The following is a 143,856-nucleotide window of genomic DNA, read 5'->3' on the forward strand; positions in this document are numbered from 1 at the left end:
CCAGCCTGGGTGACAGACAGCGAGACTCTGTCACAAAAAAAAAAAAAAAAAAAAAAAAAAAAAAAAAAGAGGAACACATATTTCTCAAAGTAGACCATGAGCAGTGAGGCAGAAACCTTCATACACTGCCAGTGGGATTGTAAATTGATGCTTCCTAGAAAGCAAATAGAATCACGAGTCTTAAAAAATTTCATAGCATTTGCCCCAGAAATTCTCCCTCTAGGAATCTGTTCTACGAAAATAGAGATATGGGCCAGGTGCAGTGGCTCACGCCTGTAATCCTAACACTTTGGGAGGCTGAGGCGGGCAGATCACTCAAGGTCAGTAGTTCCACACCAGGTTGGCCAACATGGCGAAATCTCTTCTCTACTAAAAATTTTTTAAAAAATTAGCCGGGGGTGACGGCACACACCTGTAATCCCAGCTACTCGGGAGACTGAGGTGGGAGAATTGCTTGAACTCCGGAAGTGGAGGTTGCAATGATCTGAGATCACACCACTGCACTCCAGCCTGGGTGACAGAGTGACTCCATCTGAATAAAAAAAAAAATAATAAAAGGCCCAGGCACAGTGGCTCACGCCTATAATCCCAGCACTTTGGGAGGCCAAGGCAGGTGGATCACCTGAGGCTGGGAGTTCAAGACCAGCCTGACCAACATGGTGAAACCCTGTCTCTACCAAAAATACGGTTAGCCGGGCTTGGTGGCACATGCCTGTAATCCCAGCTACTCAAGAGGCTGAGACAGGAGAATCAGTTGAACCCAGGAGGCAGAGGTTGAGGTGAGCCGAGATAGCGCCATTGCACTCCAGCCTGGGCAACAAGAGTGAAACTCTGTCTCAAAAAATAATGATGATAATAATAATAATGATTATAATAAAAATAAGATATTGGCTTACAAGTCAAATAAATGCCAGTGACAAATATAGTTTCCAGTGACAGGAATTGTCTTATCTATTATTTAGGGTCATACCTACCAGATATTAATATACCTGAGAAACCAAACTAGTAATCAGGTGGTCACTTGTAACTTGAACAAATGGAGCTGAAGGGTTTTTTTTTTCTTTTTTTTGGTTTCACTCTTGTTGCCTAGGCTATAGTGCAATGGTGCAATCTAGTCTCACTGCAACCTCCACCTCCTGGGTTCAAGGGAGTCTCCTGCCTCAGCCTCCCAAGTAGCTGGGATTACAGGCATGTGCCACCATGCCTGGCTAATTTTTGTATTTTTAGTAGAGATGGGGTTTTGCCATGTTGGCCAAGCTGGCCTCTAACTCCTGACCTCATGTAATCCACCCATCTCCGCCTCCCAAAGTGCTGGGATTATAGGCATGAGCCACGGTGCCTGGCCGGCCGAATGGTTTTAAGGGAGGTCTTTGACTAGGTTATTTATAACATGTGTACCAGACCAGTGTTCCTGTCACTTGAATAGTAGTGCATAAACACTTACTCTCCAATGCTCTTTATTTCACCATCTGTAATTAGTTATCCGAATCTTCTGTCATTACAATATTACCTGCCTCCTGTTCTCATTACATGTCACAGTTTCCAAGGTAACAGCTGTCTTACATGAATTACATTCTAGGTTGGTAGCTCCCAGGTGAGATATTGGGAAGCATCTTAATCTTATTTGCATATATCTACAAATTGTATTTACCAGAAGTCGCTTCTGGGAAGAGTCACAACTGGCTGGTTTCATCCACTATGAGCCTTTTTTTTCTTTTTTAATTTTTTCAGTTGAAGAGTTTATCATTTCCCAAATTATGTGTCTGATTTTTCTCTAAACTGTGTCTCTTAAGTTTGGAGATACACATTACTTTGGGGTCCCTTCAGTTCACTGATAAACATCTAGGGTTTCTGACAACAGTATTTAGGAGAATGGCACTGCCACTAACAAAAACAGGGAAATCAGAGAGGGAGTCTTTTGGGAGAGGGAGGAAATAGTGGAATTGAGTGAAGGTCCAATGGGCATGCAGAGAAAAAATTAATATAACAGGAAAGCTCTTATGTTGTATGTGGCAGGAATTACCCTGGAAACTGTCACCAAACTACCTAGCTACCTTTATACTTCTGGTTTCTAGGGTAACACAGATATTTACTACCTTACATTTAAATGGCTGGTGCTGATGTTCATTTTCTCACTTTTTACAGTCCCAACCCTTTGATTTTTATAGTGTTGAAATTTGCAATTCAATGTTAATAACATTCCAGTACTGGTGGCTTATTCCTCAAAGCTAGATGTAGGGAAATAGCATAGGAACTTCTATCCTGGGTCCTGCTCCACGCTGGAATGTCATCAGTACATGAACCTGGGCTTCATGCCTGGGACTCAACACCAAGGGCACAAATTCTACAACTATCCAGAGGCTATAATTTCCATCCTCTCCAAATCATCATCAGTAAACTCTTAATAAAGACACTACTTTCTACTTTTCTTCCTTGTTTTCACCCTCCTTAGACAAGTCAAGCGAAGCAGTGGGAGTGGAGAAGTATACTTACTTTCTTTTTTTTGAAACAGGATCTCCTTCTGTCACCCAGGCTGGAGTGCAGTGGTGTGATCACAGTTCATTGTAGCCTCGACCTCATGAACTCAAGTGGTCCTCTCACCTCAGCCTCCCAAGTAGCTGGGACCACAGGCACACACCACCACACCCAGCTAATTTTTTTTTTTTTTTTTTTTTTTTTTTTTTTTTTTTTGAGACGGAATCTCTCTCTGTCACCTAGGCTGGAGTACAGTGGCATGATCTCGGCTCACTGCAACCTCCACCTCCAAGGATCAAGCAATTCTCCCTGGCTCAGCCTCCCGAGTAGCTGGGTGTATAGGCATGCGCCACCATGCCTGGCTAATTTTTGTATTTTTAGTAGAGACGGGGTTTCACCATGTTGGCCAGGCTGGTCTTGAACTCCTGATCTCAGGTGATCCACCCATCTCGGCCCCACAAAGTGCTGGGATTACAGGTGTGAGCCACTGCACCCGGCCCCAGCTAATTTTTAAAAAATTTTTGGTAGAGACACCAAATTTGCCATGTTGCCCAGACTGGTCTCAAACTCCAGGGCTTGAGCAGTTCTCCCTGCTCGGCCTCCCAAAGTACTGGGATTATAGGCATGAACCACTTCACCCGGCCTTTTTACATTTTTTTTAACATTTATTTTAGGTTCAGGGGTACATGTGCAGGTTTGTTATATAGATAAATTGCATGTCTTAGGGGTTTGGCATACAGATTATTTCATCACCCAGGTAGTAAGCATAGTATCTGATAGGTAGTTTTCCTTTTTTCTTTTCTTTTCTTTCTTTCTTTCTTTTTTTTTTTTTTTTTTTTTGAGATGGAGTCTCGCTCTGTTGCCCAGGCTGGAGTACAGTGGCCGGATCTCAGCTCACTGCAACCTCCCGGGTTTACGCCATTCTCCTGCCTCAGCCTCCTGAGTAGCTGGGACTACAGACGCTTGCCACCTTGCCTAGCTAGTTTTTCGTATTTTTTAGTAGAGACAGGGTTTCACCGTGTTAGCCAGGATGGTCTCGATCTCCTGACCTCGTGATCCGCCTGTCTCAGCCCTCCAAAGTACTGGGATTACAGGCTTGAGCCACCGCACCCGGCCCTCTTTTTACTTTTTGTAAATAGGATCTCCCTCTGTCGCCCAAACTGGAGTACAATCGCACAATCTCGGCTCACTACAGCCTCTGCCTCCCAAGTTCAAGAGATTCTCCTGCCTCAGCCTCCTGAGTAGCTGGGACTACAGGCACATGCTACCACGCCCAGATAATTTTTCTATTTTTGGTGGAGATGGGGTTTTACTATGTTGGCCAGGCTGGTCTCGAACTCCTGACCTCAAGTGATCTGCCTGCCTCAGCCTCCCAGAGTGCTGGGATTACAGGCATGAGCCATCGCGCCCAGCCCCAACAGGTAGTTTTTCAATCCTCCTCCCACCCTCCACCACCAGACCCTGGTGTTTATTGTTCCCCTCTTTGTGTCCATGTGTACTCAATGTTTAGCTCCCACTTGTAAGTAAGAACACGTGGTATTTGGTTTCCTGCATTAATTCGCTTAGGACATGATCTTGTTCTTTTTTATGGCTGCATAGAATATCATGGTGTATAGGTACCACATTTTCTTGATCAGTCTATCATTGATGGGTATTTAGGTTTACTCTATATCTTTGCTATTATCCTCACTTTTATGTTCCATAATTCTGTAAAGAAACTGGTAGATGAGGCCGAGCTCAATGGCTCACGCTTGTAATCCCAACACTTTGGGAGGCCAAGGTGGACGGATCACCTGAGGTCGGGAGTTCTAGATCAGCCTGACCAACATGGAGAAATCCCATCTCTACTAAAAATATAAAATTACCTGGGCATGGTGGCGCATGCCTGTAATCCCAGCTATTCAGGAGGCTGAGGCAGGAGAATTGCTTGAACCCGGGAGGTGGCAGTTGCGGTGAGCCAAGACTGTGCCATTGCATTCCAGCCTGGGCAACAAGAGCGAAACTCCATCTGGAAAAAAAAAAAAAGAGGAAAGAAAGAAAGAAGGAAACTGGTAGATGAAATACTTTCTGCCCCATCCCCATTGCATTATTAAGATGTGTTATTTGGTTTCTGAACTTTTTTTTTCTTTGATACAGAGTCTCATTGTGTTGCCAGGCTGGAGTGCAGTGGTGTGATCTCAGCTCACTGCAACCTCCAACTCCTGAGTTCAAGCGATTCTCCTGCCTCAGCCTCCCGAGTAGCTGAGATTACAGGCATATGCTAGCATGCCCAGCTAATTTTTCTGTTTTTAGAAGAGCCAGGGTTTTGCCATGTTGGCCCGGCTGGTCTTGAACCCCTGACCTCAAGTGACCCACCCCTCTCGACCTCCTAAAGTGCTAGATTACAGGCGTGAGCCACCGCATCTGGCTGGTTTCTGAACTTATAGTTAGGACTTTTGCCAAAGAAAAACAATTATGTTGGAAATGAAAATGATTATTCAGAACTACACTTGTAATAATAACGAATATTCAATATGTATTGAATCCTTACTCTGTGCCTCACACCGTGCTAAGTGCAAAACGTGCATTATCTCATGTGGGTCCTTATTTTACACGTGAGAAAAGTTTTACCTGTATTTTACAGAGGAGGTAGCTGAGACTTAGAGAGGGATAACTAACTTGTTCAAGGCCACACAGTAAGTGGTGGAACCAAAACTTGAATTCAGCTATCTGATGCCCATATCTCCACTTCTTTTTTTTTTTTTTTTCTTCAAGACAGAGTATTGCTCTGTCGCCCAGGCTGGAGTGCAGTGGTACAATCTCAGCTCACTGCAACCTCCGCCTCCCAGGTTCAAGTGATTCTCCTGCCTCAGCCTCCCGAGTAGCTGGGATTACAGGCACACACCACCACGCCTGGCTAATTTTTGTATTCTTGGTAGAGATGGGGTTTCATCATGTTAGCCAAGCTGGTCTCGAACACTTGACCTTGTGATCCGCCCACCTCGGCCTCCCAAAGTGCTGGGATTACAGGTGTGAGCCACCATGCCCAGCACCGTATCTCCACTTTTTATCTTTCAACTTTTAACCAGTGATTCTCAAGCATTAGTGTGCATCAGAATTCTCTGGAGGGCTTGTTAAAACACAGAATGCTGGGTCCCATCTCCAGAGTTTCCTGATTCAGTAGACCTGAGAATATGCATTTCTAAAAAATTCCCAAGTGATGCTGATATTGCTGGACTGGAGAGTACACTCAGAGGACCTCTGCTTTGTACTCCAGTGCCTCCCATCACGGACAGAAGAGCCTACCACTGTAATGAAGCTAAGAAGGAACTTGTGCACAATAGGGAGCTTGCGCTTTTCTTAGGGCTCCATGTTCAGGGATCCTGGGGGATGTTCAGGTCTGTCTCTATCTCTCCAGGAAGACCAGACAATAGGCAAGAGATTCCACTCTGGAGGAGAACACAGTACAAAGGCTGTGCTCACAGAACACAGTATTTCTGCAAAAAGCTGGGCATATCCTGGGTTCAGCTCAGTTTCTTAGTCTTGACTGCTACCAAAAGCTGATGCATGTACAATGTGATCTTAGTTCTCTTTTGGAAGAAACTCAAAGAGTTAAAATCGAAGAGCAGTATTTGCCAAGTATAGCTACCTGTCAGTTGAAGTTTTTGATATATCTGACACATTCAGCCTGATCCTGTGGAGGATCTCGATTAGCACTATCTTGTGAAGCTGAGGAAAGAGCCATTACCGTGCAAGCTCTCTTGAGAGCTGCTGTTCACACCTACCTTATAAAGAACATATATTGCCTACAGTAGACAGAGAGAGGCACATGTTGATGATAATACTCACACTACCATAACCTTGTTTCTCTTTTTATTTCAATTTTTCCACCTTATGCCTTGTATTTCCCTGAGGTACAGCTAAGGTCACTGACTTTTTAGGCAATGAAGCAAAGATCAGTGTTCATTAGGATGACTGCACATCAGGTCATTGGGAAGCTTTTTTTTTTTTTTTTTTTTTTTTTTTTTTTTTTTTTTTTTTTTTTGAGACGGAGTTTCATTCTTGTTGCCCAGTATAGAGTGCAGTGGCACAATCTCAGCTCACTGCAACCTCTGCCTTCCGGGTTCAAGTGATTCTCCTACCTCAGGCCTCCCATGTAGCTGGGATTATAGGAACCTGGACCACGCTGGGCTATTTTTTGTATTTTTAGAAGACATGGGGTTTCATCATGTTGGCCAGGTTGGTCTCAAACTCCTGACCTCAGGCGATCCACCCGCCTCAGCCTCCCAAAGTACAGGGATTACAGATGTGAGCCACCACGCCCGGCCGGGAAGCTTTTTCAAAATACCTGTACCAGGGACCCTACCTTAGACCAATTAAACACAAATCTTTGTGGGCAGGCCTCAGATATATGCATTAAAAACAAATTTCCAGGTGATGCTAATGCCAGTAAAGGTTAAGAACCTATAGTGGTCAAGAAAATAGGCTCTGCTCCATAAAAAAGGATGAGTTCATGTCCTTTGCAGGGACATGGATGCAGCTGGAAACCATCATTTTTAGCGAATTATCACAAGGACAGAAAACCAAACACCGCATGTTCTGACTCATAGGTGGAAATTGAACAATGAGATCACTTGGACAAAGGGCAGGGAACATCACACACCGGGGCCTGTTGTGGGTAGGGGGCAGGGGGAGGGATAGCATTAGGAGAAATACCTAATGTAAATGACGAGTTAATGGGTGCAGCAAACCAACATGGCACATGTATACCTATGCAACAAACCTCCACATTGTGCACACGTACCCTAGAATTTAAAGTGTAATTTTTAAAAAATAGGCTCTGCTGTTGTGCAGATTTCATTTCTAGCTCTGATACTTATGAGAAGATGACCTTGGGCAAATGGTCAAACCACCCTGAGCCCCAATTTTCCCATCTATACAAATTGGCATACTAATAGAACCCACTGGGCTTTGTTTCATGGGCTATCATGAAGGATTGAATGTACTGGTGTATGTAATGGACTGCAATTGTAAAATGCCTAGCACAGAGTGATTACTCCCTAGATGATAGCTAGTGATAAAATTAAAGCATCCCAGCCAGGCACGGTGGCTCACACCTGTAATCCCAACACTTTGGGAGGCCGAGGCAGGTGGATCACCTGAGATCAGGAGTTCAAAACTACCCTGGCCAACATGGTGAAACCCTGTCTCTACTAAAAATACAAAAACTAAACAGGCATGGTGGCGTGCACCTGTAAACCCAGCTACTTGGGAGGCTGAGGCAGGAGAATTGCTTGAACATGGGAGGCAGAGGTTGCAGTGAGCCAAGATGGCGCCACTGCACTCCAGCCTGGGCAACAGAGAGAGATTCCACCTCAAAAAGGAAAAAAATAACAAAAAAACAAAACAAACAAAAAAAAAACTTAAGGCATCCCCTTTCATCCTGCAAAGCAAGTCATGAAGTGACCCTATGGGAGATGTGGGTATGTTATTCTGCTATAGATCACATGGTCTTTCAATAGGGACCACCTGTGAGAAGGTAAAAGGCTATGCAGACCATCTACCTGGTACATGTCATAGGAAACCTATTTCATAACAAATGGGGAAGACTGGGCACGATGGCTCACGCCTGTAATTGCAGCACTTTGGGAGGCCAAGGCGGGCGGATCACCTGAGGTCGGGAGTTTGAGACCAGCCTGACAAACATGGAGAAACTCCATCTCTACTAAAAATACAAAATTAGCCGGGCATGGTGGTTAATCCCAGCCTGTAATCCCAGCTACTCAGGAAGGCTGAGGCAGGAGAATCGCTTGAACCTGGGAGGCAGAGGTTGCGGTGAGCTGAGATTGTGCCATTGCACTCCAGCCTGGGCAACAAGATCGAAACTCCATCTCAAAAAAAAAAAAGGTTGGGGGGAATGATGCTTCTTTGGATAAAACACCAAGTAAAAGCAAAACAGAAACAAAGTAACACTAATATTCTTAGAGACCAGCCCATTAATTACCTTGAGGAAATAATAGACCACTTGGGGTTCTCAGATCACATTCTGAGAACCACTGAAGAGTACAGGATGGTCTGCACTATAACCGGTGGCCTAATTAGTGGTCAACCCAGAATTTCCAGAGTATTCAGGAGTCACAATCCAAAAAACTTAATATCTATTGCCCAATGTCTCACCAGATTTATGCGTTTATTCCTCACCCCTTGTAGGCATGTGAATTGGTGACCCGTGGTGCACTCACCATCCAGAGACCTTTATAGTTCAAGCAAAAAACTACAAGAATCTACACATTAGGATGTAAGGAATGAGATAGAACACAGCAGAATTTCTTAGGCCTTAACAGACAACAAAGAAGGCTGCCCCTTTGTGGGAACCAAGTATTGGATCTCAGCTCAGTTCCAAGATAAAGTAAAAAATCCAGTTCCGGCGGGGCATGGTGGCTCATGCCTGCAATCTCAGCACTTTGGGAGGCCAAGGTGGGTGGATCACCTGAGGTCAGGAGTTCAAGACCAGCCTGGCCAACATGGTGAAACCCCATCTCTACTAAAAATACAAAAATTAGCCAGGCATGGTGGCAGGTGCCTGTAATCCCAGCTATTTGGGAGGCTGAGGCAGGAGAATTGGCTGAACCAGGGAGGTGGAGGTTGCAGTGGGCTGAAATTGTGCCACTGCATTCTAGCCTGGGCAACAGAGCAAGACTCCATCTCAAAAAAAAAAAAAAAATCCAGTATTCTACACTTGATCTTAACCAAAAGGCTGAGATGTGATAAAAAATATCTGGTATTCTATTTTGCCTCTAGAGCCAAGTAAAGATAAAGCATGTCCATCTCAAACCAATAACCAACATTACGATAAATGAGAAAAAGTAAGTTAGTAAAAATGTGGTAGTTAATAAAATGGGCTTTTGGTTTCAGACCAACCTGGGTTTAAAATCTCAGTTTATGTGTGTGTGAGGTGACTCACACCTGTAATCCCAGCACTTTGGGAGGCCCAGGTGGGAGGATCCTCTGAGCCCAGGAGTTCAAGACAAGCCTGGGCAACATGGTGAGACCCTGTCTCTATTTTTATTAAAAAATAAAAATAAAAATCCCAGCTCAGGAATACATAGGCATGTGACTTTGAGCAAGTTACATAATAAATCAAAACCTAATAATAATAGTTCCTACTTTTGGGGGTTGCTGTATTGAATGAATGAGATTATGTAAGCAAAACACTTAGCACTTGATACATGATAAACCCTCAATAATGCTTTTTATTTTTTTTTTGAGACAGAGCCTCACTCTGTTGCCTAGGCTGGAGTATGGTGGCGTGATCTCGGCTCACTGCAACCTCCACCTCCCAGGTTCGAGCGATTCTTCTGCCTCAGCCTCCCAAGTAGTTGGGATTACAGATGCCCACCACCATGCCCAGTTAATTTTTTTTTTTTTTTTTTTTTTGTAGTTTTAGTAGAGATGGAGTTTTACCGTGTTGGAAAGTGTAATCTCAGACTCCTGACCTCAGGTGATCCGCCTGCCTCGGCATCCCAAAGTGCTGGGATTAAAGGTGTGAGCCACCGCACCTGGCCAAACCCTCTGTAAATTATTGCTTCCTTCTAACTAAAAGCATTCTCACTGGAGTCAAGGACAAAGCTAGGCTGCTGCCATTTACAAGTGCTTAATAGTGTTTTGAATAACCAGTATCATCCTTAGACCTGGACAAACGGGCTTCTGCCCTGGGGCTCATGCTTTAAAGGATATCTCATATTGTAAATACTCAAATTTATTAAAAAAGACACAGGCACTTGTGTCACTTGGGATCTAGTACTTAGTGTTGGTACAGCTCGCATAATCCTAAACCTCCACTCTCATGATTAACATCATCCAAACTCAAGGGGAATACTTCCTATCTCTCAATCTATATACTTGAAACAAAAGACAAATCCATCCACAAGCCATGAAGTTTTGTGAGTTATGCTGCTGCTGATATCAGACACTGCTTAGAAGTACAAGGAAGATCTTTTTTCATTATTATTATACTTTAAGTTCTGGGGTACATGTGCACAACATGCAGGTTTGTTACATATGTACACATGTGCCATGTTGGTGTGCTGCACCCATTAACTCGTCATTTACATTAGGTATATCTCCTAATGCTATCCCTCCCCCTTCCCCCTACCCACAACAGGCCCCGGTGTGTGATGTTCTCCTTCCTGTGTCCAAGTGTTCTCATTGTTCAATTCCCACCTATGAGTGAGAACATGCGGTGTTTGGTTTTTTGTCCTTGCAATAGTTTGCTGAGAATGATGGTTTCCAGCTGCATCCATGTCCCTACAAAGGACACGAACTCATCCTTTTTTATGGCTGCATAGTATTCCATGGTGTTTATGTGCCACATTTTTTTATCCAGTCTATCATTGATGGACATTTGGGTTGGTTCCAAGTCTTTGCTGTTGTGAATAGTGCTGCAATAAACATACTTGTGCATGTGTCTTTATAGCAGCATGATTTATAATCCTTTGGGTATATACCCAGTAATGGAATGGCTGGGTCAAATGGTATTTCTAGTTCTAGATCCTTGAGGAATCACCACACTGTCTTCCACAATGGTTGAACTAGTTTACAGTCCCACCAACAGTGTAAAAGTGTTCCTATTTCTCCACATCCTCTCCAGAACCTGTTGTTTCCTGACTTTTTAATGATTGCCAATATAACTGGTGTGAGATGGTAGCTCATTGTGGTTTTGATTTGCATTTCTCTGATGGCCAGTGATGATGAGCATTTTTTCACGTGTCTATTGGCTGCATAAATGTCTTCTTTTGAGAAATGTCTGTTCATATCCTTTGCCCACTTTTTGATGGGGTTGTTTGATTTTTTCTTGTAAATTTGTTTAAGTTCTTTGTAGATTCTGGGTATTAGCCCTTTGTCAGATGAGTAGATTACAAAAATTTTCTCCCATTCTGTAGGCTGCCTGTTCACTCTGATGGTAGTTTCTTTTGCCGTGCAGAAGCTCTTTAGTTTAATTAGATTCCATTTGTCTATTTTGGCTTTTGTTGCCGTTGCTTTTAGTGTTTTAGACATGAAGTCCTTGCCCATGCCTATGTCCTGAATGGTATTGCCTAGGTTTTCTTCTAGGGTTTTTATGCTTTTAGGTCTAACATTTAAGTCTTTAATCCATCTTGAATTAATTTTTGTATAAGGTGTAAGGAAGGGATCCAGTTTCAACTTTCTACATATGGCTAGCCAGTTTTCCCAGCACCATTTATTAAATAGGGAATCCTTTCCCCGTTGCTTGTTTTTGTCAGGTTTGTCAAAGACCAGATGGTTGTAGATGTGTGGTATTATTTCTGAGGGCTCTGTTCTGTTCCATTGGTCTATATCTCTGTTTTGGTACGAGTACCATGCTGTTTTGGTTACTGTAGCCTTGTAGTAGAAGTACAAGGAAAATCTTAGTAGCAGATGTGCTTAGTTAGAGAAAAGACAAATTAACTTGTCAAATCCTTTCTGTCTCAATAGCAATAGATTCTTCCATAACAATGATTGTTTCCCAATAGTAACAAGCATAGGTTTTCTTGCTTCTCTTTGTGTTCCAATTCATGGTTCCTTGATGCGTGGTAAGTAGGCCACCAATCGTACTCTTGGCCCAAGCCAAGTAAATGTTAAAAGCTGGCTTGTAGTTAATACCGTAAGATTTGAAAAAGAAATTAGGAATAACTATTGCAAGGGATACAGAAATTACCATTATTTCCAGTTCACTTGTTTATCAAGAGAACACCCAAGGGAATCAATTGAAACACTCATAAATTTAAGAAGAGAGTTCAGAAAAGTGGCCAAATAACAATCAATAGTTTTCCTGTAAGCCAGCAAGAACCAGCTAGAAGATATAATGGAATAAAAATGCATTAATGATGACAAAAATAGCATAACACTCCTAAGAATAACTCGTTTGAACTCTTGGGCTCAAGAGATCCTCCCGCTTCCACCTCCCAAGTAGCTGGGACTATGAGCACATGCCCACACACCCAGCTAATGTTTTTAAATTACATTGTAGAGATGGGGTCTCACTATGTTGCCAGGCTGGTCTGGAACTCCTGGGCTCAAGTGGTCCTCCTGCCTTGGCCTCCTAAAGTGTTGGAATTACAGGCATGAGCCACCAGACCCAGCCAGGAATAACTCTTTAAAAAATGCATAGAGACTGGGTGCAGTGGCTCTTCACAAGTGCCGAATCTTCTGTCTGTATTTATATGCATTGTGTGTGTGTGTGTGTGTATGTGTGTGATGTTTACATATAAAAGAACTCTGATTGCCGGGTGTTGTGGCTCATGCCTGTAATCCCTGCACTTTGGGAGGCCGAGGTGGGGGGAATCACCTGAGGTCAGGAGTTTGAGACCAGCCTGGCCAACGTGGTAAAACCCATCTCTACTAAAAATGTAAAAATTAGCCAGGCATGGTGGCGCATGCTTGTAATCCCAGCTACTCAGGAGGCTGAGGCAAGAGAATCGCTTGAACCAGGGAGGTGGAGGTTGCAGTGAGCCAAGATTGTGCCACTGTACTCCAGCCTGGGTGATGAGTGAAACTTCGTCTCAAAAAAAAAAAAAAAAAAAAAAAAAAAGAACAACAACAAAACAAACAAAAAAAAAACCCCTCTGATTAATTGACTTAGAAAAATAAGCACTTAAATATTTTGTCAGAAAAATAGGAACTTTAATGCTTTTTTGTTCACATGACTTTAGTAATTTTTTGGAAATAAAAACAGTTTTAAAGATTATTGGTAAAATCAAATGTCTTGAAAATGTAGACATTTTTCCAAATTAAGGTCAGATGTCAGATGTGCTAAATGCCTTAAGGTCAAACTTTCTTTAACTTTTGAAAGTTGTTCGATGTACCTACTTTGGAGCATTGGATTATAGATAAGGCCTGGAGACATATGGAGAGCTATGCCAGCTAGCTGTGCTAAAAAGAGTCAGACCTTATCTTCATTTCCGTGTGTCCTGGGCTCCACCCCAGTACCTAATTAAAATTACTTACTTATCAGGTTTTTCACTAAAAATAAAAGTTGCTAAGAGTTAACATTGTAACATGTAATTGAAAACACTGGAGAAACAGTTTTACATTCATGTAAAGAAAGGCATTGGGAATATGGCTTTTGTTAAAGGGAATGTAATTTTGTCTAGTTCAGAGGGTTTTAAAGATTGTCTTTTTTTTTTTTTTTTTTTTTTTTTGAGACAGAGTCTCCCTCTGTCTCCAGGCTGGAGTGCAGTGACACGATCTCGGCTCACTGCAACCTTCCTCTCCCAGGTTCAAGCGATTCTTCTGCCTCTGCCTCTGCCTCAGCCTCCCGAGTAGCTGGGACTACAGGCATGTGCCGCCATGCCCAGCTAATGTTTTGTATTTTTAGTAGAGACGGGGTTTCACCATGTTGGCCAGGATGGTCTAGGTCTCTTGACCTCGTGATCCACCCACCTCAGCCTCTGAAAGTGCTGGGATTACAGGCGTGAGCCACCGCGCCCGGCCTTAAGGATTGTTTTAACCTAAAAGAGTAACAGAACACAACCGAAAGTTTAAGCAAAGTGAAAAGGGTCAGCCTTATAAAAAAATTCTGTGGATATAAACAAGATGGCTAAGATTTAAAAGAAATTATTTAGCTTTTTTCCATAGGTTAAAACATGGAAATGATACTGTTGTGGGGCCAGAATCCAGGCCCATCAATTTTCTAATTTTCTTAGAGCAGGATTTTCTTAGAAAGTGGATCTGTTTGATGGAAAATTGTAGAGTATTCTAAACAGTTTATGAAAACCTTACCTTATGGTCAAACTAATTAAAACTGGATAGAGATATAAAATGTTATTTAAAAAACTAGCCTTAACATTAGAGATGCACTAATGCAAACATTAAATTTGGTTTTCTCCTTTGAAGATGATTTTTATGTAATGTTAAAAGATGATGAAAGCGTTTTATTTCTTCCTTTGAGTAAATTGCAGGGAAAAAAGGGAGGAGAGAGAAGAGACTAATTTGGTTAGCCTCATGCTATCTTTATTGGGTCTTGTTTGGAAAGTTAAGTCTCCTCCATCAGAGCAAAGGTTTTTCTTTTCTTTTCTTTTCTTTTCTTTTCTTTTCTTTTCTTTTTTTTTTTTTGGGACGGAGTCTCCCTCTGTCGCCCAGGCTGGAGTGTGGTTGTGCGATCTCAGCTCACTGCAACCTCTACCTCCCTAGTTCAAGTGATTCTCCTGCCTCATCCTCCTGAGTAGCTGGGATTACAGGCGTGCACCACCATACCTGGCTAATTTTTTGTATTTTTAGTAGAGACAGGGTTTCGCCATGTTAGCCAGGCTGGTCTCAAACTCCTGACCTCAGGTAATCCACCTGCCTCGGCCACCCAAAGTACTGGGATTACAGGTGTGAGCCACCGTGCCTGGCCAATGTTTTCTTTTTTAAAAAATATTTTGGAGTTACCATTTTGGTCAAATGAATTACTTATAGTGACCTGGGATTCTAGTTTGTGATATCCAGTGCTTTAAATCTTTGATATTTGACAAACTTTCCAAAATCAAATTATAAATTATAAATTATATCTCTTTCTAACCTAATATTTTAGATATTAGGTCCTGTAAAGTCCAAAAATGACATTTGGCTTATTTGGTACAAAAACCATACAGGAAGCATTGTCAAATGTGAAATGGTGTTTGGCTTTCTTTGGTCTGTATTTGTGTAAATGTGTCATTGGTATATGCTCCAAAATTATGTAAAACTGCTATAATTCTCTTCCTTCCTTTCTTTTCTTTTCTCTCTCTCTCTCTCTTTCTTTCTTTCTTTCTTTCTTTCTTTCTTTCTTTCTTTCTTTCTTTCTTTCTTTCTTTCTTTCTTTCGAGACGGAGTCTAGCTCCATCACCAGGGTGGAGAGCAGTGGCGCGATCTAGGCCCACTGCAACCTCTGCCTCTCGGGTTCAAGCGATTCTCCTGCCTCAGCCTCCCAAGTAGCTGGGATTACAGGCACATGCCGTCATGCCCAGCTAATTTTTGTATTTTCAGTAGAGACAGGGTTTCACCATGTTGGCCAGGATGGTCTCAATCTCCTGACCTCGTGATCTGCCCACCTCGGCCTCCCAAAGTGTTGGAATTATAGGCATGAGCCACCATACCCGGCCAAAAACTGCTATAATTCTAATATGACTTAGTATATGTTATCAGTAATAATTATAATTATTATGTTAAATGACTGTGTGCCACAGAGGTAAATTTCTTTGTCAATTGTGCCTTTAACTGTGGCTGCCCTAAAATGTTTTGTCATCCACAGACAATTGTTGTCTCACTTTGGTCTTCTTTAAAAGATGATTTTATAATCAGCTATAAAATTTAAGAGGTGCTCCTAAATGTGAGTTTCTGATTAATTACTCTGGGAGATTGTAAAATTAGAATTGAAAAATACTTTCAAATAGAAGAGTGAATGTTGTTTGGTTTTCTCTGGACTGTATTTGTATAAATATGTTATTGGTATGTGTTTCAAAATAATGGGAAACTTCTATAATGTTGATATAACTTAGTGTACATTATCAATAATTATAATTGTTACATAAAATTGTTGTATGCCACAGAAGTAACCAAAATTCCTAGTCAATGGTAGCTTTAATAGTGGCTATAGAATTTTGTCATCCACAGACATTTTGTCTTCCTTTGTTCCTTTTCAAAAGGCAGTTTATAATCAGACATAGGACTCTGAGTGCAGGTCTCAGGTAACTTTAAAAATTGAGCTATTGCAATAGAGGAAAAACCAATCTTCTAGGACTCTCATGGAGAGCTAATGTATTAAACATTGCTAGACCCTTTGTTTTCAGAGTCAAGAGAACTTATTTCTTTAGAGCCATTTGCAACTGTTAACAAGTGAGTAAAATATAGTGCTGTGAACAAAATTTGGAGCATATTTATTCCTCTCTACCTGATTTCTCCAGAATTTGGAAACTATTTGTGAGTATTCTCAATTTCTGGCAGTATAGTTAATTGCATAAATTCAATAAGAATTTGTTTTCTTTTGTAACAGAACACAATTGGAGAAATTAGTTATTTTACCAAGGCTTTGACTGGAATGGCATGCTTCCTTTAAATAATCAAAGTTGACTTACAGAGCAAATTAAAGCCCATTGAGGCATCTGGCCTCATACCTTGTCCACACAGAGTCCCTGTGCAAGGTTCCTGTTCTGTGGTAAGTAAAGAATGTCACTTTCTAACAGGCCCAGGAACCCCAAGTTATCTTGGGACCTCAAAAGGAAAGGAATTTGCCCCACTCATAGGTACTTGAGGGTAAAAACCCATGGCTGGGCTCAGCTTTTAAAATGTCTTATCTGAGATTCTTCATGGAACAGAGTTCTAGCAAAGCCAATTTAAAAAGCCTAAGTGAAAAATACACGTGCTGCACTTTGTGCAAATAATCAGGCCACATACAGTAAGACTAAAGCTTATTTTGTAAACAAATCAGTTCTATCATGATTTATTTTTAATAAAAATGGGAACTGGAGAGAGAAAAATTATGCTTCAAAAGAAAAACTATAGTACACTGTTGTTAGCTGTTCTTGAGGTTTTTTCTGCAGTTTAGACTAAATTCTAAATTGTTTGTGGGTTAGAAGTCCCCAAACTAATGCTTTCAAATCTTTGCTTTTAAAATTGGGAATTGTACTCCTCATCCTAGGACTCATTATTTACCTTATAAGGTAAAATGAACTGTTCACTTAAACACTGTAGTAAAACTGTAGATGAGAGTACTAACGTTTTTGCCATACGAATCTTGGAAGCTCAACCAGGCCTGCATGAATATGCTCAGACAGTTAATTGCAAAGCAGTTCCACTCTTCGCAGCTTGGGGTTCACTCCCATTCCCACTACATCCCCTGTCAGCAGGAAGAAGCCAGAGCGATTGATGGACTTTTCCCATCTTTATAGCCTATACCTTAAGTTTAAGGTATTATAAAACCCAAAGGGAGGGATTGAAACTGCCTTTGTAAAATTATGACTGAGGCAGTGAAAGAGATCTAACTTAGCTGACTCTATCTTGCTTCTAACCTCCAAGCTGTTCTTGTTCATTCCTGGGCATAGGCTGAACTAACTTCGGGAGAAACCTTGTTTATAGTTTATAGTTTAAAAAAATATGGTAGCAGCCCTTTACCAAAGCAGACCTCCTTCCCGCCTGGGGACTAGATTGCCTTTGACAGACTAACATTAGCCACAAGATTAGAAATCATGGCTTAGGAGTCATGCAGCTGGAGGCTACAAGATTCTGAGCCTCCCTAAACTGCTCCAAAGATCAGTGTTTGAGATATTTTGCAGACCCTGCACTTGATAAATCAGCTGGGACCACCCAGATCAATAAACTGGCTCATATGACCTTGTGACCCCCACCCAGGAACTGACCCAGCACAAGAAAACAGCGTTGACTCTATGATTTCATCCTTGACCAATCAGCACTCCTGGCTCACTGGTTTTCCCTGACCTACCAAGTTATCCTTAAAAACTCTGCTCCCCAGCCAGGCATGGTGGCTCACACCTGTAATACCAGCACTTTGGGAGGCCGAGGCAGGCAAATCACCTGAGGTCAGGAGTTTGAGACCAGCCTGGCCAATATGGTGAAACCCTGTCTCTACTATAAATACAAAAATTAGCCAGGTGTGGTGGCACATGCCTGTAATCCCAGCTACTGGGGAGGCTGAGGCAGGAGAATCACTTGAACCCAGGAGGTGGAGGTTGCAGCGAGCCTAGATTGCACCACTGCACTCCAGCCTGGGTGACAGAACAAGACTTTGTCTCAAAGAAACACAAACAAAACAAGCAAAAATCTCTGCTCCCCGAATGCTCAGGGAGACTGATTTAAGTAATAAAACTCTGGTCTCCTGCATAGTGGGCTCTGCATGAATTACTCTTTCTCTGTTGCAATTCCCCTGTCTTGATGAATGGGATCTGTCTAGGCAGTGGGCAAGGTGAACCCCTTGGGAGGTTACAGTTTCACCATGTTGGTCAGGCTGGTCTTGAACTCCTGACTTCAGGTGATCTGCCTGCCTCAGCCTCCCAGAGTGCTGAGATTACAGGTGTGAGCCACCACACCAGGCCATGCATCACATTTTTATTTGTAAAAGTAAAAACCATGGAAACAACATCAATATCAAGCAATAGGATGCTAAATGAATGCGAACATTCAAGTGATGCTAAAGTTTTATACAATCATTAAAAATGATTCTGTAGGGCTGAGCATAGTGGCTCATGCCTATAATCCCAAAGCTTTGGCAGGCCAAGGCAGGAGGATCACTGGATCCCTGGAGTTCAAGACCAGCCTTGTCGACATAAGGTAACCCCATATCTACAGAAAACAAAAAATAAATTAGCTGGGCGTGGTGACACGTGACTATAGTCCCAGCTACTTGAGAGGTTGAGGTGTGAAGACCACTGGAAGCTGCAGAGGGAGACCCTCTGCATTTCAAAAAAAAAAAAAATGTGTAGGGCTGGGCTCCGTGGCTCATGCCTGTAATCTCAACACTTTGGGAGGCCGAGGCAGAAGGATCCCTTGAATCCAGGAGTTAGAGATCAGCCTGGACAGCATCACAAGGCTCCCACTCCACAAAAAATAAAAAAATTAGCTGGGCATGGCGGCATGTGCTTGTGATCCCAGCTACTCTGGAGGTTGAGATGGAGGATCACTTGAGTGAGACCTTGTCTCTAAACAAAACAAAACTCTGTGTGTGTGTGTGTGCACTTACAGTGCTAAACAACTTTAAGTGCCACACTAATAGTGAAAAATATTACAGGAGAGGCAGCAGAGCAATTGTTAAGAATCTGGGCTCTAGAAATGACTGCCTAGGTTTGAGGCCTGGCTCTCCACTTACTAGCTGTATACTCTTGGGCAAGTTACTTACCTTCCCAGCCCCTCAATGTGCCCATTAATAACATGGGGACTCATACTTAGTCCATAGTGTTGCTGTAAAGATTAAATTGGTTAAAACAAGTAGAGGGCAGCGTCTAGCATCTAGTAAACAGTTGACAATTATTGGATATTGTTATAGAAAATTGGAGGAGGGAGAAATCATATCTAACTGAGAATGAATCAGGAAAGGCTTTATGAAGGAGGTGACATTGAAGAAAAGGTTTAATGGTAATGGAAGAGTGATGGCGGGGGGCGGGGTCAAAAGATAGGGAGTTAAAGGTAGAGGAGGTGGGAAGGCTTAGGTTGTATGAGGCCATGAGTAGATAGGTGAGGGGTGGCATGTGGCAGTGGGAGCCATTGAAAACTAAATCTCCAAAGAGAGACAGCGGTTAAAATGTGGAGGGCCTTGAATTCCAAATTTAAAACTGGAGTTAACCACTGGCTATGAGAGTCATTAAAGGTTTCTGAGCAAGAGAAAGCCTTCTTTGGCAGCATTGAAGACTGACAACTTTGCAGTTTTAAGCTTGAGTGTTACCAACTTCAGAAACAACTCTCTGAGGACCAACATTTTGATTTAGGGAAAGGAAAGGGGGACAGAAAGGAAGAGATGGAAAAAGGGAGTGAATAACTGAAGGATGATAAGTGGGAGGGGGAGATGAAAAGTGAGCCCAGTGGGAAGGTGGCAGCAAAGCCTGTCTTCCCTAATTCCTCATTCCTGGGGTCCCTCGGTGACCGAACTCATACATAACCTCCCTTCTCCCCATTTAAGATTTGAAGTTTCCGTTTTTCGTTTAGGGCTTCATTTAACTTCGAGACTGTCCTTTTGGCCTGTGAGCACACGTAGGGCATTAGGACCCAGCGATTGTTGTAGTGAGAGTGGTTGAATCTCGATCTCTCAATTTTTCTCTCGAGCTCCCTCCTCTCCCTTTGTCATTCTAGCTGCCTGCTGCCTCCGCAGCGTCCCCCCAGCTCTCCCTGTGCTAACTGCCTGCGCCTTGGACAGTAGCGGTGCGCAAATCAGAAGGATTAGTTGGGACCTGCCTTGGCGACCCCATGGCATCCCCCAGAACCGTAACTATTGTGGCCCTCTCAGTGGCCCTGGGACTCTTCTTTGTTTTCATGGGGACTATCAAGTTGACCCCCAGGCTCAGCAAGGATGCCTACAGTGAGATGGTAAGTGAAGCATACGGGTGATGAGGAGCGCACTCCCATGGGATTGCGAGGACCTCTCCCCTTTTTTCCTTCTCAGTTTCTGGTACCACCCCTTAGCCCCTATCCCCACCTGGACTCTCCCTTCTCAACAACTTTGCAGCTCAGAAGGAAGGAGCAGCTGGGCAAGAACGATTTCTTTTGTGGGCTATGCTGTTCTGGAGCCACTGAATGCCAGTTGGGGGAGGGGTTGCCCAGCAAATACCCCCCATCCCAAGTAAACCAGAAGGCTGAGACCTGCGTAGCACCTGTCATTGGCAGCAGCCCTTCCCTCCTTCCAGCACACACCCAACGTCCGGGCAACCAGTCTACAAGTCTGATTCCCTCCCTGTGAGCTAAGAGTTTAGCAAGCAGAGAGTTTATTTATTTTAGAGCAGAACAAAGGGAAAAGAGGGAAAGTGCTGGGAAAAATGGGCTACTAAAACAAGCAATTTTTAGGGGCTGACTGGTATTCCTCATCCCAGGCAGACAGCTGATAGTATTCCTCCAGCCACCTGGATATGTATCTGGATCCTTGAGACAAAACATTCTTGGCCCAAATAAAGGTCACTAAGCTCTTGTTTCTTCCCATTCTCTCAAGGGAGAGCTAGATATTTTGTTTTATTTTGTTTTGTGTGTGAGGTAATCTACAAAATCTGCAAAATCTGCTTTTTCTCTCATGCAAAACAGTCCGTAATCCCTACCTTGCCTTCTGTGGATGACCAGAGCCTGGCCCTCTGCATGTTTTCCCCTCTGCAGAGTTGGAATCACGGAAGGTGACTGGCCAAAACATCTCCTCTGCAACCTGGGGGCTGGGCTGCTTTCCCCAGTTGGGCGTGATGAGGACTTGCTCTTATGCTGTGGAGTACTAGGAGATGGCAGGGAATGTTTCTAGCACTTTCGGATCTCTCCCCCTTCCCCTGTCACTTTGCCTCTTCTTTTCTCCACCCCAGCTAAAGGGACCCTGCTTCTCGTCGCCTTTGCCAGACTGCCAGTAATGGGAGGGAGCACATTACTGGGCTCTCAAGGTCAAGAGAGAAAGGAGCTTAGGGGAGGAACAGAAGGGGAAAGAGAAAAGAAGCAAGCCCTGTTAGGGCTGAGGCAGGGAGGAACAGTCTCACACATTGCGAGGAATTCATAGCTCTCCTGAACCCACTGCAGAGCTTTCCAGGGCCCCTTAACGTGAGCTGCAAATGGATGGAGACTGGCAAATTATATTAATAGATGCTCAGAAAATGTTTGCAGGCAGCTCTGGCTTCTGTCTCAGGGTTTAAGCTGGAGCTTTCCATTTCTTCCTCACCGCAGGATCACCCTAGGGTGGGGGAGGGTGGCTAGGACTCAAGGGTTTAGGTCTAGCCCCAGTGGCAAATCCTTACATGCTTCTCCTTCTCCCCTCCCCTCCTCCCAGCATGTTTGACCAGATGGAATTGAAATCAGGTCAAAATGAGTACCCGAGGCAGCCTGCACTGGGAGAAGAGGGATGGGGTGGGGTAGCAGAAGCCACCAAATGGCTTGAAGAGGTTGGGACAGAGGGACAGGGTGGAGGAGAAATGCCACTATATTTCTGTCTTGGTGGTAGTAGTTTGGTGTTAGATTATGAATAAATGAACATGCTCTTGCTTTACTTTTCATGTACATATATTTATATATTTGTGTGTATGCATCATAGATATTTGTAAGCTTTCCCTAGCCTTAGGGACACTACCTTTCTTCAGTATGCTCCCTGCCCTCCAGACCCTAGTCAGCTGCTTCAGAGGCCCCCCAAGCTGCACCCTAAGTACAGTGTTAGGCTCTGCAGGCAATCCAACTAAGATGGAGTCACCGGGAAGCTTCCTACCAGCTTGGCAGGAGCTCACAAGGAGGACCAGCCACAAATGGGTTTACAGTATGTTTCTTCCTAGAAATGGAGCTGTCTAGCGCAGCCTAATGAAAGGCAGAAGAAACAAATATGAAGATTTCATATAATACATAGGAACATATTTAAATAGATATAGCGTAACACAGCAATATAGAACCATTGTGTGTGGGTGTGTATGCACACTTCTGTGCTTCTGTGCTAGGGGCATCTAGAGGGAATGGAAAGATTGTATCTAACTGAGAAGTAGACGTCACAATAGTTTGAAGAGGATTTTCAGACTGCCCTTTGCCAGGGTCCTCTCCTGCATTGAGCATAGGGCCATAGACTAGAGATCGCTCTCTGGCATAAATCTTGCTGCATAGTGCCTGGGCTTGGCCCAGCTTTATTCTCGTTCCCATAGGAAAGGGAGGGAAATTCAGTTCTAGTACAGAGAAGGTGCTCAATATGTATTTGTGGAGTGGATGGGTGAATGAATGAGTCATTGTAGCATTGCCTTGGCTTGTTACCACCCTTCAGATTTCTCTGGTTGGCTCTTGATTATGCAGTTCAGGAGCCATTTCTTGCCTCTTAGAGGGACTCTCTAAGAAGCCCCTGTCTCTCGGAGGGAAAGTCTCTCAGAACCCCAACCCCAGATCAGTTGGGATGATTATCTGGGATTTTTTGTTTTCCATTAAGGAGTGATTCCTCTGCATCGAGGAGGTTAGTCATGTATTGACTGCAGTGGCATTTCTTATAAGATCTCAAAACGTTATTGCTGCTGTTGTTGTTTTAAGATTATTTGTTCTTTAGAACATCTCTGTGAGGCAGATTTAGTGTATTCGTTATTTTTATTTTACTGATGGATAAACTGAAGCAGAACAAGTTTAATGACATATCCAAGGCCAGGAAGGTAAGCTGTTGTTGGAGCAGAGATGAGAAACCAAGTCCATGACTCAATACTCCCAACAGAAGGATCATTAATGGTTAAAACTGTTGGGTTTTTATGGATGCCAGAACTGACAACCAATTCTTGAGAATACCCGGCATAGTCTTCCTCCTTTTATTGTACCAGTTTAACTGCCCAATCCATGTTTTCAATTTTGTTTTACTTCAAAATCAATTTTTAAAATTTAGATTTTTGATTTGATTTGATTTCTTTTTCTTTCTTTTTTTTCTTTTCTTTCTTTTTTTTTTTTTTTTTTTTTTTTTGCTTTTCTGCCAACTATTTTTTTATTTGTTTGTTTTGCTTTAAAATCATTTGTGTAATTGTTAGGTGTTATCTTCTCCAGGGAGAATCATTGCTAAAAAACAAACAAATAACTATGAAATTTTCTCCTGTTTGTACTGGAGAAGCCAGCAAGAGTTAGTGGAAAGAGTGCAGGCTTTATAGTCACACAGACTTGGGTTCAGGTCCTGCTACTCTTGGTGTCTCAGTTTCTTTGTTCATAAAATGGGGATAAGAATGCCTACCACTTAAGAAACAAACCATCCTAAGGAAAAAAAAAAAAAAAAAAAGGAATGCCTACCTCAGAAGGCTGTAAATATTAACTGAGATTATGTATAAAAGTGTTTGGTACAGTGTTTGCTATAGTATGTGTTCAAGAAATGCTTTGGGTGAGGTGATTATGATAAGTGATTCTATTTTATGCAGTGGTTTCCTAACTGATTTAAATAGCCAGTTTAAGGGACTGAAATCAAGCATGTATTTATTTATTTATTTATTTATGAGACGGCGTTTCGCTCTTGTTGCCCAGGCTGCAGTGCAATGGTGCGATCTTGGCTCACTGCAACCTCTGCCTCCCGGATTCAAGCGATTCTCCTGCCTCAGCCTCCGGAGTAGATAGGATTACAGGTGCATGCCACCACGCCTGACTAATTTTTGTATTTTTAGTAGAGATGGGGTTTCACTGTGTTGGCCAGTCTGGTTGTGAACTCCTGACCTCAGGTGATCCACCCATCTTGGCCTCCCAAAGTGCTGGGATTACAGGCATGAGCCACCACTCCCAGCTTGAAATCAAGCATTTAGAAGAACAAGATGCTATTTTCATGTGCCCTTGTGGACAGACCTTTATGCAATCAGTTAATATTGAAAAATCCACACTTGCCGCTGTGTAATGTACAGTGGATCTCATGCAGAACTTCCAGATGCATCTCTGAATAGCCCATTTGGCATGTGTTGTCCCATACCTCCTCCAGATTTAGCAAGTATCATTATAGAGTACTCTAAATCCCACGTGAATTCAACATGACTGGCCATTCCCTTGACTAAATGCCTTTATTAGTTCACTTGAAAATGGGAGACAGCCCTTAAAAGTGCTGGGATGCAGTTTCCTGTGCAGTGACTGGGAACATATAAATAGTTGGCTTGCTTTAAATCTGGTGTTCAGCTTTTTGTAGTAGTGGCTTCATCCTGTAAGCACAGGGGACCGCATATGAAAAGGTAAGAAAACACCAAAATCCTGGTGACAATAAAGCCAAGAGATTTTGGTCCTGAGGATGACTGGGCAAGTCCCTGGTTCTTTGATTCCCTCATAGTAAATGTTTGTTGATTTGATTTATTTGTTTATGTGTAGTTAAATGCCCTTCCGTATATGTAATCCTGAGGAAACACTCCTAATATGTTTGGGCAGTTTATTTAATGTCCATAGGTAATCTTTTAAGCTCCCAATCACTGCTATTGTTTTCCAACTAGGTAATAAGATAGTAATTTACTGATGCTTAGACCGCTCTCTGAGGTGGTACAGTACGTTTGTTTTCAGAGAGGAAACAGACCCTGAGATGTGAAGCAGCTTTGCTTAGTTCACACAGTCTGCCATCACAAGCTAAACTATGTGTTAGAGTTTATGTTGGGGAGCTTGTAGCCTCTCAGTGTGGACAAAAGCAGAGTTTGTTTCAGAGAGATCTTTGACTGACAGCAGGAGTCAGTCTTCTGCCCTAAGATGCAATCTGGGAAGCGTCCACTTTGACTGGTAGGATCAAGCTTGCTGGCTTCCTCTTTAGGTGGGCATTATATGACAATAGAAAGTAGAATAGGTTGGGAGTTCAAGATCAGCCTGACTAACATGGAGAAGCCCCTTCTCTACTAAAAACACAAAATTAGCTGGGCGTGGTGGTGCATGCCTGTAATCCCAGCTACTCTGGTGGCTGAGGCAAGAGAATCGCTTGAACCTGGGAGGCAGAGGGTGTGGTGAGCTGAGATCGCACCATTGCACTCCAGCCTGGGCAACAAGAGTGAAACTCCATCTAAAAAAAAAAAAAAGATGTTTATCATTCATGTGGCAATTTGGCAATTAAATATGCAATGGCTTTTTATTACATTTAAACAATGATCTGTGATTCACACGGGCTTTATTTCTTACAGAGATTCAGAAAAATCACACATGAGTCAGTACATTTTGCAGCACTTATGTAGGCTTTATGGTTTAAGATAGCAACCAGGCTGAGATTTTTTGCCAAAATATATTTTTATCAGTGCTTTCTTCTGCTTTCATACAGTTTTTTTTTCCTTGTAAATCTTACTGAAGTATAACATATATACTGAAACATGCACATAGCATAAGTATGCAGCTCAAGGAATTTTCAGAACATTCCCGTGTAACCAAGCATTCATTTTAAGAAAAAGCACATTGCCATGTGCTGTGGCTCATGTCTGTAATCTCAGCACTTTGGGAGGCCGAGGTGGGTGGATCACCTGAGGTCAGGAGTTCGAGACCAGCCTGGGCAACACGGCAAAACCCTGTCTCTACTAAAAATACAAAAATTAGCTGGGCTTAGTGGTGGGCACCTGTAATCCCAGCTACTTGGGAGGCTGAAGCAGGAGAATTGCTCAAACCCAGGAGGCAGAGGTTGCAGTGAGCCAAGATTGTGCTACTGCACTACAGCCTGGGTGACAGAGTAAGACTCCATCTCAAAAAAAAAAAAAAAAAGCCACAAAAACCACCACATGACCAGCACCCCAGAAACCTTCCTCATGGCCCCTTCCAGTTACTACCCCCTCAAGGGTAATTACTATCCTGACTTCTAACAACATAAGTCAATTGTACCTGATTTTGAACTTTATATAAATGGAATTCTACAGTATATTAGCCAATTTATCTTTTCCTTTCATCTAATTGGCATGAGTGAACTGAAGTGGACACTACTTGCTCAGTGTTCTCATTTTGTATTTTGTCCTGTTAGCTGGCTTGGGCTGGTTATTAATTGTAATCAAAGATTAATATTATTTGACAGTTTTGAGCTATTCAAATTTAATGTCATTAATATGAGATCATGGATCTTGCTGTGTGGTGAAGAATAAATTACAAAAAGGAAAAAAAAAAAAAAGATATGACTAAAGAAAGGCTCCGGCTGGGCACGGTTGCTCACGCCTGTAATCCCAGCACTTTGGGAAGCCGAGTTGGGTGGATCACCTGAGGCCAGGAGTTCTAGACCAGCCTGGCCAACATGGTGAAACCCCATCTCTACTGAAAATACAAAAATTCGCTGGGCACGTCAGCGGGCACCTGTAGTCCCAGCTGTTTGGGAGGCTGAGGCAGGAGAATTGCTTGAACCTGGGAGGTGGAGGCTGCAGTGAGCTGAGATCATGCAGCTGCACTCTAGCGTGGGTGACAGAATAAGAATTCATCTCAAAAAAAGAGAAAAAATAATAAATTTAAAAAATTAAAAGGCTCTACAGGCCAGGCACGTTGGCTCACGCCTGTAATCCCAGCACTTTGGGAGGCTGAGGCAGGTTGATCACGAGGTCAAGAGATCGAGACCATCCTGGCCAACATGGTGAAACCCTGTCTCTAGTAAAAATACAAAAAAAAAAAAAAATTAGCTGGGCATGGTGGCACACACCTGTAATCTCAGCTACTCAGGAGGCTGAGGCTGGAGAATCGCTTGAACCCGGGAGGCAGAGATTGCAGTGAGCCAAGATCGCACAACTGCACTCCAGCCTGGTGAGAGTGAGACTCTGTCTCAAAAATAAAAATAAATAAAATAACAAAATAACAAAAAATAAAAGGCTCCATATGCTTTTGACTCATGTCTGAATCATAATGTCCTCATACCACAAGAATGGACCTGCTTGATTCATCAATGATTTTGTTATTAAATTACTGTGGCTTGCAAACATATGGATTTCTAATTGTGTGTGGGATTTTTTGGTTTTGTTTTGTTTTGTTTTGTTTTGTTTTGTTTTTTGACAGCGTCTGGTTCTATCACCCAGGCTGGAGTAAAGTGGCACGGTCTCAGCTCACCGTAACCTCTGCCTCCCAGGTTCAAATGATTCTCCTGCCTTAACCTCCCAAGTAGTTGGGACTACAGACGTGTGACACCACGCTTGGCTAATTTTTGTATTTTTAGTAGAGATGGGGTTTTGCCATGTTGGCCAGGCTGGTCTCAAACTCCTGACCTCAGGTGATCCACCCGTTTTGGTCTCCCAAAGTACTGGGGTTATGGGTGTGAGACACTGCACCCGGCCTAATTGTGTGGTTCGTTAATGATCAAATGTGTGTGTGTTGTCCTCAGCTGATGCTATGACACTTTGATTATTTACCTAAATCTCCAAACTGCTCATTTGATTTACTGAATCTAAGGGGAAACTAAGGTAATAAAATACTTAGTAATTTTCTCCAAGCAATTTAGTGGCAAAACTAAAATTGGAATTCAGCTTAAGAATCCCAGTCCAAGGATATTGCTAGATGATTGCCTTTGATTGCAGGGGCTTGAAACATTTAACTAAACCTGTCTTTTTCCTGTTTTTCTTCCCCCTATATGGAAACTATGGTTTCAGAGCCTGGGTTATTGCAATGGAAAGAACACAGACCTAACAAAGTGAATTGCAAGAGCCTTTTAAGAAAGTGAATCTGTCAACTCTCTTTATTCTTACTATCCATACAATTAAAGTCTTTTTTTTTTTTTTGAGACGGAGTCTCGCTCTGTCGCCCAGGCTGGAGTGCAGTGGCCGGATCTCAGCTCACTGCAAGCTCCGCCTCCCGGGTTTACACCATTCTCCTGCCTCAGCCTCCCGAGTAGCTGGGACTACAAGCGCCCGCCACCTCGCCCGGCTAGTTTTTTATATTTTTTAGTAGAGACGGGGTTTCACCGGGTTAGCCAGGATGGTCTCGATCTCCTGACCTTGTGATCCGCCCGTCTCGGCCTCCCAAAGTGCTGGGATTACAGGCTTGAGCCACCGCGCCCGGCCACAATTAAAGTCTTTAGAGACCTAGTTACTATAGACTCAAGACATGTGACCCTTCTATTGTTTAACTTGAAGTGGCCTGGACCAAGCATAATGAGGGGGCTTGCAATAATAGGATTCTTTTTTTTTTTTTTTTTTTTTTTTTTTTTTGAGAAGGAGTTTTGCTCTTGTTGCACAGGCTAGAGTGCAATGCCATGGCCTCGGCTCACTGCAACCTCTGCCTCCCGGGTTCAAGCAATTCTCCTGCCTCAGCCTCCCAAGTAGCTGGGATTACAGGCATGTGCCACTACGCCCAGCTTATGTTGTACTTTTAGTAGAGATGGGGTTCCTCCATGTTTGTCAGGCTGGTTTTGAACTCCCAACCTCAGGTGATCTGCCCGCCTCAGCCTCCCAAAGTGCTGGGATTACAGGCGTGAACCACTGCGCCTGGCCAATAGGATTCTTTTGATGTCACTATCCTACTCCACAGGAGAAAGATTGATGGCTTCCTGTAATGTCAAGACCCATCCAAGCTTAGTCCCATCTCCAATAAATTAAACATTCCCTCTTTGGAGTCCTAGAAAATAAATCCTATCTGTACCTACTCAGCTTTCAGTGAAAGATTTGATAAAATGGCTTATCCACATGCAGTTTCCTCTTGAGAAATAGAAGAAAGAAAGAAGCAACAGCTGCATAAAAATATCCACAGCTGCAGTTTAAGAGGTTAGCTAAACTAAAAAAGTAATATGCAGTTCTACTAAATGGAGAGAAAAAAGATTACTGAAGTTATAGGAACTTGATTTAAAACATAGAGTATGGCCCCAAGCTACAGATTGCACTATAGTATAGATAAGAATTTATACCTGAATGATGGGTGGTTAAGCCCTAGTCAAAAAAGAAGTGTTTCCAGAAGCCACTCAGGCAGCATCTGGAAGTCTTGGCTCCTAACTGACTATAAGAAACTCATCCTGGGCTGGGCACATCATGAGGTCAGGAGTTCAAGACCAGCCTGGCCAACATAGTGAAACCCCATCTCTACTAAAAATACAAAAATTAGCCAGGCATGGTGGCAGGCACCTCTAATCCCAGCTACTCAGGAGGCTGAGGTAGGAGAATCGCTTGAACCTAGGAGGCAGAGGTTGTGGTGAGCCGAGATCATGTCACTGCACTCCAGCCTGGGCAACAGAGTGAGACTCCATCTCAAAATAAATAAATAAATAAATAATAAAAATACAAAAATTAGCCGGGCATGGTGGTGTGCGCCTGTAGTCCCAGCTACTTGGGAGGCTGAGGCAGAAGAATCGCTCGAACCCAGGAGGCAGAGGTTGCAGTGAGCTGAGATCATACCACTGCACTCCAGCCTGGGTGACAGAGCAAGACTCATCTCAAAAAACAAACAAAAAACTCATCCTGTCTTTTGTGTTTATCACATCAGAAGTGTACACTTAGGATTTAGGAATTGCCTCTTGAGAACCTTTGTGTTGCTAATTAGAAATGGCCCTTACTGGCCAAGCATGGTGGCTCACGCCTGTAATCTCAACACTTTGGGAGGCTGAGGCAGGAGGATCACTTGAGCCCTGGAGTTTGAGACAGGCCTAGACAACATAGTGAGACCCAGTCTCTACAAAAAAATTTAAAAGAGATTAGCCAGGCATGGTGGCACAAGCCTGTAGGCCCAGCTACTCAGGAGGCTGAGGCGGGAGGATCACTTGAGCCTGGGAGCTCGAGGCTGCAGTGAGCCCTGATGGTGCAACTGTACTCCCGCCTGGGTGACAGCGAGACCCTCAGAAGTGTTAAGAGGCCAGGCGTGGTGGCTGACGCCTGTAATCCTAACACCTGAAGTCAGGAGTTCAAGAAGAGCCTGGCCAACATGGTGAAAACCCGTCTCTACTAAAAATACAAAAATTAGCTGGACGTGGGGGTGCACGCCTGTAATCGCAGCTACTCAGGAGACTGAGACAGGAGAATCGCTTGAGCTTGGGAAGCAGAGTTTGCAGTGAGCTGAGCCACTGTACTCCAGTCTGGGTGACAGAGTGGGACTCTGCCTCAAAAAAAAAAAAAAAAAAAAAGTATTATGGAAGCCTCTGGGGTCTACATTTTTTCCCCGTAACGTCCCCCTGCTACCATCACCAGAGTGCAAAGGGCGAAGGATAAGGCAGGTGGCATGTATTTAGGTTAATGAGAGGAAAGGGGTGGGCTTCTCACCACCACCAGGTACCCTAAACCTCAGCTCAGCTCTGCCCCACATGAGTCTGGCTCCTTTCAGCCCAAGGTTTTATTCTGCCTACTGGTCAACCTCTCTCCTAATTTCTCTATGAAAAATCCTTGATTTAATCTAAGATGGGAAGAGAGAGGAAGAATGACTAACACTGTATTTCCATATAGGCTCAGGAACAGGGTAGGGACTAGTGTGAGGTGGAATTTTAAATGACAGTCTCTGACCAGGCAGGTTTAGGGAGAAGTGAGTGAAGCAGGGTCGTGCAAGTGTAGTGTCAGAGCCTATCTTTATTTAAAAGTTTCATATTGTGTTCATCATGGATGTTATTTACCTTGATTAGTGAGTGTTTTTGGTGCCCCCTTAAATTTTCCATCCAAAGTAAGTAGCCTTGCTGACTTTACCCTAGTCCAGGCTTGTTCAGGACCTTTCAAATAATTTGCTCAGAGACACCCAACTAGAAAGCGGCAGGAGCACTTTGGAAAGTTAAGGCAGGCCACATAGCCAGGCGCTGTCTCTAAAAACAGCAACAACAACAAACAAAACAAAGCAAAAGAATTAGCCGGGCATGATGGTGCATACCCTGTAGTCCCAGCAACTCAGGAGGCTGAGGCAAGGTGGGAGAATTGCTTTTGAGCCCCAGAGGTAGAGGCCGCAGTGAGCTCCGATCCCACCACTGCGCTCCAGCCTCAGTGACAGAGTGCCGTCCATATCAAAAAAAAAAAAAAAAAAAAAAAAAAAAAAAAAAGGCTAGAAAGTGGCAGAGCTGGGATTTGACGCCAAGTCTGCTTGCATCCAAACCATGCTTTTTTCTAAACCATTAGTCTTTTAAGAGTCCTCATAGGCGATTATCTGGGGCCACTCATAATTAATCCATTAAGTAAAGGTGCATTTGTTTGTCAATATTTGTTCTAAATCTAGAGTGCGTGAACACTAGTTTAAGTGCCAGATGCTTCTGAGAGGTCAAGTTGGCTTTCTGCCTCATTCTTACACTTGTCTAGCATTTGGCACTTTTGACTATTCTCTTCTTAAAACTTATCTTGGTGTCCATGACCTGATCTCTCCTGGTTTTCCTCCTGCTTTTCTGACCACACTTTCTTCTATCTGCTTTGTGGACTCTCTCTTTCCATTTCTTTTCTTTCTTTCTTTTTTTTTTTAGAGACAGAGTCTTGCTCTGTTGCCCAGGCCTGCGTCATTTTGACTCACTGAAACCTCTGCCTCCTGGGCTCAAGTGATTCTCGTGCCTCAGCCTCCCAGGTAGCTGGGATTACAGGTGCGTGCCACCACGCCCAGCTAATTTTTTTTTTTTTTATAGTAGAAACAGGGTTTCGCCATATTGGCCAGGCTGGTCTCGAACTCCTGGCCTCAGATGATCTGCCCGCCTCAGCCTCCCAAAGTGCTGAGATTACAGGCATGAGCCACCATGCCCAGCCTCACCTACTCTACTTTTAAGATTCCACTGTCTACTAAAAATACAAAAAACTAGCCGGGCGTGGTGGTGGGCGCCTGTAGTCCCAGCTACTCGGAGGCTGAGGCGGGAGAATGGGGTGAACCCGGGAGGCGGAGCTTGCAGTGAGCCGAGATCGCGCCACTGCACTCCAGCCTGGGCGACACAGCAAGACTCCGTCTCAAAAAAAAAAAAAAAAAAAAAAAAAAAAAAAAAAAAAAAAAAAAAAAAGATTCCACTCCAAATTTTCTGTCACTATGTAGGGAGATTTGACCACGCCCTCTGGTGTGCCTATACTGTTCCTGCTACATAATTGTATCCAGCACTTATAACACTTTATTGCACTTGTGTATTTACATATCTGCTCTTCCCCTTATAAACCTCAAACTTCAGGAAGAGAGGACCTTTGAATAATTGACACTTATATCCAGAGAACCCAGTACAGTGCTTAGCACAAGGAGGCACTTTATAAATATTGAACTCAGATGACAGCACCTCCTGGAAAGCAAAGAAAAAAAGAAAGAAAGAAAGGAAGGAAGGAAGGAAGGAAGGAAGGAAGGAAGGAAGGAAGGAAGGAAGGAAGGAAGGAAGGAAGGAAACATTGAATGGATGAATGGATACTAAATGCAAACAAAGCAGTGGACCAACCCAATAAGACACTTGATCAAATCTCATCAATTTACTCCAATATGAGGAACACGCTAAAATGGATAGTGAAAAATATGAATGATCTATAACTCGAAGGTCAATATAATTCTGTTACTTTGTGATCTTATATAGATCTCTATTTATGTACCACTAACTGTGCTGCTTTATGTTGTTTACATATCTGTTTCCACCTACTAGTCTGAAAGCTTTATTACCCTGTCTTATTTATCTCTGCATCATTGATGCAAAACCCATAACAGGTGTACAATAAATATTTCTTGAATCAAAATTAAGGAATGAGGCCAGGCGCAATGGCTCACACCTGTAATTCCAGCACTTTGGGAGGCCGAGGTGGGCGGATCACCTGAGGTCAGGAGTTCGAGACCAGCCTGGCCAACATGGCGAAACCCCATCTCTACTAAAAATACAAGAAAAAAAAATCAGCCAGGCGTGGTGGTGCACACCTGTAAACCCAGCTATGCAGGAGGCTGCGGCAGGAGAATCGCTTGAACCCGGGAGGCAGAGGTTGCAGTGAGCCAAGATTCCACCACTGCACTCCAGCCTGGGCGACAGAGTGAGACTCCGTCTCAAAAGAATGAAAAATAAAATAAAATAAAAATTAAGGAATGAAGCTAGCCAAAGTAGCTTCTTATAAAGGTTTGGGGATTTATCTCAATGAAATGAGACTGATTTTGTCTTACTATACTTTAAAGATATATAAAGGGCTGACATTTGCATACATGTTTATTTTTCTATTTTCTCAGCAAACACTTTCATTTTTATAGATTCTACAAATATAAACTCCAGATTCTCTCTTTTCTGAAATATCACAGATTCCAATTTAGGGAAGTTCAAATTAGTGAAGCTTTACCATACTGTGCCTTACCTTGTTTCATTTTGCTTAGTATTCATATGCACCTGGGTTTTGACAAAGCAGGCACTAGAAAATATGGATGTGGCTAACATGTACCAGTTTTTATGGGCCTAGTTAGTTCTTTAAAAATTCTTTTTATTTTATATTATATTATTCTTTTTTATTTTATTTATTTATTTATTTATTTATTTATTTAGAGATGGAGTCTTGCTCTGTCGCCCAGGCTGGAGCGCAGTGGCACGATCTTGGCTCATTGCGACCTCTGCCTCATGGGTTCAAGTGATTCTCCTGCCTCAGCCTCCCGAGTAGCTGGGATTACAGCCATGCCCCACCACACCCGGCTAATTTGTGTATTTTTAGTACAGATGAGGTTTCACCATGTTGGCCAGGCTGGTCTAGACCTCCTGACCTGAGGTGATCCGCCCGCCTTGGCCTCCCAAAATGTTGGGATTACAGGCGTGAGCCACTGTGCCTGGCTAAAAAAAATTCTTAATGCTATTTATGATTTATAATCATAAATGTTTTTAAACTATAAAATCAAATTATCTGCCTTATTACCTTTGGTGCTTGTCTTAGTCCATTCAGACTGGTATAATAAAATAGCATAAACTGGGTAGCTTATAAACAACAGAAATTTATTTCTCACAGTTCTGTAGGCTGAGAAGTCCAAGATCAAGACAGCAGCAGTTTGGTGTCTATTGAGGACCCACTTTCTCTTCATAGATGGTGCCTTCTAACTGTGTCCTCACATGGCAGAAGGGGCAAGTCAGCTCTCTGAGGCCTCTTTTATAAAGGAATTAATCTCATTTAGGAACACTCCACCCTCATGGACATAATCATTTCCCAAAGTCCCACCTACTAATACCATCATCTTGGGGGTTATGATTTCAACATATAATTTTTGTTGGGGACACAAACATTCAGACCATAGCAAAGATGCTACTAAGGTTTAAATCACAGGGATTCCAGCAGATTGCTTGGTGTTTCTTTTTCTTTCTTTCTTTCTTTTTTTTTTTTTTTTTTTTTAGATGGAGTCTTACTCCATCGCCCAGGCTGGAGTGCAGTGGTGCAATCTTGGCTCACTGCAATCTCCACCTCCTGAGTTCAAACCATTCTTGTGTCTCAGACTCCCAAGTAGCTGGGATTACAGGTGTCCACCACCACTCCTGGCTAATTTTTGTATTTTTAGTAGAGATGGGGTTTCACCATGTTGGCCAGGCTGTCTCCAATTCCCGGCCTCAGGTGATCTGCCCGCCTCGGCCTCCCAAAGTGCTGGGATTACAGGTGTGAGTCACTGTGCCTGGCCTCTAAGTTTAATTACATATAATTAAGATATGAAAAATTATATATAATGGGACACCAGTGGCTAGTGTGAAAAGGGGAATGGAGGTAGGGAAGGAGGACTCTGCTTGTGTTTTCTTCATTCTAATGTTAAAATCATGGTTAATGCAGTAATTTCCTTACAATATTTCCACTCTAGAAACGTGCTTACAAGAGCTATGTTCGAGCCCTCCCTCTGCTGAAGAAAATGGGGATCAATTCCATTCTCCTCCGAAAAAGCATTGGTGCCCTTGAGGTGGCCTGTGGCATCGTCATGACCCTTGTGCCCGGGCGTCCCAAAGATGTGGCCAACTTCTTCCTACTCTTGCTGGTGTTGGCTGTGCTCTTCTTCCACCAGCTGGTCGGTGATCCTCTCAAACGCTACGCCCATGCTCTGGTGTTTGGAATCCTGCTCACCTGCCGCCTGCTGATTGCCCGCAAGCCTGAAGACCGGTCTTCTGAGAAGAAGCCTTTGCCAGGGAATGCTGAGGAGCAACCCACCTTATATGAGAAGGCCCCTCAGGGCAAAGTGAAGGTGTCATAGGAAAGTGGCAGTGCAAAGAGTGGACCTTCCAGGCAGTTGCGTCCATGACACCAGGAAGACGTCAGTGTGTGTTTTTCATTTGATTTATTTATCTTGGGGAAAGGGAAAAATGTAATCTGCAAGTTAATGACCCTATTGGCTTGTGTACATCTATATGCTAAAATGACTTCCCCACATTGACATTTGTGCACCACCTTTAATCACTCTGGGGCAACTCTCACATCTTGCTGCATGTACATGTATATGGCTACTATTGAAGTGTAATTGTGAGATGGACTCCAACAAGCATTGTGTGTGGGAAAATGTATTTAACTACTGTGTGTGTGTGCGCGCGTGCCCATGCATACACACACGAGCAGAGAAATCTCTGATCTTGAACTAATCCTGCACAGGCATCCTTCCCTTTATAGATTGATTCCAGCAAAGGCAGAATAAAACAAATTTCCTATAAAGAGAATCCTGATATAAAACAAGTCATGTAGTCCCATGGCCGGGAATCTCTCCACAGATGCTGAAAACTTAAACTTACTACTTTAGGGAAAAAAAAAAATTCAATTTCGGATACTGAGTTATATATGAAATTAATTAGGCTCTATTCCAAAAGTTGTTTAAATTTTAAATAGTCCATATTGAGTTTAATTAAAACAAAGGATGCATGCAGTCAAATTGATAATTTAATTCTTCAAGTGATAATATAGGAAGTTTCACCTTGCCTTTGTCCGAGCCCCACCTATTAAACCCCTTTACTCAGTTTGAAACTGAAGCAGTAAACTTGTTTCCAGACATCTTTTTCAGATTGTCTTACGCCCAAAGTTGCCTCACTTCCACTATTCTCAGCAGCCAACCACGATTTGGCAGCTGCTCCACTGTTAGGGTTGAGGGAACAGGAATCAGTCCTATTAGAAGTCTGTGAGTCTCAAACTCTACCTGTTCTCTGCAATCATCCAAAATTTGAAAAGGAAGCTATATCCAGTGTTTCATTGCCAAACAGATTCACTACTCTTACTGATTCTTCACTGAGCTTTGCTAGTATAAGCAGAGTTCCAAGTCCCCCTTAGGGGTTGTCTCTACACTTCTTTTTCATTCCAGTGGGTGGAGTTTAGCTGAGGGAAGGACATTTCATAAGGGTTAGTTGGACTGAGCAGTATGGACATTTGCTTTTTTCATTACGTACTGTTGTTTTTCCTTGTTAGATGTGCTTTGGTGGTTTTAATATTATTGTGCCAGGGATGGGGAAATGGGTGGGGGGTGTGTGTGTGGGAAGAGTACTTATTATTGTGTTTTCTTCAGTGTAATTGTTCTTGGTAATTGATACCTCTCTGTTTTATTTCTCTCATTCTTTCAAAATAAAACTTTTTGAAATTTGGAGGAAACTGTCTGGACAAATACTGAAAATCTGGAAAGTAAGGATCATATCAAAGGATTTAGCCTCTCTTTTTCTGAGTCTGGATGAAGGAGGAGATAAAAGAAAAGAGGGAGTTTAATCACTTAATATGCTAATGAGGTTGCCAAGTTTCCAATTTCTTTTTTTTCTTTTTCTTATTTTTTTTGAGGCATGGTCTTGCTCTGTTGCCCAGGCTGTAGTGCAGTGGCGTGATCACAGCTCACTGCAGCCTCAATTTACCAGGTTCAAGTGACCCTCCCACCTCAGCTTCCTGAATAGCTGGGGCTACAGGCATATGCCACCATGCCTGGCTAATTTTTTTTTTGTAGAGACGGGATTTTGCCATGGTGCCCAGTCTGACCTCGAACCCCTGGGCTCAAGCAGTCTGCTTGGCCCGGTCTTCCAAAGTGCTGGGATGACAGGTGTGAGCCACCTTGCCTGGCCCAACTTTCCAATTTTATTTACGTTTCCCCACACTTTTGTGATGTTAGCACACAAGACAGAAAGCCACGTAATTAGGATCTCAATACAATTTCCAGGTTTGGGAGTTTTGCTTAATTAGGTGATGCCAAGAGAAGTTCGAAAAATGATTTTGGAGAAAATTGAAGGTGTATCAAAGGTGAATCACTATCTTTCACTATATACACACACACACACACACATATATACATATCTATATATACACATATATACATATCTATATATATATACACACACACATATACACATATATCTCCACAAAGTGGTACGAGTTGCACTGCCACGGACTTTTCACATTGGGCAAGATATTTCACCACTCAGGGCTCCAGTTTCACCATCTACAAAAAGAAGGATGTCGAAACCTTAAATTTCCTTCCAATTTACATTTCTTTGAGCCTATGAAACATGATTAAAAACATGAAAAATTATTCAAGAAATTTTCAATTTTATTAAAGAACAGCATCTATCAGAAAAAATTGAAGAGCCTCAGCTGTCATGCATGATTAAATAAGAGTTGGTGAAACTATTCTGAAAACCATATATGATGTGGTAAAGTTATTTTTGCTGTATCCTTTCCCAAATACATAAACTTTGATTATTCATCTCTAAGATTGCAGTCCCCCCACCGCCAAGTTTGCCTAAAGTTTACAGGTATGTTTTGGTCTCAACAACTCAGTGAGAGTCATTAAATTTGTCTTTTCTCTCTTATTCCTACTCTAATAAGAGATTAAATTAGGGACTAAGCTGAGAGCTTAGACTAAACCCTTGTTGCTGTTTTTAAAGCCAGTTTCTTTAAGGTCAATTAACTCCTCATTGTTAGTAATAGTTACATGTTGACAGCCGGTTTCTAGAAAACCTTGGAGGATATCCATACCCATTCTCGGTAAAAGGAGGGCAGATTCAGCCTTTCTTTCCTCCCACGCCCTAGGTTCACATGGGGAAAGCGACAGGCCCTTTAACTTAAGTCTCGGCCAGGGAGAAGCCACATTTATTGTGATATTTGCGGTTTCACATTTTCCTACAAAGTCCCGACATCTTGGGTCAGCCTAGGCAAAATAATCACTATAACTGATTATGTTAAATTCAAGAACCCAGACACGAATTGTCCCGCTATACGCAAAATGACGAACGTGAATATTCTTAGCTCAGTGGGAACGCCAGCCAATCAGCTGACACCAGCAGCAACGGCCCACTCGCTGCGCTCCCCACAGGCTCAGGTGGGTGGGGCAAGCCGCTCTCCGTAATTGGGTTACGTCAGCGTCGTCGCGCGCGCCACCTCCCGCCACCGAGCCACCCGCCACCTCTAGCCAATCAGGCTTCAGCTGAGTGCGTTGCTCGGCCCAGCCGCCGCCTGGGTCTGCGCGGAAGCGCATGCGTGGGGTGGAGTCAGCTTCTTTGAATTCCGGAGGCGGCATTGCATTCGGTCGTCAGAGGCCTGTGCGGGTACAAGTAGAGTGTCAGGTAAGGAGGTACTGTTAAGCACCGCGCGAAATGGGAGCGAAGAGAATTTTTTAACTTTTGAGGGTGGGACTGTCCTGCAAGGTGTGACTGCGGTCGGGTTTTCCGTAACCAGTTTCCCTCCAAGGATCCTTGGGAAGCGCTGGGATGGTTCAACTGGGTGGGGTCAGAAGCTGCTCCCTTGCCCTTCTTTCCTAGGAACCTAGGAAATAACTCGAAACCTGTAACGTCCCACTGGTTTGGACATATTCCTCTCCTGATCTGGCCTCATCTGTTCTAGGGAGGTGGGATTGAGTAAGTGTCATTCCGACCATTCCTTTCGTTTTTCCTATTTGCAGCCAGAAACTTAGAAGTCATTCTTGGTTCCTCTTCCCTTTTCCCTACATCCAATTATTTTATCACGGCCTGCTCTATCTAACTCCAAAACATTGCACGAATCCAATCATTTTCCACCTCTACACCCTAGGCCTAGTGCAGGCTACAGTCATCCTTCTTCTGGACTTCTGCAACAGCCTTTTATTTGGTTTCTTGCCTCTCCTTGAGCTCTAACGTTCTCGTCTCTGCACTGCAACTAACATGATCTTCAAACGCAAATCAGGTGGTATTGCTCCACTCTCTAACCTTTCCCCCTTCCCCAGTATTTTCCCATGACACTTAAAATCTAAACTCCTTACTCTGGCCTGCAAATCCCAATATGATCTTAGTCACTGGCTATGTTCTGATTTAATCGCTCATTACCTTTTACCTCTTTCATTCCACTCCCTCTAGACTAATGTTATTACTCTTTCTTTTCTTTCTTTCTTTTCTTCTTTCTTTCTGTCTGTCTGTCTCTGTCTCTCCCTCCCTTTCTTCCTTTCCATTCCATTCCTTTCCTTTTTTTCCTTTTTTTCTTCTTTCTTTTGACAGAGTTGGGCCAGGCGTGGTGGCTCACGCCTGTAATCCCAGCACTTTGGGAGGCGGAGGCGGGTGTGGATCACTTGAGGTCAAGAGTTTGAGGCCAGCCTGGCTAACATGGTGAAACCCAGTCTCTACTAAAATTCAACAATTAGTCGGGTGTGGTGGTGTGAGCCTGTAATTCCAGCTACTTGGGAGGCTGAGACAGGAGAATTGCTTGAACCTGGGAGGTGGAGGTTGTGGTGAGCCAAGATAGAGATCATTCCACTGCATTCCTGCCTGGGTGACAGAGTGAGACTGTCTCAAAAAAAAAAGAAACAATGTCTCACCATGTTGCCCTCAGCTTCCCAAAGTGCTGGGATTATAGGTGTGACCCACCTTGCCCTGCCAAGCTGCTGTTTCTTTGACACATAAAGCTCTTTTTGCTTTAAGGTCTTAAAGGTCTTAGCATGTCTTCCTCTTCTCCATGAAATACTGTTCCACCAGATCTTCTCATGGCTGGTTCCTTCTTGACATTCAAATCTCAGTTCAAAGGTCACCTCAGAGAGGTTTTCTCTGAACACTTATTACAAAGTTACAATGTAGCTTCCCATCCCCACTTCATTTCTATCACATCACTGTGTATTATATTCATTATTGCTTACTTTTCTTCCTTTTATTTTTTATTTTTTTCAGACAAAGTCTTGCTGTGTCACCCAGGCTGGAGTGCAGTGGCGCAATCACGGCTCTCTGCAGCCTCGACCTCCCGGGCTCAAGCGATTCTCCTGCCTCAGCCTCCTGAGTAGATAGGACTACAGGCACGTGCCACTACGCCTAGCTAATTTTTTTTTTTTTTTTTTTGAGACGGAGTCTTGCTCTGTCGCCCAGGCTGGAGTGCAGTGGCCGGATCTCAGCTCACTGCAAGCTCCACCTCCCGGGTTTACGCCATTCTCCTGCCTCAGCCTCCCAAGTAGCTGGGACTACAGGCGCCCGCCACCTCGCCCGGCTAATTTTTTTTATTTTTTATTTTTTAGTAGAGACGGGATTTCACCGGGTTAGCCAGGATGGTCTCGATCTCCTGACCTCGTGATCCGCCCGTCTCGGCCTCCCAAAGTGCTGGGATTACAGGCTTGAGCCACCGCGCCCGGCCGCTAATTTTTTAAATCTTTAGTAGAGACGTTGTCTCACTGTGTTGCCCAGACTGGTCTTGAACTCCTAGGCTGAAGGAATCTTCCGACCTCGGCCTCCTGAAGTGCTGGTATTACAGCAGTGAACTACCATACCCGGTCTTAGTTGTATACTTATTTATTGACTCTCACCTCCCCTTTCAGTGTAAGTGTCATGAGAGCAGGGACCTTGATTGTTTTATTATTTTATCCCTGGTAACTAGACTTGTGCTTGGCAGGTAGATGACATTTAGTAATTATTTATTAAGTGAATGAATGGGAATATTTGTCTCCTGAAAATGCTTAGTCTGGCCACCAGTTTGGCTTTTGAACTATGCAGCTTTGACTTAGCACTGACAAATTTAGGAGCATAAAGATTAAAAGCAAAATCAAGGAGAAGTGGGGAAAATAGGAGTGGAGAAAGTAAGATTGAGTTATTGAGTTGGATTAGTTTTTTTGTTTGTTTTGAGCCAGGGTCTCGCTGTGTCACTCAGGCTGGAGTGCAGCAGTGCAATCTCTGCTCACTGAAACCTTCACCTCCTGGGTTCAAGCGATTCTCCTGCCTCAGCCTACCAAGTAGCTGGGATTACAGGTGTGTGCCACCATGCCCAACGAGTTTTTGTATTTTTACCAGGGACAGGGTTTCCTCATATTGGCCAGGCTGATCTCAAACTCCTGTATGCCTGACCTCAAGTCAGGCCCGCCTCAGTCTCCCAGAGTGCTGGGATTACAGGTGTGAGCCACCACGCCCGGCCGAGATGGATTAGTTTTGGACCCATTTATATGACATAGCCATTCTAAGAGAGAACTAACTTGTATATGTTGCCTGTACTCTTACTGTTTTTTTCCACTAGAAAGCTAGTTCAGCTGATGAACGTTCCTTGGCGGGTTGTTTCTATTTCTATTTAGGGCAAGGACTTTCTGAGAAAGTCAACCTCTAGATTTTGTTTCCTGAATTGTTGTCAACTTATTTATTGCATGCCTGTTGTATGCTAGCTATTGTATACTAAATACTGGAAACATACCCTGTCTCTGTGCATAAAAAAGGACTGTTTGGCTGATTAATGATAACACTTGTTTCTGTGTAGAACATATGCAGTAATGTCACCTCAAAAGAGAGTTAAGAACGTCAAGGCACAAAACAGGACTTCACAAGGTAGTAATAGTTTTCAGACCACGCTTTCAGCCTGGAAAGTAAAACAGGGTCCAAGCAACTCAAAGAACATCTCAAAACATGGACAAAACAATCCAGTGGGAGATTATGAACATGCTGATGATCAAGCTGAAGATGCTTTGCAAATGGCAGTGGGATATTTTGAGAAAGGTAAAGGTGGATTGTTTTCCTTATGAAAGTCCTATTTCTGTAAAAATATTCTAGTCTTTTTTTCTGAAGAGTTTTTAAAGGAAAGCATAATTTTGCTCATTCTTGCTCTTGTTTATTTAATAGACATTGAGCAATTACTACATATCAGTATGCTGGGCACTAGGGACACAACAACAAAACTTACTAGTAGAGTGGTTCCCAAACTGCTGCATATTGGGATCAGTTGAGAATCTTTTTTTCTTTTCCTCCCTCTCTACCCCTTTGGCTCTGAGAATCTTTAACAAACAAACTGACGTCAGGCATCCACTCTTAGACTTTCTGATTTTATTGGTATGGAATGCAACCTGGCATAGGGATTTTTTTAAAGGCTTTGGGTGGTTCCAATGTATGGCAAAGTTTGGGAACCACTGTCCTAGTATTGAAACAGGTTGTAGTCTAAGTTCAGTGCTTTTAGTTAGTTTAGAATGGAAATGTCAGGGCATAATCCAGCTTTCCTCATTGAAGGCGCTATCGCTGTTAAATATTCTTTAGTTAAAAACATCTTTGAATGGTTTTTGTGAAGACACTTCTTACATAAACTCCTTTATTTATTTTTGGAGACAGGGTTTTGCTCTGTTGCTCAGGCTGGAGTGCAGTGGCATGATCATTGTACGTTTGACCTTTTGGGCACAAGTGAGCCTCCCATCTCAGCCTCCTGAGGAGCTGGGACCACAGGCACATGCCAGCATGCCCAGCTAGTTTTTAATTTTTTTGTAGAGATAGAGTCTTGTCATGTTGCCCAGGCTGGTCTCAAACTCCTGGCCTCAAGTGATCCTCTTGCTTTGGGCTCCCAAAATGCTGGAATTACAGATGTGGGTCACCACGCCTGGTCGTTAAGCTATTCCTTTAAAGAGTTCCAAATTATTATTGAGGCCGAAGACTGAAATAATTTTAAAGGTCTCACTATTTAATATTGTTTCTTTTTTCAGGTCCCATTAAAGCTTCACAGAATAAAGATAAAACCTTGGAAAAACACTTGAAAACTGTGGAAAATGTGGCTTGGAAGAATGGGTTAGCTTCAGAAGAAATTGACATTCTATTAAATATTGCACTCAGTGGCAAATTTGGTATGTTGAGGAGATGCTTTTTTTTTTTTCTTTTAACTCACCTAGCACCTATATTTTTTTCTTTTAAAAATATGTATATATATACATATATATACACACACACACACATATATATATAGATAGGTATACACACACATTTTTTATAATAGAGACAGTGTCTGACTATATTGCCCAGGCTGGTCTGGAACTCCTAGACTCAAGTGATCCTCCCGCCTTGGCCTCCCAAAGTGCTGGGATTACAGGCTTGAGCCACCGCACATGGCTCGAGGGGGATGTTGTTTTGTTTTTTGTTTTTGGTTTTGAGATGGAGTCTCGCTCTGTCACCCGGGCTGGAGTGCAGTGGCACGATCTCAGCTCGCTGCTACCTCTGTCTCCTGAGTTCAAGCAATTCTCCTGCCTCAGCCTCCCGAGTACCTGGGACTACAGGCACGTGCCACCACACCTGGCAAATTTTTTGTATTTTTTTTTTTTTTCGCTGTGTTAGCCAAGATGGTCTCCATCTCCTGACCTCATGAGCCTCGTGTGTTGGCCTCCCAAAGTGCTGGGATTACAGGTGTGAGCCACTGTGCCTGGCCAAGGGCAGTTTTCGTTTTTTTTTTTTTTTGGGAGACTGGGTCTCACTCCATCGCCCGGGCTAGAGTGCAGTGGTGCAATCTCAGCTCACTGCAACCTCCACCTCCCGAGTTCCACCTCTCTGCCTCAGCCTCCCGAGTAGCTGGGATTACAGGTGCCTGCCACCACGCCTGGCTAATGTTTTTGTATTTTTAGTAGAGACAGAGTTTCACCATCTTGGGCAGACTGATCTTGAACTCCTGACCTCGTGATCCACCTGCCTTGGCCTCCCAAAGTGCTGGGATTATAGGCGTGAGTGACTGTGCCCGGTCTCGGATGCTTTTGTCATCACTTTGCTATTAGTTTTTCCTTTTAGACTTTGTTTATTTATTTTTTTGAGATTGAGTTTTGCACTTGTTGCCCAGGCTGGAGTGCAATGGCGCGATCTTGGCTCACTGCAACCTCCACATCTTGGGTTCAAGGAATTCTCCTGCCTCGGCCTCCCGAGTAGCTGGGATTACAGGCATGCGTCACCACGCCCGACTAATTTTGTATTTTTAGTAGAGATGAGGTTTCTCCATGTTGGTCAAGCTGGTCTCAAACTCCCAACCTCAGGTGATCCGCCCTCCTTGGCCTTCCAAAGCATTGGGATTACAGGCATGACCCACTGTGCCCGACCTTCCTTTTAGACTTTGAATTAGGTTGTTCATTGGAATTAGTTGCAGTTTTTTGTTTACTGTTCTCTTCATAAGACCAATCTGTTAAGATTATACAATGGGCTTTTTTGTGTAAACACACAAAAAGTTTCTGTGTGCATATGCTGAAAATGACCAGTTACCATATATCATTACAAATAAAATGCGAAATACATACTTTTGTCACCAAATACATGAGAACCATTTTTTAGTATTTATCTTAAGTATACGTAGTAATTTAAACAATGTTGCTGGAAGGCATCTTAAAAGATCACTTAGTCTACTTCATTACCTTCATTTTCTTTATTTTATTTATTTATTTTTTGAGATGGAGTTTCGCTCTTTTACCCAGGCTGGAGTGCAATGGCGCGATCTCAGCTCACTGCAACCTCTGCCTCCCGGGTTCAAGCAATTCTCCTGCCTCAGCTTCCTGAGTAGCTGGGATTACAGACATGCACCACTACACCCAGCTAATTTTTGTATTTTTAGTAGAGACGGGGTTTCATCATGTTGGCCAGGCTGGTCTCAAACTTCTGACCTCAGATGATCCACCTGCCTCAGCCTCCCAAAGTGCTGAGATTACAGGCATGAGCCACCGCGCCCAGCTAAGATGCTTTTTCTTTTGTGCAAGTGCATCTTTTCCTGTTCTAAATTCATTGGTGATGGTTGGGATGGTTGGAAGAGGTTCTTAGAAATAATACCTGGTCAATATTTTATTTACTTGAACCTTTTAACTTTTTCTCATTTAAATTCAGACTTGGAAGGTATTTTAGACTCTAAACACTCTCATTTAAAGGTGAGGAAAAAGAGGCTCAGAGTAGTTGAAGAGACTTGCTTAATGTCAGAGGTAGAACTGGGGAAATAAGATGTCCAAACGCCCATTCTAGTGCTTATACTGTACCACATTGCTGCTTTTTTTTCTACTTAAAAAAACGTTAAGGCTGGGTATAGTGGCTCATGCCTGTAATCTCAGCACTTTGGGGGGCCAAAGCAGGATGATTGCTTGAAGCCAGATTTGAGACCAGCCTGGGCAACAAAGCAAAACCTTGTCTACAAAATGTTAAAAAAAAAATTAGCTAGGTGCAGTAGCATGTGCGTGTAGTCCCAGCTACTTGGGAGTCTGAGGCAAGAGAATCACTTGAGCCCAGGAGTTTGAGGCTGCAATGAGCTATGATGGTGCCACTGTACTCTAGTGTGGGCCACAGAGCAAGACTCTGTCTCTGGGAAAAAAAAAGAAAGATTAAGACAGCTCTCCAAACCAAATGCTTTATATACTAAGTATTTCCTGGCTGTTGCATGTTAGATTCCTTTGTTTATATCCTAGCAGCATATTTGCAGGGGTGTGTCTATTTATTTTAAAGTAACAACACATTACTAACCGAATTCAACATATGACTGTCAGGTATTTTATTTCTCCATTTTTATCTGATTAGTTCTCTGTGTTTCCCTAGAAAGTTAAATGAGACCTAATAAAATTGGTTTTTTTCTTGTAGATGGTTTTAGATTGTTTGCTTCTAATATCTTTCCAGGAATCTGTGTTTAACTGAACAATGTCTGTCAAGATCAATTCACCCACTCCCATCTCACTTTAAAATATATATGGAGTAGGGGCTGGGTGCAGTGGTTCATGCCTATAACCCCAACACTTTGGGAGGCTGAGGTGAGTGGATCACGAGGTCAGGAGATTGAGACCACTCTGGCTATCATGGTGAAACCCCGTCTCTACTAAAAATACAAAAAATTAGCCGGGCGTGGTGGTGGGCACCTGTAGTCCCAGCTACTTGAGAGGCTGAGGCAGGATAATGGCGTGAACCCAGGAGGCAGAGCTTGCAGTGAGCGGAGATCATGCCACTGCACTCCAGCCTGGGTGACAGAGCGAGACTCCATCTCAAACAAAACAAAACAAAACAAAACAAAAACAACATATGTGGAGTATACAGATGTTTTCTGTTTTAGAGATTTTTTTTTCATGACAGAGTGTCACTCTGTTGTCCAGACTGCAGTGCAGTGATATGATCACGGTTCACTGCAGCCTCGACCTTCTAGATTCAAGCAGTCCTCCCATCTCAGACTCCCAATTAGATGGAACTACAGGTTCGTGCCACTGCACCCAGCCTCCTTTTTTTATCTCAGAAATTAATGATTAGGTTATCTTGATGTCTGCCAGGACTTGAGGTGTCTCAAAATGCATGCCTTAGACTTGGGAAACTTACATAGCAATTTAAAAAATAATCTCTGGCTTTCTATTGTTACTTTTCATTTTTTTTTTCTGCTAAGCTGGAATTTGCTGAGGTCAAATGTGGCCTCCTTAATTCCTTTTCTCCCTTTTATTATAGTTATTTCTGTGATGTCCCCCATCCCTACTAGATCTTTACATGCAGCTCTTTTGATAAGTTTAAATGCATATTTAGAGGCAGGTATGCTAGAAATGTCATCATAATTAGGTACAAAGGGACTTTAGACTCTTTAAAAATTAAGTCACTTGGAAGTAAAAATAGAATCTGTATTGAATTCTCCTTTTGAATTTGGTGCACATGTAATGTGTTAGTGGTGAGACTATTTTAAATTTCGAAGAGTTAGTGGATGGGAGTGAGAAAGAAAACAGGAAAAGGAACCACAAGAGTGGAAAGCAGAGATTTTTATTTTTGTGATTCATTACCTATCACTGCTTCCTTTCTTCTCCACAGAATGATAGTGTAGAAAGTGATGAGATATATTCTAATTCTTAAAGCCTAATTAACAGAAGTTGAGATAGGATGTATTCAAAGCCAGCCTCTGTGACTTTTTTTTTTTTTTTTTTTTTTTGAGACGGATCTTGGCTCACTGCAAACTCCGCCTCCCAGGTTCAAGTGATTCTCCTGCCTCACCCTCCTGAGTAGCTGGGATTACAGGCGCCCGCCATGCCTGGCTAAGTTTTGTATTTTTGGTAGAGATGGGGTTTCAGCACGTTGGCCAGGCTGGTCTCGAACTCCTGACCTCAGGTGATCTCTGTGACATCATTTCTATTACCAGATGGGAGAACACCATAGAGGCCTGAGATCAAGTGGAAAGATTGGACTAGTGTAGAATGGTATTACTGCCAGTCAATTCCAAGAATATCTTGTTCTAGGCCAGTCACGGTGGCTCATGCCTGTAATCCCAGCACTTTGGGAGGCCGAAGTGGGCAGATCCCTTGAGTCCAGGAGTCCGAGACCAGCCTGGGCAACATAGTGAGACCTTGTCTTTGCTAAAAATAAAAAACGTAAGCAGGTATGGTAGCACGTGCCTGTAGTCCCAGCTACCCTGGAGGCTGAGGTGGGAGGATTGCTTGAGCCCAGGAATTTGAGGTTCTTGTGAGCTATGATTGCACCACTGCACTCCAGCCTGGGTGACAGAGTCAGACCCTGTCTCAAAAAAAAAAAAAAAAAAAAAAATCTGTTCTATTCTGCTACTCTCCCTGCTTTTTTAGGGTGAGCGGATGATACAAATATATACATTTTAATTTTATATATGTGTTTTTATTTCTGGCTCACATTGTCTCATGAACAAATACATTCTTAAATGTAACACCTCATGCAAAGTGTCCATCAGTAGCTTTAAATAAATCAGTCTATGAGGCCATTAAAAAAAAATCTTTGAAATTTTCCTGTGATTGAAAGCTTTTTTGGAGATTAACTCACATACCATAAAATTCATTGTTTTTTCCTTTTGTTATTTTTTTTTTTTTTTTTTTGAGATGGAGTTTCACTTTTATTGCCGAGGCTGGAGTGCAATGATGTGATCTCGGCTCACTGCAACCTCTGCCTCCCAGTTTCAAGCGATTCTCCTGCCTCAGCCTCCTGAGTAGCTGAGATTACAGGTGCTCACCACCACGCCCAGCTAATTTTTGTATTTTTAGTAGAGATGGGGTTTCACCATGTTGCCCAGGCTGGTCTTGAATTCCTGACCTCAGATGATCTGCCTGCTTTGGCCTTCCAAAGTGCTGGGATTACAATTGTGAGCCACCGTGCCCTCATAACATTCAGTATTTTTTTATTTTTTACTTTTTTATTTTTGAGATGGAGTTTCACTCTGGTAGCCCAGGATGCAGTGCAATGGCATGATCTCAGCTCACTGCAACCTCCACCTCCTAGGTTCAAGTGATTCTCCTGCCTCAGCCTCCTGAGTGGCTGGGATTACAGCACTTACCATGACACTCGGCTAATTTTTTTTTTTTTTTTTTTTTTTTTTTTTGAGATGGAGTTTCACTGTTGTCGCCCAGGCTGGATTACAGGTGTGAGTCACCACGCCTGGCCTAATTTTGTATTTTTTTAATTAGAGATGGGGTTTCATCACCTTGGCCAGGCTGGTCTTGAACTGCTGATCCCAGGTGATCTGCCTGCCTCGGCCTCCCAAAGTGCTGGAATTACAGGCGTGAGCTACCGCTCCTGGCAAAATTCACTGTTTTAAAAATTCAGCATTTTCGTTTTTGGAGACAGAGTCTTACTCTGTCACCCAGGCTGGAGTCTAGTGGTGTGATCTCAGCTCACTGCTACCTCCACCTTCCAGGCTCAAGTGATCCTCCCACCTCAGATTACCAAGTAGCTGGGACTATAGGCATGTGCTACCACATCTGGCTAAGTTTTGTATTTTTTGTAGAGATTGGGGTCTCACTATATTGCCTAGGCTAATCTCAAACTCCTAGGCTCAAGCAGTCCTCCGGCCTCAGCCTCCCAGGAGGCGCCACCATGCCCAGCTAATTTTTTTTTTTTTTACATAGAGATGGGGTCCTGCTATGTTGTCTAGGCTGATCTCAAACTCCTGGGCTCAAGCAGTCCATCCATCTCAGCCTCCCAAAGTGCTTAGATTATAGGCATGTGTCACCACGTTCGGCTCCAAATTCAGCATTTTTTTAAAGCATAGTCAGAGTTGTGTAATCATCACCACTATCTAATTCTTGAACATTTTCATCACCCCAAGAAGAAACCCTGTACTCATTTATATTTTTTAAATAGAAATATTTGAGCCAAATAATTTGCCTTATAGTTTTTTATTTTTTTTGTTTTTTAAGAGAGGGTCTCACTTTGTCACCCAGGCTGGAGTGCAGTGACACGATCACAGCTCACTGCAGCCTCGACCTCCCTGGGCTCGGGTGTTTCCCCCATATCAGCCTCCCAAGTTGCTGGGACTAAAGGCTTGCCCCACCACCCCTGGCTAATTTTTGTATTTTTAGTAGATACGGGGTTTTGTCATGTTGCCCAGGCTAGTCTTGACCTCCTGGGCTCAAGTGATCTGCCTGCCTCGGCCTCCCAAAGTGTTAGGATTATAGGCATGAGCCACTGTGCCTAACCATTGCCTTATAGTTTACATCAGTAGTTAAAGGTACATTTTTGTTTTGAACAATTTATTAATAACGATAAGAGATACTGAATTTTACATACTGTTGGTTTTTATTGCCTTCAATATAATGTGAGGTTTTTTTTTTCTTTTTTTTCGAGATGGAGTTTTGGTCTTGTTGCCCAGGCTGGAGTGCAATGGCGCGATCTCAGCTCACCACAACCTCCGCCTCCTGGGTTCAAGCGATTCTCCTGCCTTAGCTTCCCGAGTAGCTGGGCTTATAGGCATGCTCCATCACGCCTGGCTAATTTTTGTATTTTTGGTAGAGATGGGGTTTCTCCATGTTGGTCAGGCTGGTCTCGAACTCCCAACCTCAGGTGATCCACCCACCATGACCTCCCAAAGTGCTGGGATTACAGGCATGAGCCATCACGCCCAGCCTAATGTGAGATTTTTAGATCCAAGAGTGAATAATAGTAAAAGAACAATCGAGACATTAAAATGTAGTTTAATTTAGCTTGTCTCCTTTCCAGGAAATGCTGTAAACACACGGATATTGAAGTGCATGATCCCAGCAACAGTAATATCACAAGATTCTGTGGTTAAGGCAGTCTCCTGGCTTTGTGTTGACAAGTGTTCTGGTAGCACCAAGGTAATCTTTTTAAACACTTTGATTATAAGTCCTTCAGAACCACTTAAGGGCTGACAAGGAAGAGCCACTTATCAAGTAATGGCATTGGCCTTTTGTGCAAAGCCTGTAGTTTTGTAACAATATATCTTGATGCAAGGGCTATGTTCAAACAGAAATTTTTACTGAGAAATAAAATCTATTATTCTACTTTGTGCCTGAAGCCTCTAAAATAGCCCTGGTGATGGGGGACGGGGGGCAGAATTAAACTCTTCTGTACCAGTTATATTTCTTTAAAGATAAGTATTTTGTCTCTTCAATAGGTGCTTTTTTATCGTTGGCTGGTTGCAATGTTTGACTTCATTGATCGTAAGGAGCAAATTAACTTGCTCTATGGCTTCTTTTTTGCTTCATTGCAAGATGATGCACTGGTAAGTAAAAATTGGACAGCATTAGGCATCAATCAAATAGTACATGAGTGTATATTGATGCACCATATATCCTTCAGCATGCTATACAATGTGTTTTTCCTTATTTTAAAAATATATCAAACATACAGAAATGTACCAAGATAACGTAGACGTATCAAATATACAGAAAAGGGCAAATGATAGCATTCTATTTTGCTCCTGTCTCTCAGATTAACAAATAGAAAGTTTTTATCATATTTACTTTATATCTTATTTTAAGGAAATAAAAATGTTACAGATAAAGTTGATTTCACATTGGAGTCTTGTTTGCTGATCTAGAGCACTCATTGCCATCTTTTCCCTTTTAAACCACTTCAACAGGGTCCTTTAAGTCATTTATTCTACATTTTCTTGATTAACACTGCAAAAGCCTCATCAGAATTAATGAGAAGGAGAGGATTACTTTTCATGAGTGCCAATGGAGTGATTTTTATTAAATAGCATAATTATTTCCCTTAAAAACATTAATAACTTTAAGAAATCAATCTACTCTCCACCTGGAAGACTTTCAAGGACCATCAGTAGTTCACAGACCGTGTGAATCACTCGTCTAACTGATTTTTCTTGCCTTTGGGAAGGGAATTCATTTATTGATTTTATTTTTTAAAATGATGTTTCCAGTGTGTTCATTGCGTTGTTCTACGCACTGTAGAAGATTCAAAGTTTAGCATAGGGTTTCTATACTCCAGGAACTTGAAATCTAGTTGGAGAATTAAGGAAATCACATAAATTATCAAAAACAGCATATGATAGTTTGAGGATAATAATTGCTATAATATTTCCAGGAAGGAAGAAAGCACTGTAAATCAAAATGATTAGTTAAAAGCACCATAAAGTATGTGGGTGTTGAGCTGGGCCTCACAGTTTGAATAGGATTTGGGATTTGGTGACAGAAAATGATATTTGATATGATGGGAATATTTCAAGCAAAGTTGTGAGGTGTGTAAATTGTGTTTTAGGAGACCTTAAATAGACCAGCCTGACTTAATTGGCGATGGTGTTAGGTGGTAAGTCTGAAAAAGTTGGGTGAGGACAGATTGTAGAGGTCTTCCGATGTGATGCTAAGGAATTTGAACTTTATTCAGTGGGTAAATCACTGAAAATTTCTGGCTGGAATATGTTGAAAGCAGCTCTGTAGGAAGCTATATCTAGTAGTGCCCAACAATGTGAATTAAGAGAGAGGCCGAAGGCAGGAATACTAGTTAGGAAGCTGACATGATAATCTAGGTATAACATGATGTCCTAGACAAGAAATACTCAAATATGGTCTGTGGACCCCCTGGCGCTTCCTAAGACCCTTTCAGGAAGTCCAAGAGGTCAAAATTATTTTCATAATAACACCAAGGTATTATTTGCCATTTTCACTTTGTTAACCTTAGCGCTGATGGTGCTAAAGCAATTGTGGGTAAAACTACTGGCCATTTAACATGAATCAAGGCAGTGGCACCAAACTGTACTAGCATATTCTTCATTATGTTCTTCATTGTGGTAAAAAAAACAAAAATGCTAATTTCACTTAAGAATGTCAAGTGAAGCATAAAAATTAACTCAATAGTTTTATTAAATCTCTACGTCTTTAATATTCTGTGTGATGAAATGGCAAGTACAAAGTCCTCCTGCATACTAAAGTACAATGGTTATTCTGAGGAAAAGCATTTGTGTGATTGAGTTGTGAGCCAAACTAGCTCCTTTTTTATTTGAAAGAATGACTGATGGCCGGGCGCAGTGGTTCACACCTGTAATCCCAGCACTTTGGGAGGCCGAGGCAGGCGGATCACAAGGTCAAGAGATTGAGACCATCCTGGCCAACATGGTGAAACCCCGTCTCTACTAAAAATAGGAAAATTAGCTAGGCATGTTGACGCGCACCTGTAGTCCCAGCTACTTGGGAGGCTGAGGCAGGAGAATTGCTTGAACCCAGGAGGCAGAGGTTGCAGTGAGACAAGATCACGCCACTGCACTCCAGCCTGGCGACAGAGTGAGACTCTGTCTCAAAAACAAGAGTGACTGACATACAAACCATGGTTATACAGACTTGGGTACTTGGAAGATGTTTTCTTGAAAATGAACAAAACAAGCCTGTTATTCAAGGAAAACAACTGGCCGTATCTGTTGCCAGTGATAACATTTGAGCATTCAAGTGAAAAATTAAAGTTTAGAAAATTTGTATCTGCCACTATGAACCTGACAGCTTTCAGATACCTGAAAGACTTTTCTAATAATTGGTGATGGTATTAATGTTGTGATTTTTAGTTACCATATAATGAAATGTGTCAGCATTTGGAAGCTCAGTATAACTCAGTGAGCCAATATTTTCCCGATGAACAACTATGATGTTCTAAATTCATAAATGAGTAAAAGAACCCTTTAAAATACAAGATGCATCAATGAATTTTAATGGAACAGAGTACAGAGCTTTCATTGAGAGTGTTTCAGATTCCACATTACAGCTACCCCTTAAGAAACTACCACTTGTCAAGTTTTGGTGTAGTAGCAAAGACTAATATCCATAATTTTCTGAAAAGCCTTTTAAACTATTCCTACCTTTTCCAACTATATATCTGTGTGAGGCTGGATTTTCTTCATGCAATTCAATCAAAACATAACAGAATTAATATAGAAGCACAGATTCCAACTGTATTCTCTTAAGCCAGAGACATTAAAAAGATTTGTAGAAATGGGCTGGGCGTGGTGGCTCATGCCTGTAATTCCAGCACTTTGAGGAGGCCGAGGTGGGCAGATCACTTGAGCTCAGGAGTTCGAGACCAACTTGGACAACATGGTGAAACCCCATCTCTACAAAATGTACAAAAATTAGCTAGGTGTGGTGGTATGTGCCTATAGTCCCAGCTACTTAGGAGGCTGAGGCAGGAGGATCACTATAGTCCAGGAGGCAGAGGTTGCAGTGAGTTGAGATCATGCCATTGCATTTCAGCCTAGTGAGACCTCGTCTTTACTGGGAAAAAAAAAAAAAAGCTGGGTGTGGTGGCATGCACTTGTACTCCCAACTACTTGGGAGGCTGGGGGTGGGGCGGGGCGCGGAAATCATATGATTGTTTGAGCCTGGGAGTTGGAGGCAGCAGTGAGCTGTGATGGTGCCATTGTATTCCAGCATGGGTGACAGAGCAAGAACCTGTCTCAAAAAAAATATTCTCAGTATTATTTCTAACCTGGTCAGTGTTGACAGACATTACCCAGAAAAACAAAAAGCAATTTTGGGGTCCTCTAATTTTTTTTTTTTTTTTTTTTTGAGACAGAATTTTGCTCTTGTGGCCCAGGCTAGAGTGCAATGGCGTGATCTCAGCTCATAGCAACCTCCACCTCCTGGGTTCAAGAGATTCTCCTGCCTCAGCCTCCCAAGTAGCTGAGATTACAGGCACCTGTCAGCACGCCTGGCTAATTTGTTTGTATTTTTAGTAAAGATGGGGTTTCACCATGTTGGCCAGGCTGGTCTTTAACTCCTGACCTCAGGTGATCCACCGGCCTCGGGCTCTCAAAGTGCTGGGATTACAGGTGTGAGCTACCACACCAGCCAAGGGGTCCTCTAATTTTTTTTTTTTTGAGGCGGAGTCTCACTCTGTTGCTGTGCCCGGCTGAGAATTAGTTTATTTACCTTGGTGTAGTGATTATAGTAGAAGTAAATTCAGATATCTTATTTTGAGATATTCTAAATGAGCTTTTTTTTTTTTTTTTGACCCTAGTTTTTTTTCCTATTCTTGTTTGGAAGTCATCTAAGTGTTTTTGTACCTACTTAACATGCATACTTTAAGTCTAAAGGTGACTGGCATCTGTACCTTTATCTTATAGCATTCAAAAACCTTAGGATGCTTTAACTCTCTTTTTCTTGTTCTTTTTTTTCTCTTCCTGTCATATGGTACTGAAGAATGCTTTAGCTCTCATCATACTGCTCCTGGCTTATATGCTGTTGTTGTCTGGTTTTAGTTTTACCTTGTTTTTCTCCATCCCTTTACACACACACACACACATACGCGCACACACACACACAGAATAGGTGTTTTTTTTTTCCTTTTGAGACAGCCTGTTGCCCAGGCTGGAGTGCAATGGTGCGATTTTTTTGTATTTTTAGTAGAGACAGGGTTTCTCCATATTGGTCAGGCTGGTCTCAAACTCAAGGTGATCCGCCTGCCTCGGCCTCCCAAAGTGTTGGGATTACAGGCGTGAGCCACTGCGCCTGACCAATACTGTTTTTACAGTTGATAATTGTTTAGATTTGCCCACATATCTCCCAGTATCTTTGCTCATCATTTGTTTTTGCATCTTACACCTTCAAGATGAGATTATTTTCCTTTGGCTAAAAGTGTATTTTTTATTCTTTCATTGAAAATCTTTTGATGGCAAACTCTTTGTCTGAAAGTGTCTCTACTTTGCCCTTGTTCTTAAAAACTGGTATTGGTGTATGTAGAATTCTGTAATGACAGTTACATTTTTTTGGGATACTGACAATATCATTCCACTGGCTCCTTGCTTCCATCATGTTATTGAATCAGTCTAATTGTAATCCTTTTTTTCTTTTCTCTCTAGCTACTTTTAAAAAGCAGCTTTAGGCCAGGCGTGGTAGCTCACACCTGTAATCCCAGCACTTTGGGAGGCTGAGGGCGGCGGATCACCTGAGGTCAGGAGTTTGAGAACACCCTGGCCAACATGGCGAAACCCCGTCTCTACGAAAAATACAAAAATTAGCCAGGCATGGTGGCAGGCACCTCTAATCCCAGCTACTTGGGAGGCTGAGGCAGGAGAATCGTGTGAACCGGGGAGGCGGAGATTGCAGTGAGCCGAGATTGCACCACTGCACCCTCCAGCCTGGGTGATGAGCAAGACTCTGTCTCAAAAAAAAAAAAAAAAAAGACACAGCTTTATTGAGATTTAATTCACATACTCCACAATTCACCCATTTAAAGTATTCAATTTACTGATTTTAAGTATAGTCACAGGTATGTACAACCATTTCAGCATAGTCAATTTTAGAACATTTTCATCATTTCAAAAAGAAAAAAAAAGAAACCCCATACCCTTTGCTATCACTCCCATCTCTCTATTAACCCCCTAGCTCTAAGCAACCCCTAATCTAATTTTCTGTCGTATAAGTTTGCCTATTTTGGACATTTTATATAAGTGAACTAATGTAATGATGTGGTCTTTTATGACTTGCCTCTTAGCAAAATGTTTTCAAGTTTCATCTGTGTTATAGCATGTATTAGTACTTTTTTTTTTCCCCTCCCGAGATGGAGGGGAAATGGAGAGATGGAGTTTCACTCTTGTTGCCCAGGCTGGAGTGCAGTGGCGCCATCTTGGCTCAATGCAACCTCCGTCTCCCAGGTTCAAGCTATTCTCCTGCCTCAGCCTCCTGAGTAGCTGGGATTACAGACATGTGCCACCACGCCTGGCTAATTTTTGGTATTTTTAGTAGAGATGAGGTTTCTCCGTGTTGGTCAGGCTGGTCTTGAACTCCCGACCTCAGGTGATTTGCCTGCCTTGGCCTCCCAAAGTGCTGGGGTTACAGGCATGAGCCACCGTGCCTGGTGTATTAGTACTTAAATTTTTTTTTTTAATTTATTTTTTGAGACAGAGTTTCACTCTTGTTGCCCAGGCTGGAGTGCAATGGTGTGATCTCAGCTCACTGCAACCTCGGCCTCCCAGGTTCAAGTGATTCTCCTGCCTCAGCCTCCCGAGTAGCTGGGATTATAGGCATGTGCCACCACGCCTGGCTAATTTTTGTATTTTTAGTAGAGACAGGGTTTCACCATGTCGGCCAGGCTGGTCTCAAATCCCTGACCTCAGGTGATCTGCCCTCCTTGGCCTCCCAAGGTGTTAGTATTACAGGCTTGAGCCACTGAGCCTGGCCATTTATTTTTTTTCATTATTTCTATTTTATTTTATTTTATTTTATTTTATTTTATTTTATTTATTTATTTTTTTTGAGACGGAGTCTTGCTCTGTCACCCAGGCTGGAGTGCAGTGGCCGGATCTCAGCTCACTGCAAGCTCCGCCTCCCGGGTTTATGCCATTCTCCTGCCTCAGCCTCCCGAGTAGCTGGGACTGTAGGCGCCCGCCACCTCGCCCGGCTAGTTTTTTTGTATTTTTTAGTAGAGTCGGGGTTTCACCGTGTTAGCCAGGATGGTCTCGATCTCCCGACCTTGTGATCCGCCCGTCTCGGCCTCCCAAAGTGCTGGGATTAAAGGCTTGAGCCACCGCGCCCAGCCTTTTTTTTTTTTAATTTGGGATGGGGTCTCACTCTTGTGCAGGCTGGAGTGCAGTGGCACTGTCATGGCTCTCTGCAACCTCGATTGATCAGCCTGGGTGACGAGCGAGACTCTGTCTCAAAAAAAAAAAAAAAAACCAAAGACAAACACAGCTTTATTGAGATTTATTTCGCATACCATACAATGAGTCATCCACTTCATCATGCAAAGTAGCTGGGACCACAGGCATGCACTACCATGCCCAACTAATTTTTAAAGTTTTTCTAGAGACAGAGTCTCACTATGTTGCCCAGGCTGGCCTTGAACTTCTGGCGTTAAGCAATCCTCCTGCCTTGGCCTCCCAAAGTGCTGGGATTATAGATGTGAGGCACTGTGCCTGACCCTCACCATTTTAAAACTTCTTTGGTGTATATATCAGTGACATGTATTACATTCACAGTGTCGTGCAAGCATCACCACTATCTATTTCCAAAACTTTTTCATTACCCTAAACTGAAATTTTCTAACCATTACACAGTAACTCCCTATTCCCTCTTTCCCCTGCTCCTAGTAGCCTCTAATCTACTATCTGTCTCTATGAATTTGCCTATTCTAGGCACCTCACATAAGTAGAATCATACAGTATTTATCCTTTTGTGTCTGACTTCTTTCACTTATCATAATGTCTTCAAGGTTCATCCATTTGTACCATGTATCAGAACTTCATTCCTTTTTATGGGTGAATAATATTCTACTTCATATATATGAAGTCAGCCCTCTGTGTCTGAGGGTTCTGCATCCATAGATTCATCCAATTATTGATTGAAAATATTAAAAGATACAGATAACAATAAAAAATAATACAAATAAAAAATAATATTTTTTAGTGTAATAGTATTTTTTAGTGTAATAGTGTAATAACTATTTACATAGCATTTACATTATATTAAGTATTATAACTAATCCAGAGATGATTTAAAGCAAGCTTGTCCAACCCACAACCCAGGATTGCTCTGAATGAGGCCCAACGCAAATTCGTAAGCTTTCTTAAAACATTATGAGATTTTTGGGGGGGATTTTTTTTTAAGCTCATCAGCTATCGTTAGTGTTAGTGTATTTTATGTGTGGCTCAAGACAGTTCTTCTTTCAGTGTGGCCCGGAAAACAAAAGACTGGGCACCCCCTGATTAAAGTATACAGGAGGATGTGCATAGGTTATATGCAAGTACTACACAATTTTATATAACGAACTTGAGAATCTGTAGAGTTTGATATGATGGCGGAGAGGGGAAGTCCTGGAACCAATCCCCTGCTGATAACAAGGGATGACTATATCTCATTTTGTTTATCCATTCATCTGTTGTTGGACATTTGAGTTGTTCCCACCTTTTGGCTATTGTGAATGATGCTGTGTTGAATATTGGTATATAAATATCTGTTCAGGTTCCTGCTTTTTCAGTTCCTTTGAGTATATACCTAGGAAAAAAATTACTGTATCATATGGCGATTCTATGTTTAGCTTTTTGAGGAATCGCCAAACTCTTTTCCACAGTGGCTGTACCATTTTTCATTCCCTCCAGCAATCTATAACAGGGTTCAAATTTCATCACATCCTCACCAATACTGGCTATTTTATCTGACTTGATTATAGCTATGCTAATAGGTGTAAAGTAGTCTTTCATTGTGGTTTTGATTTGCATTTCCCTGATAACTAATGATATTGAGCATCTTTTCATGTGCTTATTGGCCATTTGTATACCCTCCCTGGAGAAATGTCTGTTAGGATTCTTTGTCCACTTTTAAATTGGGTTGTTCATTATCCTATAGGGTTATAAGAGCTCTTTCTGTATTCTAGATACAAGTCCCTGGATACAAGATACATGATTTACCTGGGAGTTACAACTAAGCTAGAGCCACTTTAAGTTATTCTCTTTAGGTTTTCCAGGCCATCCCATTTGTGTAAATTCAAACTGCAGATATATATATATATATATATATATATATATATATTTTTTTTTTTTTTTTTTTTTTTTTTTTTTTTTTTTTTTTTGAGACAGAGTTTTGCTCTTGTTGCCCAGGCTGGAGTGCGATGGCGTGATCTTGGCTCACCGCAACCTCTGCCTCCCAGGTTTAAGCGATTCTCCTGCCTCAGCCTCCCGAGTAGCTAGGATTACAGGCATGCACCCCCATGCCCAGCTAATTTTGTATTTTTAGTAGAGACGGGGTTTATCCATGTTGGTCAGGCTGGTCTCGAACTCTTGACCTCAGGTAATCTGCCTGCCTTGGTCTCCCAAAGTGATTACAGGCATGAGCCACCACGCGTGGCCAAACTGCAGACATTTTTTGAGCTGGCTTGAGGTTACAAATTCTTAGGAAAGGTTTTATTTTCCTTTCACCCATTTCCACGGTCAAGACCAGAAAGTTTACTTGCTGTCCTGTTCAACACAGTGGGGTTTTAATTTCACAACCATACACTTAGTGTGTAGCTCTTGGGGGTTCCAGTTTTTTATTATAATAGATCCTCTGCATAATCTACACATTGGGTGGGTCCTAAGCTTTATCCTCTGCCTACCCTACCCCTGCCTCCCTTTGTAGCTATTAAAGTCGTAAGTTCAAAGTTTTTAAGGTTTGGCAAGAAATATTGGTGAGAAAGCTTGTTCAATATTTAGTGTTTCTACTTTCACTTTGTTTTTGGGAACTGCAGATTCTTGCTTTCATGCCAGCTCTGAAACATGCTTCAACAGCTGGATATGATGTCAAAAACATTGCTAAGTTGGCAGGAAAGCAGTCAGGGTCATTCGGCGTATCTAATACACAATATTTCTGTAGATGGTTATCAGGTCATTGGAATTGAGGTCAGTAAACTCTAAGACCACGGTGATTTGTTGATAGGGACATTAAAGTCATCTGGCATGATATTGGGTTTAGAGTTAGAGCTGAAAACTGAATGAGATGCCCAAATCCTCATGGAATTTTGGGGAAGGTACTAGGTTAGTAGTGAGCTGACAAGGTATAGGTAAGGTAGAGGTAGTAAAGTTGGGTGAACTAAGTCTCAGAGGAGGTCTTTTTCTATACAAGGGTGAAAGAGTGGTAACCTTGGAAGTGTCGATAGAAAGTAAGGATGCAGGATGCTTATCCCTGCTGCATGTCTTGTGGTGCACAGGTGTGGTTGAATGACAAGTGGTACATCATTGTCTCTCTCTTAACCTTTGACATCTCTCTTAACCTCTGACATCTCTCTTAACCTCATATTGTTTCTGTTCATAAACTGACCAAATTGCAATACAAATGAATTCTGTGTTTAAACATACTTTGTAAAGAATAGGAAATAAGAAGATATGCTTTCTCCTTTCCTCTAATAGCTCAATAGACTGAGTTCTTCCAGGCAGGGACTGAGCCTTTTATAACCCAAGTACTTATTAAAGTACTTGCCATTGAAATAGCAAAAACTGCAATTACTTTTGCACCAACCTAAATATTTGACAGAAAGGCAATTTTAAAATAATTAATATATATGAGTTTTTCCTTTCTACATGTGATTAAAAGAGAATGTCAGATTTCCTATAATGCTGGAGTCTAGGGCAAGTGATTGTGTAACACTCATTTCATATTCAACATGATAGTGTTGCTAATAGTTCATATCCTTAAGCGTATGAGGTAACACATTTTTTATACTGAAAATTGCTATTCTCTGGGTAGCATATGGCAGACATGGTCATAACATGTATTCTTTCTTTTAAAAAAAGAGTCCAGCCAGGCGTGGTAGCTCACACCTGTAATCCCAGCACTTTGGGAGGCCAAGGTGGGCAGATCACCTGAGGTCGGGAGTTCGAAACCATCCTGAACAACATGGAGAAACCCTGTCTTTACTAAAAATACCAACTTAGCCGGGCGTGGTGGTGCATGCCTGTAATCCCAGCTACTCGGGAGGCTGAGGTAGGAGAATCGCTTGAACCCGGGAGGCGGAGGTTGCAGTGAGCTGAGATCATGCCATTGTGCCCCAACCTGGGCAACAAGAGTGAAACTCTGTCTCAAAAAAAAAAAAAAAAAATCCATATCTAAATTCATGCTTATTAAAAATATGTTTAGATTCTTTCTCAAACCATTTCTAAGTACAGAAGAGGCAATATGGAATATGCTGTAGTTTAGACTTTAAAGTTTAGAGTCATGACTACAAAAATAACAAATTTTTGTTTAAAGAAAGTCTTTGCTCTTGTTGCTTTCTCTAGTACTATTAAATACTTTATTTTTTCACTTTCCTGTTATTTAGAGAAGGTGTTGGCAAACTTTTTCTTAAAGGGATAGGTAATACATATTCTGAGCATGAAGGCCATATTGTCTCTGTCGCAACTATTCAAGTCTGCTGGTGTGGTGTGCAAGCAACTGTGGACAATAATAAATTAATGAATGTGGCTGTGTCCCAATAAAACTTTATATACAAAAACAGGGAGACCATAGTTTCCTGACCCCTAATCTAGAGTAAGACCTCTACAGATGGACACTGAAAATGAAATGGTAGAAGGGAATCAGTCATTCAATAATTTAATTAGCAAATTGAGTGCATGCTATTTGCCAAACTGAAGACTAAGCTGTTAACTAAATTCTTGTATATATACTGACTGGAGTATGAAGCATCATTGAAAATGATAAGTTTGAAGAATAGACAACATGGGAAAATGGTTTTAAATAGAAAATCAGGATAAAAGTTTCAAGTTTATGTCTTAATAAGTATGGGCCAGATACAGTGGCTCATGCCTGTAATCCTAGTACTTTAGGAGGCTGAGTCAGGAGGATCACTTGAGGCCAGGAGTTAGAGACCAGCCTGGGCAACATAGTGAGACCTTGTCTCCACCAACTAACAATACATACATACATAAAAATATTGAAAGGAATAACAACAATTCATGCATTCCTTTCAGTATTTGTATATAATAACAATTCATGCATTCCTTTCAATATTTGTATGAATTTATACAAATATTGAAAGGAATGCATGAATTGTTGTTAGGTAGAAGGATGATAGGTAATTCTGTTTTTCAAATTGTCTGCAATATCTTTACATTCCAAAAATAACTAAAAAATTACCTAATGAGATGCTGATTAAAACTATTGTTTTTTTATCACTATATAGTAGGAAAAAGAGACTCTTTGTAAAACTATTGTTCAGTGAAGTCCTGAAGGTTTTTTACTTAATCAGTGTAAGATTGACATTTGAGGAAAATGTGTTGCCCCTCTGTTCAAGACATATTATCATTTCTCTTAATTTTTTTTTTATGTTTTAACAGTGCCCTTATGTTTGCCATTTGTTATATTTACTTACCAAAAAAGAGAATGGTGAGTATTTTCATTACAGTTGTATTGCACTTTGTGGAATTAGCATTTGTATTGGCCTTTATAAAGTTAAAATAACTATTAGCATTAGTTATATGACAGAAGTCATTTTGTGGAAATTGCTTTTTAGTACTTTAAGAGCATCTGCTCAATGGCTTAACTGAACAGGGTATTTATTTTCTTGATATGTTATAAGAAGAAACTGTATGAACTGCATGGTGGTTAAATATAACCAATTTCTTTTTATTCTGAATCCGAATGCATGGTACCTCTTTCCTTTATGTTTTCTAGTCAAACCATTTCGTGTGAGAAAACTGCTTGATCTTCAGGCCAAAATGGTGAGTACCGAAAAGACCTAAGACCTGCCAATGTACTATGTACCAGGTACTGAGCCAGGCATTGGGAATACAAAATCAAATAACTCGATCTTTTTTTTTTTTTTTTTTTTGAGACAGGGTCTCACTCTGTTGCCCAGACTAGAGTGCAGTGTCACGATCTCGGCTCATTGCAACCTCCGCCTCCCAGGTTCAAGCGATTCTCCTGCCTCACCCTCCCGAATAGCTGGGATTATAGGCACGCGTCACCACACCCAGCTAACTTTTGTATTTTTTGGTAGAGACAGGGTTTCCGCATGTTGGCCAGGCTGGTCTGGAACTCCTGGCCTCAGTGATCCACCCGCCTCAGCCTCCCAAGGTGCTGGGATTACAGGCGTAAGCCACCGCACCTGGCCTATAACTCATTATCTTTAAGGAATTTATTTTCTGGGGAACTCAGTCAACAAAATGAAAAATCGGAATCAGACTTGGGGTCAAGGAGGAGTGGTGATGCTTGAGATAATTATTTTATTTTATTTTTATTTTATAGATGGAGTTTCACTCTTGTTGCCCAGGCTGGATTGCAGTGGGGCGTAAGCTCACTGCAACCTCCACCTCCTGGGTTCAAGCAATTCTCCTGCCTAAGCCTCCTGAGTAGCTGGGATTACAGGTGCCCGCCACCATGCCCAGCTAATTTTTTGTATTTTTAGTAGAGACAGGGTTTCATCATGTTGGCCAGGCTGGTCTCGAACTCTTGACCTCAGGTGATCCACCTGCCTCAGCCTCCCAAAGTGCAGGGATTACAGGCATGAACCACTGCACCCGCCCTGCTTGAGATAATTTTTAAGGGATGAATAGGATTTAAGTAGGCAAAGAAGGGAGAGAAGGTCATTCCTCCCAGAGGGAACAGCGTGAGCAAAGACATGGAGATGTCAAACAGCAAACATTGTTTAGGGAGCTGGGTTGGTATGGCTGTAACAGTAAGTGTTAGGGAGTGGTCATAAATGAATTTATATTTTGTATGGATGTGATCTAGGAAAGCTTTTTTTTTTTTTTGAGATGGAGTCTCGCTCTGTTGCCCAGGCTGGAGTGCAGTGGTGCGATCTCAGCTCACTGCAACCTCTGCCTCCTGGGTTCAAGCAGTTCTCCTGCCTCAGCCTCCTGAGTAGCTGAGACTACAGGCGCACACCACCACGCCAGGCTAATTTGTGTATTTTTAGTAGAGACGGTGGTCTCATCATGTTGGCCAGGCTGGTCTCAAACTCCTGATCTCAGGTGATTCACCTGCCTTGGCCTCCCAAAGTGCTGGTATTACAGGTGTGAGCCACTGAGTCTGGCCTAGGAAAGCATTTTAAGACATTATCTTCTGGATGCTTAAACTTCAGTGTATTCTCTGATTGTTAGCTCTAGTCCTTACAGCTCTCTTGCATTGTTATTTCCATTTTACCTGCCAGGTAACAGAAGTCTGTGAAGCTTTGGATATGAAACAATAGGAAGTAATAGTGGCCATGCCTAACTGGAGCCTTCATGGCCTACCTATAGGCATTTATTGAATGAAAGACACAAACACAGAACACATTTGTGCTTCTCCAATGTGAGGTCTCCTCTTAGTGCAGTTCAATGATTATTTTTTTATAGCCTTCTGTTTTAGTTCCATGGGTACAATTATTTTTTCTTAGTTCTCTGAAGATATCATTGGTAATATTTTTGTCCATTTTGAATCTTATTTTACATTAATAGAAATTATGAAAAAGATGTACCTTTTCCCATGTTACAGCAAAACGTTTCAATGGAATAAGACAATTCTTACCATAATAAAAGATCTTAGTACCTGGGTGCGGTGGCTCACACCTGTAATCCCAGCACTTTGGGAGGCTAGGTGGGCAGATCACAAGGTCAAGAGTTCGAGACCATCTTGGCCAACATGGTGAAACCCTGTCTCTACTAAAAATACAAAAAAATAGCTGGGTGTGATGGTGGGCACCTGTAATCCCAGCTACTTGGGAGGCTGAGGCAGGAGAATTGTTTGAACCTGGGAGGTGGAGGTTGCAGTGAGCTGAGATCATGCCAGCCTGGGCAACGGGGCGAGACTCTATCTCCAAAAAAAAAAGGTCTTGCTGATTTGTATGAGCTGAAACACAGTGTATGTTCAAGTTAAAAAATGATTTATGAGATGATTGTCTAAAACTTTATAATGGAGACACTAAATGTATGGTTTCATTACTACCACTCTATACAGTACATCACTAAATTATTCCATTATCAATAAGTACCCATTTATAAAGATGCATACATAACATTGTTTTGGTTAGCTGAATTTTGATGAATTTGGCTAAGTCCAACAATATCAAACCAAGAAGGCATAGCCATGTTCATATGTAACCTAACATGCATGATAGTAACAGGCATAGTCAACATATGTGAGGAAATACATTGGATGTGTGAATTTCTGATACCTGCCAAGGCATATATCCCGTCTGTCCCCATCCATGCCCCATAACTCCCATCTATGAAGGAAACAAAACCACAAAAATTGTCTTTCTGGTGGCAGGCATGAATGGTAGGAAGTGGGGCATTTTCCTACATACGCTAGGCCCTATCCAGAGCAATCTTTAGAACAAGAAAGGGGAATTAGGTCTCATCCTAAGGGTTGGTTCTCCCTCTACCAGGCATGAGCCTGTGTGTATACACTTTGGGCTGTGATTTTTTTCTGTTTCAAGCTTTGTCTCTGTTTCCTCGTAGTTTCTGTTTTCAGATTGTTTGGTCTTTCATGGTACTTTTTACATTTAAATTTTATTTTAAGTTTTTTTTTAGAGATGGGGGTCTCACTTTGCACCCAGGCTGAAGTGCAGTGGCATGATCATGGCTCACTGACACCGTGAATTCCTGGGCTCAAGTGATCCTCCCTCCTCAGCCTTTAGAGTACCTGGGACTACAGGCATGCACCACCAGACCTGGCTGATTTTTAAATTTTTTGTAGAGACAGGGTCTCTCTGTGTCACCCATGCTGGTCTCAAACTCTTGGGCTCAAGCAATTCTCCCGCCTTGGCCTCCCAAAGTGCTGGGATTACAGGTGTGAGCCACTGCTCACCAATGCTTGGTAAAGCTTAATTGTTCATATTTAAAAGTAAAACAGTAACATGATGATTGGAAACTTGTGTGTATGAGCAGGACTTGTTCATTGTAGGATCTTGATGTTTTGTTGAGGATCCTCCCAGATGACTATGTTAATATTCTCAAAGCAGAATTCTCCTGTTTCCTGTCTTATGGGGTTGCACAGTTGTACATAGAGAATCGTGTGTGTGTGTGTGTGTGTGTGTGTGTGTGTGTGTATTTATAATATTATAGGGAATTGGCTCATTTGATTATGGTGGCTGGTAAGTCCAAAATCTACAGGATGGGCCCGCAGGCTGGAGACCCAGGAGAGCTGATGTTCCAGTTTGAGTTAAGTGGCAGTCTACTATAGAACCAGGAAGAACTGCTGTTGCAGATAAAGTCTGAAGGCAGTCTGTCGGACATTTTCTTCTTCTTTTAGGACCTCTTCTATTCAGGCCATCAACTGATTGGATGACACCTATCCACATTGCAGAGGGCAGTCAATTTGCTTTACTCAAAGTCTACTGATTTAAATGTTAATTATATCCGAAAAACCCTCACAGAAACACCCAAAATAATGTTTCTCCAAATATCTGGGCAGCCTGTGGACCAGCCAAATCAACACTTAAAATTAACCATCCAATATGGTTTGGCTGTGTCCCCACCCAAATCTCATCTTGAATTATAATTCCCATAGTCCCCACATGTCATGGGACGGACCCGATGGGAGGTAATTGAATCATGGGGGCTGTTTCCCTCATGCTCTTCTTGTGATAGTGAGTTCTCACAAGATCTGATGGTTTTATGAGGGGCTTCCCCCTTTGCCCAGCTCTAATTCTTTTCCTTCCTGCCATCATGTGAAGAAGGATGTGTTTGCTTCTCCTTCCGCCATGATTTTAAGTTTCCTGAGGCCACCCTAGCCATGCGGAACTGTGAGTCAGTTAAATCTCTTTCCTTTTATAAATGACCCAGTCTCGGGCAGTTCTTTATAGCAGTGTTAGAATGGGGTAATACATCATCACAGGGTGTAAACCTGGCTACTGGTACTCTGAGACCTGAGCACTAGAAAGCAGTGAGAAATGGTCTTGGTATCCTCCCTTGGCTGTGCCTGGTATCCAAGTCCAGCTTCATTTTCAGAGAGTAAAGCCCTAATGTTTTGCCAGTATAATGAAGGAATTTGGGATTCTAACTGCTTCTTATATAGCCTTTCATACAATACTCCTGTTTTCTGTCCCTCTTGCATCCCCACTTTTTAGAGATATCTGGTCCCTCAACTCTTGATCCTTTCTGGGAGTTGTCAAGCAAGAATCTGATTTTTTTGAGGCTTTTTCTGTCTATACCTTAGATTTCATTTTATCTATTCTGCTAACTTGGTTTCTATTTAACCATCTTCATTCTAGGTTCCAAAATCTTATTTAGATTTCTCATATGCTGTTGTCTCCTCTCTTGTTCTCTTTGAACTTGTGGTTTGCTTTATCCTTTTGCATTCTTATTTTATTTATTTATTTATTTATTTATTTGTTTATTTGGAGATGGAGTCTCACTCCGTCACTAGGCTGGAGTGCAGTGATGCGATCTCAGCTCACTGCTACCTCTGCCTCCCAGGTTCAAGCCATTCTCCTGCCTCAGCTTCCCGACTAGCTGGGACTACAGGTGTGCACCATCACACCCGGCCTAATTTTTGTATTTTTAGTAGAGATGGGGTTTCACCATGTTGGCCAGACTGGTCTCAAACTTCTGACCTTAAGTGATACACCCACTTCGGCCTTCCAAAGTGCTGGGATTACAGGCATGAGCTACTGCGCCCAGCCACCTTTTTCATTCTTTCACTGTCTTTTAAATGGGGCTTTGGGAGAACCCAGAGTTAATCATATGTTCAATATGCCATTTTTGACTGGAAATCTCCCCCTTCCCTCTTTTAGTATTAACTTTTTAACAAAAAAGATAGTTTTAATTAACTAGACTATAAGTTCTAAAGGCCTCAGCGCAACTAAGTATTCTCTAAAAAGCATTCTAGCTCAAAACAAACACTCTGATACTCATTACTAATGGGTGTACAGGGGTTAGGAGATACTTTCAACATAGATAAACTGGGTCATTTTGGTTTTTTAATGCATTTAATTTCAAGAAGCTGTTATAAAATGGAAATATTGTATTTCTAAGCCTCATTTGCTGCCTTACTTTGTATAGTACTCGATTCAATAACATTTTAGCATAATAAAACAATTTGGTTACTTCCTTAGAATTCATTTTAGTGATATGCTTTCTCTGGATAACTAAATTTATAAAACAGGTATCTAGCAGTAATCACTTCTTTCATTGTGAAATTAGTGCTTTTGTTAAAACTTGTTTCAGTTATATCAAAGCTGCTTGATTATGGCATACCAATTGTAATTTCCTAGATAATTTTCCAATAATTATAATAATCAGGTATTAGCTTCTCTTTTGGTCCTATCTCCTTGAGGTCTAAATCAAAGATGAGTAAACTTTGAGTCCTGAGTATGCTACCAGTGAGAATAAGCTATGCTATGCTAGTAAGCATGACTGGTCAGCCTAAGGTATAGGAAGAGAAGAGAGAAAATACAAGGAAGAAGTAAAGTTGGAAAAGGTCGTAAGACAGAAGATCACAGTTTGGAGACGGTTGTTTTATGGTGGTTGACTTAAATGTCTGGTTACTCATTCCTTGATTTTTGATAGCATCTTCCTATAGCTATATCTCATAGTGAAATTATGGTCTGAATATACTTTTTTCCTTCTTATTGGTATTTGTTTCCTCAGTTTCTTAATAGCCACAGAATTGAAAATGGAAAACTTATTTTATTTCAGGGAATGCAGCCTCATCTCCAGGCTTTGTTGTCGCTGTATAAGTTCTTTGCTCCTGCTCTGATTTCTGTATCTTTGCCTGTAAGGAAGAAGGTAAGGGATTAAGGAGAGAGAAATCATATTGAGATTGAAATATGTTATTTTTGGTAAAGTTAACTTACCGATTTCAACTAAAATACTGTTTGGGGAAAGCTTTTTAAGGGATTGGCACTTCGTGTTGATCCCATTTGGTGTATTTAATAGATTACTAATCAGAAAAAAAAATAAGTGCATTTGTATGGTGTAAAGGATTTCATAATATATTTTCAATAATGAGGAGTTTTAGACTTTATGTTGCTCCAATTTATGGGTACCTACTCTCTTGTACTTTATATCCAAATTTATAGATATATTTTAAGAATTCAGAGAATCTGTGGAAGATGGCTCTGCTTGCCATGAAGCAAAGAAACCGGGGACCTTCTCCAGAACCTCTGAAGTTGATGTTAGGTCCAGCTAATGTTCGTCCTCTAAAAAGAGTAAGTATCTAAAGCTGAAACAACTTACATGGCTTTCTTTTATTAAATCCAAGTAATAACCATTCAGATCTTAGAGGAGATTATAGATATTTAAGTACATGTCAGTTACCCAGGATTCTGTGTCAGCTGTATTCAGATTCCTTTCATTGAAACATGTTAACAACTGCTTTTATATTTATGGTTTGTAGTCTGTTTAGTCCATTGATAGATTGTTTTGTTATCTTTCTTCAGAAGTGGAATTCTCTCTCAGTTATACCAGTGCTCAATTCCAGTAGCTACACTAAAGAGTGTGGAAAAAAAGAGATGAGTCTTTCTGATTGTCTGAATAGAAGTGGATCATTTCCACTAGAACAACTTAAAAGCTTCCCCCAACTTCTACAGAACATCCATTGCTTAGAGGTATGTGACTGGACCATGTGCTTCTTTGCATTTTCTATTTGAATTTCATGGCCCTTTCTTTTCTTTTTTTTTTTTTTTTTGAGATAGGGTCTTACTCTGTCACCCAGGCAGTGGCGTGATCTTGGCTCACTGTTGCCTTGAACTCCTGGGCTTATGTGATCCTCTCACCTCAGCCTTCCAAGTAGCTAGGACTATAGATGTGCATCACCATGCCTGGCTAATTTTTAAAACAATTTATATCAGGCTGGGCACGGTGGCTCACGCCAGTAATCCCAGCACTTTGGGAGGCCGAGGTGGGCAGATCACTTGAGGTCAGGAGTTCGAGACCAGCCTGGCCAGAATGGTGAAACCCCATCTCTATTAAAAATACAAAAATTGGGCTGGGTGCGGTGGCTCACACCTGTAATCCCAGCACTTTGGGAGACTGAGGCAGGCGGATCACCTGAGGTCAGGAGTTCGAGACCGGTCTGACCAACCTGGAGAAACCCCACCTCTACTAAAAATACAAATTTAGTTGGGCGCGGTGGCGCATGCCTGTAATCCCAGCCATTTGGGAGGCTGAGCAGGAGAATCACTTGAACCTGGGAGGCGGAGGTTGCAGTGAGCTGAGATCACGCCATTGCACTCCAGCCTGGGCAACAACAGCGAAAGTCCATCTCAACAACAACAACAAAAAAATTAGCCTGGCTCGGTGGTGCATGCCTGTGGTTCCAGCTACTCAGGAGGCTGAGGCACAAGAATCACTTGAACCTGGGAGGCAGAGGTTGCAGTGAGCTGAGATGGCGCAACTGCTCTCCAGCCTAGGTGACAGAGTAAGACTCCATCTCAAAACAAACAAAAAAAAAATTATTTAAAAAATATGTTGCTCAGTCTGACCTCAAACTCCTGGGCCCAAGTGATCCTCCTGCCTCAGCCTCCCAAAGTTTTGGGATTATAGACATAAGCCACCATGCCCAGCCTATTTTTGTTATATATTTTCTATATGACGATTCCCTTATCCACTTTTCAGATACTTAACTGTTGATCAGTTGTTCTGTCATTGCAGCTGCCTTCTCAGATGGGCTCAGTGCTAAACAACTCTCTGCTGCTTCACTATATTAACTGTGTCAGAGATGAGCCAGTCTTGCTGAGGTTTTATTACTGGTTGAGTCAAACATTACAAGAAGGTAAGAATTGAGTGAGGATGGACCAAGACAGTTAACAAATGGGTTTATTTTATAAGGGTGCCAAATTCTAGACAACAGGAGTCTTCATATGCTGTAAGTATGTCTGTGGTAATCTTATATTTAGAGTATGAATGTTTCTGTTGTTGTAATTTTAAGGCATTAAGAAGGTGGAGGGATTTTGTTAAGGAAACACTGCTGGATGGCCACCAAAACTCACTGGGTGGCTCCACTTTGATGACTATCACAATTCAAGGATTCTTCATCTTTGTATATTCAGAAACTTGCTGTTAGGGCCCCAGAGTCATCCCGTTAATAGTAACGAAACTCAAAAGAGACAAATGTATAAGCCAGAATGTCAGCTTATTATAAAATTAATTATTTCTGGTAAACAAAATGTTCATATCTGCCAACCAGAATATCCCCTCTCTGCTGTCAGCATATATGGGAGTCAAATTTGTCATTAGAAGATTTCTTAATTATAGAATTAAAGGAAAGGGCAGTGAGAAGTCTTTCATCCAGGCCATAGTAAAGCCTGAGCATTTCATTCCTCCAATGGTGGGGGGCGGTGGGGAGGGGCAGGTATATTTCTCTAGAGATAGTATTTCTTTTGACCAAATTTGAGTGTTTCTTTACTGGATACTGGATAAGCAACTCCTGACTCTTCTGGTGGTTAAAGTTGCTTTTAGTTGGTTCCAGTCCAATTCTCCTTCTTCTGCTCTGAAGAATATGATACACAGTTTATTAGATTTCCACGTACTAAATTTCTGTCACTCTTACATTATACCTAGCCTACTCTAATTGAAGTTTAGGGTATTCTAAAACTTTTAATTCAGATGTTTATACTTTCTTGGATTGATTGCTATATGATATAAAGCTTATCATATTCATTATATGTGAATTCTCTCCATTTCTATAAGCTTTTCCCTATATTTACACTATAAGCTTTTCCCTATATTACCAAGTTGTTGAGGAACATCTCACTATCATCTCCATGTATCTGTTCCAGTCTACATCATGAGTTAGCTAGGATGTATGAGACTTATGGCTTTTTTACTTTGTCACTTGTCACTTTAATGATAATTATGTTTTGTGCACTTTTTTATTGTGGTACAACTAGATGCTTATATTTACTGTTTCTTCTCTAGAATGTATTTGGTACAAGGTGAATAATTATGAACATGGAAAAGAATTTACCAACTTCCTGGATACTATCATCAGGGCAGAGTGCTTCTTACAAGTAAGATTTCACTTGCTTCTTCCACTCTCCACCACTCTTTACTAAAATTTATTTAGATATCCATTGAAAACTTTTTCTTGCCCGGCTGCAGTGGCTCACACCTGTAATCTCAGCACTTTGGAGGCCAAGGCAGGTGGATCACTTGAGCCCAAGAGTTCAAGACAAGCTTGGGCAACACAGCAAAACCCCATCTCTACAAAGAATACAAAAATTAGCCAGGCATGGTGGCATGCATTTGTAGTCCCAGCTACTCAGGAGGATCAGGTAGGAGGATCACTTGAGCTCAAGAGGTCAAGGCTGCAGTGAGCCGTAATTGTGCCACTGCACTGCAGCCTGGATTACAGAGTGAGATCCTGTCTCAAAAACAACAACAAAAAACCTTTTTTTTAAATACCTGACATCTTTTGTAAATAGTATTTGTTCAGTTTGAAGCTCATTATAGATAAAGCTGAGTTGGACTTTTATCTTTGCACTGTTAGATTTAAAGAAAGAATATGTTGTATTATGCAAATAAAAGGGGAAAGCCTGTAATTTAAGAGAACAAACTGAAGATAGAATTAAATGTATTCAGTTAATTGAATTAGCCAGTAATGTAAATTTCATAGGGTCACTACTTATATCCTTATAATCAACAAACATTTTTTGATCACCAAATATGTTCCAGCCAATGGACTATTTGGTCTGGGTAACCCTGAGTTGTATTTTAAGCTGCAGCTTAGGTATCAGCACCATCAAGAAACCTTCACTTATTGCCCAGTGTGGGTTAGCTCCTCGTTCTATGTGCTCCCATGGCTCCCTGTGCTTACCTCTATCGTGACACTTTTAGCATCCATTTTTTCCACTTATGAGCTCCCAGCAGGCAGAAACCATGTCTAACTTTTCTTCATGTATAGATGTTCAGCTTGATTGATAAATGTTTGTGGAATAATTCTTTTTTTTTTTTTTTTTTTTTTTTGAGACAAGGTCTTGTTCTGTTGCCCAGGCTGGAGTGTACTGGCACAATCATGGCTTACTGCAGCCTTGACCTCCTGGGCTCAATTGATCCTCCCCGCTCAGTCTAGTTAGTAGTTAGGACTACAGGTGTGCACCACCACTTCTGGCTATATTTTGTTTGTTTGTTGTATTTTTTTTTTTTTTTTTTTTTATAAAAATGGGGATTTACCACATTGCCCAGGCTGGTCTCAAACTCCTGGGCTTAAGCGTTTCTTCTGCCTTGGCTTCCCAAAGTGCTGAGATTACAGGTGTGAGCCATCACACCCAACCCAAGTTTTAGGGATTTGGTGTGAAACCATTTAATTGGAAGCTGGGTGCAGATGATGGTAGTGAGGATAGCAATTTAGGTTGATGTTTACATTTTCTACTTGGGAAGATGGATGGCATTCACTGAGAAAAGAAATGTAGGAGGAGCAGGCTTGGAAGGAAAGATGTTTCACCTAAGAGAGTCCTAATGGGACATCAAAGCGGTCATATCCAGTACGCAGTAAAATGATGAGTCTAGAGCTCAGGAATGAGATTTGGGCTAGAGATACAGATTTAGGTACCCTCATGTTAAAAGTGGCTTTAGCTATGATACGGATGAGATTGTACAGAGAATTCATGTCATGAAAAGAAGGTCTGAGGATAGAGTCCTAGTGCATGTCACTGTAAAAAGCTTAGGTGACAAAGGGAAAAAGGGAAGTCCCAGATCCTCACTCGGGTGGAAATATAAGCAACCTAGACATTTGAGCCTCTAAAGATGGAGCTGCCCAGAGTTGAGATTTGGTCTATGGCCTCTAATGAAATTCTAGCCCCACTACATAATATTGTATACATTTTATTGACTGTTCAAATTACTGCATGTATCCCAAGATAGTAAATTTTATTTTAAAAAAAATATTCTATAACTTTTAACCTTCTTTCTAATTGATGAAGTTTTATGGTATTTGAGAACTATATTGATAAAGATGGTAATGTATGCAAATACTAATCATCTCATCCTTTTTCTGAGGAAGTCTGGCACCTAACCTAAGGCTTTTATTATATTCATGACAAAAGAATTAGTCTAAGAGTGAAGCAACTATAGCACAAAATAAACTGGTTGTTTAGAGCGTAATTTTGTGACTGAAGAGTTCCATATAAGGATTTACTATTCACTTGTGTTACAGGAGGGGTTTTATTCCTGTGAAGCATTCCTGTATAAGAGCCTTCCTCTCTGGGATGGCCTTTGTTGTCGGTCACAGTTCCTTCAGCTTGTGAGCTGGATTCCTTTTAGTAGCTTCTCTGGTATGTACCATGAAAATTTGGAGTCATTTAATTCAATGTACTAAGATTGAAAGGATTTTGAATAATCTTTTTTTTTTTTATTCCTAGAGGTGAAACCACTTCTTTTTGACCATCTAGCACAGCTCTTCTTTACATCAACCATTTATTTCAAGGTAACAAAAACTTGCCTTGCTTAGATTTAACAGGATGTATTATTCTATTGCTAGTGGTACACAATTCCAAACTGACATTACAGCAATGGTTTTATAACAGGATTTTCTTGCACCTGGGCTTTGAGGTGCTGCATCATTCAACTCAAAGTTAATGCATAGAATGTTCCTTTTTTAAGGCTGTGTTGCATACAGTTTTCCTGACCTGTTCCCACTTGTAGCAAATGACATAGTGAACGAACAAGTGGCAGACGCATATTAATAAAAACAAATGAACTGAGAAATACTTAGTTTGATTGTTGTGGTTTATATTTTTGTAGATACATTTATTCATTTCACAAATATTTTTTGAGCACCTACTATATACCCTTCTTGACACTGGGAATATAGTAGTGACCAAAGCAAACAAAACCCCTTGACATTCATATTTTATATTTATAGTAATCGTCGTTTTCTGCTAATAAAATTGTTCCAACCTTATATATAATATGTTACTATTTTGGGGTGGTCTCCAAGGAGACCAGTATGGCTTCCAGAAGTTCTACCTGAATGAGTTTGAGAGCCACTTTCTTATAGAATGGTTATTCCTATTCTAAAAGAGGGGCAATTAAGTAATGTTTCTTTTATAACTTTTTTTTTTTTTTTAACTTAAATCACTTACTGTTGGCCACATTGACAGGAAACATGTTGTCCTGGTTAGTGTTTGTCATAATTGAATGGCACTTGATTAATTACCTATCACATTAAATTGGATTTGAGGTCTATTTATGTTAATTGTAACTTGTACATCCTGACCAATATCATCATTCACATGATATCCACACCAATTCTCCCAGCTAATAAATTTTCAGAGACTTCAGTTTGAATTTTTTTTTTTTTTTTGCAATTCTCTCTCAATCTTCTAATTGGGTTATTCTTTGTTTCTTCTCTTATTCTTCCACGCTAAAGAACTGTTTAAACATTAGGCTGGACCATAGGAAATTGCCACTTCTTGTACGTCAGAGGTGGTTAATGATTGGCAGTTTGCTGTGGTTCAACCGAATATGCATATACACTTTCATACACGTATATTTGAGAGTGAGAGGAGTGGGGAGAGGAAGGAAGGAAGGGAGGGAACAGACAGCAGGCTAAAAGCAGAACTCAGGGGAATGTACAGTATTTAATTCTCAGGCCAAGAAAGAGGACAGTCAGAAGGAATCTTAAGAAATTGCCAGAGGTATAAAAATAACCAGGAGAATAATAGTTCCAAGGAAACAAAGGGAATATAGGATATCAAAAAAGAATGAAGGAATGATGTTGCTAAGTATCCCAGGAAGGTTCAGAAGGATATGGACAAAAAAAGTTTCTTTTAGAATTGACAATACAGAGGTTTTGGCTTCCTTTGTGAGTAGTGCCAGTGGAACAACTTCTAGTTGTTAAGGTGGGATATGGAAATGTATTCAGAGGAGGTAGAAGTCAGATTGTGTGAGTTGAGGAGTGAGTGAAAAGTCAAGTCAAGACAATGAGTATAGAATATGTTTCAAAATGTTTGACCAAAAAAAAGTTGTAGAGAGAGCTATAAGGGGACTGTGAACCAGGGGAAGTTGTTTGTTTGTTTGTTCGTTAGTTTGTTTTGCCTCTAAAATGAGAGAAACGTGAGTGTGTTTATAGATGGAGTCGAAGGAGCTAGTGGAGAAGAGGGAGAGGTTGAAAATGGAGAAAGATTGGGGATAATTGATGGTACAAGGTTCCAGAAGAAATATGAAGGTATTGGGTTAAAACTAGGTAGTGAGATTTACTTGAATGGGTGGTTAGGAATTGGGAGGCACCATTTATCCTCTAAGACTGGGGAGAGGATGCGTGGATAGGTGTATATATAGATATATTTGTAAAGTTAGAAGAAAGGGCAAGACAATTAAAGTACTATGTGCCTAAGAATGTTAAATTTCTCAAAATAAGAAGCATGATTTACAGAATAGAATTAAGTAGGACACTCCAGGAGGGCGTTAGCTGCTTAGGACAGCCAGGGAGAAAAAAGAGCTGGTTAAAGACAAGTAAAAGGATTATTGAGCGTCATTAAGGGCCCAGCAGAAGTTGGTGATCGTAAATTTGAAATGGCGCCAATCTTTGCAGTTGTGTGTTTTCTTCCACTTACATATTGGAGAAGAGAAAGCAGTTTATGAGACTGAATCAGTTTGGGTTTTGCTGGTTGGAGTACAAGAGAGTTGTGATGAGCTGTGTGGTCTAGTCCAGATAGGAAAATAAGGCCAGGAGAAGGCTGATAAACCTGAAAAAGGACGTTAAAAATGAAGGTATTGACTGGGTGTGGTGGCTCATGCCTGTAATCGCAGCACTTTGGGAGGCTGAGATGGGCAGATCACTTGAGGTCAGGAGTTTGAGACCAGCCTGGCCAACGTGGTGAAACCCCATCTCTACTAAAAATACAAAAATTAGCCAGGTGTGGTGGTGCATGTCTGTAATCCCATCTACTCAGGAGGCTGAGGCAGGAGAATCGCTTGAACCCAGGAGGTGGAGGTTGCAGTGAGCCGAGAGTGCACCATTGCACTCCAGTCTGGGCAACAGAACAAGACTCCGTCTCAAAAAAAAAAAAAAAAAAAAATAGGAATTAAGGGGTTGAATATCTCTGATGTTGAGAAACAAGAGTAGCTATAGTTGGAGTTGAGTCTGTGAGAAAGCTGGAATAGGAGGTTATAACAAAGAAAAAAATAATAGATTTTGGTGTGGTTCAATTCAGGTTATGACAGCATCTACTGTGTGGCTGTGGGAGTGGGTAACTAAAGTGGAGTGAAGGTGAAGGTTATTTGATTCAAAGTCAAGGAACTGTGAAGCTGAAATGTTAGGGGGATCATTTGCATGGTCACTGGTGTAACTGAGGTATTGATGGCAGGACACAATTCAGAGTTCTAAGGTCCTCAATGAATCTGGATAAGATTCCAAGTGATAGACAGCAGAGATATGAGAAGATAAAAAAATAGAGGGTAGTGTAGCTGGATAGTATGAACAAAGGAGAAAGGGGTTTTTACACAAGGAAGGAGGAATAATGGTTTGGAAATAGAGTTGAAGATAACCTTTTGTGTTGTGTTTAGAAAAGCAAGGGATAGCAGACTCATGAGAAAAACTGACTGTAGCAAAATTCAATCAAATATTTAGCCTAACAAATTCAGCTTTTAGTAGTAGTTTGACTAATAAGATTCTTTCTGTAGCTCACAAATTATTTGTAAACAATCTTAAGGCAATGGAAAAAAAAACCATAATATACAAAAATCAAATGGATCAATTTCTTAGATGGAGTCTCACTCTGTTGCCCAGGCTGGAGTGCAGTGGCGCGATCTTGGCTTACTGCAACCTCCGCCTAGCAGGTTCAAGCTATTCTCTTGCCTCAGCCTCCCCAGTAGCTGGGATTGTAGGTGCCCTCCACCACACCCAGGTAATGTTTTGTATTTTTTTTTTTTTTTTGAGACGGAGTCTCGCTCTGTCGCCCAGGCTGGAGTGCAGTGGCCGGATCTCAGCTCACTGCAAGCTCCGCCTCCCGGGTTTACACCATTCTCCTGCCTCAGCCTCCCGAGTAGCTGGGACTACAGGTGCCTGCCACCTCGCCCGGCTAGTTTTTTGTATTTTTTAGTAGAAACGGGGTTTCACCGGGTTAGCCAGGATGGTCTCGATCTCCTGACCTCGTGATCCGCCCGTCTCGGCCTCCCAAAGCGCTGGGATTACAGGCTTGAGCCACCGCACCCGGCCTGTTTTGTATTTTTTAGTAGAGATGGGGTTTCACCATGTTGGCCAGGCTGGTCACGAACTCCTGACCTCAGGTGATCCACCTGCCTTGGCCTCCCAGAGTGCTGGGATTATAGGCGTGAGCCACCGTGCCCGGCCTGTATATTATCTTTTAAATTAAATCTGATTTCCTTCTTAAAGTAGGATTTATTTCTGATTTTATATTTACCTTCTCAAAGAAGGGGCTTATATTCTGTTCCACATTAGCAGTGGGAAGCTTAGTATAGGGCACTGCTTACTTCTAGTTGTTAAGGTGGGATAGATATGGAAATGTATTCAGAGGAAACAGTGTCCTGGTTTGGTGGTGAAGGAGAGCTAGGATATGATTAAGGTAAGAAGACAGAGAAAGCATACTTTGTAGAATATGAAGGAGTATGTTTAGGTTACCACAGAACAGAGGTTCTGGATACTGCAGTTGAGAGATTTGGAAAGGATGGGATCAATGAAAGAGGACAAGAAGCATAGAGACAAGGAAGAATAAGTGACTAAAGGGGCTTACATATTGGGAGGTGAGTAAGAGTAACAGGAATGTGAAATATGGTAGAATTAGCTAAACATTAGTTTCTGAGGCCTGTTGTAACTAGTTATTGCCTTGTTATTGTATAACTTGATTACCCAGCTTAGTCTAATAAATGAATAGTATTTTTAAAGCCTATTAAAATATTTTCACATTTTCAGTGTGTTTTGTTTGGGTCTAGTCAGTTATGCCTATCAGCAAATAACTTATTTTCACCGAAGAATTTTGCATGGGAAAGGCCCCACAAATCCACACTAATGTTGTTATATTTGTTTAGAGTGTTAATTTTTCAATATCTGTCCTTATTGATTTATCATTTTCCATAGAGTTGCAAACAGTGGACATAAATTAAAAAATTGGAATACGTAATTAACCTTGCATAATAATTTTCATGTTTCCACATAGTCATCATAATGTTGTTAATAGTGGCACTGTAGTCCTTAGTACCATAATTTATTTAGTAATTTATTATTATTTCTCTCTTTTTAGAGACAGGATCTTGTTCTGTTGCCCAGGCTGGAGGGCAGTGGTATGGTCATAGCTCACTGTAACCTTGAACTCCTGGGCTCAAGGGATTCTCCCACCTCAGCCTCCCAAGTAGCTGAGACTACAGGCATGTGCCACCAAACCTGGCTAATTTTTAAAGTTTTTGTAGAGACACCGTCTCATTATGTTGCCCAGGCTGGTCTCGAACTTCTGGCTTCAAATGATCCTTTCATCTCAGCCTCCCAAAGTGTTGGGATTACAAGTGTGAGCCACTATACCTGGCCTCTATTATTATTTCTAATTTGTTTCTTTTGTTGGAATAGATAACAGTCTCGAGCATCTTCATAATGTAGGTTTTTTTCTTAAACTCTTCCCTTGGCATACATTTATAGAAGTGAGGTTACTGGATGAAAAGTAAGGTGCTGTTCCTTAGCTAATGAGATGTACACTGCAAGTTCTTGGAAAGAAGGAGGATGCAGTGAATGAAGTGCTTAAATAACAAGAGTCTAGCAGCCATGGGGAAAGAATTGGGGTTTGGGAGATGATACTGGAATAAGGTAGACTAGCTAGGAGGATAAAGTGACCTCAAAGGTGTGAAGGCCTGGTCTTCACAGTTACAGTGGGATTGGGAAGGAAATGAACAAGTAGGACATTTTGAAGGAAAAAAAAAATTGATAGAAGATGGTGACTGAAGATAAAATGTAAAGGACGCACGATGACTTGAAGCTTTCCAACTTGAGATAGTAAATGAACTAGGGATATTTTGCCTGGAGGAAAAAAGGCTAAGATTTTCTGGTTCCCTTCCAATATATGAAGGATTGTCACATGAAAGGAGATCTCTGTGGCTTCAAGAAACAGAGGTAGATATAGGGCAGTATCTCGTAACAGTTAGAGCAGACTCATGATGGAATAAAGGACTTTCAGAGGTGATATATTTCTTGACAGTGGAGTAGGTCAGGCAGAGGTTTAATGGCTGTCTATTCAGGATATTTATGTAGAAAAGGTTCACATGTAGGGTAGAGCTGTGTTTCTCAACCTTATTTGTTTGTTCGTTTGTGTGTATGTGTGTGTGTGTTTTTTTAGATGGAGTCTTGCTGTGTTGCCAGGCTGGAGTGCAGTGGCATGATCTCGGCTAATTGCAACCTCATAAAACATAAAAACCTCATACCTTTTTTTTTTATTATTATTATTAAGGTAGAGTTTTGCCCTTGTTGCCCAGGCTGGAGTGCAATGGCAGGATCTCCACTCACTGCAACCTCTGTCTCCCAGGTTCAAGTGATTCTCCTGCCTCAGCGTCCCAAGTAGCTGGGATTATAGGTGCCTGCCACCACGCCCGGCTACTTTTTATACTTTTAGTAGAGATGGGATTTCGCCATGTTGGCCAGGCTGGTCTCGAACTCCTGGCCCCAAGTGATCCACCCACCTCGGCCTCCCAAAGTTCTGGGATTACAAGTGTGGCCACTGCAACTGGCCCCTCATGCCTTTCTTTAATGTGGTGACAGGGGTAGGGTAGGTGGGGAATTAAATAATTTTTTTTTTTTTTTTTTTTTTTGAGATGGAGTCACACTCTGTCACCAGGATGGAGTGCAGTGGCGTGATCTCGGCTCACTGCAACCGTTGACTCACTGGTTCAAGTGAGTAGCCTCAGCCTCCCGAGTAGCTGGGATTACAGCCACATACCACCACACCCACCTAATTTTTGTATTTTTATTTGAGATGGGGTTTCTCCATGTTAGCCAGGATAGTCTTGATCTCCTGACCTTGTGATCTGCCCGCCTCAGCCTCACGAAGTGCTAGGATTACAGGTGTGAGCCACCACACCCGGCCAAGATTTTTTTTTTCTTTTCCTGAGGTGGGATCTCATTCTGTTGCTCAGGCTGGTGTGCAGTGGTACAATCTTGGCTCAGTGCAACCTCTGCTTCCTGAGCTCAAGTGATCCTCCTGGCTCCGCCTCCTAAGTAGTTGGGACTACAGGCATGTGCCACCATGCTTGGCTAATTTTCATATTTTTAGTAGAGACAGGGTTTCACCATGTTGCCCAGGCTGGTCTCGAACTCCTTGACTCAAGGGATCTGCCCACCTCAGCCTCCCAAAGTGCTAGGATTACAGGCGTGAGCCACTGTGCACGGCCAAGATTTTTGTTTTCTTTTTTTTTTTTGAGACAGCATCTCGCTGTGTCAGCCAAGCTGTAATGCAGTGCCATGGTCTCAGCTCACTGCAAACTCTGCCTCCCAGGCTCAAGCAATTCTCCTGCCTCAACCTTCTGAGTAGCTGGGATTACAAGCATGTGCCACCACGTCCGGCTAATTTTTGTATTTTTAGTAGAGACGGGGTTTCACCATGTTGGCCAGGCTGATCTCGAACTCCTGACCTCAGGTAATCTGCCCACCTTGGCCTCTCAAAGTGCTGGTATTACAGGCGTGAGCCACCACGCCTGGTCAAGATTTTTGTTTTCTAAATATAACATTGTATATACCTACTGTGTACCCACAAAAATTAAAAATAAAATATTTTAAAAATGATAATATAACATTGTAATTTTGAATATCTTCAAATGATAAAATTCCTTGGTTGACACTGAAGTAGACTATTGTCTTAGATGATTCCAGAGTTGCTTTCAACTAGAACATACTTCTAACCTGAATGTGAGTTATCAAAAAGAATATTAATTGAACTGTTCTCTGAGGTAGCAGTGAGCACTCTGTTACTGGAAACACTCAAATGATTAGTAGGCCATTATTTAGTAAGAATTTTTAAGAAAAGTTTGCTGTATTAGATTTTGGGATGGTATGGATTGCTTTCAAATTTATAGATATCATGATTTATCATCATAAATGCCCCGGACAAATTTATGTCATCATTGTATGTTTTTGTATGTGATTGAGGCTTGGGAAATCGAGGCAAGGCCTGAGAAAAGAAAGACTAGAATTGCTTTTGTTTTGAAAGTCACAGAAGATAAGATAAATTTTTATGACCGTCAAAAAGGTGGCAAATTGTAATTGTAGACCACAAGGTAAAAAGGGAGAGGAATTCATATCTGTAGCGACTTCAAAAGTTCTCTGAGGGGGGATGATATAGATGCTGTTTTTATTTGATGATGTAATAGTTGTTATAAATGGAAGTAATTTAGAGAAAAGTCTGTTCTAGGCTGATAAGTTAGGCAGTCCTGTTGAGGTATGTTTCTTGTAGAGAAAATAGCAAAATAAACTTGTACTTGGCATTTGTCTGTCTTCTGGAGACTAATCGTGTTGTAGAAGCAGCTGTTGGGTTCGAAATTGGATGTGGTCATCTCCATGGTCCTTTTCATCTCTAAGCCTCTGTTAGTTCTGAACACTGTTATGTCTGAATGATTTCATGAATCTTTTTTCGTTTTGTCCCCCTCAGTGTAGTGTTCTTCAGAGTCTGAAAGAGCTATTGCAGAATTGGCTGTTGTGGCTTTCTATGGACATTCACATGAAACCTGTTACAAACAGTCCTCTGTGAGTTATCTAACGGTCTTCCACAAGAGACGATCTGTATACAAATGTTTGCATATGTTTAATAGTGTGGCATGAAACCTAATTTTTTCATGTAAATGCTTAGTAGTACTTTTCTGGAAGACTTTTTTTGTGACTTTTCACTCTTCTTCCCCCACAATCCTGAAAGGAAGACTAATTCTCTAAGTTCCTATTGTATAAATCAGAAAGCAACCCCTTATCTGCTAAGTGACTTCTTTCAAGAGTTAATATAAGAAAACACTAGGGAGCTGAGATTAGAATTTGCAACTTTGACTTTCATTCAGTTTAACTCATTTTATAAAATATATTCTTATATTTAAAGCCAATTTTCATGACAGCTAGAAAAATCTGTAACGTAATTTTGCGTACAACTTTGTTTTTATGTTTCTGTGCTGTATTATGGTTATGTGTGTTAATTTATCTTAACTTTGGCGTTTAAAATAAGAGCCCTAAGTTTTTGTTAAATGTGTGCTTTACCTTCAAAGTAAAAGTAAAAGACTAAATTTCAAGGAATGGCATAATCAGGTTGTTTTGACTCTTTCTACTTAAAATCTTTGCCTTCTCTTATATTCTTTTTTTTTTTTTTTTTTTTTTTTTGAGACAGAGTCTTGCTCTGTCACCTAGGCTGGAGTGCAGAGGCTCAATATCGGCTCACCTCAACCTCTGCCTCCCAGCTTCAAATGATTCTTCTGCCTCAGCCTCCCAAGCAGCTGGGATTACAGGCATGTGCCACCATATCCAGCTACTTTTTTTTGTATATTTAGTAGAGATGGGGTTTTGCCATGTTGACCAGGCTGGTCTCGAACTCCTGACCTCAGGTAATCTGCCTGCCTCGGCCTCCCAAAGTGCCGGGATTACAGGTGTGAGCCACTGCGCCTGGCCGCTTCTTCTAAATTCTATTATCAGTCACATAATTTTTTGACATTTGACAAACTACATTATAGAAAATTGCAAATATAATCAAAAGTAGAGAAAACACTGCAGTGTTACCCTTCTGTGCCCATTACCCATCTTCAACAGTTATCAACTCTTGGTTAACCTTTTTTCATCTATAATACCTTTCACCTTTCTCTTCGATTATTTTAAGCAAAACTCAGCTCCCATTTCAACTGTAAAAAATGGTACCATTATGACACCTAAAAAATTAGCAGTTCTTTTTTTTTTCCCCCTTTAAGACAGAGTCTCACTGTTGCCCAGGCTGGAGTGCAGTGGGGTGATGATAGTTCGCTGCAACTTCCGCCTCCTGAGTTCAAACAATTCTCCTGTTTTAGCCTCCCAAGTAGCTGGGACTGCAGGCACATGCCACCATGCCTGGCTAATTTTTGTGTTTTTAGTAGAGATGGGGTTTCACCATGTTGGCCAGGCTGGTCTTGAACTCGTGACCTCAAGTGATTTACCCACCTTGGCCTCCCAAAGTGCTGGGATTACAAGCATGAGCCACTGTGCCTGGCCAGTAGTCCTTAGTATCTTTAAATATCTAACCAATGTTCAAATTCCCCTTAGCTTCAGTTATAAATAGCTGGTAGTTAGCTTGGCTAAAAGATGAGCCCAGACTAATTTTTCTGTATGTTCTTATCCCTATAGTGGTTTCCTACTTTGGTAGGAGAATAGAGAATAGAAGCTTCTTAAGTCCTGGAAAATTGTTTTTAATTCTTCATATTTATTATTACATTGTTTCCATATACACCTGATCACTTTTAGAAGGAAATGGAGCATTAGTGGGTAGTAAACATCTTGTAAAGCTGTGCTTCTCAAAATATGGTCCTTGGATCATCAGCATAACCTGGAAACTTGTTAGAGATGCAAATCTCAGGTCTTGCCGTAGATCTACTGAATTAAACCCTGGAGTTGGGGCCCAGTAATCTGTTTTAACACTACCATAATTCTGGTGCAAGCTGAAGTTTGAGAACCACCATCTTATCTTATCTTATCTTATCTTATCTTATCTTATCTTATCTTAGTGGCGGGATCTCACTCTGTTTCCAGGCTGAAGTGCAGTGACGCAATCTTGGCTCACTGCAACCTCTGCTTCCCGGGTTCGAGCTATTCTCCTGCCCCAGTCTCCCGAGTAGCTGGGAGTACAGGTGCTCTCCACCACGCCTAGCTAATTTTTGCATTTTTAGCAGAGATGGGGGTCCACCATGCTGGCCAGGATGGTCTCGATCTCTTGACCTCGTGATCTACCTGCCTTAGCTTTCCAAAGTGCTGGGATTATAGGTGCGAGCCACTGCGCCTGGCCAAGAACAACTATTATAAAGAAATTCCACTTAAACATTTAATCTCTTCTATCTAAATTACATTAAGAATAGTATGTTTGAAATCACCTCCACCTTCCCCCCTCCCCACTGTTTTTTTGACACAGGGTCTTGCTCTGTCTCCCAGGAGTACAGTGACGCAGTCTTAGCTCACTGCAGCCTCAACCTCCCAGGCTCAAGCAATCCTCCGACCTCAGCCCCTGCGCTCTGACCACAAGCATGCACCACCACGTCTGGCTAATTTTTTTTTTTTTTTTGTAGAGACAAGGTCTCACTGTGTTGTCCAGGTTGGTCTTGAACTTCTAGGCTCAAGCTATCCTCCTGCCTTGGCCTCCCAAAGTATTGGGATCACAGGCGTAAGCTACCACATCCAGTCCAAAATTCCTCTCTTTTACTTGTGGTTCTGCCTAACCTGCATTCCCCTCTGTGGGCTGCTGAGCCTGGACCCATATTTATTCATTTGCTATTCCCCCAGATGAGCAAGAGATTTGACAAAATAGTATGTTTGCATCTATAATCTTTGGCCGACTTGCAATGTAAGTCTCTGATACCCCTGAAATAGCTGCCTTACAATTTCTGTATTATCTTTTTAAAAATCTTAGGATTCCTCTTTTATTAGTGTCATAAGTTAAGGTAGACAATTTAAAAAGGAATTCTGTTTTCTAAAATTCTTATATAAATGGAGATACATGTGGATAATTTTGCTTGCCATATCAATGTTTGGCATTATATAGTATAGTTCAAGTTTTCAATAATTCTTTTTATTTAGTAAATATAGGTATAATGCCCTATTTTTATCATGTGACCATATGCCATATCACTGTCAAAAAGGGAGTAAATTGTAGTTATATATCATAAAAAGAGAAGGGTAGAAAACTTCTAAACAGTGGTTCTCAAAGGGGGCCATTTCTCGTTGTCACAGTGACTGGGAAGAGGTTGCAACCATCATTTAGTATGTGGAAGATGGGGATGCTCAATGTGCTCCAGTGGGTGGGAAGTAGGAGGCAGTCCTGAACAGTGAATTGTTTCATCCAAAATGCCAATAGTGTCTTGTGGAGAAACACTTCAAAAGAGGCTGTTCTGAACAATCGTCGTTGTTTCAAATTATTTCAGACACAGTTGCCAAGTGCTACCAAAAATCATAGTTAAGATACAGTTATGCCTGTAATCCCAGCACTTTGAGAGACCGAGGCCAGCGGATCACTTGAGGTCAGGAGTTCCAGACCAGCCTGGCCAACGTGGTGAAACCTTGTCTGTAGTAAAAATACAAAAGTTAGCTGGGTGTGGTGGTGCACGCCTGTAATCCCAGCCACTCAGACTGAGGCACGAGAATTGCTTGAACCTGGGAGAAGGAGGTTGCAGTGAGCTGAGATTGTGCTACTGCACTCCAGCTTGGGCGACAGAGTGAGACTCCATCTCAAAAAAAGAAAAAAAAGATATAGTTTTGCAAATAGCCAGCTGGCTATGTGTAGTTGCTCACCTATTTGAATGGTCTCCTGATCCTTCCTTGATTGCCTTGGCACTGAATTATCGTGGTGGGCAGTAGTAGAGTTATCATCATCTCTGAAACTCTTAAGATTATACATGTTCTTTTCCTTATGCATAACCATCGTTAACTACCTAGATAGGAGGGCAAAACTATGAATTCAAATTTGTAAGTCTTTTCCTAATCCATTTAACATTGTCAAAGATTGAAGGACAGTGGTGAGTAGATGGATGGATTGAACTAATACCCATATGTGCTGTAAGAGACTCCATTCATTGATCTGGGGAGAATATAAAATAGCCAGATCTGCTTTTTGACTAGAAGAATAAAAGATACCAAAAATTTTGCTAATTCCCTTTTAGGGTTGAATTGAATTCAAGTGAAAAATATATATATATATAATATATATATATTTTTTTGAGATGGAGTCTCACTCTGTCGCCCAGGCCAGGCTGGAGTACAATGGCACGATCTTGGCTCACTGCAACATCCACCTCCTGGGTTCAAGGGATTCTCCTGCCTCAGCCTCCCTAGTAACTGGGATTATAGGCTTGCACCACCACACCTGGCTAATTTTTGTATTTTTAGTAGAGGTGGGGTTTCATCATGTTGGCCAGGCTGGTCTTAAACTCTCGACCTCAGGTGATCCACCTGCCTCGGCCTCCCAAAGTGCTGGGATTACAGGCGTGGGCCACTGACCCCAGCCAAATTCAAGTGAAAATATGTTTAATAGCATTTTAGCTCAGGAATTAAGGCAAAACTGAGTTTTGATTTGTGTACTGTAGTTTTCCTTCGATCTGTGTTGCAATGTTACTGACAGTATAGGAAATGATTCCTAAAGTCATTTTAATGTTTATTCCTTTAAATCACTTTTGATTTGGTTGGGATAAATTAGTTCTCATTTTTTCTAGTTTATGGTATGATTTTGTTCATTTTCACATTTTATCCTGAAATTTTTTTTTTTTTTTTTTTTTTTTTGAGACAGAGTCTTGCTGTGTTGCTCAGGCTGGAGTGCAGTGGCATGATCTTGGCTTACTGCAACCTCCACCTCCCGAAGCAATTCTCCTGGCCCAACTTCCCGAGTAACTGGGATTATAGGCACCCACCATTACACCTGGCTAATTTTTGTCTTTTTAGTAAAGACAGGGTTTCACTATGTTGGCTAGGCTGGTCTCGAACTCCTGACCTCAAATGATCCAACTGCCTTGGCCTCCCAAAGTGCTGGGATTACAGGTGTGAGCCACTGCACCTGGCTTGAATTTTTTTTTTTTTTTTAAACGGAGCCTTGCTCTGTTGCTCAGGCTAAAGTGCGGTGGTGCAATCTCGCTCGCTGCAACCTTTGCCTCCCAGGCTCAAGTGATCCTCCCACCTCAGCCTCTTGAGTAGTTGGAACTAGAGGCATGCGCCACCACCTCACTTAATTTTTGTATTTTTTGTAAAGACGGGGTTTTTGCCATGTTGCCCAGGATGGTCTCAAACCCCTGTATTCAAGAGAGACCCCCACCTTCGCCTCCCTAAGTGCTGGAATTATAGGTGTGAGCCACTGTGCCCGGCCCTGAATTTTTCATGTCACTTTTATGTGAACTTTTTTTCCCCACTTAACTTTTAATGGAATACCTATTTTTCTAATGGTTTTTATATATCTCACTTGAGAATTTTCATATCTGCTTGGAGCTTAATATTTTATTTCTCTGGTATTTACTAGTAGAGTCTGATTGCTTAGAATGTTCTATGAATTCATCTTAATGGTTCCCTGGAGGGCTAAGTGTAGTTTTATGATTAATCACTGTGATTTTTTTTAAAAAGTGAATTATACATTGGAGCACTGATAGTTTTTAAAGTCTTCACCAACTTTTTGCTTTATATTATTTAGCTTTAGCTTGGAAATTGTGAACACTATTGCTACTCTGTATCTGAATGTTATGATTTCTTATTGCAGAGAGACAACTTTGGGTGGATCCATGAACTCTGTGTCTAAACTGATCCACTATGTAGGGTGGTTATCCACTACTGCAATGCGCTTGGAGAGCAACAGTACTTTCTTGCTACACTTTATTTTGGATTTCTATGAGAAGGTAGTACACATTACATTTTCCCCATTTGGATTTTTGTGAAGGCTGTCCACTTTACTGGCTTATTATTTAAATTTTATGTACAACCATTAAAGTGGGCTATGATCTTATTAGCATCATTAAAATAACCTCACATTTTGGAGTTCATGATTATTTTCTCGCCAGAATAACTCATTTTCATAAACAAAGGGGAAAAACAAATGCCTTTATTTAGGGCCAGGTACCACTACATTGACCTGTGTTAATACTGGCCCTAGAGAGAAGTCTATTGTTAGCATTATTTTTTGTTCATCCCATTCCCAACCCTGGCAGAAACCAAAAATATCTTGTTGTTTCTTCAGATCTCCATTTCTACCTTTCAATTGCCTTACTTCTCTTGCTACCTAGTACCCTTTTATTGTTTTATAGTATATGACTTGGACAGAACTATAGGTTGGTGCAAAAGTAATTGCAATTTTTGCCATTGAAAACAATAGCAATAACCGCAATTACTTTTGCACCAATTTAATATTATCCATGAAGTATCCATTATAGTCTCACTTTTCCCAGCTTCCTCTCTTTACTAATACCTAGTTGTCTTGTGTTATGCATTTGCTTAGAAGCATGCTCCTTTGTTTTCTAGGTTGACAGCTAACTCATATGATAAGTAAGTGTTATGGGACTTAAGGAGAAAGAAATACTTCCTTAATCTACCCTGTCCCCCTAACTTTAAGACCTTTCCCCCCCAAAAAATGAAAGATTTGAGTAATGGCCTTCTGGAAATAATCCTCTATAGTGTGGTTGATGTTTGGTAAAGTATATTTTAAGCAAGCTTGTAGTTACTTGTTTATTTAGGAGTCAGGCATGTCCAAAGCCAATGTTACATTATTATCTTATACTGACGATTCTTTGGGTGAACTTGGTTGAGAAGTTCTGGGGAATAGTCTATATACTGATGTTATCTTTCTTTCTCAAAGGTGTGTGACATATATATAAATTATAACCTTCCATAAGTGGTGGTGTCTCTTCCTGGGATCTTATATTCTGCACTCTTCAGCCTGGATACCAACATCCTGAACCAGAGGTGTTTTATTATGCACAGGTACAAAGCCTTTTTACCATTTTATGAAATGGTATATTATAATTTTCTCTTCGTCTTTCAACTGTAATACAAAAAATATTCCTACTTGTCTTTGGCCAGGGCCTCTGGAAATCGGGCTTGCTATTGGACATGAGATTCCAATATGGGGCCGTGATAGCTGTGTTGTTTTTAAATCCTCCACTGGTGTGGCTACGGAATGAAAAAAAAATCATAGTTAAGGACCTGTTGTGCAGTGGTACTGTTGCACTCAGCATTGTTCATTGTCTTCAGGAAAAATTAGTCATTTGCTGACAATTGCTTTAAGTATTTGTAGCTTCTCTGATAAAAACATTTTCTGGGAGATAAGGGGAGCTGTTGCCAATTATGTGGAACTGTAAGTATTATTTCTGGTCTCTAATTCTGTAACTTGTGGACTGAAATTAGTTTCTTCAGTCCATAAGTGTAGACTTTTTATTTTGAGACGGAGTTTCGCTCTTATCACTCGAGTGCAGTGACATAATCTCAGCTCACTGCAACCTCTGCCTCCCGGATTCAAGCAATTCTCCCCCTCAGCCTCCCGAGTAGCCGGGATTACAGGCGCCTGCCACCACACCTGGCTAATTTTTTGTATTTTTCGTAGAGCAGGGTTTCACCATGTTGGCCAGGCTTGTCTCGAACTCCTGACCTCAGGTGATCCACCCACCTTGGCCTCCCAAAGTGCTGGGGTTACAGGCATGAGCCACCATGCTCAGCTTAGTGTAGACCTTGTTGGCATAACTTGTAGGACTATGTCAACTTTAAAATGTTTAAAAACTAGTTAATAGTTCTCAGACAAGAATTTCCCCTTTATCCTTTCTGCTGCACCTTTTTTTTTTTTACATTAGGAAAATATATTCTTTATCAGTGACTGCTTTTGAGCCTCTATTAATTTTTTTTTAATTATTTTACTTTAAGTTCTGGGATACATGTGCAGGACGTGCAGGTTTGTTACGTAGGTATTCATGTGCCATGGTGGTTTGCTGCACCTATGAACCCATCATCTAGGTTTTAAGACCTGCATGCATTAGGTATTTGTCTTAATGCTCTTCCTCCCCTTGCCCCCCACCCCCTGGCAGGCCCCAGTGTGTGATGTTCTCCTCCCTGTGTCCATGTGTTCTCATCATTCAACTCCCATTTATGAGTGAGAATTCTATTAAATTTTTAATAGTGAAACATTGAAAGCATTTTTCATTGCTTATTTTTTATTTAGTCAAGTATACAACTTAAGTATACAACTTATTGAGCCTCTATTAATTTTCACTTGAGGAGAATGTACCACAAAAGGATAAAATCCTTAACTAGACAACTGGATATTTGTGTATATGCACATTTGCATATATTTACATTTAAAATGTATGGGTTTTTTTTAAATTTTACTATGTCAAAGGCATTGTATTCAAAGGTATGTTAAATGTTTCATTCAGTTTGGTTTTTCTGGTAGGTATCGTAAAAATCTGACTGCTGCAAAGAAAAATGGTACAAAAGGTATGAATGAGAAAGCTCTGTGTTAAATCACTGTTACTCAGAAATTAAGTCTAGATATACGTGACCTGATGGGAAGGAGGAGGAAAGGGAAAATAGGTGATAGTGACAATTTTTTTTATTTCTTTCCCATTAGACAAAATCAGGTTTCGATTTCAGCAGCAAGACTTACCAAGAATTTAATCACTATTTGATATCCATGGTTGGTTGCCTGTGGACATCCAAACCCTTTGGGAAAGGAATATGTATTGACCCTAAAATCCTAGAAAAAACTGGAGTGGCTGAATATAAAAATAGTTTAAATGTAGTCATTCATCCATCCTTCCTTGAGTTATGCTGTTTCCGTTTTGCTACAGATAAGGGTATTTAAGGAATGTTTAGATTTTGTATAGTAATACTGTGATGGCAGAAATAGGAACTACTGTACATTTAATGTGTCTGAACTGTAAGATGTGTTTAGTAGATTTTTTTTTAAGTAACAACTAAATTTTGGGCATTTTGCTAGGGTCTGGGATTCCAGTTAATATAAGTTTCTGTCCTCTGAGAGAGCTTGGGCTTGTAGCAGAGACAGACTTGTAAACAAATCACTGTAATACAATGTGGCAAAATGTGAAAAGCTTCAGTTGTGAGAAAGATGAGGGAGTGATCAGTTCAGTCCTGCCTGGGTAGAGGTGGTGCCATGTAAGGAAAAGCTTCATAGATGTGGAAACGCTCAGAAAATCCTTCTAGAAAAGATACAAAATTTAGGCTAGATAATATTACAATTAGAGTTACAGCCTTAGTCAAAGACTGCTGATTTAATGGAATGATATCAATATGTAGGCAGGTGGAGGAGGGTTTATGTTTGTGTGTGTCCTTTCAGGACTTAATTCTCAGCCCTGTCACTTTCAACATTATGTGTGTGTGACATGGAGAAGAACTCAAATGGTAGTATCTGAAATGCATGGATGAGACAACAGGGTGGAATTACAAATAACCTGAAGGAATTTGGACTCAGGATTCCCTTAACAGACCGGAACATTGAGAAATTTAACAAAATGAAAAAAAAGTGTGCAGGGTGCGGGAGATATTCATTGAATAAATTTTAATATACGTATACAATGAACCAGGCACTATAGTGAGTAAGACCCTCTGAGTGTTGTCATTAGAGAGCTTAACATGTAGTCAGGGAGGCAGTCATTAAACAGACATCTTAGAAAAAACAATAATGAGTGACATAATAGGAGAAAGTACAGAGGATGATGAAAAAATATAAAGGGGCGCTAAGTTCAGGATTTGCAGAAATGATGCTGATTGGAATTTTGAAGTGTGAACATGAGCTTGTCAAGATAAGAACAGAGTTTGAGGAAAAGTGTGAAGATGCAGAGCAAATATAGAACAGAAGTCAACAAACTTTTCTTGTAGAGGGCCAGATTGTAAATATTTCAGATTTTACAGGCCACGTGGTCTGTGTCAAGAGTACTCAACTTTATCATTGTAGCATGAAAGCAACTGTAGACAAAGCATAAACAAATGGTTATAGTTGTATTCCAGTAAAAAATTTATTTACAAAGCCAGGTGTTGAGCTAGAGTTTTGGTCTTGGGCCGTGGTTGGATGACCCCTATGTTAGAGCCTGTCATGTTTGAGGAACATGAGGTAGAATTGTAGGGCTAGAGCGGTGATTCTACACTGACTGAGCAACAGAATTGTCAGTGGTGCTTTCTCTTTTTTTTTTCTTTTTTTTTTTTTTTGAGAGGGAGTCTCGCTCTCTCACCCAGGCTAGAGTGCAGTGGTGCAATCTTGGCTCGCTGCAACCTCTGCCTCCCAAGATCAAGCGATTCTCCTGCCTCAGCCTTCCGAATAGCTGGGATTACAAGTGCCTGCCACCATGCCTGGCTAATTTTTATGTTTTTAGTAGAGACAGGGTTTTACCATGTTAGCCAGGGTGGTCTTGAACTCCTGACTTCAGGTGATCTGCCTGCCTTGGTCTCCCAAAGTGCTGAGATTATAGGCATGAGCCACCGTGCCCAGCCAGTGGTGCTTTTTCAAAGTGTACATCTTTAGCTGCTCCCATGCTGAGACTCTGATTTAATAACTCTAGGGTGACATTCAGGACCCACCTTTTAAATAGTTCTGATATACAACAAGAGTTGAGAGCCACTGAGTTAGACTATAACATGGTAGGAGATGAGGTTTTGAAATGTAGTCAAGGACTAGATGCTGAGGAAAATAATACATAAGCCTCTGAAACCATATTGATTGATTTGAATATTTGAGTAAGAATTATATTTTTTAATTACATAGAAGAATTTCAGAGACTATAGTATAGTGATTTTCTGATATTTCTTCTTGTCTTTTTCTCTTTTCTTACCTTCATAATAACTTATCATACAATATACAAAAACCTGTGTCAAATTAATAATACTAATATTACTACTAACATGAGGCTACTAGATGAAATTTTAAATGTTTGCAGGTCTTTTTCCCCCTGGACTAAATCCTTCTGCAAATGTAAGGTGCACATACTGTATTTTACATGCAGTTAGGTACATTTGTTATTTCTGTTTATTTTCGTGTTTTACAGATTGCCTTATTTTTCTTTTTAAGACAAGGTGTCGTTCTCACTCTCTGTCCCCCAGGATGGAGTGCACTGTCACAATCTCGGCTCACTACAGCCTTGACCTCGGGGGCTCAAGTGATCCTCCCATCTCTGCCTCCTGAGTAGCTGGGACTACTAGCCAACGCTCCTGGCTAGTTTTTTCCTATTTGTAGGGATGGAGTTTCGCCATATTGCCCAGGCTGGTCTCAAACTCCTGAGTTCAAGCGAGATGCCTGCCTCAGTCTCCCAAAGTGCTGGAATTAAAGGTGTGCACCACTGTGCCTGGCTACTTTTTTTTTTTAGATTTTATTTTGAAATATGTAAAAATTTACATAATTCTATACTATGAAAATCTCACTTCTGTCCTTTCCTCTTCCATCTTTTACCATCTTCTGCCTTGAGATAACCATTTCTATTGCTTTTTGTTTTTTCCATCCAGTGTTTCCTTTCTTTAAACTTAGTAAACATTGTTTTATAATCTGTATTTGATAATTCCATTGTCTGAAGTTTTTGAATGTCTGTTTCTGTTGCCCGCTTTTTTTTTTTTTTTTTCTTTCTTTCTTTTGTGCTTCTTCCTCATACTGCTTCGTTTCTTTGTGTGCCCGGTTATCTTTAACCATGTGCTGGATACTTGGACTATTATTTTGTGGAAATAATTTGAACACTGAAATGATATCTTTCTGCACAGAGGACTTTCCTTTGCTTCTTACTGGTACCCAGTGGTGCTCTTTGTCTGGCACTACCCTAATCCAAGTTCTGTGTCTGAGATCCCTGAACTATAGGAGGTCAGACTGCAAGCTTGCAAGAGGACTAATTTACTTCTGGTTATGTCTTACCTTGAAGGTATATATCCCATTGGGTTTTCAAGTTTAAAGTGGGGCATGATTTATAAGAGTTCCCAATTTTGGAAAACCCTGTGCTCTAAATTTAATTACCTTAGTTCTTTGAGGCCGTGGAAGTACAGTTCACTTTGGTAGCAAATTCCTCTGGATTGGCAAATTCCCTCAGGCCAAAAGCGATTTTGAGTATTAGACTGACTTCTTTGGGTTATCATCTTCTATATTTTGGCCTTGTAACTCCTTACCATAGCATTAGCACCTTGTTACTTAAAAAAAAAAAAAAAAAAAAAAAATCTATCTTTTGTTATGGAAAAGTGTCAAACATAACAAAGGTAGAATAGTATGAGGAGGCCAGTCACGGGGTGGCTCACACCTGTAATTGTAGCAGTTTGGGAGGCCAAGGCAGGCAGATCACTTGAGGTCAGTAGTTTGAGACCAGCCTGGCCAACATGGCAAAACCCCATCTCTACTAAAAGTACAAAAAATTAGCCAGGCGTTGTGGCATGTGCCTGTAGTCCCAGCTACTCAGGAAGCTGAGGCAGGAGAATCACTTGAACCCAGGAGGCAGAGGTTGCAGTGAGCCGAAATGGCATCACTGCACTCCAGCCCGGGTGACAGAGCAAGACTCCATCTCAAAAAAACCAAAAAACAAAACACAAGAACAACAAAAAACAAATACACAGTTCAATGGCTTTTAGTTTAGTCATAGAGCTGTGCATCCATCACCATCATCAATTTTAGAACATTTTCATTATTCCCAAAAGAAACATCACACCCCATAGCTATCATTCCCCATGGCCTCCCACCTCCCAGTCTTAAGCAAACACTAATCTACTTTATATATCTATGTATTTACCTGTTCTAGAAGTTCCTTTTTTTTTGAGACAGAGTCTCGCTCTGCTGCCCAGGCTGGAGTGCAATGACATGATCTCGGCTCACTGCAACCTCTGCCTCCCGAGTTCAAGCTATTCTCCTACCTTAGCCTCCCAATAGCTGGGATGACAGGCGTGTGCCACCATGCCTGGCTAATTTTTTTGTATTTTTAGTAGAGACAGGGTTTCACCATGTTGGTCAGGCTGGTTTCGAACTCCTGACCTCGTGATCCGCCCACCTCAGCCTCCCAAAGTGCTGGGATTACAGGTGTGACCCACCCGGCCCGGCCTCTAGAAGTTTCAAATCAATGAAATCATACAATATGTGGTCTTCTGTGACTGGCTTCTTTTTCTTTTTTGAGACAGAGTCTTGCTCTGTCACCTGGGCTGGAGTGCAGTGATACCGTTCCAGCTCACTGCAACCTCTGCCTCCTGGGTTCAAGCGATTCTCCTGCCTCAGCCTCCTGAGGCACTTGCCACCATGCCCAGCTAATTTTTTGTATTTTTAGTAGAGACAGGGTTTCACCATGTTGGCCAGGCTGGTCTCTAACTCCTGACCTCAGGTAATCTGCCTACCTCCCATACTGCTGGGATTACAGGCATGAGCCACAGTGCCCAGCCTGGCTTCTTTCACTTAGCATAATGTTTTCAGTGTTCAGCTGTCTTATAGCATGTATCAGTACTTTTACTTGTAAATACTATTCCTTTGTATAGATACGACATTTTATTCATTTATCAATTGATAGAAATTTTGGTTATTTTCACTTTTTGGTGATTATGAGTAAGTATTCTTGTAAAAGGTTTTGTGTGGACATATGTTTTCGTTTCTCTTGGGTGTATATACCTTGGGTATATATACTTAAGAGTGGGAATACTAGATCATATGATGACTCTGTTTAACCACTGGAACTTCCATACTTTTCCAAAGTAACAGCACCATTTCACATTCCCATCAGCAGTATGTGATTGTTCCATTCTCTCCACCTCTTTCCTAACATTTTTTATCTTTTTTTTTTTTTTTTTTTTTTTTTTTTTTTTTTTTGGTTCTAGCATCCTGGATGTGTGAAGTGGTATTTCATTGTGGTATTGATTTGCATTTCCATGGTAGCTGTTGATTTTTAGCATCTTTTCCTGTACTTATTGATCATTTATATATTTTCTTTGGAGAAATGTCTATTCAGACTGTTTGCTCATTTAAACATTTTTTTTTAAGTTTTTTAGTTGCTTAATTTTTTTTTTTTTGAGATGGTCGTTCGGTAGCTCAGGATGGAGGGTAGTGGCACAATCACAGCTTACTGCAGCCACGAACTCCAGAGCTCAATTGATTCTCCCACCTAAGCCTCCTGAGTAGCTGGGACTACAAGTGCATACCACCACTCCTGACTCATTTTTTGTAGAAAGGGTTTCACCATGTTGCCCAGGCTGGTCTGGAAATCCTGGGCTCAAACAGTCTCATCTGGGTTGGCCTCCCAGAGTGCTGGGATTACAGGTGTAAGCCACCACACCTGGCCCTTTGCATATTTTTAAATGAGTTTGTGATTTTATTATTCAGTTGTAATAGTTTTTATATTCTAGATACAAATCCTTTATCAAGTAAGTAATTTGCAAAGTTTTTTCCAATTTTATGGATTGTCAATTTTTTGTTAGTGTCTTTTGATTTACAAAGGTTTTTAATTTTAATGAAATGAAATTTCACTTTTTTTTCCTACTGCTTATGCTTTTCTTAGAGCTTAAGAAATCACTGCCTAACTCAAGGTTACAAAGATTTATTCCTCTGTTTGAGAATTTTGCAGTTTTAACTCTTACATTTGAGTTTTTAAAATCAGTGTTATCTCTTGTATATGTTGTGGTTTAAGTATACAGCTTCATTGTTGTGTGTGTGAGTACACAAATGTACCCACACCATTTGTTGAAAAGGCTACTCTTTCCCATTAAAATGTTTTGACCCTTGTCTAGCATCAATGAGCCGTAAATGTATGGACTCTGAGTTCTGTTTTATGGATCTATATGTCTGTCCTCTCGCCAGTAAATGCTGTCTTGATTAGTATAGCTTTGTAGCAAGCTTTGAAATCAGAAAATGTGAGTTCTCAAACTTGTTCTTCTTTTTCAAGATTGTTTTGGCTATTCTTGGTTCTTTGAAATTCCGTATGAATTTTAGAAACAGCTTATTAATTTCTATAAAGAATCCAGGCCGGGCACAGTGGCTCACACCTGTAATCCTAGCACTTTGGGAGACTGAGATGGGTGGACCACCTGAGGTCAAGAGTTCGGGACCAGACTGGCCAACATGGTGAAATGTTGGCCGTTTCTCTACTAAAAGTACAAAAATTAGCCAGGCGTGGTGGCACATGCCTGTAATCCCAGCTACCAGCTACTCGAGCGGCTGAGGTGGGAGAATCACTTGAACCCGGGGAGCGGAGGTTACAGTGAGCTGAGATTGCACCACTTCACTCCAGCCTGGGTGAAAGAGCAAAACTCTGTCTCAAAAAAAAAAAAAAAAAAAAGAATCCAGCTGCTATTCTGATAGATAATGGCTCGTAATCTGTAGAAATTTGGGTAGTATTGCCATCCTAATAATATTCTTCCAATGCATGAACATCATATGTCGTTCCATTTATGTAGGTCTTCAGTTTCTTTCAACAATGTTTTGCAGTTTTCAGATTATAAATTTTATACTTTTTTGGTTAAATTTATTCCTAAGTATTGTGTTTTTTGATGTTATCATAAATGGAATATTTTTCTTGATTTCAGTTTTGGATTGCTTATTGCTATTATATAGAAATGCAATTGATCTGCATCCATATATTGATCTTATATCTCATAATGTTGTTGAACTCATTTATTAGTTTTTATAGCTTTTTGGTATATTCCTTAGGATTTTCCACATACAAGATTATGTCTTCTGCAAATAGAGATAGTTTTGTTTTTTCCTTTTAAATTTGAATGCCTTTTCTTTGTCTTGCCTAATTGTACTGCCTAGAACCTCAGGTACTATGTCGAATAAAATGGCAAGAATGGCCACTTAATCGTAGGGAGAAACATTTCACTTTGTCGTTTGTCAGGTTGGGGAACTGCCCTTCTATTCCTAGTTTGTTGAATGGTGTTTTTTGATGGAATCTCGTTCTTCTTGCCCAGGCTGGAGTGCAGTGGTGCAGTCTTGGCTCACTGCAACCTCCACCTCCTGGGTTCAAGCAATTCTCTTGCCTCAGTCTCCCAAGTAGCTGGGATTATAGGCACCTGCCACCACGCCCGGCTAATTTTTGTATTTTTAGTAGAGATGGGGTTTTACCATGTTGGCCAGGCTGGTCTCAAACTCCTGACCTCAGGTGATCTGCCCACCTTGGCCTCCCAAAGTGCTGGGATTACAGACGTGAGCCACCACGCCTGGCCGAATGTTTTTTTTTATTATGAATGGGTGTTAGATGTTGTGAAACGATTTTTCTGCATCTATAAACATGGTTTGGTGGTTTTTGTCCTCTATTCTACTGATATGGTATATTACATTAATTGAGGTTCAGATGTTTAACCAACCTTGCATTCTTAGAATAAATCCTGTTTGGTGATGGATAACAATTCCCTTTTACACATTACTGGGTACTTTTTTTTTTTTGTAACCCTCTATAGCACACAGGCTTACTAAATTCAGGAAGGGCAAGCAAAAACTCTTTTTACAAGTCTTATAGATTCTTGGAAACAAACAGATTTGACTATTGAATAAAAAATGTTAAAGCATATAAGTGACCAGTTTAGTTTGGAAAATAGCTCAGGCTAGATTGTCATATAAGACTTTTATGAGATAATGTTGAACTTCATAAAGACAAGTGAGTCAAGTGCAGACATAAATAATTGTAATGATAATAATTATTATGATGGTACTAATGTTTTGCCTTGCCTTTGTTTAATAACTTACCCTCTTTTTTTTTTTTAGACAGTGTTTCACTCTCGTCACCCAGGCTGGAGTGCAGTGGCACGATCTTGGCTCACTGCAATCTCTGCCTCCTGGGTTCAAGTAATTCTGCTGTTTCAGCCTCCTGAGTAGCTGGGATTATAGGCACCCGCCACCACACCCAGCTAATTTTTGTGTTTTTAGTAGAGATGGGTTTCACCATGTTGGTTAGGCTGGTCTCGAACTCCTGACCTCAGGTGGTCCTCCCTCCTCGGCCTCCCTAAGTGCTGGGGTTACAGATGTGAGCCACCGCTCCTGCCTTATCCTCTTTTTTTAAGTACCACAATATACATTGACTCTTTGATTATCAAAGCAGTCCTGTAAGGTTGTAAGGTTAGGCACCATTATTCCCATCTGAAAGAGGAAGGAATAGCCTCAGGAAGATTGATTTATTGCTAAAAGGGAAAAATAATTAACAATTATTTATTTGTTTATTTATTTATTATTTTTCGATGTTTTATTTCCATAAGTTTTTGGGGAACAGGTGGTATTTGGTTACATGAGTAAGTTATTTAGTGGTGATTTGTGAGATTTTGGTGCACACATCACCTGAGCAGTATACACTGAACCCAATTTGTGGTCTTTTATCCCTCACTCCCTTCCCACCCTTTCCCCGAGTCCCCAGAGTCCGTTGTGTCATTCATATGCCCTTGCATCCTCATAGCTTAGCTCCCACTTATGAGTGAGAACATACGATGTTTTTTTCCATTCCTGAGTTACTTCACTTAGAATAATAGTCTCCAATCCCATCTAGATTGCTGCAAATGCCATTAATTCATTCATTTTTATGGCTGAGTAGTATTTCATCATATATATATGCCACAGTTTATTTACCCACTCATTGATTGATGGGTGTTTGGGTTAGTTCCACATTTTTGCAATTGCAAATTCTGCTGCTATAAACATGCATGCACAAGTGCCTTTTTTTTGTATAATGACTTCTTTTCCTCTGGGTAGATACCCAGTAGTGGGATTACTGGATCAAATGGTAGTTCTACTTTTAGTTGTTTAAGGAATCTCCACACTGTTTTCCATAGTGGTTGTACTAATTTACATTCCCATCAGCAGTGTAGAAGGGTTCCCTTTTCACCACATCCATGCCAACATCTATTATTTTTTTATTTTATTTTTATTATGGCCAGGAATTAACAATTATTGAAGACTTGTGACTCGCCAGACTTGGCCTATAATGTACATATATGTGTTAGGCCTCAAAACTAGGTATCACTATCCCTGTTTTACAGGAGAGGAAGCTGAACTTCCAGAGTAAATTGACCCTGGATCAGTAACAAGCAAGAGAGGACACTGGGGCCATGCACTGTGATTCATGCTTGTAATCCCAGCACTTTGGGAGGCTAAGGTGGGAGGATTGCTTGAGCCCAGGAGTTTGAGACCAACCTTGGCAATATAGTGTGATGCTGTCTTTACATAAAAACTTAGCTTGGTTTGGTGGCATGCACCTGTGCTCTCAGTTACTTGGGAAGTTGAGGTGGGAGGATCACATGAGCCTAGGAAGTCAAGGTTGCTGTGAGCTGTGATTGCTCCATTGAACTCTAGCCTGGGTGACAGAGTGAGACCTTGTCTCAAAAACAAAAAGGGACATTGTTTTTCTTTTTTTGGTTGTTTTTTTAAATTTGGGGTATTTATATGATATTTTGATACAGCGTACAATATGTAATGATCAAGTTAGAGTAAATGGGATATCTTACCATTTTCCATGTTAAGAATATCCCAAATCTCTTCTAGCCACTTTGAAATATACAATAAATTATTACTTATAGTCACACTACTGTGATATTAAACACTAGAATGTATTCCTTCTATCTAACTGTATTTTGGACCCATTAACCAACCTCTCTTCACATCTGTCCCCCACCCCCTTCTCCTAGCCTCCGGTGACCATCATTCTACTCTCTACCTCCATGAGATCCACTTTTTTAGCTCCCACATATGTGTGAGAACATGCAGTGTTTGTCTTTCTGTGCTTGGCTTATTTCCTTTACCATAATGTACTCCACTTCCATCCACATAGCCACAAATGACAGAATTTCATTATTTTGTATGGTTGAATAATATCCCATTGTATATATCTACCACATTTTCTTTATCCATTCATCTGTCGATGGATACGTTATTGTTAGTTTAATAGGAATAGCATTGAATCTGTAAATTGCTTTGGGCAGTATGGCTTTTTTTTTTTTTTTTCCCCCCAAGACAGAGTTTTGCTCTTGTTGCCTAGGCTGGAGTGCAATGGCGCAATCTCGGCTCACCACAACCTCCTCCTCCAGGGTTCTAGCGATTCTCCTGCCTTAGCCTCCCAAGTAGCTGGGATTACAGGCATGTGCTACCACGCCTGGCTAATTTTTGTATTTTTAGTAGAGACGGAGTTTCACCATGTTGGCCAGGCTGGTCTTGAACTCCTGACCACAGGGGATCCGCCTGCCTTGACCTCCCGAAGTGCTGGGATTACAGGCGTGAGCTACCGCACCTGGCTGGAATGATTTTTAAGTAGGGTTGTAAAATGGTCTGAGTTGATGTGATAGATATCACTTTTTTTTTTTTTTTTTTTTTTTTTTTTGAGACAGTGTCTCTCTCTGTCACCCAGGCTGGAGTGCAGTGGCACAATCTCAGCTCACTGCAACCTCCACCTTCCGGGTTCAAGTGATTCTCATGCCTCCACCTCTCAAATAGCTGGGATTACAGGCTTGTGCCACCACGCCCGGCTAATTTTTGTATTTTTAGTAGGGACAGGGTTTCACCGTGTTGGTCAGGCTGGTCTTGAACTCCTGACCTCAAGTGATCCACCCGCCTAGGCCTCCCAAAAGTGCTGGGATTATAGGCATGAGCCACTGTGCCCGGCCAATAGAGATCACTTTGGCTTCTTTTTGGAGTATGGGGTTATAAGAAGAGGCCCGAGTGGGAACAGGAACACCCATTAGGTGGCTATTGCTGAAGTCTAGACAACAGATATTGACAGTGATTTGTATCCAAGGGGTAGTAATGGAAATTGACAGAAATGGACGATTTGAAGTATATTGCAGTGGTAGAACAGATGGGACTTGATGATAGTTTGATTGGAAGTGGGAATGAGAAAATGACTTTTTTTTATTTTCTTGAGACGGAGTCTCGCTCTGTTGCTCAGGCTGGAATGCAGTGTGCGATCTCGGCTCACTGCAAGCTCTGCCTCCCAGGTTCACGCCATTCTCCTGCCTCAGCCTCCTGAGTAGCTGGGACTACAGGTGCCCGCCACCACGCCTGGCTAATTTTTTGTATTTTTTAGTAGAGACGGGGTTTCACCGTGTTAGCCAGGATGGTCTTGATCTCCTGACCTCATGATCCACCCTCCTCGGCCTCCCAAAGTGCTGGGATTACAGGCTTGAACCACCGCGCCTGGCCTTTTTTTTCTTTGTGAGACAGAGTTTTGCTCTTGTTGCCTAGGTTGAAGTGCAATGATATGATTTCGGCTTTCTGAAACCTCCGCCTCCCGAGTTCAAGTGATTTTCCTGCCTCAGCCTCCCAAGTAGCTGGAATTACAGGCGCCCGCTACCGTGCCCAACTAATTTTTTTGTATTTTTAGTAGAGACGGGTTTTCACCATGTTGACCAGGCTGGTCTTGAACTCCTGACCTCGGGTAATCCACCTGCCTCGGCCTCCCAAAGTGTTGGGATTACAGGCATGAGCCACCGCGCCCGGCTGACTTTGGTTTTTTGACTTGAACAGTTGAGTTGGTGGTAGTTCCATTTATTATTCAGAGGAATACTGATGAGAGAACAGGAGAGGTTATTTTGTTTTGTGAGGAGGACAATTTGAGAATCAAGTTCTGTTTGACCTGCTTAAATTTGAGATGCTTGTTAGACATCCAAGAAAAAAATGTAAGTAGACAGTTGGAGCTTGGTGTTCAGAAGAGATGTTCAAGCTAGAGAAATAAATAGAATATGGAATTCATCAGTGAGTAGTATATTCATCAATTTCAAAAACTTTTTTTTTCACTTTCCTGCTTCTAAGAGATCAGATATGTCGTGTGATCATTGTCAGTCAGGTAGGAATAATAGCATATTTGTCATTTGCTATTGGAATGTGCACAGGCAGACTGCCAGAATCAGACTTTGCAGGATGGATGTCAGCAGCTTGGGGAAAAAATCTGGAGACAATATTGGAGCATTGTTGTAATCCTCAAAAACCCAATGATTTGGAGGGAGAGAGGGCAGAAGCAGTGATTCATACTTGTTATGGACTTTCCTGAAGCAGGAGCCAAAAGTAGTTAGCTTTATATATTGAGACCCCAGCACCATTAGCTTTTAGTTCTTTTTTTTGATGGAGTTTTGCTCTGTTGCCCAGGCTGGGGTGCAGTGGCACGATCTTGGCTCACTGCAACCTCCGCCTCCCAGGTTCAAGCAATTTTCCCGCCTCAGCCTCCTGAGTAGCTGGAATTACAGGTGCATGCCACCATGCCCGGCTAATTTTTGTATTTTTTTTTAGTAGAGACGGGGCTTCACCACGTTGGCCCGGCTGGTCTCAAACTTCTGACCTTGTGATCCACCTTCCTTGGCCTCCCAAAGTGCTGGGATTACAGGCATAAGCCACCATGCCCGGCCTAGCTTTTAGTTCTTTTAAGAAATGCGTTTATGTTTCCAGTAGCCAAGAGAGGACTTTGAATGTTCCCACAGCAAAGAAATAATGTTTACAGTGATAGATATGCTAATTACCATGGTTTGATCATTAAACAATGTATACGCATATTGAAACATTGCATTGTACCACATAGATATGTACAATTATTATGTGTCAGTGAAAAGAAAAAAGAAATGGTACGTAACCAACACTCTATGGCACAGAGGATGATGTGGTGTGAAAAAATACAGACATTCCACAACTCAGAGGAGTTGTACTCTGAATAGAGGGATTGTACTCCGAATATGAAGTTTTAGAAGTACTTTCACCAGTTTATTTTGTTTATATTTACTATTTTATGTTTATAAAATGATATATGATACAAACCTGCCTACATCTAAAACAACTATTTTAATTATTCTAACAATTCTGTTAAAAAGGCATTGTGTTATACACAGTTTATTTATTTGAATAGAGACAAGGTCTCATGTTGACCAGGCTGATCTCGAACTCCTAGTCTCAAGAGATCTGCCCGGCTTGGCCTCCCAAAGTGTTGAGATTACAGGTGTGAGCCACTGTACCTGGCCTGTTATACATAGTTTAGGAGTTTTCACTTAGCAATAATTTTTAAAATGTTATTTCTTAAAGCTGATGGTTATTTGAAAGGAATCCAAAAGTGATGGTAGGAATAGAACTTTGCAAATGAGCAAGTGAAGTGCCATCTTAATTTTCTGATGATTTGTACTAACCAAGTATTTCTATCCCCATATCTCCCTACTTCTTTTTTGTTTTGTTTTGTGTTTTGTTTGTTTGTTTTTAAGGAAAGCCCAGAAGAAAGGACAGTAAACATGAGTTCTATTCAGGTAAATAAATTTACTTTCATCATGTTGAGGGATTTCATATAGCTTAATTTCATCAAGAGAATTTATGCCTTTCCTTGTTTCCAAACCTTAAGCCTGCTGCCTCCACAAAGTCAAAATGAAGTGTTTGCCTTCCAAATTCATTCCAATGACTTTAATGTGAATTTATTGGCACTTATTCTTTCTAGTCTTATCTAGGATATAACTCTTGATAGTTACAGTTGCATATATATAAAGTGTGACTGTAATGAGACTGGTGTAACAAAACCGTACATAGGCCGGGCATTGTGGCTCATGCCTGCAATCCCAGCACTTGGGGAGGTCGAGGCAGAGGATCCCTTGAGGCCTGGATTTCTTTTTTTTTTTTTTTTTTTTTTGAGAAGGAGTCTTGCTCTGTCCCCCAGGCTGGAGTGCGGTGGTGTAATCTCAGCTCACTGCAACCACTGCCTCCTGGGTTCAAGCGATTCTCCTGCCTCAGCCTCCGGAGAAGCTGGGATTACAGGTGTGTACCACCATGCCTGGCTAATTTTTGTTTTTTCAGTAGAGAAGATGTTTCTTCCTGTTGGCCACCTGGTCTCGAACTCCTGACCTCAAGTGATCTACCCGCCTTGGCCTCCCAAAGTGCTGGGATTACGGACATGAGCCCCCGCACCTGGAGTCCTGGAATTTGAGATCATCCTGGGCAATGTAGCAAGACCATGCCTGTACTAAAATTTTAAAAAATTAGCCAGGCATAATGGCTTATGCCTGTGGTCCCAGCTACTCGGGAGGCTGAGGCAGGAGGATTGCTTGAGGCTGGGAAGTCGAGGCTACAGCGAGCTGTGATCACTGCTGCATTCCAGCTTGGGCAACAAACAGAGCAAAACCCTATCTCAAAAAATAAAAAAATAAACCATATATAATTATCTCATTATCAAAAACTGCTATTTACATATTTAATATAGGCAGTAATGTAATAATATCGGCTCCTATGTTATCTCCTAGAGTGTGAGAATGATGACACATTTCCATTGCATAGTACTTAAATTTTTTTGCCAACATAATAAAATGGATGTTTAGCCCTTGGAATTGGGTACTTTCTGGTTTAAATGTTACTTAGTGACTGAGCTCATTTTCCCCCGGAACTAATTTTGATATGTGCATGCAGGATGCTGTAAACTCTTCCTAGGGAAGGAGGAGGAAATAGAGAAAAAGCATAGTAAAATATTTGATAAGTAATTTTCCTTTTTGTGTGCCTGCAGGGAAAGAAATGGAGCTGGTATTTGGACTATTTATTTTCACAGGGGTTACAAGGCTTGAAACTTTTTATAAGAAGTAGTGTTCATCATTCTTCCGTTCCCAGAGCAGAGGGCATAAACTACAACAATCAATATTAAATGAATGTTGACATAAACTGAGCATACTGGACAAAACTCCCTCCTCATTGCTAGAGCAAAATGGCTCATCTTGAGTTCCCATTTTCATTTCACTAACAGATTGCCATCCTCAAGGAGTACTCAGACTGGCCTTCTGTTCATGGCTTAGGAGAGCCTTGGTGTGGCTAACTGATTTTTAAAGATTTAGATTTTTTTTAGCCTACCAGTGAAAAATGGACCCCTTCATCATCAGGCTCTGCCTTCTACCAAATTATACATGAAAAGACACATCCGTTTTGTGGTAGGATTTTTTCACATTTTGGGGTACTATGAGCTGCATTGATGGAAGACAGCAGGCAATATGTGGTGACAGTTAATTCACAGGCATAAACATGCAAAATACTTTGCTGCCTCTGGGGATATTGTCATTTCTCTTACTATGAACAGCAGCACTAGCACCAAGTTAACAGGATGCGACATGTATGACTCTGAAAGCCCTAAGTAGTTGGTAACTTCCTGGGCCTTCAATCATAGCAATTTGATGAGGGAAGGAAGGGAAGAGGATTTGTTGGGTAATCAAGACATTCCTGTATATGTCTGATTTCATGGAACTGCTCTATTTTGTTTGTGTGTATTGTATATGTATATGTGTATGTGTGTGTGTCTGTAGCTTCAGTTTTTAAGTGTTAAGGACTAAATAAACTAACTGAAATTTTACTTTTAGAAGGAATTCTGTAGTTTAAAAAAAAAATCAATAGTAGCTAGAATATCTTGCTGAAAATGTACTATAAAATTTTGCCTGCTGGGCATGGTGGCTTACGCCTGTAATCCCAGCACTTTGGGAGGCCAAGGTGGGTGGATCATGAGGTCAGGAGTTTGAGATGAGGCTGACCAATATGGTAAAACCCCGTCTCTACTAAAAATAGAACCTGGGAGGCGGAGGTTGCAGTGAGCCAAGATTGTGCCACTGCACTCCGGCCTGGGTGACAGAGCGAGACTGTCTCAAAAAAAAAAAAAAAAAAAATTTACCTCAATTTGAGAAGAATCAAGCAGAATTAATTTTTGTCTTTAAGGATGCATACTTGGGGTTCCTTTTTTTCCCCCCCATTAAAAAAAAACAAACCCTAAACTATATTATTGGATGGTGTTCAGACTAGAAATCCCATTCATCCATTGACTCATTTATTGATTCAATAAATATTTATTGAGCTCCTTACTCTGTGCCAGGTACTCTTCTGTGTGCTGGTTATACAGTTGTGACCAATACAAAGTACTTGGGGTTTGTTTTTGTTTTTGTTTTTTGAGATGGAGTCTCGCTCTGTTGCCCAGGCTGGAGTGCAGTGGCATGATCTCGACTCGCTGCAACCTCTACTTTCTGGTTCAAGCGATTCTCCTGCCTCAGCCTCACAAGTAGCTGGGATTACAGGTGCCAGCCACCATGCCCAGCTAATTTTTGTATTTTTAGTAGAGACAGGGTTCCGTCATGTTGATCAGGCTGGTCTCGAACTCTTGATCTCAAGTGATCCACCCGCCTTGGCCTCCCGAAGTGTTGGGATTAGAGGTGTGAGCCATTGCACCCAGCCCAAAGTGCCTGTTTTTATGGAGTGTACATTCCAGTGGAGAAGACAGACAATAACATATATCAAATGCTATAAAGAAAGGGCAGGGAATAGGGATAGAATGTGTTGAATTTTGTCAAATGCTTTTTTTGTGTCTTTTGAGATTATCTAATCTCAATTATTAAAATTATTAAAATTATCTAATCTCAATAATTAAAAGCCCTAATGAAGGGGTTTTGCCCTTCATTCTGTTAACATGATATATCACGTTTACTGATTTATGTATATTGAATCATCTTTGCATCCTGGGATGAATCCCATTGGGACAGAATGTGGAGAGGGTTGAAACTTTAGATAAGATGGTTTAGGAAAGCCTGTTTGAAGAGATGACATATGCAGAGGCCCCAATGAAGGAAGCTTATGAACCATATAAATATTTGGGGAAAGAGCATTCTGGACAAAGGTAAAAAACAAGTGAAAAGGCCCTAAAATGTTAACTTACTTGGCATGTTTGAGGAATAACAAAGAGGCCAGTAAGGTTACAGCATAGTGATTAAGAGAGAAGAATGGTAAGAAGTGACATAAGGAAGAAAGCCAGGTCCTTATAGCCTGGCGTGGATGTGTAAATGGGAAGCAATTCGATTGAGAAGAGGAGTGACATAATTTGATTTACCTTTATGAAATATGGAGCTACAATGCTAAGGTTAGAGTGAAGAAGATCAAAGAAAAGCAGAGACTGGTTAGGTTATTATAGTGTTCTAGGTAACAGTTTTGGACTAGTGTGATAAATGTTGAGGTGGGAGGGGTTAGAGGTTGGATTCAGACTCTATTTTGTAAATAGAGAAGATAATGTCTGCTGATAGCTTGGATATGAGGAGGAAGAAGGAGAGGAGTAAAGGATGACTCAGATTTTTGACCTGTCAATTGGGTGAACTCTGAAATTCTGAGAAGTATACTGGAGAAGGGACAGGTTTGGAGGAATGTGGAATCAAATTCTGTTTTGGCTATGTTAGGTTGGAAATGCTGTGTAGGCAATTGGATATCCAAGTCTGGACTTCAGAGTACAATTTGGGACTGGAAAATTAATTTGAGAGTCATTAGGGAATAACCATGACTTTGGATGAGATCACCTAGTACATCTAGAGAAGAGAAGGTGGCAAAAGACAGAGACCTAAGGTATGCCAGCATTGAGACGCGGAGAAGAAGAGGAACCAGTAAAACACTGAGAAGGACCCACCAGTGACCTAGAAGAAAAATCAGGAGGCTGGTATTCTGGAAGCCACCAGAAGAAAATGTTTCACAAAAGGAAGGTAGTATTGAATGGTGTGGAATGTTGCCTGTATACCTGGAAAAAAGCAACTTCGGCTGCTTTTTTAAGTAAATGTGATAGTTTGTACTGCAAATAACTTTCCATATTGCTTTTCAATCATGATATTTTGGTTCTTAAGATCATGTAGAACTTTCCATTGTGAGAAGGAATTTGATTATTTTATCATTAAACTTTTATAAACTTAAATGTATGAAAAATAATTTTTCCCTTAGGTTTGTCTTTTTGTTCAATAATGATTCCCTGGGTATCTTTTTTCCCCCACAAATAAAATACTTAGATATACCTGGATACCTTATTTTGTGCATATTTCTCTTTTAACTTGTTTTTGTTTGTTTGTTTTTGTTGTTGTTGTTGAGATGGACTCTCACTCTGTCACCAGGCTGGAGTGCAGCTGTGTGATCTCAGCTTACTGCAACCTCTGCCTCCTGGGTTCAAGCGATTCTCCTGCCTCAGCCTCCTGAGTAGCTGGGACTACAGGCACGTGCCACCATGCCCAGCTAATTTTTGTATTTTTGGTAGAGATGGGGTTTCATCATGTTGGCCAGGATGGTCTTGATCTCTTGACCTTGGGACCCACCCATCTCGGCCTCCTGAAGGTGCTGGGATTACAAGCATGAGCCACCACTCCCAGCCCACTTTTAGTTTTTTAACTCACTTAAGATTATATGGCAGTGCAAATAAGCCAAATATAGTTATCTGAAAAAATATTTTTTGAAGATTCTTCATGGCAAAAACCGTTAATAGTTAAATAAAGAATAGCTATTTTGCCTTGGTACAAAACATGTCGAGAAGATAAAAGAAATGGAAAATTTGGTTTATTATTGCAGTTGTAAAAAAGTATTTTCTTTACCCAGTGTTTGTGTAGAAATGGTGACATTATTAATATTGACCTAATGTTCAATATTAAAGAATACTAAAGTTGCTATTAGAGTTCTAACTTTTTTTTCCTTTTTTTTTTTTTTTTTTTATTTTGAAACGGAGTCTTACTCTGTCACCAGGCTGGAGTGCAGTGGCACGATCTCGGCTCACTGCAACCTCTGACCCTGGTTCAAGTGATTCTCCCGCCTCAGCCTCCTAAAGCTGGGATTACAGGCACATGCCACCACACCCAGCTAATTTTTGTGTTTTTAGTAGAGATGGGGTTCCACCATGTTGGCCAGGATGGTCTCAATCTCATGACCTTGTGATCTGCCCGCCTTGGCCTCCCAAAGTGCTGGGATTACAGGCGTGAGCCACCGCACCAGCCCATTTTTTTCCTTTTTATTATACTTCCTCCTTCCTTTTGATCTTGGGGTTGATCTGGAAAGAAAAGTAAGTCTATGGTGTCACACATAACTTTTATTAGCATAGTAGAATTGTTTACTAGAAAAGTTATTCTCTGTAATTCTTACTGAGATAATTTGCATTTATTATAATTTACCTTCATGGGCAAACAGATTGCTTGAGCCTTTTTGGACAAAATGCAAAAAGTATGAATGAATGAGCACATATTTAATAGACTGACATCCTGGCCATTTATGAGTACTCCAGCCTTGGATATAATGACACCTACGAAATTGAACAGGACTGATTTTTTTGCGTTGTATGTTGCCCTTGCATCCGTTTGTATGCAACTTACTGTTACCTGGGGTAATGAGGTTAAACATAGTATATAATTTTTTAAAATTAACCATTAATTCCAGCTTTTAAAAATTAGAAATGAATCATTTTTGCACTTATAATCAGCTTCATGGACTAAGTTAAATTCCCAAACTTGATTACCACTTTCTGCATAATCAATTGAAAATTGGAATGTGGGGGACCTCTGGGTGGCACTGTGAAGAATTCAGTGGAACTTCTCAGAGAAATACCTGTTTCATTGGTTAAAATTAGCAAAGGCAATCATTCAAAGTATCTGGAGAGTGATCAGAAGATTCACAAAATTGAAATTCAATTTATTCAAAATTGACAGAACTCAATAATAGTGGAGGTCATAACAACTGAACTAGAGACTGCACTCATTTTCCTACCCAAATTCATGTTGCAGAAGAGCTATTGTTATGCAAGAAGTATTCCAGTGGGCATGGTCCAAAGTAGAACTCCCATCTCCTCCAGATACTGCTCCATAATACAGAGGCTCTGCCAAGGGAGGGAGTCAGTGCAAGCCTTAAAAACTGGCAAGACCCTGGCCCTTCCTGAGAGGCCTGACTTTATTTGGCCTGTGGAGCAACTTATGACTAAGAATTGCCCAAAAGAATAGGATAACCAGTTAGCAATATGTGGAGACTAACAGCATGGTACAATACCTGTAGAGGAAGACGAGCCAGAGGTTTAAAAGGGAGATCAGGAAAAAAGCAAAGGAGGCCTTGCTAAAATCATGGTCATACTTGGTGATATGGAAAAGTACACATACATAAATCTGCATTCTCTCAGAAGCAACTGAAGAAGGCATTGCTTTGCTATTAGTTCCTGACTAAATGTGAGACAAAATTATAAACTCCTTGAAGTGTGAAAGCAGTCTCCAAGCTACAGAGCAAACAGTAAAGAATGGAAACCTTACTGGGGCCGGGCATGGTGGCTCATGCCTGTAATCCCAGCACTTTGGGAGGCTGAGGCAGGTGGATCACTTGAGGCCAGGAGTTTGAGACCAGCCTAGCTAACATGGCGAAACCCCATCTCGACTAAAAATGCAAAAATTAGCTGAGCGTGGTGGTGTGTGCCTGTAATCCCAGCTACTAGGGAGGCTGAGGCAGGAGAATTGCTTGAACCCAGGAGGTGGAAGTTGCAGTGAGCCGAGATTGCCCACTGCACTCCAGCCTGACTTGCTCCAGAGCAAGACTGTCTCAAAAACAAAACATAACAAAAAATCTTATTGACTCAAGGGGCTTAAGCACAACTTCTGATCTCTCAGTGACTGACTGCTAAACTGTACTGACCTAAGGATGACCCTTAGGAAGCCAGATTTAAGGATAAAAACAAATTAACAAAAGATCTAAATGGGGTCATTAGAGGCTATACACTGGGGGAATGGACTTCACAGGATTAGTCTAGCCACATCACCAAATAAGTGAACAAACAACAGCGACAAATCCTCGAGTAGAGAGTATCATTATCCAGAGCTACAACAGTGTAGTACCTAAAGTGTTCAGTGCAGTAAAAATGAGACGTGCAAAGAAATAAGAACATGTGATTCATACACAGGAAAAAAGACTAGAAATTACCTTGATGAGGACCAGATATTGAACTTAGTGAACAATGACTTCAAAGCAGCTATTATAAGGAGCTTCAAAGAAATTAAAGAAACTGTTTAAATAATTAAAGGGAGATATGATGACAATGACTATATCAATAAAGTATAGAATACACACATACACCAATTCTATATACAGAAATGGAAATTCTGGACTTGGAAAAAAGTGAAGAAAAATAAATGGAGCCTTAGAGAAATGTGGGACACAAATACGCTCATAATGGGAATACCAGAAGAGGAGAGAAGGGGACAGAAAAAATATTTAAGCAAATAATGGCTAATAATGCCCCAAACTTGATGAAAAACTATCTACACATCCCACAAGCTCAAGGAAATATAAGCAAATCAAATCCGGCAATATACAGTCATGTACCACCACATAACATCTTGATCGATGATTGACAACATGTATGATGGTGGTCCCATAAGATTATAGTGCAGCTGAAATGTTCCCATCACCTAGTGATGTCATAGTGCAACGTGTTACATGTTTGTGGTGATGCTGGTGTAAACAAACCTGTGTTGCCACTCACATAAAAACAGCATATACAGTTACGTACAGTAGATAATACTTGATGAGAATGTATTGAGCGTTTTTAGCATGAAGGGCTGTTGAATTTTGTCAAAAGCCTTTTCTGCATCTATTGAGATAATCATGTGGTTCTTGTCTTTGGTTCTGTTTATATGCTGGATTACGTTTATTGATTTGCGAATGTTGAACCAGCCTTGCATCCCAGGGATGAAGCCCACTTGATCATGGTAGATAAGCTTTTGGATGTGCTGCTGAATCCGGTTTGCCAGTATTTTATTGAGGATTTTTGCATCGATGTTCATCAGTGATACTGGTCTAAAATTCACTTTTTTTGTTGTGTCTCTGTCAGGCTTTGGTATCAGGATGATGTTGGCCTCATAAAATGAGTTAGGGAGGATTCCCTCTTTTTCTATTGATTGGAATAGTTTCAGAAGGAATGGTACCAGCTCCTCTTTGTACCTCTGGTAGAATTCAGCTGTGAATCCATCTGGTCCTGGACTTTTTTTGGTGGGTAGGCTATTAATTGTTGCCTCAATTTCAGAGCCTGCTATTGATCTATTCAGGGATTCAACTTCTTCCTGGTTTAGTCTTGGGAGAGTGTAAGTGTCCAGGAAATTATCCATTTCTTCTAGATTTTCTAGTTGATTTGCGTAGAGGTGTTTATAGTATTCTCTGATGGTAGTTTGTATTTCTGTGGGGTCGGTGGTGATATCCCCTTTATCATTTTTTATTGCGTCTATTTGATTCCTCTCTCTTTTCTTCTTTATTAGCCTTGCTAGCGGTCTGTCAATTTTGTTGATCTTTTCAAAAAACCAACTCCTGGATTCATTGATTTTTTGGAGGGTTTTTTGTGTCTCTATCTCCTTCAGTTCTGCTCTGATCTTAGTTATTTCTTGCCTTCTGCTAGCTTTTGAATGTGTTTGCTCTTGCCTCTCTAGTTCTTTTAATTGTGATGTTAGAGTGTCAATTTTAGATCTTTCCTGCTTTCTCTTGTGGGCATTTAGTGCTATAAATTTCCCTCTACACACTGCTTTAAATGTGTCCCAGAGATTCTGGTATGTTGTATCTTTGTTCTCATTGGTTTCAAAGAACATCTTTATTTCTGCTTTCATTTCGTTATGTACCCAGTAGTCATTCAGGAGCAGGTTGTTCAGTTTCCATGTAGTTGAGCAGTTTTGATTGAGTTTCTTAGTCCTGAGTTCTAGTTTGATTGCACTGTGGTCTGAGAGACAGTTTGTTAAAATTTCTGTTCTTTTACATTTGCTGAGGAGTGCTTTACTTCCAATTATGTGGTCAATTTTGGAATAAGTGCGATGTGGTGCTGAGAAGAATGTATATTCTGTTGATTTGGGGTGGAGAGTTCTATAGATGTCTATTAGGCCTGCTTGGTGCAGAGATGAGTTCAATTCCTGGATATCCTTGTTAACTTTCTGTCTCGTTGATCTGTCTAATGTTGACAGCGGAGTGTTGAAGTCTCCCATTATTATTGTATGGGGGTCTAAGTCTCTTTGTAAGTCTCTAAGGACTTGCTTTATGAATCTGGGTGCTCCTGTATTGGGTGCATATATATATTTAGGAGAGTTAGCTCTTCCTGTTGAATTGATCCCTTTACCATTATGTGATGGCCTTCTTTGTCTCTTTTGATCTTTGATGGTTTAAAGTCTGTTTTATCAGAGAGTAGGATTGCAACGCCAGCTTTTTTTTATTCTCCATTTGCTTGGTAGATCTTCCTCCATCCCTTTATTTTGAGCCTATGTATGTCTCTGCATGTGAGATGGGTCTCCTGAATACAGCAGACTGATGGTTCTTGACTCTTTATCCAGTTTGCCAGTCTGTGTCTTTTAATTGGAGCATTTAGTCCATTAACATTTAAGGTTAATATTGTTATGTGTGAACTTGATCCTGCCATTATGATATTAACTGGTTGTTTTGCTCGTTAGTTGATGCAGTTTCTTCCTAGCCTCGATGGTCTTTACATTTTGGCATGTTTTTGCAATGGCTGGTACCGGTTGTTCCTTTCCATGTTTAGGGCTTCCTTCAGGGTCTCTTGTAAGGCAGGCCTGGTGGTGACAAAATCTCTAAGCATTTGCTTATCTGTAAAGGATTTTATTTCTCCTTCACTTATGAAACTTAGTTTGGCTGGATATGAAATTCTGGGTTGAAAATTCTTTTCTTTAAGAACGTTGAATATTGGCCCCCACTCTCTTCTGGCTTGTAGAGTTTCTGCCGAGAGATCTGCTGTTAGTCTGATGGGCTTCTCTTTGTGGGTAACCCGACCTTTCTCTCTGGCTGCCCTTAAGATTTTTTCCTTCATTTCAACTTTGGTGAATCTGGCAATTATGTGTCTTGGCGTTGCTTTTCTGGAGGAGTATCTTTGTGGCGTTCTCTGTATTTCCTGAATTTGAATGTTGGCCTGCCCTGCTAGGTTGGGGAAATTCTCCTGGATGATATCCAGAAGAGTGTTTTCCAACTTGGTTCCATTTTCCCCCTCACTTTCAGGCACCCCAATCAGACGTAGATTTGGTCTTTTTACATAATCCCATACTTCTTGCAGACTTTGTTCATTTCTTTTTCTTCTTTTTTCTTTTGGTTTCTCTTCTTGCTTCATTTCATTCATTTGATTCTCAATCGCTGATACTCTTTCTTCCAGTTGATCGAGTCGGTTACTGAAGCTTGTGCATTTATCACGTATTTTTCGTGTCATGGTTTTCATCTCTGTCATTTCGTTTATGACCTTCTCTGCATTGATTAGTCTAGCTGTCAATTCTTCCACTCTTTTATCAAGATTTTTAGTTTCTTTGCGCTGGGTACGTAATTCCTCCTTTAGCTCTGAGAAGTTTGATGGACTGAAGCCTTCTTCTGTCATCTCATCAAAGTCATTCTCTGACCAGCTTTGATCCGTTGCTGGTGATGGGCTGCGCTCCTTTGCAGGGGGAGATGCGCTCTTATTTTTTGAATTTCCAGCTTTTCTGCCCTGCTTTTTCCCCATCTTTGTGGTTTTATCTGTCTCTGGTCTTTGATGATGGTGACGTACTGATGGGGTTTTGGTATAGGTGTCCTTCCTGTTTGATAGTTTTCCTTCTGACAGTCAGGACCCTCAGCTATAGGTCTGTTGGAGATTGCTTGAGGTCCACTCCAGACCCTGTTTGCCTGGGTATCAGCAGCAGAGGTTGCAGAAGATAGAATATTGCTGAACAGCGAGTGTACCTGTCTGATTCTTACTTTGGAAGCTTCCTCTCAGGGGTGTACTCCACCCTGTGAGGTGTGGGGTGTCAGACTGCCCCTAGTGGGGGATGTCCCCCAGTTAGGCTACTCAGGGGTCAGGGACCCACTTGAGCAGGCAGTCTGTCCCTTCTCAGATCTCAACCACCATGTTGGGAGATCCACTGCTCTCTTCAAAGCTGTCAGACAGAAACGTTCGCATCTGCACAGGCCTCTGCTGCTTCCCCTGTTGTTGTTTAGCTGTGCCCTGTCCCCAGAGGTGGAGTCTACAGAGACAGGCAGGTTTCCTTGAGCTGCTGTGAGCTCCACCCAGTTCGAGCTTCCCAGCGGCTTTGTTTACCTACTTAAGCCTCAGCAATGGCGGGCGCCCCTCCCCCAGCCTCGCTGCTGCCTTGTGGTTAGATCGCCACAGATTGCTGTGTTAGCAATGAGGGAGGCTCCGTGGGCGTGGGACCCTCCTGGCCAGGTGTGGGATATATTCTCCTGGTGTGCCAGTTGGCTTAAAGCGCAGTATTGGGGTGGGAGTTGCCCGATTTTCCAGGTGTTGTGTGTCTCAGTTCCCCTCGCCAGGAAAAGGGATTCCCTTCCCCCTTGCGCTTCTCAGGTGAGGCGATGCCTCGCCCTGCTTCAGCTCTCGCTGCTCAGGCTGCAGCAGCTGACCAGCACCGATTGTCCGGCACTCCCTAGTGAGATGACCGCAGCACCTCAGTTGAAAATGCAGAAATCACCGGTCTTCTGTGTCGCTCGTGCTGGGAGTTGGAGACTGGAGCTGTTCCTATTCGGCCATCTTGCTCCGCCCCCCCGCAATGTGTGTTCTAAGTGTTATTACGAAAGAGTAAAAAAGTGAAAAATTTTAAGTATATAAAGTAAAAGTCACAGTAAGCTAAGGCTAATTTATTGAAGAAAAGCTTTTTATAGATTTAGCCTAAGTGTACAGTGTTTATAAGGTCTACAGTATTGTTCAGTAATGTCCTAGGCATTCACAGTCACTCACTGATTCACCCAGAGCAACTTCTAGTCCTGTAAATTTCATTCATGTTAAGTGCTCTATAGAGGTGTACTGCTTTGTACCTTTTATATTGTATTTTTACTGTACTTTTTCTGTGTTTAGATACACAAATACATTGTGTTTCAGTTGCCTACAGTATTCTATTCAGTACAGTAACATGCTGTTCATATTTGTAGCCAAGGAGTAATAGGTTATGCCATAGACTTGTGTAAGTATACTCGTATGATGTTCATACAATAAAATCACTTAACACATTTCTCAGGACATGGCACTGTTGTTCAGAGATGCAGGACTACATAAAAAGGATTATACTTCATGACAAACTGGGATTTATCCCAGGAATGCAAGGTTGATTTAACATCCAAAAGGTAGTTAATATCATACACCATATCAAAACATTGTTTTAGTAGACAGTCTAATAAATGCAAATATATCCTATGTTCATAGATTAGAAGACAATATTGTTAAGATAGCAATACACCCCAAACTGATCTACATTTCCAATGCGGTCTTTTTTTTTTTTTTTTTTTTTTGGAGATAGGGTCTTGCTCCGTTGCCCAGGGTAGAGTGCAGTGGTGCAGTCATGCCTCACTGTATTCTCAGCCTGGGCACAAACAAGCCTCCCACCTCAGCCTCCCAAGTAGCTGGGACTGCAGGCATGTGTCATCATGCCCAGCTTATTTTTGTATTTTTTGTAAAGACAGGGTTTTGCCGTGTTGCCCAGGCTGGTCTTGAACTCCTGGGCTCAAGCAGTTTGCGTGCCTCAGACTCCCAGAGTTCTGGGATTACAGATGTGAGCCACTGCACCTGGCCTCCAATGCAGTCTCTTGATATCTCATCTGGCATTTTACAGAAGTTGACAAGGTGAACCAAAAATTCAAACAGAACTGAGGGACCGACCCCAGAACAATATTATTTCAATAATCAAAACAATATTGAAAAAACTTGGAAAACTCAATTTCTCGATTTCAAAGACCACAATGGTGTATTAATCAAGATAGTGTGATACTGGCATAAGGGTAGACATAGGTCAATGGGATGAAATTGAGAGTTGAGGAATAAACTCATACATTTAGGGCCAATGTGATTTTCCACAAGGAGCCAACACAGTTCAATGGGAAGAATAGTCCCCCATTGTACTGGAACAATACAATACTTGAAAAGATTATAAAACAAGTTTTTAAATGAAAAGACTACAGTATTTCATTATGGTACTGTGACAACTGAGTATCTCCATGCAGAAGAATCCAGTTGGGCCTCTGTGTCACACCATATGTAAAAATTAAAATGGATTTTAAAACCTAAATATAAAGCCCCAAACCAGAAAACTTTTTTATTTTTTATTTTTGGAGACAAGGTGACACTCTCACCCGGGCTGGAGGGCAGTGGCGCAAACACGGCTCATTGCAGCCTTGACCTTCCAGGCTCACGCAATCCTGCTTCAGCCTCCTGAGCATCTGGGACCACAGGCATGCACCACCATGCCTGGCTAAATTTTTGAGTTTTTGTAGAAACTGAGTCTGTGGCTCAGACTGGTCTCAAACTCCTGGGCCCAAACAGTCCTCCCACCTCAGCTTCTCAAAGTGCTGGGATTACAGGTGTGTGCCACTATGCCTGGCCTTATAAAACTTTTAGATAAAACATAGGAGTATATCTGTGACATGGGGTGACATGGGGTTGGGCAGTGATATCTTAGCTATGACAGCAAAGGCATACATAACAGAAAAAAGTGAACTTTATCATAGCCAAAAACATTTGTGCTTCAAATGACACCATTAAGTGAGATGGAAACAAAATGAGAGGAAATATTTGCAAATCATATACCTGATAAAATTTTATTCCAAATATATAAATAAATAATGATGACCCAATTAAAAAATGGCCCAAAGATCTGAATATTTCTCCCCAGGAAGATATGCGAATGGATAATAAGAACATGGAACAATGCTGAACATTATGAGTCATTAGGTAAATTCAAATCAAAACCACAATGGTGTACACCGTCATACCCTGTAGGATAGACAGGCATAATAAGACAGACAATAACTAGTGTTGGGGGACGCGGAGGAATTGAAATAGTCATACATTGCTGGTTGGAATGTAAATGTTGCAGCCAGTTTGGAATAGAGTTTGGTAGTTACTCAAAATTTCAAACATAGAGTAGTCATATGAGCCTGCAGTTCCACTGGGTGTATCCCCAAGAGAAATGAAACTATGTCCCCACAAAAGCTTGAACACAGATTGTTCATGCAGCATTATTTTTAATAGCCAAAAGGTGAAATAATGCAAATATCCAGCTGATGAATGAGTAAAGTATGCTATACCCATTTAACAGAATACTATTTGGCAGGAAAAAAAAAAAAAACATATATTATGACATGGACAAAGCTCAAAGACACTATGCTATATGAAATAATCCAATCACAAAACACATATTTTATGGTTCTATTTATATGAAAATATCCACAATATGTAAATGTATAAAGACTTAAGTAGTTGCCCAGGGCTGATTGGGATAGTTGGCCGGTAATGGGGAGTGACTCTTAACGGATGAGACATTTCTTTTTGAGGTAATGAAAATGTTTTGCCGGGCGCAGTGGCTCACGCCTTTAATCCCAGCACTTTAGGAGACCGAGGCGGGTGGATCACGAGGGTCAGGAGATCGAGACCATCCTATCTAACACGGTGAAACCCTGTCTCTACTAAAAATACAAAAACTTAGCCAGGCGTGGTGGCGGGCGCCTGTAGTCCCAGCTACTCGGGAGGCTGAGGCAGGAGAATGGCGTGAACCTGGGAGGCGGAGCTTGCAGTGAGCCAAGATCGCACCACTGCACTCCAGCCTGGGCGACAGAGTGAGACTCCGTCTCAAAAAAAAAAAAAAAAAAAAAAAAGTTTTAAACTATGTAAATACAAAAACCACTGAATTGTACATTTTAGATGGATAAATTGTGATATAAATTATATCAATGTTTAAAAATGTATAAGGACTATTTAAGTCCTTTGGAAATGGATGAGATGAGTAATCTTAAAGATCTTATATTTGCATAGTGATCATCTTAATTATATAATAATACATTTAGAAAAATTATACTCATAAAATCATTATTTGCTTATCTTCTGTCCCTGACCACTTCCAGTCCAGGAAGTTAGGAATATGCAAAGACAATTGTATATGATCATTGTGCACCTATTAAGTAGCTGTAGGAATTTTTTTGGGGGGATGGAGTCTCGCTTTGTTGCCAGGCTGGAGTGCAGTGGTGTGACCTCCGCTCACTGCAACCTCCACCTCCCGGGTTCAAGTGATTCTCCTGCCTCAGCCTCCCGAGTAGCTGGGACTACAGGCATGCTCCATCATACCTAGCTAATTTTTGTATTTTTAGTAGAGATGGGGTTTCACCATGTTGGCCAGGATGGTCTTGATCTCCTGACCTCGTGATCTGCCCACCTAGGCCTCCCAAAGTGCTGGGATTACAGCGTGAGCCACCGCGCCTGGCCTCTTTTTTTTTTTTTTTTTTTTTTTTTTTTAAGGCAGGGTCTCACTCTGTCACCCAGGCTGGAGTGCAGTGGTGTGATCTCAACTCACTGCAGCCTCTATCTCCTGGGCTCAAGTGATACTTCCACCTCAGCCTCTCAAGTAGCTGGGACTAAAGGCATACAGAATTTCCACAGTTCTGAATGAGGATGCAACCAGAGTGATGACGTTTTAAATAGATTTGGGAAGCTTTCTCATGTGTTTAAATGGTAATTTATGTAGATAAATGTATTAATCTAAGCACAATCAGAAATGACAAAGATGACATTACAACGAATCCCATAGAAATACAAAAGATCCTCAGGGACCATTATGAACACCTCTATGCACATGAACAAGAAAAGCTAGACGAAATGGATAAATTACTGAAAACACAACCTCCCAAAATTGAATTCAGAAAGAAATTAAAACCCTGAACAGACCAATATCAAGTTCCAAAATTGAATCTGTTATAAAACATCTACCAACCAAAAAAAATCCTGGACCAGATAGATTCACAGCCAAATTCTATCAGACAAACGTCTAATATCCCGAATCTATAAGGAACTTAAGCAAAAAACAACCCCATTAAAAATGGGCGAAAAAAACATGAACAGATGCTTCTCAAAAGAAGACATACAAGTGGCCAGAAAACATATGAAAAAATGCTCAACATCACTAGTCATCAGAGAAGTGCAGATCAAAACTACAAAGAGATACCATGTCACACCAGTTGGAATGACTATTATAAAAAAGTCGAAAAACAATAGATGTTACTGAGACTGCAGAGAAAAGGGAATGCTTATACACTGTTGGTGGGAATATAAATTAGTTCACTAACTGTGGAAATTAGTTTAGAGATTTCTCAAGGAACTTAAAACCATTTGACCTAGCAATTCATTTGACCTAGCAATCCCATGACTGGGTGTATCTATATCTATCTATATCTATATCCATATCTATATCTCCCATGAGATACCATTTGACGTAGCAATCCCATGACTGGGTATATATTCAAAAGAAAATAAATTATTCTACCAAAAAAACACATGCACTCTTGTGTTCATTGCAGCACTATTCACAATGGCAAAATATGAAATCAACCTAGGTGACCATCAGTGGTGGATTGGATAAAGAAAATATGGCACATACATACCATGGAATACTACATAGCCGTAAAAGACAACTTTATATCCTTTGCAGCAACATAGATACAGCTGGAGACCATTATTCTTAGCAAATTAATGCAGGAACAGAAAACCAAATACCACGTGTTCGCCCTTATAAGTGGGAGCTAAACATTCTGTACTCGTGGACATAAAGATGGCGACTGGGGACTACTAGAGGAGGGAGGGAGGGAGGGGACCAAGAGTTGAAAAACTATTGGGTACTATGCTCAGTACCTGGGTGATGGGGTCAATCATACCCCAAACCTCAGCATCACACAATATACCCAGGTAAAAAACTTGCACATGTACCACCTGAATGTAAAATAAAAGTTGAAATTTTAGGCCGGGTGCAGTGGCTCACGCCTGTAATCCCAGCACTTTGGGAGGCCAAGTCGGGCGGATCACCTGAGGTAAGGAATTTGAGACCAGCCTGACCAACATGGAGAAACCCCATCTCTACTAAAAATACAAAATTAGCCGGGCATGGTGGCACATGCCTATAATCCCAGCTACTCGGGAGGCTGAGGCAGGAGAATCACTTGAACCCAGGAGGCGGAGGTTGCGGTGAGCCAAGATCACGCCATTGCACTCCAGCCTGGGCAACAGGAACAAAACTCCGTCTCAAAAAAAAAAAAAAAAGTTGAAATATTTTTAAAAATTTATTAATCTATTTAATTTCAGGTGAGGATTGTAACAATTAGGCTATTTCAATAACTTAATCCCATTTTTAAGATACTCTGTGTGAAAAAATCTTAGCAATGTTTAGAATCCCATGTTATTGCTTTACTCTGTTCTTTTTAATTTACATAGATCTACCACCTAACCCTACTGTATATTTACCCCACTATAAGGAAGTAAGAATTCTACCTCTGCAACTTAGCCTCTACAGTTGCAGGGAAAGCTAAAGTAAAGAAAATGATCCTACTACTTCCATGGATGGGAAGAAAGAAAATAAGAAAGAAAATGAGCACGTTGTGCTGAATGGGGAGTTAGAATAAAATTGTAGTTTCTTGTCCTAACTTCAAATACTATTCACCTTGTGTTTGGAAATGAATTGAGCTGAAGGAAAGAGGTGAAGGATTCTTGGACTATAACTTAGCTCCTAGAGGTTGGACAGTAATTGAGCCTTTCTAGTATCTATACTTCTATTTTTAATTGATGCATAATATTTGTACAAATTTATGGGGTGCATGGGATACATTATTACATGTATAGACTGTATAATGATCAAGTCAGGGTACTTGGGATGTCTAACACCTTGAGTATTTATTATTTCTGTGTTGGAAACATTTCAAGTCCTCTATTCTAGCTATCAAAATATACAATACATTGTTAACTATAGTTACCCTCTTGTGCTGTCAAGCATTAGAGCTTATTCCTTCTATCTAACTGAATGTACTCATTAACTAATCACTCTTTATCCTCCCCCAACTCCCACCAAACCCACACCCTTTCCAGCCTTTGGTATCTATCATTCTATTCTCTACCTCCATAAGGTCAGCTTTATTAGCTCTCACATATGAGTGAGAATATGTGATATTTGTTTTTGTGTGCCTGGCTTATTTCACTTAACATAATGACCTCTAGTTCCATCCATGTTGCTTCAAATGACAAGATTTTATTCTTTTATAGATTATAGTATTTCATTGTATGTGTGTATGTATGTGCATTTTTAATCCATTATTCCATGGATAGGCACTGAGGTTTATTCCATGTCTTTCTATTGTGAATAGTGCTGCAGTAAGCTCACAAGTGTCCCTTTGATATACTGATCTATTTTCCTTTGGATAAATACAGAGTAGTGGGATTCCTGGAACATATGGTAGTTCTATTTTTAGTTTTTTGAACCTCCCATACTGTTCTCCGTGGTGGCTATACTAATTTACAATCCCACCAACAGAGTATAAGCATTCCCTTCACACCCTTGCCAGCATGTTATTTTTTATTTTTCATAGCCATTCTAACTGGGGTGAGATGATATCTTGTTATAGTTTTGATTTGCATTCCCTGATGATTAGTGATGTTCAGCATTTTTATTCATATACCTACTGGGAAATTGTGTGTATTCTTTTGAGAACTGTCTATTCATGTCCTTTGCTCACTTTTTAATGGGTTTGTTTTAATAAGCCTCTCCAGGTTCCCAGCTGATCCCAGGTAGCAGGCTGCTTCGCTTCCCTCTCCTTCCTCTCTTTAGGTGTTTCCTGTCACTTCTCTAATTCCAGTGTTCTCTGTTAAATGATCTGTTAGAAATATGATTATCTACTTGCTACTTTGTAAGTTGTTTGAGTTCCTTGTATATTGGGGATATTGGTTCTTTGTAGGATGACTCATTTGCACATATTTTCTTCAGTTCAATGATGTTACTCTGTTGGTTGTTTCCTTTACTGTGCAAAAGGTTTTTATTTATATAGTCCCATTTGTCTGTTTTTGTTTCTGTGCTTTCGAGGTCTTAGCCATAAGTGATTTGCATAGACCAATGTTTTATAATTTTAGGTCTTATGTTTCAGTCGTTACCATGCTGAGTTGATTTAGTATATGGTGATGTTTGTGATTTCCTCAGTGGCTTAGGATGCTATTATTGGTGGAGGCTGTGGTGAAGTTTTCCTGGGGACAGGGACACCACATGGGCCTGTCCTTGGTCCCTTGATTCCAGTGGCGGGCTGAATGTACCTGTCCTTGGGTCTCAGCGTGGTGTATGTTGATACCAGTGTTATTTTAGATCTGGGGGGTGGCTGTCTTTTGGGCTCCTAGGTGGCTTGCTTGGGTGCCAATAGTGGCAGTGGCAAGCTGGGAAGGTGGGTAGGTTTTTGGGCCCCTGGATGCAGGTATGGTGTGGGCAATGATAGTTGCAGTGGTGGTACAAGCCTTTTGCTCCCAAGCTATCCACACTGGTATTTATGATGGCTGTAATGGGTTATACAAGATAGTCCTGAGGCCTGCAAGTGGCATGTGCGCGTGAGTACCAGCTGCAGGTGGGTACCTGCAGTGGCAGGTTGGGTGGGCCCAACCTCAGGCCTTCAAGATGAATGCCCATGTGCCACCAGTGGTGGTCTTTGCTGGGCAGCCTCTAGGCCCTTGGATGGCATGGTAGGTCACAGCGAGGGTTAAGCCAGGCTGGGTGGACCTGTCCTCAGTTCCCCAGGTGGTGCATTTAGGCATTGGCTGTGTTAGGTAGACGCAGGGCACTCCTCAAACTCAAGGCAGAATGTTTGAATGGGGACAGCAGCAACTGCAACAGCCCTGCTACTATAGAGGACAGGGTTGCTTTCAGTTGGTAGCAGTTATATGCAGGTGGGTGCTCACACTTTGGGCCTGGTGGAGGCAGTCTGATGTGGTAGCTACTGCTGGTAAGGGAGTTTGTCCTCAGGCCATGTGAAGGTGTGCTGCAGCTTCACTGCTGGGGGCAGCAGGATTCTTGCCAATGCCTTCTCTTGCGCTTTAGCCCTGGTGGCACAATCAGCTGCAATGGTGGCTGTGGGTGTGAAATGTCAATGGGGCTCCAAAGATGTGGAGATGCAGGGGCTATTGGGCCCCCAGGCAGGATGCAGTCTGGTGAGTCTTAGCAACCAGTATAGTGCCTTGCTGTAACTGCTTAGGGCTTGGAGTATGTGTGGGAACCAGTGTGAGCCCCCTCTCTGGAGCCATGTCATTATGCATTCTTCAGGCAGCTTATTCTCAGGGCCTGAAAGGGTCTAGGGGCTTTCCTGTGGCTGGGAAGAAGTCTGCAATGGAAATGTGGACACTGGGGGCCACTCACATATCCTTTCCCCTGGATAGGGGCTCCCCTGGAGCCTCTCCAGGTTCCCAGCCGATCCCAGGTAGCAGGCTGCTTCGCTTCCCTCTCCTTCCTCTCTTTAGGTGTTTCCTGTCACTTCTCTAATTCCAGTGTTCTCTGTTAAATGATCTGTTTGAAATATGATTATCTACTTGCTACTTTGGTTCTTCGTGGAGGTGAGTACCAGATGCCTCTAGTCAGCTGTCTCGAAGCCCCTCCCTTAGGATCTATGCTTCTTCTTCTTCTTCTTCTTCTTCTTTTTTTTTTTTTTTTTTTTTTTTTTTGAGACAAAGAGTTTTGCTCTTGTTGCCCAGGCTGGAGTGCAATGGCATGATCTCGGCTCACTGCAACCTCCACCTCCCGGGTTCAAGCGATTCTCTTGCCTCAACCTCCCGAGTACCTGTACCTGGGATTACAGGTGCCTGCCACCACGCCCAGCTAATTTTTGTATTTTTAGTAGAAATGGGGTTTCCATGTTGGCCAGGCTGGTCTCGAACTTCTGACCTCAGGTGATCCACCTGCCTCAGCCTCCCAAAGTGCTGGGATTACATGCCTGGTCAGATCTGTGCTGCTTAAAGAACTTTCACCCTATAAGCCACTTTACATAAGAGTACTCACATTGGTTAATAACTACAGTAGCTCTTCTTACCCTAAATTTCAGAATTTCCTTGCCATCAGTCAGCATTTACATTTTTTCTTCTTAGCATTTTGTTTTATTCTGTCACCAACAGATTTAACTTTGATTTCTTAAACATTTACTAATTCATGTTTTAGAATTATTAGATTTCTTTAAGCATTTTAAAGGCTAGTTTTGATAAGATAACTGATTTGCATTTTACTACTTTTTCTTATTCTAGTAAAATACACATTGCATAATATTTACCATTTGAACCATGTTGAAGTCCAATTCAGTGGCATTAAGTATATTCATAATGTTGTGCAAGTACCACCAGTATTAGTTTCCGAACTTTTTCATCACCCAAAAAGGAAATCTTGTACCCATTAAGTATTTTCTCCTCATTCCTTTCCTTTTCCCAGCCTCAGGCAACCACCAATATGCATTCTGGTCTCTACGAATTCACCTGTGCCGGATATTTCATATAAATGGAATCATGCAATATGTGGTCTTTTGTGTCTGGCTTATTTCACTTTGCATGATGTTTCCAAGGTTCATGCATGTTATAACTTGTATCAGAACTTCATTCCTTTTTATGACTGAATAATATTCTTTTTTTTTTTTTTTTTTTTTTTTTTTTGAGACGGAGTCTCGCTCTGCCACCCAGGCTGGAGTGCGGTGGCCGGATCTCAGCTCACTGCAAGCTCTGCCTCCTGGGTTTAGGCCATTCTCCTGCCTCAGCCTCCCGAGTAGCTGGGACTACAGGCACCCGCCACGTCGCCCGGCTAGTTTTTTGTATTTTTTAGTAGAGACGGGGTTTCACCGTGTTAGCCAGGATGGTCTCGATCTCCTGACCTCGTGATCCGCCCGTCTCGGCCTCCCAAAGTGCTGGGATTACAGGCTTGAGCCACCGTGCCCGGCCAATTATTTTGTATTAATATAGCATATTTTGTTAGTCCTTCATCAATGATGGACATTTTAATTGTTTCCATTTTTGACTGATGTGAATAGTGCTGCTGTGAATATTCACATATAAAAATGTTTATTTGAACATCTGTTTTTCTTTTCTTTTTTTTTTTTTTTGAGACGGAGTCTCACTCTGTCGCCCAGGCTGGAGTGCAGTGGCGCAATCTTGGCTCACTGCAAGCTCCACCTCCTGGGTTCACGCCATTCTCCTGCCTCAGCCTCCCAAATAGCTGTTACTACAGGCGCCTGCCACCATGCCCAGCTAATTTTTTGTATTTTTTAGTAGAGACGGAGTTTCACCATGTTAGCCAGGATGGTCTCAATCTCCTGACCTCGTGATCTGCCCATCTTGGCCTCCCAAAGTGCTGGGATTACAGGCGTGAGCCACCACGCCCGGCCTGAATGCCTGTTTTTCAATTCTTGTGGGTTTGGAGTGGGTTTACTAGACCTTATGGTAATTCTATGTTTAAATTATTGAGGAATCACCAAACTTTTTCAGTATGGCTGTACCATTTTACATTCCTATCAGTAATGTATGAGGCTTCTATTTTCTCCACATCCTTGCCAACTGTTGTTATTTTTTGTTGTAGTCATGCCAGTAGGTAGGAAGTAATATCTTATAGCTTCATTTGCATTTACCTAATGACTAGTGGTGTTGAACATAATTTTCATGTCTTGTTGGCCATTGTATATCTTTTCTGGAAAAATGCCTAATTACGTTTTTTGACTTTTTTTTTTTTTTTTTTTTTTGAGACAGGGTCTTGCTCCACCACCCAGGCTGGAGTGCAGTGGCATGATTGTGGCTCACTGTAACCTCAACCTTCTGGGCTAAAGTGATCCTTCTGCCTCAGCCTCCTGAGTAGCTGGGACCACAGCTGTGCACCACTGCACCTAGCTAATTTTTTTATTTTTTGTAGATCTGAGGTCTCACTGTGTTGCCCAGGCTGTTCTGGAACTCCTGGGCTCAAGTGATCCTCCCACCTCTGCATCCCAAAATGCTGGGATTGCAGGCATGAGCAACCACAGCCGGCCTTTGTCCATTTTTAAATTGGGTTATTTGTCTTTTGGTTGTCGAGTTGTAAGACATCTTTATATATTCCAAATATAAGACACTTCTCAGATATATGATTTGCAAATAGCAGGTTATCTGTATACTTTATTCATAGCGCCCTTTAATGCACAAAATATTTAGATTTTGATGAAGTCCAACTAATTTTTTTGTTGACTGTTTGTACTTTAGGTGTAATGTCTGAAAAACTGTTGCCTAGTCCAGGGTCATGAAGATTTACATCATTGTTTTCTTCTGAGAATTTTCTAGTTTTAGCTCTTATATTTAGGTATTTTATCCATGTTAAGTTAATGGTTTTTTTTTTTTTTGTTTTAGAGAGAGGGTCTTGCTCTGCTGCCCAAACTGGAGTGCAGTGATGTGATCATGGCTCACTGCAGCCTTGCCCTCCTGGGCTTAAGCAATCCTCCCACCACATCTCCCCAAGTAGCTTGCCCTATGGGGGTATGCCACCACACATGGCTAATTTTTATTTTTTTGTAGAGATGGGATCAAGCTAATTTTTAATATGGTATGAGGTGGTCTAAATTTGTTTCTTTTTCATGGTGATATCAGTTTGTTGCAACACAATTTGTTGAAAAGGCTATTCTTACCTTCTATTGAATTTTCTTAGGATCTTTGTCAAAAATCAATTGACTGTAGAAGTATGAAGCTATTTTTTTTCTGGACTTTGAATTCTACTGCAGTGATCTATATGTCTCTTCTTCGGTCAGTACCACAGTGTCTTTGTTGTTGTACCTTTGTGATAAATTTTGAAATAGGGAAGAATGAGACTTTCAAACTTTATTCTTCTTCAATATTGCTTTTGACGTTTCTGGGTACCTTACATTTCCATATGAAGTTTAGGATTAGCTTGTCAATTTCTGCAAAGGAAGGCAGTTGGAATTTTGATAGGAATTACATTGAAACTGTAGATCACTTTGGAAAGTACTGACTTAAAAAATTTTAAGTTTTCTAATACATGAACACCAGATGTCTTTCCATTTATTTAGGTATGGTTTTCAACAACGTTTTGTAGTTTCTACTGTACAAGTCTTATACTTACTTTATTGAATTTATTCCTCAGCGTTTTATTATTTTTGATGCTATTACAGTTGAAATATTTTTATGTCTGCATTTTTTATTAAGCCATATAGAAACACAACTAATTTTAGTAATTTGATCTTGATTCTTACAACCTTGCTGGCTCATTTGATGGCATTAATAGTTTTTGAGTTGATTTATTTGAATTATCTATATACAAGATCATGTCATCTGTGAATAGAGATGTTTTTGCTTCTTCCTTTTTAATCTGAATGTGTTTTATTTCATTTTCCTGACTAATTATCCTGGCTGGAACCTCCAGTACAATGGTGAATGGAAATGAGGAGAGTGAACATCCCTTTATTGTTCCTGAACTCAGGGAGAAAGCTTTCAGTCTTTTAATAGTAAGTATGATATCAGCTTTTGGGTTTTGGTAGAATATGTTTATAGGTTTAAGAAATTTCGAGGGGCGGAGCAAGATGGCCGAATAGGAACAGCTCCAGTCTCCAACTCCCAGCACGAGCGACACAGAAGACCGGTGATTTCTGCATTTTCAACTGAGGTACTGGGGTCATCTCACTAGGGAGTGCCGGACAATCGGTGCTGGTCATCTGCTGCAGCCTGACCAGCGAGAGCTGAAGCAGGGCGAGGCATCGCCTCACCTTGGAAGCGCAAGGGGGAAGGGAATCCCTTTTCCTAGCCAGGGGAACTGAGACACACAACACCTGGAAAATCGGGTAACTCCCACCCGAATACTGCACTTTAAGCCAACTGGCACACCAGGAGAATATGTCCCACACCTGGCCAGGAGGGTCCCACGCCCACGGAGCCTCCCTCATTGCTAACACAGCAGTCTACGGCGATCTATCCGCAAGACAGCAGGGAGGCTGGGGGAGGGGCGCCCGCTATTGCTGAGGCTTAAGTAGGTAAACAAAGCCGCTGGGAAGCTCGAACTGGGTGGAGCTCACAGCAGCTCAAGGAAACCTGCCTGTCTCTGTAGACTCCACCTCTGGGGACAGGGCACAACAGGGGAAGCAGCAGAGGCCTGAGCAGACGCGAACAACTCTGTCTGACAGCTTTGAAGAGAGCAGTGGATCTCCCAACACGGAGGTTGAGATCTAAGAACGGACAGACTGCCTGCTCAAGTGGGTCCCTGACCCCTGAGTAGCCTAACTGGGAGACATCCCCCACTAGGGGCAGTCTGACACCCCACACCTCACAGGGTGGAGTACACCCCTGAGAGGAAGCTTCCAAAGTAAGAATCAGACAGGTACACTTGCTGTTCAGCAATATTCTATCTTCTGCAACCTCTGCTGCTGATACCCAGGCAAACAGGGTCTGGAGTGGACCTCAAGCAATCTCCAACAGACCTATAGCTGAGGGTCCTGACTGTCAGAAGGAAAACTATCAAACAGGAAGAACACCTATACCAAAACCCCATCAGTACATCACCATCATCAAAGACCAGAGACAGATAAAACCACAAAGATGGGGAAAAAGCAGGGCAGAAAAGCTGGAAATTCAAAAAATAAGAGCGCATCTCCTTCTGCAAAGGAGCGCAGCCCATCACCAGCAACGGATCGAAGCTGGTCAGAGAATGACTTTGACGAGATGAGAGAAGAAGGCTTCAGTCCATCAAACTTCTCAGAGCTAAAGGAGGAGTTACGTACCCAGCGCAAAGAAACTAAAAATCTTGAAAAAAGAGTGGAAGAATTGACAGCTAGACTAATCAATGCAGAGAAGGTCATAAACGAAATGACAGAGATGAAAACCATGACACGAGAAATACGTGACAAATGCACAAGCTTCAGTAACCGACTCGATCAACTGGAAGAAAGAGTATCAGCGATTGAGAATCAAATGAATGAAATGAAGCGAGAAGAGAAACCAAAAGAAAAAAGAAGAAAAAGAAATGAACAAAGCCTGCAAGAAGTATGGGATTATGTAAAAAGACCAAATCTACGTCTGATTGGGATGCCTGAAAGTGAGGGGGAAAATGGAACCAAGTTGGAAAACACTCTTCAGGATATCATCCAGGAGAACATCCCCAACCAAGTAGGGCAGGCCAACATTCAAATTCAGGAAATACAGAGAACGCCACAAAGATACTCCTCCAGAAGAGCAACTCCAAGACACATAATTGCCAGATTCACCAAAGTTGAAATGAAGGAAAAAATCTTAAGGGCAGCCAGAGAGAAAGGTCGGGTTACCCACAAAGCGAAGCCCATCAGACTAACAGCAGATCTCTCGGCAGAAACTCTACAAGCCAGAAGAGAGTGGGGGCCAATATTCAATGTTCTTAAAGAAAAGAATTTTCAACCCAGAATTTCATATCCAGCCAAACTAAGTTTCATAAGTGAAGGAGAAATAAAATCCTTTACAGATAAGCAAATGCTTAGAGATTTTGTCACCACCAGGCCCGCCTTACAAGAGACCCTGAAGGAAGCCCTAAACATGGAAAGGAACAACCGGTACCAGCCATTGCAAAAACATGCCAAAATGTAAAGACCATCGAGGCTAGGAAGAAACTGCATCAACTAACGAGCAAAACAACCAGTTAATATCATAATGGCAGGATCAAGTTCACACATAACAATATTAACCTTAAATGTTAATGGACTAAATGCTCCAATTAAAAGACACAGACTGGCAAACTGGATAAAGAGTCAAGACCCATCAGTCTGCTGTATTCAGGAGACCCATCTCACATGCAGAGACATACATACGCTCAAAATAAAGGGATGGAGGAAGATCTACCAAGCAAATGGAGAACAAAAAAAAGCAGGGGTTGCAATCCTAGTCTCTGATAAAACAGACTTTAAACCATCAAAGATCAAAAGAGACAAAGAAGGCCATTACATAATGGTAAAGGGATCAATTCAACAGGAAGAGCTAACTCTCCTAAATATATATATGCACCCAATACAGGAGCACCCAGATTCATAAAGCAAGTCCTTAGAGACTTACAAAGAGACTTAGACTCCCACACAATAATAATGGGAGACTTCAACACTCCACTGTCAACATTAGACAGATCAACGAGACAGAAAGTTAACAAGGATATCCAGGAATTGAACTCATCTCTGCACCAAGCGGACCTAATAGACATCTATAGAACTCTCCACCCCAAATCAACAGAATATACATTCTTCTCAGCACCACATTGCACTTATTCCAAAATTGACCACATAATTGGAAGTAAAGCACTCCTCAGCAAATGTACAAGAACAGAAATTATAACAAACTGTCTCTCAGACCACAGTGCAATCAAACTAGAACTCAGGACTAAGAAACTCAATCAAAACTGCTCAACTACATGGAAACTGAACAACCTGCTCCTGAATGACTACTGGGTACATAACGAAATGAAAGCAGAAATAAAGATGTTCTTTGAAACCAATGAGAACAAAGATACAACATACCAGAATCTCTGGGACACATTTAAAGCAGTGTGTAGAGGGAAATTTATAGCACTAAATGTCCACAAGAGAAAGCTGGAAAGATCTAAAATTGACACTCTAACATCACAATTAAAAGAACTAGAGAGGCAAGAGCAAACACATTCAAAAGCTAGCAGAAGGCAAGAAATAACTAAGATCAGAGCAGAACTGAAGGAGATAGAGACACAAAAAACCCTCCAAAAAATCAATGAATTCAGGAGTTGGTTTTTTGAAAAGATCAACAAAATTGACAGACCGCTAGCAAGACTAATAAAGAAGAAAAGAGAGAGGAATCAAATAGACGCAATAAAAAATGATAAAGGGGATATCACCACCGACCCCACAGAAATACAAACTACCATCAGAGAATACTATAAACACCTCTACGCAAATCAACTAGAAAATCTAGAAGAAATGGATAATTTCCTGGACACTTACACTCTCCCAAGACTAAACCAGGAAGAAGTTGAATCCCTGAATAGACCAATAGCAGGCTCTGAAATTGAGGCAACAATTAATAGCCTACCCACCGAAAAAGGTCCAGGACCAGATGGATTCACAGCTGAATTCTACCAGAGGTACAAGGAGGAGCTGGTACCATTCCTTCTGAAACTATTCCAATCAATAGAAAAACAGGGAATCCTCCCTAACTCATTTTATGAGGCCAACATCATCCTGATACCAAAGCCTGGCAGAGACACAACAAAAAAAGAGAATTTTAGACCAATATCACTGATGAACATCGATGCAAAAATCCTCAATAAAATACTGGCAAACCGGATTCAGCAGCACATCCAAAAGCTTATCCACCATGATCAAGTGGGCTTCATCCCTGGGATGCAAGGCTGGTTCAACATTCGCAAATCAATAAACGTAATCCAGCATATAAACAGAACCAAAGACAAGAACCACATGATTATCTCAATAGATGCAGAAAAGGCTTTTGACAAAATTCAACAGCCCTTCATGCTAAAAACGCTCAATAAATTCGGTATTGATGGAAAGTATCTCAAAATAATAAGAGCTATTTATGACAAACCCACAGCTAATATCATACTGAATGGGCAAAAACTGGAAAAATTCCCTTTGAAAACTGGCACAAGACAGGGATGCCCTCTCTCACCACTCCTATTCAACATAGTCTTGGAAGTTCTGGCTAGGGCAATCAGGCAAGAGAAAGAAATCAAGGGTATCCAGTTAGGAAAAGAAGAAGTCAAATTGTCCCTGTTTGCAGATGACATGATTGTATATTTAGAAAACCCCATCGTCTCAGCCCAAAATCTCCTTAAGCTGATAAGCAACTTCAGCAAAGTCTCAGGATACAAAATTAATGTGCAAAAATCACAAGCATTCTTATACACCAGTAACAGACAAGCAGAGAGCCAAATCAGGAATGAACTTCCATTCACAATTGCTTCAAAGAGAATAAAATACCTAGGAATCCAACTTACAAGGGATGTAAAGGACCTCTTCAAGGAGAACTACAAACCACTGCTCAGTGAAATCAAAGAGGACACAAACAAATGGAAGAACATACCATGCTCATGGATAGGAAGAATCAATATCGTGAAAATGGCCATACTGCCCAAGGTTATTTATAGATTCAGTGCCATCCCCATCAAGCTACCAATGAGTTTCTTCACAGAATTGGAAAAAACTGCTTTAAAGTTCATTTGGAACCAAAAAAGAGCCCGCATTGCCAAGAGAATCCTAAGTCAAAAGGACAAAGCTGGAGGCGTCACGCTACCTGACTTCAAACTATACTACAAGGCTACAGTAACCAAAACAGCATGGTACTCGTACCAAAACAGAGATATAGACCAATGGAACAGAACAGAGTCCTCGGAAATAATACCACACATCTACAGCCATCTGATCTTTGACAAACCTGAGAGAAACAAGAAATGGGGAAAGGATTCCCTAATTAATAAATGGTGCTGGGAAAATTGGCTAGCCATAAGTAGAAAGCTGAAACTGGATCCTTTCCTTACTCCTTATACGAAGATTAATTCAAGATGGATTAGAGACTTAAATGTTAGACCTAATACCATAAAAACCCTAGAAGAAAATCTAGGTAGTACCATTCAGGACATAGGCATGGGCAAGGACTTCATGTCTAAAACACCAAAAGCAACGGCAGCAAAAGCCAAAATTGACAAATGGGATCTAATTAAACTAAAGAGCTTCTGCACAGCAAAAGAAACTACCATCAGAGTGAACAGGCAACCTACAGAATGGGAGAAAATTTTTGCAACCTACTCATCTGACAAAGGGCTAATATCCAGAATCTACAAAGAACTCAAACAAATATACAAGAAAAAAACAAACAACCCCATCAAAAAGTGGGGAAAGGATATGAACAGACATTTCTCAAAAGAAGACATTCATACAGCCAACAGACACATGAAAAAATGCTCATCATCACTCGCCATCAGAGAAATGCAAATCAAAACCACAATAAGATACCATCTCACACCAGTAAGAACGGCAATCATTAAAAAATCAGGAAACAACAGGTGTTGGAGAGGATGTGGAGAAATAGGAACACTTTTACACTGTTGGTGGGATTGTAAACTAGTTCAACCATTATGGAAAACAGTATGGCAATTCCTCAAGGATCTAGAACTAGATGTACCATATGAACCAGCCATCCCACTACTGGGTATATACCCAAAGGATTATAAATTATTCTACTACAAAGACACATGCACACGTATGTTTATTGCAGCACTATTCACAATAGCAAAGACTTGGAATCAACCCAAATGTCCATCTGTGACAGACTGGATTAAGAAAATGTGGCACATATACACCATGGAATACTATGCAGCCATAAAAAAGGATGAGTTTGCGTCCTTTGTAGGGACATGGATGCAGCTGGAAACCATCATTCTTAGCAAACTATCACAAGAAGAGAAAACCAAACACCGCATGTTCTCACTCATAGGTGGGAACTGAACAATGAGGAAACTTGGACTTGGGAAGGGGAACATCACACACTGGGGCCTATCATGGGGAGGGGGGAGGGGGGAGGAATTGCATTGGGGAGTTATACATGATATAAATGATGACTTGATGGGTGCTGACGAGTTGATGGGTGCAGCACACCAACATGGCACAAGTATACATATGTAACAAACCTGCACGTTATGCACATGTACCCTAGAACTTAAAGTATAATAAAAAGAAAAAAAGAAAGGAAAAAGAAAAGAAAAGAAAAAGATGCACAAAAGCTTCCAAACTGTAGAAATAACTGGGTTTGATGACATATATCCAACTTAGAAATATCATGTATTGTATAAAGTGCGTTTGGAGTACAAATAATGCTTCTAACATAGAATACAGTTTGCTATGGAAGCAACATTGTAAATGCTGGCCAGTTTTTCATGTTTGACCATAAAAGCTTGGGTACTTGAAGTTTAGTACTAATGAACTCATGTGATCTCTACCCCCAAATACATTTATTCCAAAAATAAAAAATTAAAAAAAAATTCTTCTATTTATTTGTTTATTTTTGATACAGCGTCTCGCTTTGTTACCTAGGCTGGAGTTCAGTGTCACCATCATGGCTCACTGCAGCCTTGACCTCATGGGCTCAAGTGATCCTCCCACCTCAGCGTCCCAGGTAGCTGGGATTATAGGCACGTGCCACTAGGCCTGGCTAATTAAAAAAAATTTTTTTTGAGATAGGGGTCTCATTATATTGCCCAGGCTGGTCTTGAACTCAAGTAATCCTCCTGCCTTGGCCTCCCAAAGTGCTAGGAGTGCTGTCCTGGCCCTTTGTTTTTTTGTTTTTTTTTTTTTTTTTTTTTGAGACGGAGTCTCACTGTGCAGTGATGCAGTCTCAGCTCACTGCAACCTCCACCTCCCAGGTTCAAGTGATCCTCCCACCTCAGCCTACCAAGTAGCTGAGATTACAAGCGTGGGCTGCCACGCCCAGCTAATTTTTGTATTTTTAGTGGAACTGAAGTTTCACCATGTTTACCAGGCTAGTGTCAAACTCCTGACCCAAGTGATCTGCCCGCCTCGGCCTCCCAAAGTGCTGGGATTATGGGTGTGAGCCATGGCACCCGGCCCTAGTTTCTTTTTATTCTTTGTTTGCGGAGTGCTTTTGTTGTGAAAGGATATTGAATTTTGTGAAATGGTTTTTCTGTGTCTATTGACATGTAGTGATTTGGTTTTATCCTTTATTAATATGATGTATTACATTAATTGATAATTGTATGTTGACTTAACATTACATTTCTGGGATAAATGCCACTTGGTCATGGCATGTAGTACTGTTTATATGTGGCTGGATTTGATTTGCTAGTTTTGTGAGAATTTACTATGTCTATATTCATAAGTGATATTAATCTGTAGTTTTCTTTGCTTGTGATTATTTTGTCTGGTTTTAGTATTGAGGTAATGTTGGCCTCAGATAATTAGTTAGGAAGTGCTCCCTCCTCTTCTGTTTTTGGAAGAGTTTGTGAAGGCTGGCATCAGTTCTTTAAATATTTTGTAGACTTCATCAGTGAAGCCATCTGGTTCTAGACTTTTAATTGTGGGAAGGTTTTTTAAAAATAACTAATTCAGTCTCTTTAGTTGTTATATATTTATTCACATTTTCTCGTTTTTCTTGAGTCAGTTTTTGCAGTTTGTGTCTTTCTAGGTTTTTTTGTTTTTGTTTTTTTTTTTTTGAGACAGTGTCTCGCTCTGTCGCCTAGGCTGGAGTGCAGTGGTGCGATCTCGGCTGACTGCAACCTCTGCCTCCCAGGTTCAAGCTATTCTCTTGCCTCAGTCTCCTTGGGGTCATCAGACCCAACACCAAGTCGTAGGGGTGACAAAGTCCGGCGGAGTCAAAGGAATGAGAAAAAGACAGTTTGAGAGAGAAAGTGTGACTGGGAGGCCATCGCAAGTGTGGAGGCTGCAAAGGCCCCCGAGCTCTGGAGGCCCACACTATTTACTGGTGCTCAAAGAAACAGGTGGTGAGGATGTGGGGGTTAAAAGGAAACAGTGTATCAAGTGAACGAGAAGCATATGGCTGCTTGAGATACTGGGAATGCTAGAAGCAAGGAGTCAGTAAGTCTAGCAGACATGCAAGCCCTGCCTCAGCTTCTCTCCCACCACTCCGCTTTTCTCTCAACATGCTCCCCTTCTCTTTTTTGTAAAAACCACCACAGCTATCATTATTAGCATAAGGTGACTTTTTTAAAAGAAAGTTAATTGAGTAAGGCAATTGCAGGCTGTGCAGCCCTTAATTGCCGGTTGGTGATCCAGCTTCATTTTTTTTTTAGCCCTTATTCAAAATGGAGTCACTCTGGTTTGAATGCTTCCTACATATCTCCCCTTTCCGTTTTACAAGAGGACCCTTAATTCTAGGGGCTGCAGAAGGATGAAAGTCTGTCTTCTGTAACTTCTTCATGCTGAATAGGGGTGATGATACTCCTGCCTATTAGGGTCTCTTGTATTCAGGGTGGAGAGGAGTTCAGTCAGAAAGCATTGGTCTGTTAAGCATCTATAGGTAAAACCCTGGCACTCCAGCAGTTTCTCAGCATGGCTCGTACTGGGGGAACCCAGTCTATGGTTGGGATCCATGGGTCCTTCCAGTCTCATGTTTCATGGTCATACACATCTTGAGGGCACCTACACGGTTTGTTCATCTCCTGCAAAAACACAAGCATACCCTCACCCCCACGTTAGTAAATCTACTGAAACAGAAGCAAAAACTTTTGTGGCTGTAGCTGGGAGGCATGCCATTGCTGAAGCATTTGTAACTCAGCTTCTGCCTCTTTGGTTAATTACCACGGGGTAAAACTTACCGTTGATAACAAGAAGCAGGCCCCGTCTAACAGAAGGCACAGAAAAAGCAAATTGAGGCTTAAAAGCAATCCTTAAACCTTCAATTTGCACTGTACAGGTGGTCCACTAGATGCTGTGGCTCATGATAGATTTTCAGATGTTTTGTGGGCACCCACACAGGCACCTGATTGTCACTTGGAGAAACACAAGCAAATCCTCTTCCCCATAAAATTATCTTTCCTTTTTCCCAGCTCTTTGTATGTGCATCCCTCCACCATATATCTTGTCCAGCCTTTTAATTTTCCTTTTGTTCTGTCAGGTGTTGTTCAGCTGCAGTCATGGGTTGATCTTTTTGTAAGTTAAAAAAATTAAATGTTAATAAAGCTAAATGCAATTGCATATGCCATGTCTTATATTCCTAGTCTCCTCCCTTTTGCTTTTGTATTTGAGTTTTTAAAGTACAATTAGTTCTTTCCAGTATTGCTTGTCTTTGTGAGTTATATGGAATACCCGTAGTATGGGTAATATTCCATTGTTGAAAAAATGTAGCCATGCCTTTACTACAGTATCCTGGGCCGTTATCAGTTTTGATTTTTTCTGGGATTCTCATAACTGAAAAGCAAGATAAAAGATGTCTTTTAACATGAGCTATGGCTTCCCCTGTTTGACATGTGGCCCAAATAAAATGAGAATAGTTATCTAATGAAACATGAACAAAGGACAATTTTCCAAAAGCAGGAGTATGTGTTACATCCATCTGCCAGATGGAATTTGGAGATAAACCTCTAGGGTTAACTCCTGTTCCTTGATGTGGCAGATGCAGGACTTGGCAGGCAGAACAATGTTGCACAATTTCTTTAGCTTGTTTCCATGATAGACCATATCTTTTTCTAAGGTCTGTGGCATTAAGATGGATTAAAGAATGAAATGTTTGTGCATCAGCAAAGGCTGCAGACACCAATGCATCCACCCTTTGATTAAGTTTAGTTAAAGGGCCAGGGAGGTTAGTATGTGCTCTCATATGAATGATACAGAAAGGTGAATGCCTTTGTTGTACTGCTTGCTGTAAAGAATGAAAAAATTAAGTTGTTCATCAGTCATATTTTGAATTAAGGCACATTCAATCTTTTGCGTGGCTTACACTACATAGGCTGAATCAGAAACAATGTTTACTGGCTGTTTAAAAATTTTTAACACTGTTATTACAGCCATAAGTTCAGCCCTTTGAGAAGAAGCAAAGTCAGTTTGAAAAACTTGCTGTTGAGGTCCTGCAAATGAGGCTTTTCCATTACTAGATCCATCAGTGAAAACAGTAATGGCCCCATCAATAGGGGTTTTTTGAGTAATAGAAGGCAATATCCAGGATGTTAATTTTAGAAACTGGAAGATTTTAGACTTAGGATAATGATTATCAAGAATGCCAACAAAACTGGCCAAATTAACTTGCCATTCTTGGGAATTAATATAGACTTGTTGAATTTGTTGTTTTGTTAATGGAACTATAATCTTATTTGGATCATATCCCATTAACTTTGTTGTACACAGCCCTGTTTGTCCTACTAGCACAGCAATTTGATCTAAGTACAGAGTGAGCATTTTGGTTGTATTGTGAGGTAGAAAAAGCCACTCAACCAGATCATCCTGTTGAACTAGAACTTCTGTAGGCGAATGCTTAGGAGGAAAAACTAAAAACTGTAATGGCTGTATTGGATTAATCTGTTCTACTCGTGCTTGCTGAATTCTTTTCTCAATTAATTGAAGTTCCTCCAGTGCTTCTTTGGACATGGAGCATTTACTGTTAAGGTTAGAATCACCTCTTAAAGCAGAAAAGAGGTGAGACATAGCATAGGTAGGAATGCCTAAAGTTGGACGAATCCAATTAATGTCTCCTAATAATTTTTGGAAATCATTTAAGGTTTCTAAATTATCTCTTCGAATTTGAACCTTTTGAGGCTTCATAGCACTTTGCTCTACCTTCATTACCAGATATTGAAAGGGAGTAGAAGTTTGAATTTTATCGGGGGCTATAACCAACCCTGCCGCATTTACAGACTTTTCTAACTGCTTGTAGCACATCAATTCTTCCCTAGTTTCAGCTGCACACAGAATATCATCCATGTAATGGATGATATAACATTTTTTAAACTGTTATCTAACTGGCTTAGTAGCTTTCCTGACATAAGTTTGACAAACAGTTGGGCTATTTAGCATGCCTTGTGGTAGTACTTTCCAATGGTATTTGTCCGCTGGTTCTTTATTATTTATGGCAGGAACAGTAAAAGCAAAATTTTCACAATCTTGGGCAGCTAAAGGAATGGTAGAAAAGAAATCCTTTAGATCTATCACTAGGAGAGGCCAGTATTTTGGGATCTGTGTTGGGGAGGGAAGCCCTGGTTGTAGCACACCCATGGGTTGAATCACAGCATTAACAGCCCTTAAGTCTGTTAACATTCTCCATTTCCCTGATTTTTTCTTAATGACAAATACAGGAGAATTCCAAGGGGAGAAAGTAGTCTCTATGTGTCTCTTTTGCAATGGTTCCCACACCAGTTCTTTTAAAGCCTCCAGTTTTTCCTGTTTCAGCGGCCATTACTGCACCCAAACCGGTTTGACAGTTAGCCTAACAAGAGGAATGGGAGCCAGAGGCTCAACAATGGCCGCTCCTAAAAATGACACCCAATCTGGTCCGATCTGTTTGCCCTTTTAATTCTAAAGGTTCTGATTGGCCAATTTTATTTTTTTTTTCTAGTTCTTTTCCCAGGCGATATCCCATATTTTTCATCATTTATTTACTATTATTACTATATTGATCTGTAGGAATAGATATTTCAGCATCCCATTGTTGCAATAAGTCTCTACCCCATAACTTAACAGGAATAGGTGTAATGATAGGTTGGATTATCCCTTCCTAACCATCCGGCCCTTGATGTGGTAAAATCAAAGAACTTTGGAAAACTTCCGAGGCAGCTCCTACTCCAACAATACCAATGGATGCCTTTTGCTTAGGCCAGTGCCGGGGTCATTGATTTATAGCAATAGAGACATCAGCTCTAGTATCTACTAGTTCTTCAATATCTTTTCCCTGAATAGTTACTGTGCAAATAGGTCTTTTGTCAGACACTTGATTAACCCAATACACAGCTTTTCCTGCTGGATTAGTATTACCAAAGCCTCCTGTTCTTTTCACTGTGCTGCTTCCTAGTTTTATGTAAGGTAATAGCAATTCTTTCTCCTGGGGAGGCAGACCATGAAGTCAAGGAACTAATAACTAATTGAATTTCTTTGGTATAATCAGAGTCAATTATTCCCGTATGTACATAGCACCTTTTAAATTTAGACTAGACCTTCCAAGTAATACACTGTTCCTGAGGGTAAGGGTCCCCTAACTCCCATGGGGACCTTCTTTGGTGGCTCCCCAGGAAATAAGGAGATGGGAATTGTGCCGTAGAGGTCTACAGCAGCACTGCCTGCTGAGGCGGGGGACAATTCTTGTACATTTGTAAGGGCACTGGCTGTGCCGGGTATGCCTCAGTTTGTTGAGGGGCTCGAGGTGGGGCTCTCTTCCTGTTTCCTGAAAGAGGTTGTCCATCTTTACTAAATTTAGAATGACACTTACTTGCCCAGTGATTGCCTTTCTTACAACGGGGACATACACCAGGACTTTTCTGTTGATTGATGATAGTAGTTTTTGCCTTTTCATTTCCTTTTCTACATTCCTTTCTTGTGTGTCCAAATCGCCCACAATTAAAGCAACAGCCTGAGAAACAGGGCATATTCTTTCCTATTCTTAATCCAGCCATAGCCTGAGCTAAAGGAGTAGCCTTATGTAAATTACCTCCAATGCCATCACAAGCCTTAATATATTCAGCTAAATGAGCCTTCCCTCTCAGGGATCTAATAGCAGTTTGACACTCTGCATTAGCATTATTGTATGCAAGAAGCTGTATTACAACATCCTGAGCCATTTTATCAGTTACGGCATCATACATAGCCTCCTGGAGTCAAGCAATAAAATCAATATATGGTTCTTTATGTCCTTGCCGGACAGAACTGAAAGGATATTTTTCCCCTGTAACATGTATCCTTTCCCATGCCGGTAAGCACACAAAACGCAGCTGAACAATGGCAACATCTTCCATTACTGCTTTATTCTCTCATTGATCCCAATTAGGGCCAATTCCCATTAACTGTTCAAAGGAAACAGGCACAGGTGGCTGTGCTTGTGTGTTTTCCCTTGCCTGAGTTTGAGCTTCATCAGCCCACCAGGTTTTAAACTGCAAGTACTGAGATGGAGTGAAAACGGATTTTGTCAAAGTATCTGAATCGTATGATATTAATCTATTATCAAGAACCATATTTTTTAATAAAGTTTGCACAAAAGGAGAGTTCGGTCCGTATTGACTAATGGTTTGCTTAAATTCCTTTAGTAACTTAAAAGGAAAAGTGGCCCAATTAGCTATATTCTGTCCTTCCTGCTGGATTATAGTAATGGGAAATTGCCATGCTTCAAGGTCTCCCTCGGTTCTAGCTTTTTGAATAGAATTTTGTACAGCACTGCCAATTGCTCCAGGTTTCAATGGTGCAACTACAGGAGCAGTAAGTTTTTCAGCTCATTTATTTTCTCATCCATTAAGGGGAGAGAGAGGAGGTGGCCATTCAGTTAATTCAGCAGGTGGAGCCAACGGGCTAGAAAAACATACATTTTTAAGTTTTCCTTTCTTTTCTTTAATCTCTTCCGGTAGCTGTTCCTCACACTCAGAATCTGAAGTTAGTTTTTAACACTTGCCCTCCTCTTCCTCATCTGAATCTGCCTCATCATCTGTTTGAAATGGCTCAAGAGCTGCCTTTATTAGTGCCCACACTGACCAAATGGAAACTGGAATTTCTGCTCCCTCTTTGTGCGCCTTTTTAAAATCTCTTCCAATTATCTCCCATTCATCCAACTCCACAGTCCCTTGTTCAGGAAACCATGGGCAAAACTGCTTTACTGTACTAAAGAGTGATAACAAATTCTGAGTACTAACTTTCACTCCCCCTCTTTGTAATAAATGCCTTAAGAAATTTAAATAAGCAGAATGTCTGCTTTCACTTTTTCCCATTGTTACCCTGGTTCTTCCGAGCACTCAGCTTTCCCACCGAGCTTCTTTTAGGACGTCTTTTAGACATCCTCCGGTGTCCTCTGACTATGTGTCCTCTTCTTTCACACGCTCTAGCATTCCTTAACTGGGGTCTTTGTCGCCCCACATTGGGCAGCTAGGAATGTTGGGGTGATCAGACCCAACACCAGGTCATGGGGGCGACGAAGTCCGGTGGAGTCAAAGGAATGAGAAAAAGTTTGAGAGAGAAAGCAGGACCAGAGGGCCATCAAGAGTATGGAGGCTGCCAAGGCCCGGAGCTCTGGGAACCCACAC

General features: G+C 41.2%; 2 protein-coding genes across 2 annotated transcripts; both read left to right on the forward strand.

Moving 5' to 3' along the window:
• Nucleotides 1-20,220: 20,220 nt before the first annotated feature.
• On the forward strand, nt 20,221-36,938 carry TMEM35A (transmembrane protein 35A). Its single transcript, XM_010388468.2, has 2 exons — nt 20,221-20,502; nt 35,182-36,938. Exons 1-2 carry the CDS (start codon nt 20,383-20,385, stop codon nt 35,563-35,565), a joined length of 504 nt encoding a protein of 167 aa, XP_010386770.1. The 5' UTR covers nt 20,221-20,382; the 3' UTR covers nt 35,566-36,938.
• A 2,145-nt stretch (nt 36,939-39,083) lies between these two features.
• On the forward strand, nt 39,084-106,938 carry CENPI (centromere protein I). Its single transcript, XM_030934091.1, is given in 22 exon segments — nt 39,084-39,181; nt 42,015-42,250; nt 43,219-43,356; nt 50,432-50,550; nt 50,850-50,957; nt 62,481-62,529; nt 62,818-62,864; nt 68,763-68,852; nt 69,146-69,274; nt 69,506-69,673; nt 70,719-70,839; nt 71,985-72,076; nt 74,221-74,338; nt 74,426-74,490; nt 82,649-82,743; nt 88,442-88,577; nt 89,531-89,655; nt 91,115-91,172; nt 91,292-91,493; nt 93,743-93,765; nt 104,824-104,865; nt 106,104-106,938. Coding segments are annotated over 21 exon segments (2,283 nt in total). The 5' UTR covers nt 39,084-39,181; nt 42,015-42,027; the 3' UTR covers nt 106,239-106,938.
• The last annotated feature ends 36,918 nt before the right edge of the window (nt 106,939-143,856 follow it).

Source organism: Rhinopithecus roxellana, chromosome 7 (assembly GCF_007565055.1).
Source record: "Rhinopithecus roxellana isolate Shanxi Qingling chromosome 7, ASM756505v1, whole genome shotgun sequence".
In the NCBI taxonomy this organism is placed as follows: domain Eukaryota; kingdom Metazoa; phylum Chordata; class Mammalia; order Primates; family Cercopithecidae; genus Rhinopithecus; species Rhinopithecus roxellana.

Excerpts from the sequence above, each read along its gene's own strand:
- TMEM35A (XM_010388468.2), top strand. The coding sequence starts at position 20,383 with ATGGCATCCCCCAGAACCGTAACTATTGTGGCCCTCTCAGTGGCCCTG. Across the intron at positions 20,503-35,181 it reads AGGATGCCTACAGTGAGATG|AAACGTGCTTACAAGAGCTA; the intron begins GTAAGTGAAGCA and ends TTTCCACTCTAG.